Source organism: Erithacus rubecula (assembly GCF_903797595.1).
Source record: "Erithacus rubecula genome assembly, chromosome: 3".
Lineage (NCBI taxonomy): Eukaryota > Metazoa > Chordata > Aves > Passeriformes > Muscicapidae > Erithacus > Erithacus rubecula.
This window is the reverse complement of record NC_136689.1, coordinates 120,314,775-120,445,935: the sequence shown is the minus strand read 5'-3', so window position 1 is coordinate 120,445,935 and position 131,161 is coordinate 120,314,775. Positions and strand designations below refer to the sequence as shown.

Sequence of the window (131,161 nt, the reverse complement as noted above, 5' to 3'; positions counted from 1 at the left end):
GTGAAATATGAACTCATTCAGAGACTAAGCAACCATGACCACATCAGTATGGGGAGCACATGTCCTTTCAGTTAAACACATCTCTGTTTGTGCACCACTGCCCTCTTGGCAAAGCTGCATAAATCCAATGCTTTAAAGCATGTGTCATCTCCATTATAGTATGGTGGGAAATGTAAAGTGCTGGGTACACTATAGGTTGCATTCAGAACTGATTTAGATGACTGCTTGAATTCAATTGAGATTAATATCTGATCAGGCCAGGAACATCTCTCATGGATAACACTGAAGTCCAGATTTCCTTCTGGTATTTCAGAAATAACAACAGAAACTGAATCTTGAGGGATTTGCCTCAGTGATGCACGTGCAATTTTCATACTGCAGGAAGAAGAAAGTTGCAGCACTGACAGCCACACAGTGTAGTTAATTCATGATTAAGCTAATTCATTTGTTCCTCTATAAAGAACATTGGCAACAAAGGAAAAGAATGAGAATGCTATCACACTGCAAGGGGTTCTTGCTACTTATTCTTCACAGACACAGAGATAGTTTAAGGTAGGTGGAAAAATTACAGGAATTTTCATCAGATTTTGCCAACATCTGCCATGTTACTATACCCAGCCTGTGGATTTGACACCAAAAGCCTATCAAGAAGTAAGTGCTGTTGCATGTTTGCCTTTCCTCACCATACAGAAAAAATGTTCTCTTTTTCCTAGAAAGCTGCAAGTCCTTGGCTTGACTGGCTCTGAATCCATCAGTGGTCTTCACAGGGCCCAGAACTTCAAATGCTCTTCTTCCTTGTATGTAGGTTTTGGGGCCCCCTCACGGCTTTTCTCAGGGCTATTTAATTTACAAATTATACTCCCTGTTGGGGCAGAAATAAAAAACTTGCCATTAAGTTGCCTAATGCCCTAACTCATTTCTGTCTCTGATGAACAGATTCATACTTTCTGTTTATACAACATGCATCCACTTCCAGGAACAGCCACTAGTGAACAACTTCTATTCTTGCTCTTTTTACTGAGGTCATATTTGTTCTGCAAGGGATGTACCCCTCACTCCAGTGACCACAAAAGAAGGCATGTGTCCCTGAGATAATTTTGGACTAGCATGGGCATCCAGGAAGATTGCAAAGTGTTCTGCTCCTAACGGGAAGAAGGTGGGTACTGCAGGGTACAAGGAACTCTATTGTTTGTGCCTGATGGGGTGGAAGAGAAACAATGGGAGACAGAATGCAGTTGGGATATTTTCATTTCTAAGATTGAAAGCAGAATTTCAGTCTTGGGTTCTGGCAGATATGCAGGGCAGCAAGCACCCTCCATACAGATTTCTGAGAGTTCCGGGAGGCTTTAAGTTCAAAACAGTGACTTCAGCATTCAATAGCCCTGGCAAGCCTTGAGAGGAATATTTTGGCATGTATTAAGGATCTCAAAGAGAGGGGGAGGGAGACTGCTGCCAAAAGGTCTCCATTTTGAACTTAGTTTTTTCTCAGAAACCCAGTTTCTATCGCTGTTCATTAAAGCTGCAATTTCTATACCTGAGGAAAAAAAAGAGGCAAAGGATAGGGAGAGGAAGAGGCTTTTAATTTTGAACAACTGTTCACTTCTTGCATTCCCACCCTTAGGTTTTTGACGGTACATTCTTAATTGAAATAATTATTGAGTATGCTTCTCAACTTGAGTTTGGTTTAGGCAGTAACAAAGGCATTTTTGGCAATTAGGCTTAATCTAGAAACTGAAAACAAAGCTCAGTGTTTCTTAAAAACAAACAATGTTTTTACTGTTTGTTAAGGGAGGTTGTTTTTTTTTCCTCTGGTGCTATTTTGAGTTCTAGCATGTCTATTGTACACAGGCTGGAGCGTTCACTCTAGTTGTTTACAACAATTTCCCTTGTGTTGCCAGGCTTTTTTCTATGAAGCATAAATTTGTAGGCAATGTACAAAACAAGCTGCAGTGTAAATAAATTGAATATGTGTGAAAAGTGTTGGCTCAACATCCCTCAAATTTGTCTCTAGCCCTAAAACTGTCATGAGAGCATTAAACACTCATAACAAGTCAAAAGCACAGTAGGTACCTCCTGGGATTAAATTTTAAAGGATTGCTTCATTTGTGCAAATTTGGAACTGAAAATATTTCTCTAATTTCTTTGTCTTTAGGGTAGGCTTTGGTGGCTGCCCAGATTTCATTTTGGGTCTGCTGAGCTCACTTGCAGTCACAGCTGTTGTGGCTACCAACATGCCTGACACCACTGATTCTAACACTGGAAAGAGACTTTCATGGTGCAGTAGCTGGAAACTCTTTTTCTGAGACAACCATGTGTGGCTGGCCACATCTGGGAGCTAACAGGGGGGAGAAGCACTTTGTACCATTACATTTTCATGTTCTCCACAAAAGGTTTATCTCCTGAACTTGATGTACACCTGGGAGAGCCACATGGTCATAGGACAAAACCAATGGTTTTTTGACTCTTATTAAACTTTTGTGGGAATGGGTGAAGCAATACACAGCAATACTTACTGTGATGCTGCTACTGTGAAGAAAGAAGCAAAAAGTGAAGCAATGGGGAGTCCTCTTATTGTCAGTACCCTCATCCTCAAAGATGGCTTCGTACGTGGCTCCAGCACAGTGTCCCCCCAGCCATGTAATCCACACACACATCAGATAATTTGGTATGTTCATGCAAGTTTATATGCATAACACAAGGGAGACTCAAGAGAAAAACTTTGCACAAAATGATATTAAAAAAAAAAAAACAAACTTAAAGCCCTGAATCATAGTTATATTGCAAATTCTCCCTACTAGCTCCATGATCAAAATCAGAGGCCAATAGGCAAGAGCTTGTGTCATCCTGTGCTGTGCCCCTTTTCACAGCTGTCAGATGCTCATTCCTGCAACCTGGGGACAGCCACTAAAATCCTCTCTGACAGCTGTTGCACAGATGCATTTTCACTTCTTGTCATAATCAGACTGGTGTAAAAGTTAGCCAAGAAACACAGCTCCTGTGAATGGGTGTCTCCTCCTCCACATGCTAACAAACACCTTCCCAGAATCAGTGAAAAATCAAATGCGCCACCACAAGTGGACAAGAACTCTGTCACATATTTAAGATCTAGGAAATTAGTTACAAATCATTATTACAACATAAAGAAAAAAGAGGGTATTAATAAGGCTTATAAATTTCTTACTAGTATGGATGCCACTGATAAAGGACTGCCCCAACCAGAGCAGAGACTCAGACTTCTCTGTGGGCAGTTTCTGAATGCCCAAAAGTAGTCATTGCTGGAATTACCTTCCTCTGGATCTAAAACAAGTAGACTAGCCCCCAACAGGGTACAGTAACCAGAAATTGTGTTTTGTTAGACTGTATCTAAGCCATCACAGAATGTAAGATCCATTTCTATTTATCAGTGGCTTAAGAGATGGTTAATAAAACTATCCAGTTTTCTGATGAGCTGCTGAAAACTGTGTTCAGGACCTCTGAAAAGTGGAAGTTTTAGAGCATCTTAGAGTGCCCTAAGAAAGAGGTCAGCTGCACTGTGACACCTAACATGAGAAAGATCAGGGCTGCTGCCTGTGGGATTTTGGAAACAGAACATGTACCTATGCTACATGGAACACAAGCAAGATACACCCAAAACTTTATGGATAACTCAAATTTTCTGAAAGGCTGCAACAGATCCTGTGGTTCCTAGAGGTGTCAGAGACATTGTGTATGCTGCATGGCTGATCTACCCACGTGCTAGATATAGATGAGTTTGACCAAAGAAGAGTTGTTTTGTTTAGCTCAAATTGACACGGACTTTTTGGTGCATGTTTTCTCCTGCTAGTCCAGTTCCCTAATCAGAATTCTACTCATCTCCCTAAATGAATGCTGTTATTTACTTTCCATACACATTTTTTCTCATCTATGGAAAGCTAAGAGAGATGCTTTGCTTCTGGAGAGGAGGAAGCTTTCCATGAAGGAATTGCAGTGAATTGCTTGAGGAAGCCAGTGGCCTGCCAAACTGGGGATTCAAAAGTGAAAGAGAAATTAATTCCTGCTCCTTCTCCTCCTCCTTTTCCTTACTACTAAGTCTAAAAAACAAAGTTCAAACCATAGCGAGACATATTTTAAGTCTATCACTGAATCATGCTATTCTTTTTCTAATATTATTTTTTTGTAAGAGCTATTCAATTAGCAGTGACCTGGTAGAACAACTTTATGTGTCTAGGTACCACTTGGTGTGGTTAAGGAATACAGTAAAACTGAGACTAATTTGCTGTGAATGCTAGTGCACTAGACCATGAGGCTCCATGTCAGTAGAAAGCTGCATGTGACATGCAGATTACAGACTATTTTTTATTGTCAAATTCAATCCTTCATTCAAAGAAATACATTGTCAGAACCCTAATTATTTCTGTTAGAAGCACTGCAGCTTGTTATAAAGGGGCATAAAGTCCTTCTCTGCAAATTCTTGATCATCGCATTGTAATTCCAAACCATTTGTGAAATACACCATTTAATTTACAGCCTGTTTCTCTCTATGTGGGCTCTGATTACAGAATCATCAATCATTATAGAGTATTAGCCCTATGATGAGCCATGCACTGGTTGTTTTTTTTTCCACTGTGGTCTGAAATTAATGCCATTAGTTTTTTCCTCATTATCTCCTGTTCCTCATAATTGCTAACAGGTAAACTGGAAAATCTTGCCTTTCATTCAGCTTTTCAGCAGTGGGGATTTTGGGCAGACACAGAAACTATCTTTCTAGCTTGATCTAGTACTAAAAGTTTAATGGACAGGTTTTAAAATTCTTCATTATCAAGCAATTGCTCTGTGCATGCATTGGAAGCTGCTTCCCTGACTGTAACTGTGAATAGAATTCAAGTTTGATCAATGGAAAAATTTCTAAAGGCCTAGTACCTGTTGGTACATGCCTGTGTGCAAAACTTAGGCCTTATAATTATGTTTTGAGGGAAGAAACACAGCAAAACAGTAATATCTCTTGCCATTGCTGGCATCTTCAGGTCAGGTCAGAACACTGGAATCAAAGTGGCAGGAACATGATTAGAACTCAAGGAATAGAGGTCTGTGGTTTTTTACCCAGAATAGAAATGCTGACAGCTGGAAGATGTTTTAACTAAATCTGTAAAGGGGATGGGATCCCTATGGAGCACAGCTGAAAACATGTATGTGGAAACCTAGGTCTGGTAAGAAGAGCTGGAGATGGCTACCTGAGAAGAAAAGACCTGGGTCACACTACAGCAAAATGTCTGAGTACAAAAACAAGAGCCAGTTTTTCAATGCTTTATAATGATACAAACCCCACCAAGCAAGATCTACTACATCTCTGAGCAAGTGATGCAGGGTGACCTCACATTGCTGGGTGGCAGACACCACCTTTAGTGAAACATTGCCCCAGATTTAATAGCCCAAGGCCAGGTATCTTTCCTGACCAACATCATCAACAGCAGGTGGAAGTGATCCATGGCTCACAGCTCAGGCTGATCTGGCACCTGGAGCAAGAGAAGTGACAGCAATTCTTTCAGGAAGGCTGCTCCCCCTAAACACAGTCTTTGTGGCTTATTGCTGTGAGTGTAGCACAGCACTGACACAGCTTTCTTGAAAGGTTTTTATGCCACACACTTTGGTTTTGTGCTGCTGATGTCAGAGTGTGTTATGTACAGAAGCAAAGGCCCTGGCTGATCCCCTGGATTCATCAGTGTGAATTTTTACTTCAGAGGACAGTACAAGCCTTTGGAATGCAGGAAGATATGAGTAGGACAAATCTTCAAAGATTAACATAGAAAAAGTTTCTGAAATAGTATGAATGAATTATGTCCTCTGGTGTGCATAGATTGGGATTATAACAGCCAAATCCTGAACTAGGAGCAACTTTATTGTACAAAAACTACCACCAAGATCTATGTGGGGTTTTTTCAGACTTTCTTAATACTTACCTATTTTATGTCTGTGTTGGTTGATCTGAATTTTCTGTAAACTGAGCTCTGAACACTTTTGCTTAAACTCTTTTAAGGAAGTTTGCTTAGTAAATTTCTTTAGTTTAATAAGGAATTCACTGTGCTCATCCATTTTCTGAAACCATACCCAGCTTTGGAGATTAATTGCTGTTTTCCTGGAACAACTAGAAGAGAAGTCTACTGCTTGATCTGGCAGCAACACAAGGCTTTTGGAATCTGTCCACTTCTGGAAAATTTAGCCCAGTGATTTTTAAGGGTCTATCACTTTCTGTCTTGTTTATCAAGATAAAGTAATATTCCTTGTCTTAAAAAAATTTCAGGAAAGAGAAAAATGCTGAAAGAGAAAAACATCTTGAAGAAAATTTTAAATTTGTTATTTCAGGATCCTGTTTATATAAGGTTTTGCCAATGCATTGACAAAAGCAGTATCATAAACATCAATATAAGACATTGTTTAGCCACAAAGTATTTCTTAGTAACATGAATGACAATAAACCCCAAACTGCAAATAAAAGCAAGGAGGTGAAGGAGAGTTGTATTCAAGGATTAAAACCACAAACAAATCTGTTTATCCATCTCAAAGCAACAACATATGAGTAAAGAGAAGTTTTCAATTTAAACCCTTTTGAATGAAATGGAGAATCTAATAGCAATGGGAAGCAGAACTACTAAGGTATTATCCATTCAAAGGCAAGAACATGCATGAAAACGACTACTAAATCCATTGTCACAAATGTCTTTGAGCTCAGTGAAGCGGAGATATTTAGTGACTTGGCATTGCTCAAAACCCACTAATCTCCATGAGCAGACTGAGATTCAAAGCAGACCAGAGAGCAACCCTTTGTTCATCATAATAAAGAATTTGCTGTATTCAAATGAAGTCACAGCAAAGTGGATGCGTGCCAGTGCAGCACCAGTGTTCCAAGAGAAAGGCAAGCTAGGAAATTATAGACCCTTCATCTCAATGTCTGCAATTTGCAAAATAAAGGATACAACTGAGGAGAACATTTGCACAAAGCATGTGCAAAGGAGTATCATTCTCTGTAATCTACTTGCAGGTAACCAGCAAGGTTAGGTGGTGTCAGTTAACTAATCTTTTTGAAAGAACTATGCTACACTTTAGTTATTAAAATTAAAACACTCAAAATAATAATTCAAGTAGCAGGCTCACCTAATGCACTGTGGCAAAAGAGGCTCATTCTCTCTAAAATCATGTAATTATTCTATAAGAACTAAAGCAAAATGGTAATCTAGTCCCGAGTCTCCTAAATTTGGGATTTGCAGACAGCTGAACCAAGCAGCACAAAGAGCAATGTGACCACGAAAGACACAAAATGATCCAAACTTTTAACAACTGCATCAGGTATCCTCAGTACACTTACCTGGGACATGTAATTACCCCAAGCCTCTTTTACAAGGGTGTCTAGTCCTCTTCTCCTCTGTCCCAGTAAGCTTCCATGAAGAAGAGCTGTGTTCAAGGAAAAATTGTGAAGAAATAAGTATTAGAAACAAAATTTTTAGCTTCATACACATCTCTGCTATTATTCACTGTCTTGGGGCTAGCCTCCCATTCCTACTACTTGATCTGTCTGCCCTTCCACTCTTCTTCTGCTGTCTTTTCTCTATGACTAGAACCATCCTATACCATTGCTGTTCCTTTTTTTTCTTGGTTGTGCTTCCCTGAGCTGTTTCACTTTGCCTTCATTTTCCACTTTTGTGTTTATCCAAGTAACATGTTCCAAAATACTAATTCAGACAAGGCAGTAGATGCTTCATGAGCTCTAGCTCAAGTGAAACTCTTTATCTTGCCAACTACACCAAACTTGTGCATTGTGTGAGCATCTTTTGGCGAAATATCTTCAATACCAAAAGGACAAAAAGCCTCCAGGAAGACTCGTGCTGGTTTTCCCCTCTGCTCTGCTGCTTCCTGCTGCTCCATTCCTCCCACAATAAAGCCTGACTTGTTCATTCAAATGAAAAAAAAATTACACACAAAGAAGTTTGTTCTATAAACACCTGAACCATTTGTATTTAGTAACATGTTAGTACCCGCAAGGTATTCTTTTTGCTTACATAAATCATAGATTAAAATACAACACACTTCTACCAAAGGAAGCCAGCAGAATAGATGAGCTGAAGTGTTTCTTAACAAAGCCAAACCATTCACAGACCAAAAAATTAATTTAAAAGACTTAGAAATTCAAATGAAAACATTACAGCTGGAAAGATAGTCACAAAAATGCTTTAAACACCATCACTTTAAAACTCAGTTTTTGTTTTACAACATCTTCCCTCTGAACACAAAACTAAAGCCCTGATCTCCTGAGTGAGATGTAGTACATGGAATTTAAGATATTTTCCTGATTCCCAGGGGGGTTCCTGCAGCTGTGTTGAACTGGCCCCAGCCATCAGCTGCGACCTTGGCTGCATTTCACGTTATGTGTATTGTAAATCCCACTGTACACTTGTACGGTGCCCGTAAAGCAGGAACTGCTCCAGTACAAGTTGTCCCAGCCGCTTTCACGTCGGAGGGTCCCGCTTTTCAATTTTAGCTCAACAATCATGAGGTGTAACAGACCCAAGCTTGGGTCACTTAACACATTTGCCGATTTCTGAGCTCTTGTAGGAAAGTTTCTAAACTTTTTTTTTTTTTCCCCTCACAGAGGCAGATCACAATGGCTTTATTTGGGTGGTTTTTTTTAAGGAAGCCGAAAGTCTTACACAACCCTCCGACGCGTAATCAGCGGGGGTTTTACGGTGTTTATTTATAACCCGCTGTGGCACCGATCACCGCAGAGCCCGAACCGCACGGGGCCACGGAGAGGGGCAGCGCGGAGGCGGCTGCAGGCGGGGCTGCTCGGAGCGGGGAGCAGCGCCCGCCTCCGCCGCCGCGTAGGAAACACGCAGGACCCGCCGGGCTGGGACACGGCCCCTTCCCTCGGGGCGGGACACGGCCCCTTCCCTCGGGGCCCGGCCCTCGGGCCGCCCCTTCCGCGGGCCAGGCCGGGGCCGGGGCTGTGGCCGCGCTGCCCGCGCCCCTCCCGCGCAGCGCCGGCGGCCCCGCGGCCCCGCCGCGCGTGTTTACGCCGCGCTCCGCCGGCAGCGGCGGCGGGAGTCCGAGGCAAAAGCCGAACAGGATCGCGGGCGGGAGCATGGAGCGGGGCGCGCCGCCGCTCGGCCGGCCCTCAGCGCCCGGGGGCGGCGCCGTGACGGCGAGGGGCTCGGAGATGGCGGGGACAGCTCGCTTCCGTGCCGGCCCGCCTCAGTGGTGCCTGCGCGGATCCGAGCCCGCGCGGCTTGTTTGTTTACTCGGGATTTTGCTTCATGGAGGAGAGCGGGGTGGGAGAGGCAGGAAGAGAACAGCCGGGTTTGCGCATGGGGAGCGGGACAGCTTGATCCCGAAGGAGGGCGGACGAGTAAAGCGGAATAAACAGCCTGGTGTGGTCTCGTTCAGCCTTTTAGCGAAAAACGAGCCATCCAAACTGTCCATTTTCCTCGACACTGCCAAGAAGTTGACTGGAAAGAGAACCTTCAGAGTAACTTCATTACTTTCAGGGAGCTTCCCTGAAAAAAAAACTAAAACAATCAAACCCAACCAAACCAAAAGCTTTACCAGCACCAAAAATCAGCTTTTATGAACCACTGCACTCACTAGGGAACAGAAATATGTACAACACAGAAAATGGGTCCTGTAATATTTGTTTTTCTGAGTGCCTGATCTGATTTGTTCATTTTGAAAGGAAAAGCTAGTTGTTTTCTTTGTAATTGCTACCTCTGCAACTTCAACTTTGACTTTCAGAATCAATCTGAGTTCTTTGACCCTTCACTGAGAAAGAAGAAGTTGTCATGCCAATCTTGCAGTTTTCATAGTATACATTTAATCTAATTTGCAGGGGAAGTTGCACCTGAAGTAAGACAATTAATGAATTCACTTGCTTAAAATAGCATTTCATTTACCATCTTTCATTTCCTATATCCTTCCTTTAATTCTGGTGTCATTTCAGGGATTGTTACACACATTGGTGTTATCCCACATGAATGAGCACAAACAACATAGAAATTCCCTCAAATAGCTCTGCGTATGTGTATGTGTGTAAGAAAACCTCAACTATGTATATATGGTTATTTCTATTCTGTGCTTGAACATTTGCATTTCAGAGGCCTGTGTGTCCTGTGTGTCTGCCCTCAGTGTAAACTCTTTGGGGTTTTTTGTCCTGCACTGCTTTTGTTCAGAAAAAAAAATGTTTTCTTTCTCCTTTTTTTTTTTTTTTTTTTTTTTTTTTTTCATGTTCAGCCAGCTAATTAAGTAGAAAAATGTTAGTCTTACTTTTTTTTCAAGTTCGTCCCTTAGTTTTTCTCAGTCTAGCTAATTTGCAAAAAGAAGAACCATAGTCATTGTATTAGCATTAGCATGAAACTCCAATGAGCTGACCTCTTTTTTCAGGGAACAAAACCTTTTAAGAGACGTAAACATGTAAATCATGTTTAAGTACTAATGATAACAGGAAGTCCTCTAGGGAGGGGTTTTTGAAAAGCTGTGCAGGTCCGGTTGGTGTTTATCCTCTCACAGTCCAAGGATGGACTGTCTGGAATTCTTTTCGTTTCTGTACTGTAAAGTTATTCAGACCGAGTCAGTATTTCAGAGTGGTAACCGAAAAGTGATGTGTAATGTCTGGTGAATTTTTCCACTTCATTCCAACGCGTGGCTGGCAGTAGGACCTCCCTTCGGGCAGAAGGCAGAGCCTTGTCTGCAGGGTGGCATTTTACTGCACAACAGCAAGACGCTGGAGTGGCCCTGAGCTCCCCTCTCGGCTGACAAGCGGGGCAGAGGCGTGTCACGAAGCGATGATTTCGCGTACTGAGAAGGGGGTCGGAAGGTCGCCACCTCTCCTTTTGAGCAGCATCTGGTAGACAATTTTCTGCCTAATATTGTCAATCATTCCCTTGTTCTTGAAGGTGCCTGGCTGTCCTCCCAGCTGGAGTGAGAACTTCAATGATCACTAGAAAGCAAAACAAATGCAAAGTTTACAAAGGGAGTGTGGAGAAGGCAGGTCCCCGAATAAAGAAGTTGGCAGGGGCTCAAATGCCTGGGATTATGAGGAAAGTGGAACACACACACAGTTAATGCACACGCTGGTTTGAATACCAAAGCTGCAACAAATACATTTGTTGCACACTAAAAGTGAAAAGTGAATGACTAGTTGATTTAGGTTATATTTGAAAAAGTGTTATTAAATGTGCAGTAAAATTAGGGTTTATTTGTTTTGTATTGCTGCTAGATATTTTAAAGGCAAGAACTGAAGCATAGCATCAGTCTGGGAGGAGGCAGGAGCAGGGCAATCTTGCCTCTAGTGATAAAAAGCTGGCATTCATGGACAAGGGGAAAAAATATTCCAATATTAAAGAAAATAATTTTTTTTTTTCTTTCCTTGAAGGCATATAAACAAAGAAGAAAGGAAGAAAGAAAAAAACCTAGCTGAGGCAGGATTTGGGGTGGTCCAATAAAATGCCTCCTGTTGATGTAGCCACCATCTCCTATGAGGCAAACTAAAGCACACTAGTACCTAGTGCTAGTTAGCTGTGGCTAGTGCTCATCCCTGCTGGAAGCTGCATTGCTGAGTGATGGTCTCTGGTGGAAGCAGTTCTGGGACCAGTGAGCATGGAGGTTACAGAGTAATGTCTCCTTCAGCATTACAGAAAAATCTCTGCTTTTTGAAGTAAAAGGAACTTGGTCCCTTGCTGTGATGTCAGGCAAGCTTTGCCCACAGTCTTGATCACAGCTGATGAATAGAACAGAATGTCAAACAGATCAGCAAAATTTGATGAATACTTAATGATGGACGAAATGAAATGTTTGGGAAAAATATGTATCATAAGACAACACCTGATGTTAATTAGCACAGAGTAGTTAAGGCAGTGCTAGGGAAAGCCAGATTTTTTTTCTGTGGCTACTGCACAGGGCTACCCAGAAGTTAGACAATAATTATACAGGATAAACTGAAAAGCTGTCAGTATAGTTCACCTCCACAGATTACTCTAGAAGACCTTCTAGAGGGAGATATATATGTTATTATACACTTATCATTTGAATTGTCTCATATGTCTTTAGAGAGAGAGAGAAATTTTGTTTTTGGAAGTATGAACTGATTGTTAAGGTTAGAGGCAAGGATGCATCTGAAACATTTCTGCTGTGCTGGAGAGCTGTGTACAAAAAGGGAGTGTGGATGTGCACATTAACTTTAAATAAGCTTGGAAATCATTGACATGTAAACAGCTCCTATTCCAGCCAGAGCCTGTACTTATGTTAGAGGCATATTATGCTGTGGTACAATCATGAGATATCTCTGTTGAGCTAAGTGATACCATATTACCCCATATATCACAAGAATTTACTTGATGTCAGGCCATGGCTATGGGCCAGAATTGTTCAGCAAATCACTCTAAGAGTGCTAAGACTGAGTCTCAGGCAAAAAACGTTGATGTGTGATAGTGGGTTATGACCTGTGTTTGACTTTTAACTGTTTGTGAATGTAAAGATACAGAAGAAGACTGTATCTAAGACTCCCTGACTTCCTCCACAATGTAGCTGCCCTGGGAAGCACTGGAAGGACAGCAGGGGTTCAGCTTCAGCTCCACTCATACTGCAAGTCAGACAGTCTGGAAGAAATGGAGCAAACAGTCATTTCTATCTTTTGTTTGTATCAAATATTGTGAGAGAAGTTATTCCTACCACAGCTCCAATCTGGCTCGCCTGAGAAGTGCTAGAAATCTTTAACCAATCTGTTGTAGAGTTGTCAACACTGGCTTCTCATTGCATTTGATAGCCCAACAGGAGTAAAAAACATTAGCAGCTCAGATTACTAATGAAAAGTCAGTCTTCTCTAAACCCCTTCCTGGGACTGCCCTGGCCATCAGCCTAGTGACCTCTGGATTGTCATTCCCTCTGGACCCCAAAACTATTTTGGCACTTCTCCCTTCACCAGAATTTGATTATGCTTTACCTCTGTCACCCTGACCAGTTCTTGTAGGGCTCACATGCTGTCCTGCTCTGCTTTGAGATCTGATGGGCCATGGTCTGGTGGAGTCCTGTGGAGAAGAGGAAGCATTTTTGAGGGATGGAGCATCCTCCTGCAGGCAGGCAGGCAGGTCTGGGATGTTTTGTGTGTTCCTGAGAACCTGCCTGAGCCTCTCTGCCACCATGCTCCCAAAACAGAGAACCCAGCTAAGGAATTCTTCAAACAATTATTGAACTGACAACTAAAAGCCCGATAATTGGTTAACAATCTCTGCTTTTATGTTCACCCACCAAACCTCGAGGCAAGAGGTGTCAAATTAGCTGTACCTTACAGCAGGTCCCAGAACAAATCTGGCAAAAAGTATGAATAGGGAGTTCAAAGAGAGGCTGAAGTGTGAGCTGTTGTGGGAGTTAACAGATGTGCCTGTACAAGCCCAGATATCCTTTATCACCACTGTTTTCTGAGAGATCCTTTGGTTTCCATTCTGTTTCCATTATTTGTGGTGTTCATGCTAGCACATAAAATCTAATTCAGTGATAACACACTTGCTGTATGTAGTTTCTAAATTTGTTTCTTGTTTTGCTGCTATTAAAACATACAGGACTTTGAAAAAGTTAAGGAAATCTCTCAGTATATATCCCAGTATGTGGCAGATAAGGATGGGACCCTTAGTAACACAATTGTAATTCAGATAACTGTGAAGATTCACTAGAGAAGATTCAGGTAGTATTCAAATGATATAAAACATTTCAAATAATTGGAATTACTCTATTTACATGCTTTTAAGGTATAAGGAACTATGACTATCATTGAAATTAATGCTGAAATTAATGTTTTAGGTAAAACCTAGCCATAACTTAATTACGTCAAATATAAACTCTAAATCTCAACATTCAGCATAAGAATAAAACAAAGAAAGCATTTATCTTTTTTTCTTTTTCTCTTCCACAGATCTTTCCTTTATGCAACATCAGCTTCAAAAAGCTATGACTGATGCACTCAGCCAGGTGTCAAGAAGCTAAGTACATGTAGTGGCAGGAAAAATGAAAGAGCATCTAGTGGCAGCATGTAGCAGGAGTTTTGGCTGCTGTGCTGCTGAGATGAGCTGAGCCGACATTGCAGTGCAGCTGGTCAAAGCACAGGGAAAAACATCTGGAAATGACACTTTTGGAGGGGTGAGGAAATACTGCTGGAAGCCCTGATATGCCAGAATTTGCCAGCAAATTTTTTGCAGAGCTTGACCCAGATCTCTGGGAAACTTGAAATAATGAATGCAAACAACTGGTTTGTGGGTTGGGTTGACAGAATTCAACATCTTACATAGTTTGACATGAAAAGTAACTTCAGTATTTCTTTAAGAATGGGTACTGTATTATGTATAATTTCTTGCCTAAAAGATGCTGTATGCTGTATTCCAGAATAAAAAATAGCGCTACTTTTGGAAAGGGATGAATTAACCCAGGGTGATGCTTGGCCCCATGCTGACAATATGTGTACATTTGGCCTGTTGGCAGGTCTCTAGAACAGAATGTGCAGGGAGAAAAGTACTGAACACTGAGAAGAGAATGACTGTAATTCACTTGTAGATGGAAAAAATACACATAGGGCTCAAATATAACATGTAAATGCACACCTAAGACTTACAGAGGAAGAGTTTAGGAAAAGCATGTGACAACTTTAAGTATAATTCAGTCTCAGGAGGCGTTAATGAATGGCATAGAAGCCTGTAGCAAATTTAAGTGCTGGCCACAGTAACTTCAAACTTTTTGGAAACTATTTTATTTTTTAAAAAAAAAATCTTTACGGAAAGGCATTTTAAAGCTTAAAGTATGGAATTTAAACCAGAAGTTATTTTCCTTACTGTTCCAGATAATTTTCTTCTCAACAGGATATACATACCACTGCTTCAATTATTGTTCTTGAAGAAAACCAAAATAAATTTCTTTATTTCGGTGTCCCCCCCACCCCACAAAGTTCAAATTTTTCCCCATTTATCTCTTTTTAGGAGGGAGAAGTAAAATAATACTATTTTACTGAGGCCCAAGAAATCTGGCAACCTATCCTGCAGGCGGAGGTTGTCACAGGAACACAGTTTCGAATTAGGTTGGAAAAGACCTCTGAGATCATCGAATCCAACCTGTTACTGAACTGTTACGTGTCAACTAAGTTACAGTACCAAGTGTCACCTCCAGTCCTTCCTTAAGCACCTCCAGGGACTACAGCTGCATCCACCACCTCCATTGGGCAGCTCAGTCCCATGTCCAAACGCCCTTTCTATGAAGAGATTTCTCCTGATGTCCAACCTAAACCTCCCCTGGCGTAGCTTAAGACTTTATCCTCTCGTCCTGTCACCGCTTATCTGAGAGAAAAAGCCGCTCTCTGCCTGGCTCCAAACTCCTTTCAGGGACTTGTAGAGAACACCAAGGCCCCCCTGAGCCTCCTTTTCTCCAGGCTCCCTCAGGCACTGCTCACAGGATTTGTGCTGCAGACCCTTCCCCAGCTCCGCTGCCCTTCTCTGGACACGCTGCACACCGCAACGTCCCGTCGGGCACCCCGGCCCTGCCGCCGTGTGAGCACAGCCAGGCGGGGAGGCACAGCCAGGCGGGCAGGCCCGGCCCGGCCCGGCGCGCCGCTCGCCGGCAGGGCGCTCTCGGGCGAGGCGGTGGGCGGCGGGCCGGCAGCGAGAGCCGCCCGCGCCTCCGGGCCAAGGCAGCGCGGCCCCGGCGCCCCGCGCCTGGCGGAGCCGCGGCCGGCGGGAATCCAGTCCGGGTTTTGGCGCCGGGGACCGGCGGCGGCGAGGAAGGGCGAGCGGGAGGGGAGCGCGCGCTGCGCCCGACAGCCGGGCCGGGCCGGGCCGGGCGGGCAGCCGGCGGAGTAGGAGGGCGCCGGGAGCAGGTGGGCGAGCGGCGGGGCGGCCGCGCCGGCTCCGGGCCCGCCTGGCCGCGGTCGCGGGCCCCCATGGCCGCGGCGCGCCCGCCGCACACACCCACCGCCGGCCCCCGGTGAGCGCCGCCGCCGCCGCCGCCCCTTGGGCACCTCGGCGGGGCCGCTGCCCGCGGCCGGGCTGAGCGCGGCGAGAGGCGGCCGGGCCGGGCCGGCCGGGCGGAGGCACCATGCAGGCGCGGCGCTTGGCTAAGCGCTCCAGCATGGGCAGCCGGCGGCTGAGCGCGGCGCCGCCGCAGGTGGACGCGGTCCGGCCCCCCAAGCCCGAGAGCGCCTGGAGGCCGCCCCGGCGGGAGGGCTCCGCTGCGGCGCTGGAGGAAGAGGACGAAGACGAGGACGTGGTGGTTGAGGTGGAGGAGGAAGAAGAGGAGGAGGAGGGCGGCCTGGGGAGCGCCCCCCCGGCGCTGGCCGGCCACGGCAAGGGCCCCCTCCGGGGGAGCCTTAAGGTGCGTGCCGGGAGGGCGCGGCTGCGGGGCCCGGGCGGGGAGCGGGCCGGTGAGGCGGGCCGGGCCGGCCGGGGTCCCGGGCCGCGCCGGCGAGCGCCGGGGGCGGCCTGGGGCTGGGACGGGGCTGGGAGCGGGCTGGCGCCGGCAGGCTGCGGCGGACTTCGACGGCGGGCGGGCCGGCCGGCCCTCGGCGAGTCCCAGGCGAAGCGGGCGGCGGGGGCCACTGGCTGAAAGCGGACGGGGGGCGTGGGGAGCCGCCGGGGTCTGGAGGAGTTTGAGCACTGGCAGTGGAGACTTGGCCGGGTGAAGCTCGCGGCTGGCGGGCTCGGAGGCATGTGCAGCCCGGCCGTGTGCGCAGAGGTGTTCGGAGAGCTGAGCCTGCGGGCTGCCGGGGCCGGCCCGGCTCCTGCCAGCGCGGGTGGCCGCGGCCAGGAGCCCTGGGTGGGCGAGCTGTGCAAAGTTTAGCAATGCAGCTCTTCTGTGCAGAGGCCCAATTCAAATCCCATCCAAGCGTGCGCCGGCAGTGCGCTGAAATCGGTGCGGTTTGGAACAACCTGATGAACACACCCACTGGCTGAGAGCCCGCAGATTTAGACTTAATGATTTTATTATGAAGCGTTTTCTGCAATTATTTTTCTCTTGGGATAACCAGGCTAGTAGGATTTAGTCTATGTGTAGTACTATAGAGGATTCATGTGAGAGATGTCCACTGGTTATGGAAAATAACTGTATGAAAATTTAAAGGCACCCATTTTAATTGATTTTTTTTTTTTTTTTGTCCAATCTAGGTAATAATTCGTACTTAATAGAAGTTCAGGGTTGGATAATTAGGAGTTCTGTATTACCATTGAGGTCTTTCCTGTATCCACAGATGGGGGAAAAAGAAGGAAACAAATCCAAAATAAACAGCACACAAAGGAAAATAGCAGCAGAAATGCAAGTTATCCCCGTATTACTTCAGAGCAGTTTTGTTACAGCACCGAGAGAATCAGTCTGACACAGCTGGGTGATCAGACTGTAGCTCTTCACTGAGTTTGTCAAATGCCATGAGTTGTGGTTACGGTGTCTGGGTCACACCATCCATGGTACTGAGGCCTGACAGGCTGGAACAACTTTGTTGCTGCTGAACCAAGGCTTGACACTCGAGTGGTAGCCTTAGGATGAAGAGCACCATAATGGGCTTCTGCTTCCATCGTTTTCCCCTTAGTAATGAAAGTCTTAAGTAGTAGAGGAGGCTTAGAGGGAGTTCTTGTGTGTATCTAATAGGAAAAAAGAGTGAAATTCTCAAGTAGAGCACAATAAACTGAAATATAACTGGATTACATAGGTATAATCTGCATATAATGTGGGAGTGTACTGTCCTCTTTGTCAACTCTCTTTCAACATGCTTTCAGGTAGTAGGACTCTTAGAGGTCGCTGGTGTTTGTCCTTACACTTAGGAGTATCTGTACATACAGAAATATTGTGCTTGCATGTCTTTACTTCCTTGAATAGTAAACCTACCTAATAGGTGAGATGAGTGTAATAATTCCTATTAATCTACTTTTAGTGTACGTAATAAACTGTCAAGTCACTGTTGATAACCAGGTGCACATATTTACCCTCTCTGGAGGAATGTTTGTAACTGTCATTCCCTGCTCAGTTTCTGCTTTGTTTATACTTTTGAGTATTACAAACTAGGAGAGCTTAAAATTTAACATTGTAAATAAATTATCTTTGGTTTCTGTGTATTTATTTAGATTGTTAGTGTGGGAGTTCTCAAAGCTTAATAGGAGGGCTCTTCCAAGTAATTTTAAAACAACTGATTAAACTTCCCTGCCTTTGGCATTGTGTTTCTGAGTGGTTTTGAGCCTGAAGCAACTGAACTGCAAAAGTGCTTCCCAAAAGTGGCTCTTGGCTATGTGGCCCTGAGTATGTTGGAAGGTGGGTTTTCCAAGTGAGTTGTGTTTCTGTTAATGAAAGAAGCTCCATGGAATGAGTACTGAGGTCCAACTGCAAAGCACTGGGAAGGTAATAAGACTGGCAAGATCTGGTTGTGGTTTGTCAGCTGGAATTTCTTCCAAATGGAGAGAAGTGGCATGGAGTCAGCAGCATTTGACTCCCAGACATGGGTTTCTGAATTGGGTACTGGGATCAAAGTATTTTGAAGGGGTGTCCCCTCCTGAGAGATGGTATAATTATTGCATTGATCAATATTCTTCATAGTAAGAGAAATCATAAAGAGCTTCAAAATTTATTTGGACATGAAAGCAAAGTGATCTGGGTTTTTGCAGTGTATGCTATCTGGATAATGCAATTAAGAAGCATCACACAGCGTTCTGGTGTGTATTCACATGCACATTTGATGTCCTTGAGTGGAGTGGCATTTTAAAGCTAGAGGTTTCAGGGGCTTGTGACAAAGTCACTTATATGGACTGCCTATAAGTGACACTGTCACTTACATGGACTGTGATAGGTGGATAAAGACATCATAGGGTCAGCAGTGGAATTAATATTGTTAAAAGGTGCCTGAGAATTTGGTCCACTAGTCAAAATTAGCAAAGTACTTGCACTATTAGGTCTTACAGCTGTGTTCTTTGCTCCAGAAAGAAGTCTACTGGGACCTTTGACCTTCACTCTTAAGCATGGGGATAGAAAGGAAGAAGCACTTTATAAAGATTAGTATTTCTCCAGTTTCTGAAGTCGTGGAAAGAGAGAACACATATTAAAAAAAAAGAGAGACTGGTGGTCATAGGGAAGATACAAAAATTGTGTCTTTATGTTGCTGTAGCTGTCTAGCTGTCCAAGAGGAGAGCACAGGAGAATATTTTTGTTGCTCTTTATTCCCTGCTATGCTACCATGCTAGAAGAGGCATGGGTGTGCTGTGTGTGGCTGATGGGTAATGGCAGAATAGCCAGAGTATCAGAGAGCCTGTGAAGCCTTGATGAGAAGTGCTGTGTTTTTTTACTTTGTCAGAGCTAGTTCATTAATCTCTGTATGGAAATTAATTACACCAAGGTGCTGATTATGCAGAGTCATTTTGCATGTGAAACTATTTTTGTGCAGCCTGTATTTGCTTTGGCTGCATTTGGATTTTCAGCCATTTGAAATGAGATGAAAAAGTATAAATAGTGCAATTGCTAGTACTTTGTCTTGAAGCGTGGGTTTATTTGCAGTCCTGTTTAATTCATCTTTTGTACACAGCCTACTAGCTCAGATATCACAGTCACATTAGTGCCATGCTGGGGTTAATGCAGTCTGAGTGTCATGACAGGGAAAGGAGTTTTGAAGTAGAGTCCATCAGCAGTCTCCAGTGCTGACTTTATCAGATACTTAGAAGAAAACCCCACTGCAAGTAGCAGAGTTGTGCTAATTTTTCTGTGAACCGTGTTCAGAGTGCTGTGATTGAGACTGTGGACTAGTGGTGAACATGGGCTTGTGATAACATGCCAGCATGTTGTAATGCTTTCTCTACTGTTATGAATAGTAAAGGGGTTAGTGCTTTCTTCTCTTCAGCCCAGTTGAGTTTCCAGATTATCTCCAGCCCAATTTCTTTCCCCAGGCTAAGAGTATGAACACAGGACAATCCTAATCCAGTTGACTATGGGTGCTGCACCTGTTCCTCAGCCATGAAGCATGCTGCCTTGTTTGTGAGCATCTCTTTATAGTTCAAAAGGATGAATTTCCCACAAGTGGATTTGATCCTGCAAATACACAGCTCCCAAAATGCTGGAAAATTATCAGATGAAGAGTCTGAAAACTAAAGGCCCAGAGAGCTGTGCGGTGATGGTAGAGGAATACAAAAGCCCAAGCAGTGTAAGCAGGACTTTAACTTCATGCTTGCACTTTAACACTGGCCTCAGTTTCACCCACCTTATGAAGTGAAATTTATGACAGGTGCAAAGTAAGCAGCATGTACAAGTCTGTTCCAGAGTTTCAGAGTGGAGATGACAGACATTGCTAGGAGTTCCTGAAAAATTGTGCTTTTGGACAATTTTTGTGGCTTGTTATGTTTTGGGTTGATTTTTCTTCTCTTTTTTTTTTTTTTAAAGATAAAGACATCTGTGTGATATATGGGGTGCAGAAGAATCTTCAAAGCTTGGGTGGAAGAAATCAGTTGCCTTGTAGTTACGTGTTGTTCAGATGCATTGAATTCACTCTCTTCTCTTTTGCTCCTTCTTTCTAAAGCCAAGTGTGAATTCATTGCTGTCCTTTAAATCAGACTTTTGGCTTTGCTGTTTGAATGGACTGTATACTCATATTGTGGACAAAAAAGTGGGTTTTCCTGCTTGATTAGCAAAGTGTTATTTAATTTAGCTTTCATGTGTGTGTGTGCAAATGTATTTTCAGAGGCAATTTGCAAAATACAAGCTTCAAATACCAGATTTACTTAGTGAAGGAGAGACCTTGCATGGCACATTAGGAACTTAGGAGGAAAATTAAATGTTCTCTGGACTAATAATGATAATGTTATTTTTTATAAATACTGCTGGTTATTAGAACACCAGAACTCATGTCCTGTACTAGGAGTCTGTTAGGCTAGGCTTTGTACAAACTCAGAGCAAGCATGATCCTGGTCTGCCCACTTCTGCAAAAAGTAACATGAGATATGAATGGACACTGATGAACTGTTAGGAACAGCTAAAGAGTGAGATGAGAGAGGCAGGTAAACACCAGCAGCTTAGCCATATTTTTGTAAGTAGATAAAGTTAATTAATTTTTAAATTTCAAACTTCATTCAGTTTCTTGTTCTTGAGTGAAAACCTGTCTAGTGATGTTGGTGTGAAAAATTCATGGGTAGACTTGGTATTTTCTTCTTTTCTTCCTTTAGAAAAAAATTTATAAATTTATACATAATACAGATTACTGGAGGCAGAGCTGGAGGTGGTGAGAAAGTAAGATAGTGACTTTTCTCCACTCTCCCCTAATAAAGAATAAATGCGCCTAATTTGCTTATGATTTTTTCTTGTAATTTTGTTGTTGTTGTCATTGTTTGGACACAGGCCAAATGAAACCACTTCGCCTCTGAAAGGAATTGTGTTAGGAAACTGTAACTATGTAAAAGTAAAGCCACGAGCAGTTCTGATCTTGCTATATTCTTTTTGGTCAAGAATGAGATTAGTTAAGAGTGATTGGTTGACAGCCTCCAGGTATTCAGTACATACCAGTGGATAGAGATGTGCTGCTCAATCTGCCACAGAATGTTTGAGTTGGGAAAAGATCCTGGGAGATCTGGTCCAACCCCCCTGGCTCCAGTAGGGTCATGTAGAGCTGATTGCCCTCATTGTCCAAGTGGGTTTTGAGTATCTTCAAGGAGGGAGACTCTACAGCCTGTTTGGTCACCCTCACAATGAAGAAGTGTTTCCTGATGTTCAGAGGTAACCTCCCGTATTTCAGTGTGTGACCATCACCTCTGGTCCTGGCACTGGGCACCACTGAGAAGAGCCTGGCTCTGTGTTCCCTCCATTCAGGTGTTTCTAGATGTTTTTAAGATTCCCCTAAACCCTCTCTTCTGCTGGCAGAACAGTCCCAGCTCTCCTCATAGGAGATATAATCCAGTCTCTTAATCACAAAATCATTGAACAGTTTGAAATGGAAAGCACCTTAAAGATCATTTAGTTCCAAGCCTATTGCCATGGGCAGGGATGTCACTTGCTAACCAGACCAGGTTGCTCAGAGCTCCATCTGACCTGGCCTTGAAGGCTTTAGGGCTGGAGCATCCACCACTTCCCTGGGTACCTGTTCCAGTGCTTCACCACCCTCTGAGTAAAGAATTTCTTCCTAATAGCTACTCTTAACATGCCCTCTTTTCATTTTAAAACTGTCACTCAGTCCTGTCACTATCGGCCCATATAAAAAGTCCCTCTCCCTCCTTTGTACCTTTGAGGTACTGGAGGGTTGTAAATGAGGTCTCTCCAAAGCCTCCATGTCAAAATCACTCCTGGTGACCTTTTGCGGCACTTTCTCTGGTATGTTTGTGTCTTTCCTGTATTTGGGATCCCAGAACTGAACTTATCATTCCAGGTGTGGCCTCTCCAGTGCCTTAGTAGAGGGGGCAGGATCACCTCCCTTCATCTGCTCTCCATACTTTGTCTAATGCAGCCCAGAACATGGTTCAGCTTTGTGCCACAAGTGCCACTGCTGGCTCACGTTCAACTTGGTGTCCACTGGGAACCCAGGGCTTTTTCTACAAAGCTGTTTTCCAATTGGATGGTCTCCAGCAAAAACTAGTGCCTGGGATTGTCTCTCGCCAGGTCCAGGACTACACATTTCCCCTGCTTGGGTTTCTTGAGGTTCCTGTTGGCCCATTTCTCCAACCTGTAAAGGTTTCTCTGGGTGGCAGCATGACTGTTGGGTGCATCACTCATTCCTCCCTGTCTTGTGACCCCTTCCCAAGGATCAAGGTGAGGCTGACTAGCCAACCTGTAGTTCCCTGGGTTTTTCTTTGGAGATAGAAATGGCTTTTTTTTTTTTCCATCTGAAAACTGAGTATTGAGAAAGTGCTTTTCATGGCCTGGTAATTAACATTTGTAATGTGTCCTGTGACAAGTGCAGATGCACAGACCATCTGTGCCTTTGTTGATCCTGTAGCCTTCCAAGCTTTCTTCAGACCCAAGGTTACAGAGAAGTCTAAGAATCCTGTAAATCAGCTTTGAACCCTCAAGTCCTATTCTGTTTTTCCAGCTGCTAGATTAGAAACTCTAGTGTTACAAGAGCACCAGAGAGCTCTTACTAGACTGTGAGATAGATTGGTACCTCAAAGAGAGAGCTAGGCTGCTTGGCCAGCCAGGAGCATGCTGGTCCCTTGCTGGTGTCTGCTCTGTAAATACTGCTGTGGATTGAGCAATGATACTTTTCTCTTTTTTTTATTCCCTCAAAATGAGTCCCCATTGGCTTTATAATACTTTCAAGTGATTTATTGAATTGCTTATTTCTAAAAATAGTGAGCAGCTTGACTAATACTGCAGCTTAAGGCCAGCCTAAAGACTACAGAAGGACAATAGGTTAAAAGAGAAACTCTCACGTGGTTTTTTTATTTACAAGAATTCAAGAGAAAATATAAGGTGAATGAAAAGAACGTTCATTATCTGCTCTGGGAATCAGCTTTAATTTCACGAGCTTGTGTTCATGTTTTTCACTGTAGCATGTTGCCGAGCAGAGCACATAGGAATTTAATGTTACCACTGCTGCTGCCAAACAATCTGTGATGGGATCACTTTCGCTACTCTGGCACCTTGCCAAACTTTCCAATCTCAAATTATTATTGCAGTGACATTTGTCTTATTGTATTAAAAAGTAAATGTGTGGGTGGTATTTGTTGTTTGACAACAAAACTAATGAAGACAGGAAACTGAACAACTTCTGTTGCTTGAACTTTGAATAAAAATACAGATCTTTGGATTTGTGTTTTTGCAAAACATACAGAGTCTAATTTCCATAAAATCCTGACCCAGCGGAAGTTGATGGAAAAATCCTGCTAGTTTAAGCAGATTTAGGATTTCAGCCCAATTTATTGAACAGAAGTATGAATCTACTAGTAGCCTAAAACCTTTTCATAGTAGTCCTAATAATTGTAAAAGACTGTTATGATTGCTAAACAGAGTCAGAGGGAAGGTAAAATGCCTCAATGATCAGATACCAATGTGTGAAATTACACAGCTCAGTGTTTTACCATCTTTAATGTATTTTTTTACGTGGTGGATAAAAGATTATTTGAACTTTAGATGGGCAGTGCTGTTAAAACAAGCAGTCAAGATTGGATAGTTACTTAAATTTCATTTTCTGCTTCAGCAGATAAGGTGGCTGATACTGGCATCATACTGACAAAGACAGCAAATTGTACAATCACCTTCTATAAACCAGACTTTGTAAAGCTGGCAAGATAACATTTGAGCCTGATCTTTTATGTATGTGTGCATATCTCTTTTAAAATGTGTAAAAAAACAGTCACTGCATCCAAAATGCTTTTTGCGTCATATTTCTCAACAGTTTTCTTTCTATAACAAGTGATGAGAAATGTGAGTACTTCCACAGGAAAAAAAAATCTTATTTTTCTACTTTAAAATACTTTAAAGGGAACACTGTGATGCAGTCCTTGCTGCCTTTAGGTCTAGGTCAGTGGTGATCCATAAGGCCATGGAAAGCCATTCACATCTGGTTTACAGAGCTATAGCAGTGAAATGAATAAGGGTGAATTGGTGGTTGCAAAGGATTTACAGTGATATTTTGCTTCAGCATGTGTGACCAACACTATTTCAGACATTTGTCCCTGGTTTCTCAGAGAAGGAGAGAGGTGGCTGGTCTTGCAGATGTTTCTTTTTCCATGCTGGTAGGTCCATCTGCTGGAGCAGCAGCATGGTTAGCATAGAGTGCTTTGTGCCTGGGCACTGGATGGAACAGAGTTTGTGGAGTTGGTTTCATCAGTTCCACATCAGTTCATCGGTTATCCTTTAGGCGACAGAAGCCATGTGGCAGTTGGACTGTGCTTAACTTTGGGCCTGGTGGTCCTTCAGGTTCTTTGTGAAGGCTTTTCTCCCATGAGAGATTATTGCATCCTTGTAGTAGTTTGATAGAGGGATGTTTCCTGGAGCAGCTGGAGAAGGTCGAGTTTTGCCTCTGCATGTTTGTACTGATGTTATTCTGTTGCTTCCGGGGGTAATGAGTTGTAACTCTGTGTTACTGTTTATTGTATAGTCAGACACAAAAATAAACCAACCATTTTTTTGGGCACCTCTCCTAAACTGAACAGAAAAACTGCTACATGTTTCTGTCTCAAGCTGAACCCTGACTTGGGAGAATCTTCTACTGGAGGCAGTGCTTCTTGCTTGTTCTGAGGGATTGCTGAGGAATCGTGCTTTGTACTTCCAGGCTCAAGATCTGTTAGAGGAGATAAGGACTTCTGCTTAATTTTTGTCTTGTAATATCTTCTCCAGGCTTTCAGCATCAGGGATTAGCATTGGCCCTGTCATTTTACAGCACCTGTTTAATTCAGAAGTTGAAACAGTTGCATACATCTGTGAACTACCTTGGTTTAATTTCACTGAAATGCCATAATTTAAACAAACAAATAGAAAAGAGCAAAGTCCCAGGATGTAAAGGGAAATGGATTGCATTTCAGTACCCTTTTAAGTGATCTAAAATCTGCAGTATCTTGTCTCAGCTGGCTACTTTCAGTCTGACAATAAATTTTAACCTCAGAAATCTCACACCTCTGTATCTTATTTTTGAGAGGTCTTGAAAATAAGGCCAACGTGGTTTTATTTTCACTAAAAATATCCTGCTATATATCTATCCAGTCAAGAGGAGAACAGCATTCAAATGCAGATGAACCAACCAAGGTTTTTTTTACTGAGAAGCAGTGAGGCAGCATTCCCAAAACCTGCTAAGTGTAGGGAGTTCCCCACTGCCTCTATAGTCTGATTTTTGTGAGCTCCTACTTGCTTGATCCTGAATGAGATTGTAGAAGTGGTAGTACTTTGAGCTGCTGCCATCCTTACTGGTCCCAGGCCACCAGCAGATAAAGAGAGAGAAACAAGTGGAGTGTCTTGTACATCTTCAGCAATGGTCTTGAAATAAGTAAAAAATACTTTATTTGCACATGAAATTCAGCTAGTAAAGGCCATATTGATCAGTAAGACAGTCCATACACAAGGCTGTATTGAGCTACATAAGCTGTTGTGTACAACTTTTTAATCTAGACAGAATCAAAATAAGAAGCAGCAAAGACAGCAGGTACTTTACCACTGGGTTCTGGGACCCTTTTTGCATGTCTTAAAAGTAAAATCACCATTTCATAGAAAACAGATGTTCATAGGCATACCATAAAAATACCCTGACATGAGGTTTCAGAACTTCAGTCAGTGCAGGGAACACCTGGTTTGATGTTGCTCACTACTTGCAGCTTGTAAGTGCATCTAGTAATACAACAGAAATAAGAACAAAAAGGGTTTATTTAAACTTCCCTGCTACCCCACATTAGATTGATTGGTTTTGTCTCCAATTCCAGGGTTTTGTAGGCTTCCTTAGAGGTGACCAGCAAGACCTAAGTGTATCCTCCTCTTTTCTCCTTCTGTTCTCCTTGGCCAGCCCAGGGCACACATTTTCAGGCCGTCGTGTTCTCTGAGGTTCCACAGGTTGCTCTGATGGCACTGGGCATTGCTTACACTGCTTTCACCACAGGAGAGGTGGGGGAAACCTGCTGCCTGGCAGAAACCTTTCCTTCCCACTTGCAGGGCCAGGCACGTAGGTCCATGTGAGAAAAAATGTGTGATAATTGGTTTAGTTAATTTTAAATTCACTTTTTGTGCAACCAGTAATTAGGAAGGCAATTATGACTGCCCATTTCTGGCCTGCAAATCCTACTAAAAGTGTGTTGAAGTACCAAGCATTAAGTGGTGAGCATGCCTGGCAAAGATTGAAGCAACAGAATCCCTAAATAAAAAATGAACCTGTTTTTTGCAACTAGGATCCTCCACTTTCTTCCTGTTTAAGGCTTTCCAAGGTAGCATCTATATTTTTAGATATTTAGAGGCAGTGTGTATCTCAGACACTTGTTTTATTTAAGAAAAGGAAAAGAGGGCTGGAATATTTCTGCTGAGATCCTGCCAGCAATGCCTATCCAGTTGGAACCCAGCTAGCCAGCCAGGTTTGCAGGGTGGTGACACCCCTGTGTGCATAGCATGGCCAGGACACAGAGCACAGTTGTTTCTTTGAGACTTAAACATTGCAAGCAAATTTTGAAGATGCACACTTTCAGTAATCTGTATTAAAATTTGGTAACTTTTACTGTATTGGTGTCTGATAATGTTAGAAGTTATGCCATGTACTTTTCTGTGAGGAACTTTCTATGCCTGCATATGGGATGGGAAAGAAAGCTACCATACTTCCATATCTTCATTCATTTGTTGATGTGGTGGAGAGACAAAGGCACAAATATCTCTGAGTAATTTTTGTTCAGACCCGAAAGTGGTGGATGAGAAGGGCCATGAATTCCCAGAGTTCCTTGCTGTCTCCCCTTGTAATCTTAGTAAGACCTTTCTGTCCAGTTTTAGTAACATTTATGCTTCCTGTGCCAATTAGTGCAGTATTTCAGATATTAGAAGCAGGTGGTGGTTCTATTTGGGGTACAACGGGTGCCTGGCTGGATACTGATTTCAAATGTGGGAGTGAAAGTTTCTGTCATTCATCTGAGTAGATTCTCTGTAACTCAGAAACACCTTAAACTGATGCTGGGATACATGGGTTTTGTACATGAGTTGGGTTTTGCCAGGTAAGTGCTAACATACACGTGAGGATAGAAGCTTCTTGCTGACTCCAGTTCTTGCTGCATAACACAGTATTGTGAGTCTAGGCAACTTAAAATGCTTAGAATGTGTTTTAATACCTAGAAAATATATTCTATGGATGATTTTCTGTATTCAGTTATATGAAGATAGGGACTTTGTCCTAGCCTGGTTGAAGATGAATAGTACATTACTGTACATTAATGTGTACTATATATTGTAAAGAACACTTAGAGTGATCTTAAAATGCATTATTTTCCATATTGTTAGAGACCAACAATTTATAAATGCTTAGAGTGATTAGATTAATGTGACTTATGTGTAATGAACAACTGCTGGTGAAGCGAGTAATTAAATGCAAAGTATACTTGAAAATGTAATAATACATTGAAATTCAGGGCAGATTATTTCCAAGCATCATTATGAGAATCTGTCTTATCTCTTTGTGTTCCAGTATGAATAGAGATTTCTGGCAAAATGGAAATGTGATGCATTCTTTCCTTCCAGTGAGAACACTCTTGTAGAATGTCAAAAATTGCAGTCTTTTGACGTAAAAAGCCCCTTCTGTTGCAGGAACCTGAACTGGAAATACTGTATGATCAATATGAGTGAACCAAAATCTTTGTAGTTCCAGGCATTTAATTTAAATATTTTTTACTTGCATTTAATTTTGGTAGCGAATTTGGTGTTTCTCATTTTTTCTTGTGTTTTGTTGTGAACTTTATTCCTGATTTCTTTCTTGTTGAGAAAAGTGGCTTATCCCTGTCCCTAGAGCATTGTCTGGCTGTTCAGGCTGGCCTGAAAAGGGCCTTGCAGTTATTGAGCTCTTGTTTTGGCTGAACATTTTAAATGTATGTCATGTTACATATACACATTTCATTCTTGTTTCCCATTAACATGCTAGGCTGAAATATATTGATTCCTTCTTTCACTTCCCCGTTGAGCTGCCTACTTGTTCTATAATGGATCAAAGATGTTGCTAAAGCCTTGTTTAATTAAAAAAAAAATCCTGGGACTTTTGTTTTTGCACCAATTGGGAGTTTTATTGGCAGTCCCAAACACTTAGGATGATTATATCTATTTCAGAAAATGGAAAGAAGTGGTCACAAAGCCAGAATCAAAAAACTGTTTACAAGAAGCAGCAGAGTTATACAGCAGGCTGGCTGGTGCTAAACCATCTCGTAGCTAATCTGTCTAATCTGGTGTTTTTTTAATTGGTGTTTAATCTAAAGAGTTTTTTGATGGAATTAGATCAACTGATTACATAGTCAATCCGATGGAAATCAAAAATCCGCATCCAAAACTGTGTCTTCTTTATCAGCTGTGTAGTGTTAATATTGTGCCTAGGCCTAGGACTCACTGTTAACTTAAAAATATTTATCTATTGACAATGCAAATATCCAGAATTGGAGCAGTGAGTTGGGTTTTTTGATATGTGTTTTTTAATTAACATGTCTACCCCCACACACATACTACCACCCCCCAACTCTGCCTCCCCCACTCTGGAAAACGGCCTAGTGTGGCTTGTGAGGGATCTTGTTGTTTTTGGAATGAAGTGACACTGGAGTTGAGTCCAGTTATAGTGGTCTGCAAGTGAAGTAAAGGAAATACAGCTTTATGGGTTGAGAGAGAAAAAGAAGTTTGTACAAAAATGGAAACATGACATGGCTTCAGGATTATTAAAATGAAGTGGGATTACTCTAAGCTAGTTTCCCAAAATGTATTTCCCCTATTGTGTTTGTTTATTGGGAACTCTGGATGCAGTCAGCTTCTCTACCAATACTTTCCTCAGTCTTGTAAAATTGTTTTATTGCTTTTTAGAGGTACTTCATTTCTTCTGTTGTAAAATTAGCTTTGTTATCTGTATGAACAAAACATAATGGTACAAAATAGGCCACAGTTGGAAGATTATTTACTTTACACAGTCCTCTAGGATTCAAAGTGTGCACGGAAGGGACACACTTAACATTCTCGTATGTCTTCCTCCTCCAGATCCCAGCAGACATTTTGAGGAGAAGCAGAAGTTAGCCAGTGTCCCCCCAGAAGGTTAAAGGGCCTGCTGGGCTCTCACTGCTGTGCTGCCTGACAGTGAGCTGCAATCCTCTCTCTGCTGAGGTTGTGATTGCAGGTCAGTTTCTGGCAGGCAGATGCAGTCACACTTGTGGTAAGATCTTCTTCATCTGGTGTAAATCGGTGTAGCTTCATGGAAGGTGCTGCATCGAGGCACAGGGGGTGGGAGGCAGTGTCTGTTGTGCTGGGCACCTGCCATGTGGAAATCAGCCCTTGAGCTGTTTGTAAAACTGTCAGCTAAGTAGCCATGGTATGTGATGTGGCAATCCTTTCAGTAGTTTGTTGCATTTTCATCTATCTGTGTAGTCTCTTACAAAGCCTGGTAAAAATTACATTTCTATTCCTGCTGTGTTCACCTGAACCCACAGATTCTGCACCAAAAAATAGGAAATTTGAAAGAACATGGGTTGAAGTAGGTTTTCACATTTGAAGATATATTTCCATACAGTTGGATCACATAGAGGCAGATAAGGCCTTTTAAATGTTAGTGAGCTATTTGAAAATAAATAACTCCAGTTTTTATGCAGCAGTGTACCATAAGCAAGGGAAGATGATAAAGTCCAGTCAGGTTTTACTCGAGGGGTGACATAAAATCTGTCAAATCTGAGTCTCTGTGTTTCCATATAAATGTGATAGGTCTAGTTATTCTAGTGCTCACTGATCCTTTGAATAGGCAATTCAATGTCTGAGTTGTCTTTTTGATCAATATTTTTTTTGCTGTTCAGGGTAAAATGCAGGATGAAATTTAACTGAAATTGGAGAAGACTGAGGTTTGACTGCAATGTCAGCGTCTTACCAGGATGTGCTCTTGGGTAGGGCAAAAATTGGCTGCACATAAGTTAAGGCCTAAACTACTGGAAAATTGCAACCTGCAAATCACTTGTAAGGAACAGCAAATAACTTCTTTAAATTCCTCAGTTTGTGTCAGTGTCAAGCAAGCTCATTTTGGACAGGACTTACATTGCAACACGTGGTCTTGATGTGGAGTTCAGAATCAGCAATTTGGTTACGACAAAATACCACTATATAAAAGTTTCTATAGGCAGGTTAAGATTGGTTTTGCAGTGAAAAGTTATTAATATACTGCTGAATATAGTAACAGTGCTAATAATTTAGCTGTCACATGGATTATTAAACTTCGTCATTTAATAATAACGAATCAAGTTTTAAAGTAAAACCCTTAACTTAAAAGTAAAACCCACAATCTAAATATATACTGTTATCTTGACAACTTCAAAATAGAAATTGAAAGGCTTTCTTAATAAAGTTTTTGCTTAGAAACCAAAGCAAGAAATGGTTTTCAGTTTTTGCAGGATGATTAGTAAAGGAGTAATGCCATGACAGACCTCATGCCATGTCCTACCTGCCCCATGCTTGAGCTCCAGTGGGGAAGGCTTGGGTAATATGGATGTTTCCAAGGAGCAGAGTATCAAAAGTTTCCCTTCCCCAATAGTGATGGGGAGATATTGACAAAGGCAGATGGAGGTAACTGCAGAGAGAAGCAAAGCTTGTTTTTTTAATTTACAGGTGGTTTATGACTCCTGTTTCTGTGACTGAACTTCCAAGTGATGTTAGTTGCCTGAGGCTAGGTTGTAAAGGACTCTGAAAGTAAGCTGAAGGTTGCTAATGGCTTAAGGGTGAAAATACACAGTGAATTGCATAGAAAACCAGCCTATTATCAAGTGGCTTGTATGAGAGATAATTCATCAAGTGCTTGAAGAACACAGAAGTTTTACCAGCAGTTAATACTGGAGGCAATAAGATGGCAGATTTGGAGGTATGATGACAAGAAAAGCTGAACATCAGGGAATAATGTAAGCATGGAATTTGAGAACAGCAAAGGATGGAGAAATATGAAGTATTAGAAGTAAGCTGAAGTAAAATGATGTTGAAGTCTTACCTTCTGTCTGTTTGTGAGACAGGCCTAGACAGGTGGGACTAAATCTTCCACAGAATTTTTGCTGAAACATTCTGGCCTTGAAGGACTACCACAAGACTCAGGTGGATAAAATAATATGAAGAACTTATGAAAAAAAATAAAGCTACTGGTAAAATATGACAAAACAACTGTCTGGAAAGGCATATTGGAAATTGTCTGTGTTGTCTCTGAACTATGAGTGCTGGTGAAGCAGAGCCTGAAAGCAAAGGCATTCTGGTCATTAATCAATGTGTTTGCCAGGAAGTGAAGAACCTGATCATTCAAATGACTGTGGCCCTCAGCACTCCTCACATCAATGGCTGCTTGTGTAGGTGGTTGGATTTCCAGCAAAAGACACCATACACTTCCAGACAGGTCAGGTGTCTCAAGTGGAAATGGCTTCCATAGACATGGATGAATTAAAATAGAAAATCTGTATGTGGAGTAGGAGAAAGCTACTGGAGAAAGCCCACCGAGGAAAACTCTTGGCTTTCTCTCATGATCACCTGCTTCTAAAGCAGAAAAGATACTTTATATGCAGTCACTCTCAAGGGAAATTTTAGAAAGAAGTTACTATTTCCAAGCATCTGTTGAAAATGGAAGGAGAGGAAGAGAATTAATCTAAGCATTGGATTTGGTCTTCTGCTTTTCCTGGCCATTGGCTGAAGAACCTGAGCATTTGCTCTGTGATTTTTGTCTTTCCTCATTTCCATGTGCATGCATGAGGCTATTAATTGTGGCATATTAACATATGAAATGTGTTTGAACTGGATGTGGATAAATTTGATTTATAAGAATAGACTGTCTGGTATCACAGCACAAATATTCTGCTATTTGTGGTTTTGGCTTTATTTTGCAGCTGTAGTCCGAGCCTGCAGCCTTCTGTTGTCACTACTTAGGTCTGTAAAAAAAACTCAGCAATGTATGGCACAATATATTTGCTGAAACTGAGTAAAATCCTGCAGTCTTGTAAACAAGACAAAAATACCTTTTTTTCTTTGGTACAGTCCTGCACTTAGTCCATTAAAAGAATAATTACTCCTGTGCTCTCGTTGCTTTCTACACAAAGGGTTGTAGAAGGTAAGGAGGCAGCTGCTGGTGCTGGCTGGTACTTGTGCACATCAGCACCCCTGCCATGCCGTGGGTGCAGCTGCTCCTGGCCAGCACAGAACCCTCCTCCACACCGGATGAGGTGGAAATCCTGGGCAGGGAGGAAGGGAGGTGTGGTCAGGCAAGGGAGGACCATGCAGCAGTGGAGGGGATGGAATTCAGGTCTTACATAAACCCTTGTTTGGCATTACATAATTTCTAGGAGCTGGATATTGAAACTTCGGTATTTTCAGGGTTTTTTTGTAACTACAGTGCTTTACTTATAAGTCAGTTTTAATGAAAGTTGAAGGCAAGTCAGCATTTCATTTTCTCAGATTCTCAGACACTCAAAAAAAAGGCTTATTGTAAATCTAAGAAGTTTTTTGAAAAAAATCATTAAACCAGAATTCAAATTGTGTTGTTTATATGTCTTCTCCTAATTCTGTGTGATCACATGCTGACTGTTTTGTCTTCCAGGCAGATTTTCTTGGTAATGTGTCATCTGTTTGTGTGTGAAGAAGTGTAAAATGTCTAAGTCTTTCTACTGTTTACATTCATAGAGTAATAATTCTTGTTTTGTTCTTGAAGCAATTGCTAAAAGCTCCTCAGTGGAAGCACTAGAAACAATTAAATCATCAGTCCTAAATAGTTATGCATTAATGATGTGATACACTTTACAGAATACAGCAAAATTACTTTGGCAAGTATGTCTTTCCTGTGAACTTAAAATTGCTTGTACTATTTTTATAACTGGCAAGGTTTGAAATCTACAGAGATCTGTGAAGAGAGGAATGTATTTTAATGCATAAATATATGCACAGATGCATTGATGATTTTTTTTTTTTTTTTGACAATGAAAAGGAGGAAGTCGGAAGAATTGACATAGGAATTTCAGTTTATTGGCAGTTATTATTTGAGGACAATACAGTTTGGATATGCCCATTGTAAAGATCAGCAATAACTTACAAACATTTTAAAACCCAGTTTTCCAGCTCTAGAAGGCACTTGGATTTCTCCAAGCAAGTGCATGTGGTGTGGAAGTACCTCTGCTCAAGGCAGGAGAAGCTCCCACTTTGTTGGATTGTATTTTGCTTGGCTGTTTGGGTTGGTTGGAGGGATCTTCTCACAGATAGGTCTGCCTTTGTGAAGCTGGGGAAGCACATCTGGCCAAGGAATGGATTTCACAGGAAACTCTAGGTCCTGTGCTTTGTTTTGCTTGCTGGGAAGATGGATGAAAACTCTGATGAGTTTAATCATCTTTCCTGCAATAGTTTGCTTTCTAAACACCAGCACATTGTATTCCAGAGTGGTAGTGTATTTGTTAAGACACCTGTTTGCTTGGGAAGGCTTTTGCTTATGAGAAGCAGCAGACCTGAAGATCTGGGAAGTGCTGGCAGGCAAAGAGACAACCTGACATTACCCCTAGGTGTGTGTCCCTGCTCACTGTTGCTGGATGGGCTCCTCATGGAGATCCTGCTGCCATCACTTGCTCCCCTTTGCTTTCTGGCAGATGAGTTGGATCATAGCAAATTATTTTCTCCTCCTGGAAAAACCCACATTTACAGATAGAGCTTTTAAAGATTCCAGTATGTGTCTGTAGGAAGTGCTTTAATATTTTGGTTATGTTTAATCTGGAAAAATTCTTACTTTTTTTCTGGAATTTTAGGAGGAAGGCAGGGTGTGCAGCACAGGTGTGTGTGCATTAAAAATACATTGTTTATAATCTGGTTACTGACATTCTAACTCAAATACCTCTTTGGTTCAACATAATAAGAAGGTTGATAGCTTTATCAAATGGACAAAAATTGCTTATATTCCTAGATAAGTCTTCAATATTTTTGAGAAATTAGTGGCAGTTCAGAATTTATGAAGGACTAAGAAATGGTATTCACTAATTCAAATAATTAATTAGAAGTAAATGCCTGTGGATAGTGGGTTGTTTCCCATTTTAGGAGAAATAGGAAAATTTAATAATTGCTTTCAATTTTTCAGGCAGCCAACATCAAGCGTGAAATGACCTTCCATACATTTCAACAGGAGGATATAAAAAGTGACATCAGTCGAAAACTGCCAGACCAACAGTTTCTCCTGTTCACCACAAAGGAGGAAGATTTAAAAACAGCAGAGACCAAAAAACTAAACAGAGCTCATGAGTATGAAAAGGAAAACACTCGTTCTGTTTGTCTTCTGGAACAGAAGCGCAAGGTTGTTTCTTCAAATATTGATGTGCCTCCAGCAAGGTAAGGAGAGCTGGATTTTTTTTTGTTCTGTTTTAAGTTTTATTCTTTTTTTCTTCCCTGCCATTTTTTTAATGGGCTATTAGATACAAGTTTGGTAAACAGCACTGTGAACTGCTAAGACTAGTGTTTGTGCCCAGGCAGTGCAAAGTCAGTCACAGTCTTTCTCTTTGAGAGATCTGCTGGGAAATTAAAAACACCAATAGCAGAAAATGAGAGCATCTGCAGAGTAGGACTGTGTATTGCTTTTGCATTGTTTGTGCTTTTGGAAGGTGCTGCAGCTGAGGTACCTGGAGAAGAGGACGTGTCTTAAGAGGAAGAGATTGTTGACTCAGCTTCACCCTGAGAAATAATCTTCTAAATTAGACACTGAATCATTTTACCTTCTAGCAATTTATTTTTCAAATTTGTTTGCTGTCATTTTACTTGCAGACACTTTTTACTCTTTGGGTATTCTGTGTTGCAAGATGACAAATGCATTTTATTTTTCTTGTTCGTGTTAGCATCAGTCTGTCTGTAAAGATTTCTGCTTAATCTGCCTGGTAAATTTACTTGCACATAATTTAGTAAAAGGCCTTTCAAGTTTATGATGCCACTTAAAAAATTTGTAGTCAAAACAGATGTTTAGTTTTCAGTTTGTTGGCTTTCTAAAAACCAACATAACCAGCAGGTTCTACCACATGATCCAGAACAGGATGACCTGATGTTTTTCTCTGGCTGTGGTAGATGTCACTTGCACTGAGTCCATGAGCATTTTTATAGGATTTCAACCTCATATATATGTAGTAAAAAGCTATATATTAAAGCCTTGAAAATGTTAGAATACTTATTTGAGATTCTCACTAGTAATCAACCTTGTAATGTCTGAATGCCCTTCTCATTCATCCTGTGTGTCTCAAAGCAAATGGGATCATAAGAAAATGTAGGTCAGGAGGGACCTCAGGAAGTCACCTAGGCTAACCTTCTGCTCAAACCATATGTTAGCTTTTCCATTTAACAGCTCAGGCTGAGGCTGCTAAGGTACAGGGTTTAAGTGCATTTTTGTGTGACTTCATGCAGATAATCCACTAGAAGTAGTAGTCAGGCTCCCATTTTCTATAGCTACAAGATCATCCTTCCTGGGAGGAATGGATATTTTTTCCTCAATGAACTGGAAAAGAGGATAAATAAACATCTTTGATGCCTTCTTAAGGCTAATTGTGACACCAGTTGTGAGCACAGGATAGTTAAGATGATAGGAAATAAGTTCACTTACAGAGGTGTCTTCTAAAGTTGTACTTTCCCTCTGCATGTATTTTGTTGGTAGCATTAAAATTGCTGTTATGTTCTTGTATTCAGGCATGCAGGTTGAGCTCCTGCATTAGCAGAATTAATGAAGTAGGAAAGAAACTTGGAGTTTATGTTCAATGACATAGTAAATGTTTTGGTCATTCTTGCTATATATTTTCAGTCAAACTCAAGTTTTGCTTTGAAGCTGATGTGAATTAATGAGTCGTTTGTCCACAGCTGATGGGAAGAACACTGAAACTTTTGCTTGGAGATCTTCCTAAATATTTGCTGTTGAAATGGAGAGGAGCACCCAGTCTCTCTTCCTTGGCAGCACAGTTTGATCTCTAAATCATGTTCTTCATGAAGACTCCATGCATTTAAACTTTCTTGCCTTTTTCTAGACCCCTTCCAGTCTTCTGTCTAGGACTGTGCTGAGGAGTTACATGTTCCTCAGAGGTGAATTCCTCATTCCTTTGCCTCCTGTCAGGACTCTGGGTCAACTGTCCTGTCCTCTGATGAGAAAATCCAGCCCCCTTCATGGATTTGTTATACCCAGTTGTGGAAGGTTATCTTGAATTAATCAGATAATGTTTACAATTATGTGGGACAAATAAGGGGTTTAATATGGTCTTAATTTCTTATTGCTACATTCAGCCTCTTTACAAAAGAAAACTAAAATTTTTTATTTTGTAAAGAAGGTCTATGAAATAATAAGTGAAAGTGAAGCTTGCTATATATTTAGTTTTAAAATCTTAGTGGAACTGAGTGGAACCCATTTCACCTCAGATGATGAAGTGAAAGATAACGTTAAATTTTGCAGTATCCAACTAAACCCATGATAATATTTAAGTGATTTTGAGGCAGAAGTTTATCATAGCTTCAGATTCATTATTAGCAGGGGCATATGAGTATATCCAAAGGAGCTCTGAAAAAGTGTTTGCAAAAGAGCTGTTGAGAGATGGATTAATATACTTCACTTTGACCCCAAAATGAAACAAAAGCCATCCCTTCTTAGCTGTTTTTAAGGATTTCAGTGAATAAGATTGGAAATCTTTGTATCTAAAATAACTAACAGTTCAGCAAAACACCAGCATAATGTTTCTTGGAGGCATTCAGCTTCAGGGCTTTCATTATTGCTAAAATAATCTGAAATTTTAGAAATGCAAAAATATCTTAACTCCTAGTCCTAGTGAGTCCTAGTGTTCTGTGTGATTGGTAGTCAGGTGCATGGAAATGATAGTAAAATAAATATTTTATTTGATGCAGAATTTTTAAGTTCATTGTTTACATTTTTATTTCATCTTGTGAGAATACTACAGATGTTTCTCTCTATGTTATGTTCTGTACTGGAAATGTATTTTGGATTAAGATAGGAGGAGATCATGACTTTTTCATAATGATTTTTATTTTTGGAGTGCAAGAAATGAAATTACAGTTAACAGCATTAATTCTTTCCCTTTTTCAGATTTCTTCATTTGGTCATTTTGAACAAAATTTATCTGAGCTAAATCATGTTCCTTCTTCTGAATACAGATAAGCGTAAAGGAAACTGTTCAGCTTGAGAAATTAATTGTTTGATATAATGAGTAAATTTGAATTCTTTATTTTTCCTTTAAATACTGAATTTATTGTCAGTTTTGATGCATAAAGGGCTGCAGTCTTGGAAAAATGGGTCTGGCTTTGAACTGCAGTTACCTCTGAAAATTGAGATGTTATCTGTAGAAGAGAGAAAAATAGACTTTCGGTTGTTCAAACAGCAGCAATCAAACACAACCAGATGCATGGATCTGAGTAGTGAAAGACCATTTTGTAAAAAGAGAGTGGTATCACTGTGGGAGTAATCACCTTGTCTGGTGGGCAGAAGCAAGCCCACCAGCCAGGTCTGCCAGTATTTCAGAGAGCTACATCTGTAGAGGTCAAATGTAATCAGAGATTATGTCCCCAGTTGGCAGAGGTGTGGAAGTTAACAGAACCTTCTTGCTCATTTGTATTTTCTTCAGTTACTTACCATCATGGACACACAGTTCCAAAGCATGTCAGTAAGACATGAAAGAGTCTGGACTGCTGATACAGTGGGTGTGAGGATGTGAGAAGGGACCCAGTGCAGGCCAGGTACACAGGGAATGGCTTCTACCTCTTGGAAGAATGAGGATAGAAGGGTGGGTGGTGGAGAGTAGGGGTTGAAGTTTCCTTTTTTTGAATAAAATGTGAGAGTAAATGTCTGAAAAGGATGGTGGTGTTAAAGGCCTATTAAGACTGAAGTGTTCTGACCAATGATAGCTGGAAACCCTTCAGAACTTAAATGCATTAGTGTCAGAGGAGGTCCTTTCAGGTGTTCCAGAAGGCCCTAGGCAGGCATCATTTCTACCCCTCTGACAGGTGATGGTGTGGTTTGAATAAATAAAAATATTTTCTTTCGTTAGTATTCTAGATGACCTCAAAATATCATGAAATTTGTATTATCCTCTTGATACCTCATCCTTCTTCCACCCAGCTCTCCTGTTCTCTGTCGTCTATGAAGTAAAGAACAAAAGATACATTTTCTAATTGCCTTTTTCTACATAGTTTATGCTGCTGAAGGACAAGCCACAGCTAAACATCAGCTGCTTAAACACTTTCTTACAGTGTTAAAATAGTTATTGTGCAATAAACCCTAGCTGCTGTGTTCTGTTTCTCTGCTGTTGAGCAGTCACATTTGCCAAGACAATAATATTCTGGATTTTGCTATCTTTTGATGCTTTTATATTAAAAAAGCTGTTCTATTACTGTGAAATTAATTTTTATTCCTATACCTCTATTTTATCTACTAATTAGTTTATAATTTAATGGAAAAATATATGAAATAATTGAAATAAAGTAAATGAAATGTCTCTAGGAATTCTCTCTAGGATTGTCTCTTTTGGTCTTTGTAGAATAACTACAGAAGGCTGGGGCAAAATGAATTTCAGCCATGTTTCCTGACCATCATTATAAAGAAATAGTACAGATGGTGATGTATTTTCATCTCTAAATGATTTTCTTGCCTATTCTCTCCAGGAACATAGCTCTGGGCAGCCTTCTGATTAGAGTGTGTTGTTGATCTGCAGGGCCTGCTGGGCATGATTGATTATGCACCATGCATTCCAATGGAAACATTTGCATATTTTCATAGCCAAAACTCTCCAGGAGCCTGACTCCAAGATCAAAAGCAGTATCTGCTTAACTATGATAACCTCACTGGAAGGACTTCCCAATCTGCTTGTAGAGGGAAGAACATGACAATCAAGTTTTGCTTTTCTGTTTATTCAGAGGTGGTGTTTATATTCAGAGACTGTCTTCTATTAATTTTCTCCATCTGTTTTAGACTTGTCCTCAGTTTTCTTGGGGGAGCTTCTTTCCTGTATCTCTCACAATTTTTACTGAGGGGATTGATGGGGCAACTTCAGAGGGCATCAACTATTTATTGGCTGCTGAGGATTTTCAGCCTAATTGGATGAAAACAAAAGGCCAGGAAACCAGAGTGTTACTGACTGTAGCTCTTTGGGCTTCTGAGCCCTCTTAAGTTTCTGCTAAAAAAATCTTTTTATGGAGGTGTGATATGTTCTCCCATTTTTTCATAATCCTGTAGGTTGTGTGCTCCTGTTTTAAAGTTTCATTTTTTGTACATTCATGCTACTTAGAAACTTGGATAACAGTTGTTTTTATATAACAAAAATTACTCCCAGAGTCATTCCCATGTTTTAGAGCTTCTGTAAAAAATCTGGTAGTTGGCAATACCATGCATTTAACAGCAGCTTCTCCAAATAAATGCACCAGGGATTTATTGAAGTAGTAAGTTGTTGCTTTGTTTGCTACACTTGTTTAGTTAACTATGTGTGCAGCTTGATTGAATTTTACCCAATCAGTCAGTAGAGCTTGATTTTATTTAATATTGATGGTAGTAAACTGCTTGTCATGGTCTGCTACAAAATGGCATAGTGCCTTCTAGGATCAAACTGTTAATGGCAAAAAAAGTCTTATCCAAAGAGCAATCAGAGAATGAGTCTGTTAGCATATTTTGAAGTAAAAACCTATATATTTCTTGGTGCTCTTAGTGCTACATTTCCTTTGCATTCTAGAGGGACTGTAGATAGCCTGTGAGCTCTAGATGCCTTTAATCTGAATGCAGTATGCAAAATCAGTGTAGCAGAAATTTACTTGAAAAGGATAGATTAAATAGCTAATAAAAACTGTGCAGGTGGTGACCACAGAGCCAAACCACAGCTCCCAAAGTCACCTTGCTCACCTGGAAGGCCATCTTCAGGTTAGTTGCCTGGCTGTGCATCGTGTTTGTTGCTGTGATAGCTGAACCAGCTTCTAATGATGTTGAGACAGGTGACAGCATTCCTGACAGCTTGCAAACTGCTGGAAACTCACCTCTCAAGTGGGGAGATGCATCAAGTCTCAAAAATGCTGGGGAGCAGAGTAGGCCTGTCCCATAAGTGTGGCTGACCACCAGGATGGTTAAGGTTGCTGTAGATAAGCTTGTATTTTCTAGCTGGTGGTGTGGACTCCTGCATTACTGTCCTGAGGTCCCCACTGCCAGAGAGCCCCAGCAATATGCTGGATAGGATCGTTTATTGAAAGAGGTGTGGCATTCCCAGCTGTAGAAAAATTTGCTCTTAATCTGTACATAATGTATTTTTTATTTTTCAGTGGACCTTTGTCAGTTCCCCCATTCCTCTCCTTTGTGCTGAGCTGCGTGCAGTTTTGACATTTACAAGATATTTCATACTTGACTGTGTTATTGACATCCCCAGGACCATCATGTTCAATCAGTTGCAGCTGCTAGAGGAATCAGTTATCTAACCAGTACAATTTATTTTCATCACTTGTCTTGGGTATGCTGGATGGCCTATCCAGCAGCATTTTGCCAATGGAATCTTTTTGTTAAAGCACACATTTTAGATTAGTTAACATTTCTCTTGAGGTATTTTTTTCCCAGTAGTGTTTAAAGCAGAAAGAATATTAATCTCCTGAATAAAGAAGCATGCTCTTGCTGTTCTTTAGTTGTAATGTTTCATATTTGATAGTGATTCTTGCTCAATGGGGCGTAGTGGCAACTATGTGTGATACTGGGCTTTGAGCCTGATTTACCATAATTGAATCTGTGAGAGCAGGATGTGATTTAACAGTGATAGACCTAACAAGGATACATGAAAAAGTGACTCTCTGGTGGGACCTGTTGTAGAACTGGTCAACACTTCTAAGTTCATTGTTCCCAGATTTCCATATTATCCATGTTACAAGAGGGAACTTTAACGCCAGCTGGTGATTTTGGCCATCTGGATTTTTGGTCAGTGTTAGTTTCCATTTTTTTAACTTTGGACTTGCTACAGTGAAAAACAAAATGTGTGAAAATTTGATGGTACAGTTAAGTGTGGTAAAGCTAAGTGGTTCTACTGCCTGACATTGGAGTCTATTATTTTAGGTAATTATTATTTTCACATGGAGGCTTTGCTTGTACATGTGTATATATATATATGTATGAATAAGTTTCCCATTTCTCTCGAAAATCCTGTATTCAAAGCACTGCTTTGAAGATCTGTTTTCATCTGTCAAAGTATACCTACTTCTGTTAAAAACTGTTAGCCAGTACAAAAGGCTTGCATCATTTTGTGTGTGATGAAAGTTGCAGACAGTGATTTCATTACGAAGCAAATATCAATGAATTCCTCAAAAGTGGCACGGAGGGAAAATGTGTCCCTAATCTGCAGCGACCATGAGGGGCTGGTTCGTGAAGAGCTGCATTCAGTCAGCACTGCTGCTCTCTGTGTTAGCCAGTGATGTGAATGCATGGCTTGTTCTCAGCTCTTCAGCTCCCTTAAAAAATGGAGTGTAATTTCAAAACACTCTTCAACAGCAGGCAATATTCAATAAGAGCAATTTCTTTGTGGTTTGTGTTAGCTGTGGCACAAAAAAATTCCACTTGAAATGCCATCTGTGCTGAGAAAAAGAAAAAAGTCAATGGGTACATGGTTTGTAACTTGTGTATCTGAAAAACGTGAAAGAATGGGCTACTGTATATATGGTTACACAGATTAAACACATCATAGCTATGTTAAATTTTATTTAAATGCTGTAAAATTAAATATTCTAGTTTCTTCAGTGAAATTTGATGTTATGTCACTGAGGTCATCAAAGACATAAAGCCTCCCTTTCTGAGAAAAGTTGTATCACTGACAGTTATTTGCAAAATATTTTTAGAGGTTTTTGTCTTTAACTCGTTCAGCATCATATACATGAAAACGTTCATTGGACACATTTTGAAAAGAGGAGATAGAAAGTGTTGCTTTTCTCCATTTATATTCAAGGTATGCATTCTCCATTTTAATGCAAGGTAGTATGCTTGCATTGTGTGTATGGGGAGTTATAAGTATTTTGTTTGTCTCCATAAGACAACTACACTACAGTGAAACTCCTATGATTCTTATTTGTGTGGCATGTAAACCATATGAGTAGTTTGTATAAAAGAAAAGCTATTTTAAGATGTCTTTTTTTAATAACTATAAGAAATATTTACATGATTAAATGCATCAGATCCTTGTTTTGCCTATTACTGCTTCAGGTTTTGTGACAATAAGAGTGTTGTCAAAGAAGGGAGCATTTAATCACTTTAAGATGTCAGCATCTAGATTAGGAGATGTGTGTAAATTAGGGTTTTCTAAAGGGCTGCTTTTATTTGAAGCAGAACCCTATCTTTTTGTGGTTTTACTAATCTGCATAGTTATATAGTCTATAACTCTTTCCTCTCAAATCCCTGATCATTTTGAGAACATGGTGGAACAGAAGTGATGCTAGATACACAAGGACTGCCTGAAGCCTCTACAGGTTTTGATCAGCTTTAGTCTTTCCAAAAGATTCCATCTGATCTTGTTACTGAAGCAGGACTTGGTAACATGGTATTGCACCACACCTGTACTACATGTGAAAAGCCTAACTGCTTACCTGGATAAACAGCTGCTCTTTGGAAGCTTGTAAAAGTTTAAACTGAACAGAGTTTTCTTGAGCCTACAATAAAAAATAATTTTTGTTCTTCAAGTGTGGTAGTCAAGCTTTGCCATTTTGCATGGGTCTCTATTTTAAATTCTGCCATAAGAATTCCTCTAGGTGGTCTGATCCTGTGACCTCGATCCATCTGTGCTTGGTACCCAGTGACCAGAACAGAGGTAGTAGCATCTTCAGAGGACTGGGAGAAACAAACTGTGCTTTGTTGTGCTAGTTGTCCCAGCAGAGAAGGTTCATCCCAAAGTACTTTGCTACTTTGCTCTTCCATCAAAAAGAGTAAAATGAAACTAGATGAGGAATTTTGCAAAAAATATTTAACATTCCCAAGCAAATGTATATTTACACTCTGCATAACAGCAATGTTTAGAAATATTTGTTTGTTCTCATTTTGGGATAAAACATTCTCTCTTAGTGGCTGTGTATGTGATAGCCTCCTTGGGGAACTGAGGGAGAAGTAGAGAATAAAATTGCCAAAATACAGTAGCTGAGTGTTTCCTTAATTATACATTACACTAAATTCTAGATATCTGAGTGTTGTCCTTCTTTCTCTCCAGGGGCCTAACAGAACCCCACAGATGGCTGGACAACTGAGTTGTGTTACCCTATGGTAATAGTTGTCCTCTGCAGCATCAACACCAGCATGCTGCACTGAGGCTGCTGCTGTTGACACATGTATTTTTGTAATGGCAATATTCCAGATGGTAAATGGAGTCAACAGCCAATTGATGCTTTTAGTAAATTATTCTTATATTGTAAGTTGTTGTAATTGTTGCTCCTAATTTGATTTGGTTTGTTACCCAAAACTTAATGTCATGGCTGTTTGTTTGAGGAAGAGCAGAGTGTGATATTGCCACAAGTAGCAGATGTACTGTCATTATCATCAGCTATATAATGCATTGTAGAGCATGTATTTAGGTAATACCTTCCCCAAGAAAACCTCTGTTAAGTACTTCGTAGTCTTAATTTTGTATGTGAAGGACATTCTTCATCCCATCCTGTGTTCCCAAGCTTATGCTCCCTGCTGTGTATGTTAATTTGGATCATGTCTTTTGTTTTCACTGTGGATATCCAATTGGTTCCTCCCTTGAAGGCAGGCAGTGACATAAGGTATTAAAAAAGGTACTTAGTACTTTCCTGTGCCACATACTGCACTGTCACCTGATGGCTTGGTGTGAGGAGATTCCTCACTTGTCTGGGTGAGGAGGAAGAAAATGATGAAGAGAGTGTGCTGAGCCTATTTTGATATTTCTTTCTAATGAAAAGTATATTAAAAAAAGGTTTGATGTCACCCCCTTATAAGCCTGTGCTGGTGCTTTAGAAAGAATATTTTGGCTGCTCTTTCCTAGCATAACTCCTCACAACTGCATGCTGAAGTAATGGACTGTTGTCAGTGCCCTCTTGGACTAAATGATTTGTTCTTTTGTCTCTAATAAAAGGGCTGTTAGTATGGGGAATGTTTATGTTATCTCTCGCTTCTCAGTGTTGCTTAATTTATTTTAGATAATGGTGGTTTCTTTTGTGGGGTTCACTGGGCCCTTAGCTCCAAGATTACAGATGAATAGTTCTCACAGTAAATGCAGAGTAGCTATTAAATAATATGTTTATGGATATGTATACACACACACACATATATATATATTTAAAATTGGGGTAAGCATTTGTTTGGTGACATACTTGTGTGCTCATCTCTAGTATCTAGAAAAATGTCTTCTTCATATTTAATCTTCCTAAATTAATGTTTCTATTTTAAGTACCTATCTAGAATACTTTTAGATCACAGGAATAATAACAGCAGTAGTAAAGATCTAATCAATGTTGAAAGCCCTTTAAAATATGTCACATAAAAAGGCTTGTGGTTGTACTTATTCTATTTTGTGGTATATATTTTATGATGATGTTGACAGAAATGCAGGGTATTACAAAGGAAGATACATTACGGTCTTGCTCATCTCTGAAGAAATTATTTGCAAGGAATGCACAATTTTGTAATTTTATTATGTTCTGATCTCAGTAAGAAGCTGGAAGAGAAAATCTGTGTTGAATGTGTAATGTGGGTCTTACCAAACTAGATATATATTGCATGTATAATAAATCATTAACGTTAAAGCAGTTCAAAACCAAGCTTTCACATCTTGATTTAAGACATAATAAACATATATTGGTTTTATAGATAGAAGCGTTGAATTACATTATACAACAAATGTTCTTAGTTATCTTTGGGGGGTTTTTTGGCAACCTGTTGTGCAGACATCCAAACCACTCAGTGTTAGTTGAGTTTGCCTGTCATTGTTATGGCAGAGGAATATGAGAGACAGCATTTCTGCAGTGAGGAGTTGAATTTGAGAGCAAAGGAAAAATACAGTTGCTATGAAAGAAAACATGAGGACTCAGTAGATGTTCCACCTACCAGTGCTACTCATCTGTTTGTGGCTTCTTTCTATGGGACAAACACTGAGGTCTCAGCAGCTGCTGGCTCTCAGTCATGGTTGCAGCTAAGCCTCCAGAGCAGCTGGAGATGTTGGCCTCATTTTACCAGTGAAAACTTCACCCCAGGATGGAGGGGCTGCCTGGGTACTGCTGAGGAGACTCTGATTCCTGAGTGGTTTTTTGTGTATATGCCTGGTAAAATACAAACCTTATAACAGGGCTGCAATTCATCACAGTGCTTCAGTGTCATTAGTACCTTTTGAAGTACTATTGACTGTTTACTTGCCTCTCAGTGGTCTTAGAAGGATGGCTTACTTGATACGTGTGTGTCAGAAACAGGAAATACGGAAGATAAATTCTTCAGTTGGACTTCAAAACTGAAAACAAGCTGTCCTTATGTTCATTGCTATATTGAGGGCAAACAGCCATGGGGGCTGTGTTCATTCCTATATGGGGAGCATGTTCATGTTCATTCCTATGAACATACTGGGGGCAAATACATGCCTTTCTTACCTACTTTTTAAAATTAAACTTTGTCTGAACTAAATGTATTGATATCATGGGAATTTAGAAAGCATCTGGTCTAGAGTACCCTCCTGCTTTGTAAGACCTGGCTCACTGTGCTCTGCAGCCTGCCACCTTTCACTGTGTATTCTCCTCCTTCCCTTTGTTCTGCCCAGGCTCCTTCTGTGGATATGCCTCTTCTCTAGCAAACCATAAGACCACCAGTGAGTCCAAACCTCACCTTCTTTGAAATACTTGACATTTTTCACTATCACTCTTCTAATGCATTCCCTTTAGTTGGTGAGGAAAAAATTTTTCTTCCACTGCACCTCAAATCATCTTATGCTGCTGTAGTGTGTTCTGTAAACCGTGTATGGAATACATTATATTATGCTTAATTAAGAAATTACATAGTTGCCATATTATGCACTAAGTGTATTTGTGTGCCTGGAAAATATCCAAGCAACTTTTCCCTGCTCCATTGCATTGTGAAGGAAGGCTTCTGAGAGCTGTGCAAACTCATGGAGAAAAGGAATTAGCTGGGAAAAAGTAAATCTGGCTAACTACATACATGAACCCAGTTTTAATTTTTTTTTGCTATTATTTTCATGAAATGATCAACATTTGGTATATGATTATACTAATTTTTTATTTGGAAGAGAACAGTGAACAACAGACAAAAGTTCAAAATCTGTTTTGGTTGGTGGGAAGTATCTTCATTTGTGTGAGCAAGCCAAAACTAACAGATTTTAATAAGCAAGGGCAGATGTGTATACATGCTAGGATATGTTTTTACACAACATTAAATCACCAACAGGATAATTAAAATTGCTGAGTAACGCCTGTGGTGAGGCCACAAACAACACACACATTATTTTCTTTATGTAAGCAGTGAGGGACAAATTGTTTCCCATTTCTGTAAACAGTACAACCTAAAGAAAGCGCTAGACTTTGAAGAAGCTTATCTTTCTAACTACAAACAAACAGAACAAACTAAAAAAAAACAAACTAAAAAAATGCCAAACATAAAATCCCTAACCAAGCCCCACAAGCCAAGTGAAGAATAGACAGCCAAAAGCTTGTAGAACAACCATTATGAACACATGGCTAATTTCCTCTGTTCCTAAACCAGTTTTGTCAGTGTATGTTGCTAAGTCTAATGAATTGGGTTTGTTCACTCTATACTTGAGACAAAACACACACAGTTATCTCTTGACAATGACAGGAGTCTGCCAGTTCTGCACAAACATGAGTGGGTATCTGTTATGGAGATAACGTTTTATGGGCTTGAGGGTACCTTGCTTGCTCCTAGCACACAAAACTAAGCCTGTTTTAGGCTGTTGGGAAGTGCTGTTTATTGTAACTCAGTAGTGCAGAGAGAAGACAGGGAAGTCTGTCTTCTCCCTGTGGAGGACAGGGAGTGGAGATGGGAGTGAACAGTGTCCTGGTGTACATGCAGCGGGCTGTTCATGCTTTGCTGAAGCATGGGGACTCTGCTGCTGTGCAGCCTCCCTAATCGATTTCAGTGAAAGCAAGGTGTGACCATCATCTGCAGTACCCAACTTGCAGAGAAAGGTTATGGAATTAATAAAGACTTCACAGAAATTTAGGAGGTAGTTGATAAAGATTTTCCTTGGAACGTATCTGTGTATATGTACATAGAGTAAACCCTTTATGTTAGAGTTTATCTTGATGACAAAATAGATATGCTGTCATTACTGCATAGCCTTGCCTTGTTGATAGAATTGATGTTATTTTAATGGAAAATATTTGAACGTATTTTAACAGCCTTAAACTTGTACCATGTTCTGTTTAAAAAATATGCCCAAACTCTATCACTTAGGATATGCATGACTGCATATTTTAGTTCTGGTGTATTGCCATATTTCCTGTATCATCATCTGTGCCAAATAATTGCTCACTTACTACACTGGTAGCTTAATACTGTTGCCTCAAAGATGTGCTTAGAAGATATGATGGATACTGGCATAATATGATTTATAGCATTGGAATAGAATAACTATAGATTAAAAATCCTCCATGGGGCATGAAGATCAGGCAAGATAAGTAGTATTTACCCCTTTTGGTAACTGTTTGTCTAATCTGTTCTTCAAAGTCTGTACCTGGTGACAAGTCATCATTTAGAAGGGCAGTCAGTTCCAGGATTTAAAATTTTTTCTGCTATAGTTTTTTTCCAATCTCAGCTAAAACCTTTATTGTTTTTGCATGCATTGCCTCTTCCCCATACCCCAGTGGGCATGGACAACAATATAACCCCTTCTTTATATTTATTTACTTATTTTCTCTGCCATTGTTTTACATAGTGGAAGGAACACCTTATATGCAATTGCTATTTAATATAGGTTGCAGGAATAAAGTTGAAAATGAGCATCCTATGGGCAATCATCCCATTTCATTGTGTCAGTTCAGGCTCTGGCCTTCTGCCAAGGGCAAGGGATTGAAGCACCCTCTGAAAAGCTGGGGATCAGGTTTGGGATGGGTTGGGATGGGGATGGTGCTGACACCAGTCAGCAGGGACACACAGTGGCAGAAATCCTTGAGCACATCACAAGCAGGAACCAAAGATGCTTGTGGTTTCTGTGTTGCTCATGAAGAATTTTCTTGGTCATGCCTTTTAAGCTTCTGTATTTTCTGTGGGTTTATTATTATTTTCCCCCTCTGCCTCATTTCTACATGTTTTTCTGTTTTGATACAGAAGGTAAAATAATGGTGGAGAGGATTAGAGGGGCCCCACAGTTGGTTCAGTACCTGCATGAGGTTAGGGAGTAGAATGACCAGGTGAGATTGATGGCATTTTAGTTTGCTGTGTTCTGAAAACTGAATCCAGCCCTTGTTTTTCCACATTGATGCATTGTGTGGGCAGAGCTTGGACCTGACCCAGTCTGTAGTTCATGTATGGTTGGAAGTCAAGAGAAGCACTTTTATCTGCCAAAGAATGGCACAAAAGCTAGTTCAGAGAAGGTGTATTTGTTGTTTGCTTGCAAAGCAGTAGTCACTACTGCTAGATCTACAACTTAAACTGAGCAGTGTTTTTTTAATAATGCTGAATATGCTTCAGCTGCACTTCCTGCCCCCACCTCCTTGCTTCTGTGTTCCCCAAAATGTATGTAGAATCCCAACAGCAGAGTGCTGCTGGATGAGGGAGGTTTGCTTTGAGGATTCAATGCTTTTAAAACATCTTATTTACAGCAGGTATAAAGTAGAAGCATTGTTTTACACTTTGCAGGAACAGGGAAGTTGGCAACCATCCATCTGTGCAGCTTTGAAACTTGATTACTATTTGTTTGAATAGTGATGCAGTAGATAGGTTTTGACAAACTCCAGATTGCAAAACAGTGTTGATGAAGGATATGTTTATGTAAGCATGTATATGTGTGTATAGATAACTATATATGCATATCTGTAAAGCCTTGTAAACATGAATTCTAAAAGACTCTGGTTTAGATGAGCCTCAAAGGTCACTTCTATTTTCCCCTCCTCCCATCCTAAAAATACTTTAACTATCTTCTGTGGAAATTGGGTTGAAGTTAGACCTGGGAATGGTTGAAGAGATGACCCTCTATTAAAAGCAAAGGACCATTACCCAGGTATTTTCAAGTGCATCATGCAGTTGAAATTCACATCCTCCAGGAATTAATCACTCTGAGAATTGCTGCTTTGCTAACTACATTTGCTGTGAATTGTTTCCCGTTTATTTTCCCTTGTCAGTGTCTGCACACAGTTTTGTACTGCAGCACAGCTAATGAATGTGCTGTGTAATTTTGGAGAGATAGTTTTTTGCTTTTTAACTGAACTTCAGACATGCACAGAGAGATGACTTTTGGGGAAAAAGGTCTGCTTCAGTGTGCATAGGATAGCAACTGTGCTAACAGTAAAAATAACAGCTCTTTGTACAGCATTTTTATGATTCAGTGCTGTACAGACACTAACATGCTCTAAACTGTGAACACTAAGCAAAACCACTTTAAAGATGTTCAAGAAGCAATACAGCAGGAGGAAGTGGCTGCCCAGCAAGGCAGAGGCTATACTAGGATTAGAAGTGGAGACTTCCTGATGGCCAGCCCTGCTCTCCTCCTTCTTTTAATTCCCAACAGACAGCTTCTCTTTCTGCCTTTTATGCCCCATTTGCACTTCCATCTAAAGTTCATTGTTCAAAATTCTACCTCGAAGTTGACTCAAAAAATAGGGAAAAACCTCACATCCAAACACAAAGCAAAATACCTTCTACTCCATATGAGGTCTTACAGTCTTATTTAAAAAATCTGTGTCATTCTTGTCTGCATGCCAAATGACCTTGGAAAAGTTCTTGGTTTCTCTTAGATATTAAGTTACTTTCTATTTTCTCATATTTGGATTTAAATGATGGTGCAAAGCATATATTCTGAAAGTGTAATTTATTTATTTAAGACCTTTTATCTTTGGGTGATCAACAGAAATTATGTAAAGTGTGGTTTTAAAGCAGATGAGCATCTAGACTTGCAGTTGTCCCACACATTTTGTGGTGAGACTTGTATATGAATTTATCAAACTGTATCATCCACTTTCTGAAAATGATGGGCTAAGTGGATTGTCTGGGTTGACACAAGGGAGTTGCTAGCATTGGCAGTACATTCTGACTCTCTGTCCTGCTGCACCATAGCAGTTTTAGGTCATTGCCAGTCTCTCAGATTAGTTTAGAGAAGGTGTTAAATAGCAAATTTTAACAGTGGCAGTGAAGAACTGAGATTTTTATGTTTTTATCTAGTTTAAAGCCCATTTTGCAGTCATATTGGTCTTCAAACAGAAGAGTGTGATTCATAGCAGTTGAGATTTAAAAGAAGAATAAAAGTATCTTTCTTTGTAGCTTATTTTGTGAAGAGCTTAGCATCTGTGATACCAACCCCTGCACCTCACCCAAATGTAAAAGTAGATAGCAGAGTGTACATTTTTGGGGAAGAAGATACATGCTCATACATTTGATATTCTCCACGGCTCAAGCCACAGGAATGAGCTGGATGATTCCTCTGCCACTATGAGATAGAGGGGTTCAAAGCATATGTACTGTTCTCAGCAGTTACACACTTATCAACCTAAGCTACATGAAGAATTACTAGAAGTGGGGAAGTTAAATTGGGGTGTAGAACATGTGTGCATATTTTATAAGTATATATAAATATATAGTTTCTGTATAAATAAACAGTAGTACAGATGAATACAAGTCAGTCACAGTCACAGTGGTGGAAGTGGCTCTGTTACAGCATCAGTGCTTCCTACACCATATGTTGCTGGTCTCTTGCAGTGCTTTGCTTTTGTTCAGCAAGACTCTCCAAACTAAGCATCCCATCATAAGGATCGACTAGCATGAAAATGCTTAAAAGACTAATCTCATCAGACAAACTCATTATTTTTAGTCCACATAATGGAAGCTTCTGAGCCAAAGAAAACAAAATTGTGTTTGAAATATGACTGTCTGCTGTTAGACAAAAGAAACAGGGATAAATCAGCTGAAGAAAACGTTATGGTAAATGTCTGATGTGGTGGTCTGAAGTAGTGTATTAATGTCCTGCAGTTGTTTATCTAGCAGCAGATATTATATTAAGTTAGGAGTAATGGTGATCCCCCAAATAGAGTATTGCCTTATCTTATTGAAACTGGAAAATCTGCATTTAACCAATATGAACCAGCAGATGTTTGGGACATGCAGAGCTTAGAAGAGCAGAGAAAGCTTTCTCCTGATTATGCTGGTGCTATTTAACTGGAGAGTAAGCATATTTAGAACCAACAGTAACTTGATTGTGTTTTACATTGAGTAGAGCTGTGCTTTGGTGAACTGATGATTTTCCCTGTTTAACTAGGCCAGCACAAGAACTGAGCTGATTTTCTCTTTGCTCTTTTATTAGTAATATTTCATAGTGTTTCACTAGCTCATCAAAGAGAAACTGTAAAGGTAGAAAAATGAAATGTCTGGTGAGAAGGTGCAATTTTATCTTTTCTGATGGTTTCTGAAATCCTGCACTTGCCAGAGAGCACTTCTGCTCTGCCCATTGGCATTTCAGCATCTCTGCTGGAGCCTCCCTGTCTCTTAGAGCTTTGTCCTGCAGATTGTATGTTTTGTTTCCTGAGGATCTGTTCCCTCCTATTTTCACATCTGGATGTATTTCCTAGTCCACTGGGACCTACACTGAGGTGAAAATTCTGTTTTCAGACATGATTTTATTTCCACCTGGCATGTAGCCCTTGAAGTCTTTCTGCTTATTTCATGCAAAAGTCCTTTTCTTGCATATTCTGTATATATTTCCCTTGTACCCAGCTGTGTGTTTTCCATGGCTTGCACAACCAGATCTTTCCAGAGATCTTTAGATATTCCTTAAAGTGCCACTTCTGTCTGATGTTACACCACGGTTTTCCCTCTTCTGTTTTTGGGCATGCCTCTTTCTGCAGCTGGTGTTGGTGCACGTTCCCATCTTGCATCTTATGGATTAGATCCCTGCCTGCAAGAAACAGGCAGCAGTCCTTGGTTCTGAGCTTGTGTTATGCAGATCAAAGAAATATAAATTAACACATCCCAATATTTTAAAAGCCACATAAGCAAGTTTTCCATGCAATTATGGTGCTTCAGGAAGTTGTTTTTTTAAACCATCCTTTTAATCTTTCTGAGTTGCATTTGCCTGTACACAGTCCCCAGAAAAGATGTTTTATATTCCATAGGTTTTCAGAATAACCTTTACAGAATTAGATTATTTTAGAAAGATTAACAGCAAGTAATGAGAGTGCACCTATCATTTTGCTGCTAACATGGGAGATTTCCTATTTTTCATAATACAGAGTCTATTTACAAGATTCAAAATCTTCATTTGGATCAGAAGGGATGTTTTAGCTTTTTTTCCTCTGCTGAAATCTTATTTTCTGAAATCTTGAGCATATCAGTGTGCAGCTGTTTACATGGGAAGGTTCAGCAGGATTCCTTGGAATAAAAGATTGAGGGAAGAGCCTAAGCATTTTTACAGACTGTTTTGTGGCATCCTGTGTTTGTACATGTCCCAAAGTCTGTAGCTAAAGTATGGGTTTGTTAGTGCATTTATTATTTTCTGGGTATATGTATTTTAGGCTTCTTAATCTCGTACCTGAAAATGTAATTGGAACTTGTATTAGTTTTTAATAACAAGATGTCCTCTTCAGTTTTGTTTTTCTGTTGGTATCTGAAAAAGGTCCTACTCCAGAATGGCATCACTGTATTTGGCACTAAAAATGCTGTGTAAAGTTGTAGTACTAGAGCTCTCTGAGCTAAAGGAGTCCTTAGAGTTGGACCTTTTTCCTCTACTTTCACACCAGGCAGGTTGTGTCAGGCTGTAATGGTCCTTTGCCCCTCTGCAGCTCCTCTCGGTGTGACCTCTAACCAATTCCTTCTGTTTTTTTAAGTGCTTCTCAAGCATTTCTGTCACTTTGAAAATACCCCAGTTGTGCTCCCCAGGGAGCAGCCATGATTCCTGCATGGCTGGGAGACCTCCTGTGTTGTGGCTCATCTTCTGTCTTGTCTTAGGCAATATGGTAATGACTTCTGGGTACATCCTGCTGCCCTGCATCCTTCAGCACTGTCAAGTGTGCTGCTTCTGCAGCTTGTCTGTGTTTGATTTCTTCTCAATTTCTATTTTTCCTGTGCATTTAAGAAGCTATACTCTTTTACTTCAGAGACCTGTTCCAATTCTCCTCTGTATTGCTGTCTGCAAAGCTCTTCAGACATCACTGAGAATCACTGTGTTCCTGGTTTCTTTCTCCAAACTATGAACATTTGAGAGCATAGTTCAACAGGCAGCATGAAGCACAGAAAATCCAGGAGTTTGGAAATAAAACTAGCAAACCTGTAAACCTCCTGCAGCCACATTCTGTCATTCCCACAGGAAGCAGAAACTTGGTTTTGATCTGGACTAAAAGATGATACTGTATGTTGAAACTACATTAGATAGCTTTGGATATGTTGACTTTTTTGTTTTTTGTCATAAAGACTTTTATAAAGGAGAAAAAAAGTAAGATTTCAAAATTACAGAAAGTACACTTTTTATGTGTTTTCTGAGGAACACATGATTATGGGGTTTAAAAATTTCCCTAGATTTTATTTCTACCCCATTATATTCTCATATGGGAGTTTATATAGTATGTCCTTACTCAGTGAGAGGAAAGAAACCTGATCTTTGCGTGGGCTGTTTACCAGACCAGTGGATGCTATGAGACTGAGAGGTGTTTCCAATTTAGTTTCATTGAGTGGTATGCTGGCTGCACTAGACATCTGAGCTTTCTACTGCAATCTGTAATTTTATAAACTTCTCCAGTAAATAATAACTTTAATTATTGAAGAGTATGAAATAGACCTAAATGAGCTTGTTAATATTAATGCCTACTGTACTTTCTGAAGTTACTATGCTTGTTATGGACCTTGGCTAACATATTCATAAAAGTAAACAAATGCAGCTATCCCTTCTGGTCATGGAAAAATTGGAAAACACCGTGGATTTCTGCAGGTTTGTATCACAATTGTTCCTGGAGCATTTCTTCCCCATGTATTATTTCTGTGGACTTTTTATTAACTGTTTAGTTTATCTGTTACCCGTTATTAATAGGTTCTGATTATTCATTTTGCATCTATGCCTTAAGTGTCTGATGACTAATTGAAACAGGGTTAGAGAAATGAGAGGTTCTAATAGAATGGCTGCATGAGCATTTTCTTTCACAAATATATCTCTTTGAGACCTGTTTTTGTGATCCAAAGGTCATCTAATTGTATGCTCTGTGAGAAAGCAAGAAGTGATACTTTCTAAAGTACTTGTAGATCTTATTCAAAGGCATGTCTCTAATGTTTTAAAATGTTTTTTCAGCTGGACTGATAACTACACAGTTTCATTCTTAATAGAAAGATATATTTTCTTGTCTGTGCTGGACCTGTGACACATATAAGAGGACAAACCCCATGATTTTAATGCATGTCCTCCAGCTTTTGTTCCTTCTATCTACATACATCACTATAAAGATGTTTTTTGGGGAAAAAAGCTGTGTGAAAAAGTAGGAGAAATCCTGTGTGGGGAAGAGGAGACAGGGAGCAGTGTGAGTGCACCCGTGGTTTGCAAGCATGATGTCATTGTAATTTGCACTGCGAGGGGATGAGCTCATCGGGGAGGGGCCTTGCAGATTTACAGCTGTGCCAATTCATCTCTGCTTTGATTAACATTCTCCAGGCTCCCTCCTTGAACTGAACAACAGGCACTGCGTTATGAATTATTTAAAGACCTATGAGAGCTTCTACTAAATAAAAACAAGCATCAGTGCAAAACAAAAGAGTGAACACTCTATCTTGCTTCCACAATGTTGTTAGAGAATGGCATGTCTGCCATTCCCAAAAGGGTAAGCAGGTATTTTTTTCTCCCCCCATTCCTGATCCATAACATTTTTGTACTGCTAGTTTTCAGCGGCAATCTGAGTTGCCTTTTTATGGAAGGTGGATATGTAAACCTAATGTGTGTATGTATATGTATGTTTCTTGTTTCAATGCAGTGCAGCTCTGGCAAAACTGTATTATTTCCCTCAATAACTGGGTTTTAATTTCTAATAGGAGTTTAAATCTAAAACTTGGGCCATTAGAAAAAAACAAGCATGTTCTATTTCTAGAGTCCATGTTGAGACTAATTATTTATTTAGCTTTTTTTTTTTTTTTTTTTAAATAACCCACAGGAAAGTACCTGAGAACTAATTAGATTTGCCTTTCATTATTTTAAGGAATTAGGTGGTGTTTAGTATAAAATAGGTAAGCTTTTCTGTAGACAATTTTTTTAAAAAAAATAAGAATTCTCCTTCCATTGTGAAGAAAGTTGGCTTCCTAAAATACCTTGTGATCCAGTCTGAGTGCTCATCAGAAACCATGCTATTTTGCAAATGGGTCAGAGCAGCTTTTTGAAAATCAGTAAAAGTACCTGGGAACTGCATCAGCTGTCCTCTGTCTCCTGCCTGGCTGCAGGCTAGAGGTGTTACTGCATCTGTATACTTAGAGTCAGTGACATTCTCCTCAGAAAGTGTTTTAACAGATATTTCTAAGGATTAAGATGCTAGGTTTAGATGACTAGTTCAAAGGATGAATTGTGCTTAGCATCTGGAAATACTTCAGGACCCCTCCAAGAAGCAAGATAAATCTTCAGCATTCCTTTGGTTTCTTCTAGGTACCTTGTACCTTCTCCCTTAGTGCAACACCTGCCCTCTGATGTGAGGATGGGGTGAACTGCTGTACTTATAAACTCTGATTATTGCTTCTGTCTGCAACAGCTTCCTAGTATTATTCATTCCTGATGCAATGTGCTTTAGCCACTTCTTGTAGATGCATCTGTCTTGGTAGCTGTAGGACAGTAAGCAATACAAATACAGGGAAATCTGAAATGAAATAGAGGCTGGGTTTGAGTTTGAGTAAGCAGTGGATTTGCTCTAAAAGCACTGTGTCCCCCTTTCAGATTTGCTTTCGAGTTCTGGGGACAGTCTGAATATCCTGGAAGTGAAGAAAAGATGAATGATTTGCTGAGCAGTAATACTCAAAAAGCTTGTTGGTTGGAGAAATAACTCAGTTCAAAGGCCAAGCTGGTTTGTCAGTAAGTTCACCAAAAAGTGACCCAGTAAGAAAACCACTATTTTCTAATAATTACTGCAGCCTGTTAGAGCATGGCAATTCTGCACTAGCTATCCTCTTCTCTAAAGGGAAAAGAATATTTTTATATACAGTACTACAGGTAGATTTTTAACAAACTTATGCTGCTGAAGATGTGGAAGGGCTTGGTATAACTTGGACAGATGAAGATGCAGGATATATTTCAACTTCTTGAAAATATTCTAGAAGCACTGACAGCAGGTAACAGCTCTTCACCACCTATAAAATGTTTCAGCTGGGAGCTTCCTGTCCTTCTCTCACTCTAGGAGTATTAGGAAAGTCTGAAGAAAAGCAAATAGACTTGCAGTTAAGTGCTTGCTTCCTTATAGTCAGCTTTATCTGCCGCAGACAAATTGTGTATTATGGCAGCTTGTATATTTTCGAAATAGTAATCTTTTAATTTCACACCCTGAATGGGAGCAGTGCCAAAATACACTTATTCAGAGGCAAACTCAAAATGACTTTAGCTTTAACAGCCCAGCATGTTCCTCTGTATAAAAACCATAATCTTCAATAAACACTTTTTAGTTTCCAGTATTTTACAGCATGTTTTGTACAGTTGTGCTCAAGGATGAACTTAATCTTTGCATTCAAAGACAAAAGCAAAAACAAGCCTGCTACCCAGATTTAGAAGTTTTGACAGAAGCCCATGATTTGATTTTGTGGAAGTAAAGTTGAATTAACTGTTTTGTAAATTTTTTGCTATGAAATGCTGTTGGGGATGCTGTTGGTTTCATGAATAACGAAGGAGGGATATTTGCTCTGGATGTCACTACTGAATGGGTAGCACCAACTGATTGTGATGCTGAGCAAACTCCTTTGCTCTTTTGCCTTTCCATAAGTAAAGTTGGGACTACTTTGCTACACTTAAAAATCTAATTAGGAATGTAGTCTTCCTTTCAGAGGATTGAATATAAGTCTTGTGTAAGCTGTGGTGGTCAGGATATCTCATCAATATAGAGACCAGTTGACTTTGAGTTCCATTCATCTTACCCTGTAGGAAACAAGAAGTGGGAGATGGAGTTGGCCAGATGCAAACATCCAGTGCCATGTTAGGTGCCATCAGGTATTTGAGATGCCTGTGTGGAGCTCTGTATGTGATTCATGCAGCAGCTAGTGACTGTGGGGGACAGGGGAGAATATGCTAGAGCATCTCAAAGATGCTGGATACCTAAATTTAGTCAAGCCCAAGCTTAATCTTGCTCGTAGTGTCTAGTGTTGTGTTTTGGTAATTATTGTGACCAACTGTCTGTTGACAGTAGTAGGATTGCAGGCATATAGAACCTGAATCCATCCTGTGTCAGACAGCTTTGCATGTATTTCTAACCCATCCTTTAAGTGAAGCTCAGTGTCTTGTATCCCATGTATTTTGGTTTTAAAAATCCTCAAAAGGAGTGTTTAAAAACACACTTATTGCTTATGACAGTAGATTCTAAAACATACTGATGCATTGATGACATTTTGTTTCTAAATGTGAAAAGGTTTGTGGGAGAGAGGAATTTCTTGGGAGAAACCAAGACTTCAAGTACAGATCCTATAGCTGGAGCAGCCTTGGGTGCTACACCAACAAGCACACAGTTCTAGGCACTGAGAATAAAATGTGGAGCTTTCAGCAGGGGGGTACAGAGGGAGAGGTAGTGCTGCTTTCCTGCTAGCCTTGATGAAAGATACAAATTAGTGTCAGAACTGTGACTGAAAAGCATCCTTCAATTATAGTAGTTAAGCATATGGAAACGACAAATCAAGTGTGATTGCATGTGGTTTGCGGGAGAGTGAGAATAATCAGTGCTCTCAACTATACCCTTTTTGTAGCCAGGAAGCAAAATAATCGAGCTGGAGGCAATATTTTACTACATTTAAAAGCTTAAACACAGGCATGGATGTCCTAGATTTGTTACCAAAGCCATCTGAATATTTTTTCTGGGTTTTGCTGTATTTTTTAAGATACTGCTGCCTATAGGTGTAATAGGAGAAGGAGGGAAACTACCACTTGGTTTCAACTATTAATAAACTCAGCAGGGTGCAGTTTTTAAATTTGGGACTGTGTTTGATTTCCTGAGATGCATCTGAGATTTCCAGATTCCTGCAGTTCCAAGAGCTTTGTCTGGAAGATCAGGGGTACACGTTTGAACTTTTATCTGCTGGCATCATGCCCAGTGATCCCTTGCCTGGGCCTAATCCTGAGCTGTCATGTTAATGGAAAGCAATAATATTGTTGTGCTGCCTTCTCCCCAGCACCAAACATCTTACCTGGGGGGACCTCAGCTTGCTAATTTGGAGCTGACTTCCGTGTCTGTGTGTGTATAAATAAATAAATAAATGTTGTTGAACATGTGTATTTTAATTTGTGCTCCTGTTTAGTGATTCTTTCAGGAGCTCACATATTGAAAATGACTGTTTTAGAGTGACCTGATGTGCACATTTGCATATGGCCATTTCTAGTACCCAGTTTGCAGAATGGTGGTTTAAATTAATGGGAGCATTTTCTCCTGGTTTCGAAATGCATGGCAATTTATCCATTCAGCTGTTGCTTAATTCCACATTTAATTTACCTAAATAGATAAATAAATAAATAAATTTGAAGTAATTAATCAAACTCCCTTTTATAAAGCTTAAGTCATAATACCAATACATTTTAATCCTATAATAAATGCCAAACAGGCATTTTCTGGGCTGATGGAGGTTCTGTTTTAGAGGGGAAAAAAGAAGATTAATTTTGGTAGAATTCCTGGTGTAAACTAAATTTTACAGGATTAGATCCTTGATAGTTATGACAACTTGAAGAAAATATATAGTTTTCATTAGCTGACCATTTGATTTTTTTTTTTTTTTTAATTTGGGAACTTCTTGAAGCATTTCATGCAGTGTGCTGCTGGTACCCTGTGTTTTGGTTGTTTACATGAGGCTTGGAATAGCCAGTCGTGCAGAAACACTGATTTTAGTACATTTAGCTTAAAAACAGCACAGGAAAAATAATTGCTTGGGTAAAGATGCCAAATATTTGGAGAAACTTGTTGTTGAATCTTTTGTGTTCCCTGCTGTGAGTTTCTCCAGTGGAAAATGAATGGAAATTAAATCAAGTAGCAGGTTACCAGGGGTGTCAGCTGATTTCTGAGTGGAGCAGGTATTTATTTGCACTTTCCACCAATAAGTATATTCTTGTTTCTGCTATAAATGAGTTCTAAAAGCATTGTGCAGTCAATTACCATTCCATATTAACAAGCTTGTTCAACTTCTCCTGTCAAATTATATCCTAACTAAGAGAAGAAAAAAGCAACTTAATAAAATATTTCTTGAGTGCAAAGAACATCATGTCTATTTTATCTTTCATATGGAGGATTGTGGGCTACTAAAACAAAATTTCAACTACTGATTTCTCCCAGCAGTCTAATGTGAAGAATGCAATCAGTAAATGGGCTGCAATCCTCTGGACTGTACATGTGGCTATGTGGTGTCATCTTCTAAAATGCATGATTTTCATCTGACAAAAACTTCCATGGAGAAAAAAAAAGTTGGGCAAATGGATACTCCAGAGTTGGATTTTAAAGTGCAGTTAAAATTTTGGCTGGAAAAAAGCTTCTCTAAATGTTTGTTTTTTACAGATTTCTGTTCATACAAGTTGAAGCTGAAGTGAGGCTCTAGTTAACAAAAATAAATACTGACCCCACAGATTTTGTCTCTGTGATTTAGCTTTGGGAACAGACGTTATGCAGATCCTTGCCAGAAATCATTAGATAAAATCTCTCTCTTTAATAGCAGTTTCTCTTCTACCAGTTTTTGAAGCAAATGCTGTTTTTTCTTGACTGATATTTTAATAACCCCCAACCCACACATAACAACTCAGAAACACTGGATATTACTTTTGCAAACATTTTGCAGTGTTATAGAACGTATTGCAGACATTAAAGAAGTATGGTTTAGTGAGAACACAACCTATACTTGCTGTATTTTACTCTAAACTTAAGTTACTTCTGAAAGTTTATGTGAAGTCAACTTCTGAAGTTCATATTCTCTGATTCTAGTGAATCTTCTTTGATTCTTTCAATAATGGTATTTTTTAAAAAAAAATCAACGGAGGAAGAAATTGCTTATTCTTGAGGAATAAAAAATTAGGAGATTAGTCAAAAAAAATGAAGGCTGTGATTGCTTTTTTGATTACTGCATTCAATTGATTTGAAATCTTGGCTGTTCACCATGACAATAATGGCACAGCAGAATTGTGCAAGACATTTGGGCTTCCCTGAATAACTCAGATTCAGCCCTCTAGGCTGAAATGTGAAGCCAGCTTTACTTGTACCTTCTGTGATTTAAGAGTGATGGATGAAGCTGTATTGATCCCATTGTCTGATTGCAACAACTGATTGCAATGACATTTTGGTTTTGTTTTTTTTTTTAACTTTTTTTGGAAAAGTTTTCACCTTAAGACTTTTCTGAGAAACTGGTCCTTATGATGTTGTGCTGGGTTGTGTGTCCCAGATTGCTGGTTAATCTAGAAAAAGCATGAGTGTGGACACACATGCAACAATACATTCTATTTTGCTTTAGATTTTCATTAAGTATTTTGAAAAGATAATATTTTTGATAGAACATCCACCATCAAGTGATTAAGCTGGTTCAGACATGGTCCTTTTGAATCTGGATACCAAAATAACATCTGTCTGCTGAAGTTGACAGGACATTAATATGTTTAAACAGCCCAACACGTGTTTATGGTACAGTTGTCTCTTCTCAAATAGGTAGGTACTTAAATTTGTCTCAGGTATGTTACTTGGGAATGAGGTCTGCCAAAGCAAGGTGTGAATTATGGAAGTTTGCCAAAGCTTTTTTTTTTTTTTTTTTTTTTTGCTGTGTGTTTGCACCCAGCACTATCCAGTTGAAAATCTTTGATTTTAATTATTTACCTTAGGCTAAAGTGTAGGTGTTACTTAGGAGTGTGTTTATCTAAACACCACTAAATTGGGGATAAATCTTTGCAGTTACCAGCAGTTCCATTATCTGGGCAGAAATACAGAAACCAGACCAGTTCAAGCCAGTGGGAGTCTTACACATTCCCATGCTGGCATGCTTAGGCCACGGGCAGAGCAGTGGGAGCAGGAGGGAGCAGCTTTCTCTTTCTGCTCCTGGGCTGGGTCTGTGCTCAGCCAGAAACACGCTTGATCTTCAGATGTGGGCCTGGATGAAGAGTCAGGTAAAATAAAATGCACAGGAATGAAATGGTTGCATCTTCACCTCCTGTTCTGTTGAGTGCTGGGGATTTCTTGCTGGGTTTCTGCTTTGGAAAGGATTTTCCCAGTTCCCAGTACTGCAGTCCCAGGGGCAGTTCAATTGGTGTTGTAGTGCCAGGACTCCATGCGCTGCTCTCCATGAGCCAGGTATGGCAGCGAGGAGTCACACAAACGTCATCCCTGGAGTTATTTAAAGAACAAGGAGAGTCTTCACAAAGCAAGGCTGCTGACACTCTTGGCTTTCCTGAGGCGAGCAGTCAATGCCAGCAGAGGAACCACAGATGGACACGTTGCATAACAGCCTTGCTGGTCGGCTGGTTGATGTATCCCTTGTGACAGAGCATCCCTTCAGCGCAGCAGTGAGCAGGGAGGGCAGGCAGGAGAGCAGGCGTACAGAAACCCTCACAAGCTGGATCTGCCCTTGAGTTTATCTTCACATCTTCAAAACAAGTCCCTGGTTGCGAGCTGAGACCAAGAAAAATCAGTCTGAAAGCATGTGTTATTGTTTTAATAATACTTTTGCTTGTGAAATGTTCTTTGGAGGCTGTGTTATTTCAGATGCTTGCTTCAAAGTGATTTATCATGCTTTGCATATTGCTGTTTATAGCCGAATATCTTTTGTTAGGAAATCCATTTCTGGATCATGTACAGACACAAACACGTGACTATGGGGTTTTTTTTCCGGCTTTATAAGTTAGTGCTTTTCTTTTTAAGATTTTCCTTTAAAGTGAAGGGCAAATATACATCAAGTGTATGATTCTTTCTCTTATTTTATATGTAATCAGTGAATGAAAAAATTCAAATATAAGGTCTTACACAGGAGGATGGAATATGAAATGTAGACCAACAACAAAAAAAATTAGTCATAACATTGTACCCTTTTTAGTTTTTTGTGCTCTTGTGCACATGAGCTCTTTTTTTGGTTCCCATTTTGCCCCTCTTTGATCATGTACATTATCATAACATGAGTAAAAATGTCCAGCAATTGTAGTCGATGGCTCTGCTGTGATTTCTTCATGGTTAGCAGTCATCTCTGAAGCACAGAAATGCCAATTTTTATATTTTTTTGCCAAAATGCCACAAATGTGGTTTTAATCTGTTTTAATTGGCCAAGTTTGCGAGACCCATGGTTCTCAAAGTTCCAAGTTAAGCAATTTTAATTGTTTTGTCACTATGGAGTAGTGCCTGAAGCATACAGATATTTTAGGAAAGGATCTATGTGTGCTGTCTATGATCAATATCTTTGTTACAATGTAGTGACAATGCAGACCAAGGGGTGAGTTGAACCTTGTACTGAAGCTGCAGCTGCAATGATCAGGGCTGTAGGAGTGTCATCATCTTTAAAAAAAGGAAACATCCTACTAAGATACACTTGGTATCGCTTGGGCTTCCTTGCTCCCAGCATGCTCTAAAGAGAGATGCTGGCCTGAATTTCCTCACTGCTTAGATCTGCAGTGCAAACAGCAAAATCCTGTCACATAAAGGATAGAGAACAATTTCTACTGCCCAGGGGAGGAGCTCTTTGCTGGGCAAGATGTGAGTCATTTCTCCATAGTGACTTGAGTTGGATAGATCACACTGAGTATCCAGGAGTGCTTTCCTACCTACATCTTTTCCTTAATGGCAAGTTATGTGAAGACTTTGTGCAGGAGATAAGGCAAAAATTACCTTAAGGCAGTCAGACAAATTAGCGATCTGCCAAGTTGTGCTTGGTGGAGGAACAGTCAAGGTTGTGTGTGTGTAAGAAAAGATTGTTGAAGGGAAGTAAGAGAGAAATAATAGGATTTATCTATTTTTAAAAGCCGAAGGGTGATGGTAGAGATGGGACTGCTGTCAGCTCTACTGGAGAGTTGCAGCTGCATTGCAGTTTTTACATCTTTATTGAGATATGCAATGAAGGAAGCATAAATTTATTTCTGTGGGGAAAAACAATCAGAAGTGATGGATGTTCTCAAGATAGCTTATTCTTTAAGTAGAACTGGTAAATTTTCAAAATGCGGTAATGTTCTGCAAAGATAGTGTGTAGCTACAGTGCTCCAGCTTGCTCAAAATACAATGTATCTGCAGAATAGTAATGTTGTCCTCCTGTGGAAGTGCTCATGTTTGTATTGTATTAAAACCTGCTGTCTGGTGAATGCTGCTTTCAGTGACTCGTGAAGAAGTAACTCATTCTCAATGAAGGTGTGTCTCTTTTGTCCAAAGTAGCTAAGGCACTAACTGGGGGCTTTCCAGAGAGAGCAAGGAGGAGGCTGTGGTTTTCCAGGACTGCGGAGAAAGCAGATGTTAAGCAGGCACCAAAACCTGACTACCAGCTGCACACAGGCTAAAGCTTCTCATTTTCATCTGTTTTATGAAAAGATCTTTTTATTTGTTAATGTCTTTATTTGCCTTAACCATAGAATTTTTATTAAATCATGAGGTTTTTTTCTCCCTGAAATTCTTCAATGGTTGTTGGAAAAGACAGGCATACTAGGGGAAGTCTGGTGTCAGGAAGAAAATGGAGTGTAGAAAGACTTGAGCAGAGCATCACAGAGGGACTGATATGAGGGTTGAGGATGTTTGAATTTGTGATAACTGTGGACAGTCTCCCTGACATGTGCAGAGTAGGACGTGGCTGCATTTGCTGTTCTCTCAGCTTTCCAAGCCTGCAGTTTTAGCAGATATAATTTTAAGAGTAAACTAATAAGAGGCTTCTCTGAGACTCTATTCTGAAGAAAGAGGTGCTGTTGTTGTGTACAGAGAGAATTCCTTAAATAATTTTAGCTAAAAGCTTAAATGTCAATGCCTCTTTGACTATAAATACTCTAATTCATTAGTGTGGAACATTCCACATGCTTAGCCACTTCTATATTTGTGATCTGAAGAAAAAGAAACCAGACCATTAGGCCAGTTGCAAATTGTATAAAAATATGGAAAAACTATAAAAAATATTGCACTTTGTTGACTAATAGTGGAAAAGTATCTACTTCTTGTTCTGAGAGGAAGAAGAGAATTGAATTCTGTAATGGAAAACTACGGCTTCTTGTCAATAAAGTCTGTTTTGTATTTGATAGATGGAAACAGAAATAAGATTTGTAGCATCAACTGTAACAAGGACATTTCAGTAAGACTTCAGTATATTTTTAAAACATGCATCTGTAGTTTAATAGGGAATACTGCTTGCATACAGTATGGAAAGTGGCAAAGATGTTAATGAAGATAATTTTTTGTGTGATTTGTTTGGTGACTGTTATGATTGTTGTAGTTCTCTCAGCAGCCAGAGTAACTTTATGGAAGTCTGAGAATGAATGACATGAGCATAATACCAGACCCACAATAAGTGGCTGTTTTGTGTCATGGTAATTATTGCTTGTAATATTGTGAGAGCAGTGTTTTCCTAGACAAAAATAATACTCAAAAAAGCAGTGGTGAGCAGGTTTTGCTACCTGATTTGAAAACTACAAGAACATATTCAGCAACTGAGTCTACAGCATTGTTTTATTGTGACTTTATAAACAGCTTATAACACAAGTGCATATATTACCAAGGAAGTGTTTCTATCTAGCAGAACAAACTGGGAAACAAGCTGGACCTAGTGCAAACCAGAGGCTGGGTGGTATATTCTCAATTTCCCTTTGATATCTGCAGGCCACAGTTTTGGTAGTTTCTTGTAATGAAAAAAAGGTTGAATTCAGAACAAGAACACTAAAGATGACAGCAGAGTTAAGCAAGATGCATTCTTCAGATACCACATATTATGTTAGTGGTTTCATTTTTTTCAATATAAAGCATTCAAGTAATTAACAAGCAAACAAAAACACAAACAAAAAGCCCTGGAGTCATAAAGCAAACCTATTTTATAGCACAATGAATGTTTAATGTTAAAAGCGTCTTGGAAAAACATTTAGATCAGGAGTACTTACAAATATTCCTGATACTTCCCTTCAATTTTATTCCATCTAAATTGACCATCTTGTACACTTACAATGCTGTATCAAAAAAAAATGTTTCATAGGACTTCTTAATCCATATTTATTTTTTCATCTCCAGATTGTTTATGAAGCTCTGCCTTCATTTCACTCTAAATGCAAATATGTATTTTGGTTATTTCCTATAATGGTATTACAGATCATAGGTAAATTTCTTGGAAAGAAATGAAAGGGAAAGCAATAATTTGCAGACTAGTTTTGCCCAAATCTCCTACTATCCCAGTAGAACCATATGTGGTAATTACTGTCTCCATCTTTTTCTGCATCCTTTACCACTTGGGAAGGTGTGTATTGTGTACTTTGTGTATTGCAGGTTATTGAATATCAGCTTTCCTCTGCTCTCAAATTGTGTGTTTTCCACCTTCTGCTTGACTATGCAACTTTTATTTTTTGATGATTTGGTATTGTTACAGGGTCTCAGTTACAGGGTCAGATTCTAACTTCAGGTCCATTTTGTTCCACCAGGATTGTTGCATGTGTTTTAAAAACATGACCTACGTAGGTCTGAGTAGCCTGGTCTAGTGAAAGATGTCCCTGCCTATGGCAAAGGCACTGGAACTAGATGATCTTTAGGGTCCCTTCCTAGGCCATTCTATGATAAACTTTTATTTGTTTGTTTGGTTTTTTGTTTTGGTTTTGTTTTTTTTTTTTCATTGATATCTCTCTCTAAAAGGGCAGTGCTTTCACTTCCCTCAAAGAAGGGAATCAGAGATGAGAAACCAGAGATTAGAAATTTGATGAGGGACTAAGTGACTTCTCAGTATACTTCTGTGTATCCATAATTGTCATGAATCATCACTCATACTACTGTTTTTTGGGTGCTAGAACTGTTTATAAGTGAATAAATCTGCTTTAAATGGTGGTGGTGGAATAAAAGGTGAAATGCTTATTTGAGGTAGATCTGAAGGTCTGTTATAAATAGTATAATGTCATGTAGTTTAAGTGAACTGTGGCATCTTGCTTGATGTCCTTAGTAGTGGTGTGTGGTAGTGTTTTTCCTGCCATGACAAACATTTTCAGTTCATGCTATTGCAGCAAGAATGTTCATTCCCAGCTGCACTGTCACCAGATCTATGTATGAAACATCTCTTTTCACAGTGGGACTCGTACCCATGGTGTAGTTTAAAAGCAAAGCTCTAGGTCTAGTGTTGGGGTTTTTAATTCTCATTATTTGGGATGCTGGACATCTAACAATCCTACATGAATGGAAAATGGTGACTAGTCTGCCAACATGGCTTCTTGGAAACATCTATCAGTTAGAAAATTGTATCCTAGAGCATCCAGAGCTGGAAAATACAGAAACAATTTTAATTGTTTACAGTTTAAGGAGGGGCCTTCTACATGAGATTATTTTAAACTCATCTTTAGTGGGGTTGTTTAGGAGGAGCATCTTCAGTACAGTACTTAGTGTTGAATTGTGAAGAAATATATGTAAGGTCATGGAGTCTAATACCTGCTATCAGTGAACACTGGCTGCAGTCTAAATAGATGGTCCATGCTTTAACATGGATGTGCAGTGTCAGGCACCTTTGGCTCATGCCTGATAGTTCTTATTCTGCCCAGAAGCTTCAGTGGCATTTCCTTACTGTCCATTCATGTATCAAATCTTGTTGTTTTGTAATGTCTGTTTTCATATCCATCATTTTAACATATCTTTAGTTCTAAATCTGTTTAGCAAAAGTTTAACTCATGGGATGAGGACATGGGTATTTTTGAGGTTGTATTTGGCTCCTTTGGAAGAAATTGTTTTGGGCCTTTGAAAGATTTGAAGAGGTCTTCAAAAAGCGAGAAGAAAGATGAATGTTTGATTTAATGTATTTCTTCTTCATAAGAGATGGTTCAGTGAAGAGGTGGTACCCTAATGGTTTCAAAGTCAGATCCCCTTGTTAAAAACACTTGGTTAGGCCTGAAGATTATCTGGTGGCAATACTTCACAGTTCAAAATATCCAGTTGAAATTTCAGGTGCTAAGGAAAAAACAGAAACCTCCCATCTGTAATTGTGAGATTTAAAAAAAAAAAATAAGGCAACCTATCTGAAAAATCTGAAAGACCTAGTGATAAACTGTGTCACCCAAAACAAGTTTATGTGGTATACAGTGTGTACAAGATGGTGATGCTTACCACACAATGGATTTTTAATGTGTTGCTATCTATTTCAGTCTGTAATCTAACACTCTCTTTCCTAAAACAGGAGGACTCAGGCCTTCTTTAGCTCTTCAACACATTGCCAGTGTGTTGTCAGAACATCAGCTTGTCTCTTGAGTCATCATGGCATAAAATTGGCAAAGTCAGTTTCTTGACACTGGAATAGCCTGGGGGCTTCACTTGGTATCTCTCGTGTGTAATTCGGAGGAGCTGTGGGTTGCTGTAAAGTACATCAGTCAGATCTCTGGCTGACTGAGACGTTAACTCTGAAACTCCTTCACATCTCAGCATCAGGGTATATCCTGAGCTGTGGCTTGATAAACATGGAAGGAGCTTGATGTAAAGAAATGCTGAAGTTCCTGGATATGCTCACGCCAGAAAGGAAATTGATAGGAGGTGATGTTATAGCAAATAAAGTAATAACTAAATCACACCTGCTACAAAGTATTACCTGTCTCCTGAATAATGTAACTCCCTGAGCTGGAGTGTGACTAAATCCCAGACAGGACAATGTACCTAGGAGGGAGAAAATGAGGAAAAGAAGAATATAGCTGATAAAAGAAGAGCCATAACTGATAGAAGATGTATTTAAATATCTAGAATGTTCTTTTTGTGCTTTTTTAATCTGGTCACAGAGTGTAAGGAAATTTGTAGGTCATGGGGATAGGATGATACCTCAGTTGTGGGAATGTCCCTACTGCATCTTCCTTTGACACAGTCCATGCTGGCTGCAGAGTACTGGACCAAGTGGTCTGCAGAGTCCTACATATAAAGTATGAGAGTTTATGTGTTATTGGTATTTGTACCATACACCCTACTGCTCTACCTAAAAAGTATCTGGAAGTGCTGCTTTCTCAATAATGATCTTTCCTGGGAAAATGAAAACCAAGAAAGGAAAAGCATTAAAATCTGGCCTGTAATTACTCTGGATGTAGAGATAAATGTAAGTTGCATATGTTACATTTTTGTCATGTGTTTTAAAAAAAGTTCATTAGCACCAAGTAATTCTAACTTCATTAGTTGTAAGCAAGCAGTGAAGAAAACAGCAGTGGACTTCTACTGTTCCTTACTCTGCTGTCCTTGTGAGTCAAATCATAGATTTCAACAGGAACAGGGAAATAAATAACTGTGTTCTTGTAGAAGATGTTGGCACGATCATGTTAACAACATTTGGAGCAGCTTTGCTCTTGATGGATGTACCCTTATTAACAAGAGATGAACACAGACTTGTAGGATGATCAGGGAAATGGAAAGATAATCCATCTGAGAGGTTCTCTGGGAGGTACCTGGATGCTCTCTGTGAATGTGTGCTTGGACAAAATAGTTTGGAATTAGCTATCACAGATACTGCAGTCTGTGTAGCTCTGCAGAACTGATCCAAGGACAGGAGATGAAGGGAAGTTGGGGCTGGAGAGGGCAGGATGAGCTAACTCTCTGTCTTCCCTGTTCTGAAGCAGTTTCCAATGGAGGGAGAAGGACAGAAATCCAGTCAGTTCTGAGGTGGACTGTAGCACGTGTCTCCTGAAAGGCTGACTAGCAAAGAAACCCCTGGAAGACAGCTTACAGCGCCATGACCTTTTGGCTTGTGCATGCCATAGAAACAGTGCTTAATGGTTCCACTCTTTGGGACATATAATCTCACTCTGGCAGGAAGCAGAGCATCCTCTCAGAGGTGTTTCTTGCCTGGAGTCTCCAGATCTCATTCAGCAGTGCTGGCAGCTCTGCCCAGCATCAGTGCCAGATGACTCTGCCCAGAGTCAGTGGCTTTTTATTTACAATCCTCTTTGCTTCTTGCTTGAAAAAAAATATTATTTCCAAATAATTGGAAAGCGCAGAAAGAATTATATTTAACTATTAACAATAAAGAGAAACTGACCCTTGGGTCATATTTGAGACTGCCTTGATTTCAGCAAAGTGCTTGCCATCTTGTTCACTAGTAGATACATGTAGCAACAGAACAAATGCCTGTGGTGCTTTGATTTAGTGAAATGAGGACTTGCAGGTTTTTTCAGGTGTTTCATCAATGTATATTTTAATAGAAAAAAATTATACTTAAATGTGTGGCAGAAAAAACATTAAATATTATTTTAAGCTTGATTTGCAGCAGCTTCTTAAGGACAAATTATGCTAAACAAATTACCATGTATGTGCATTAGGACTGTATATATGCAGTAGTATTATAAAATATATTTTGGGAATATTGGACATTCATACAGTGTGGGAATCACGCTGCTTGCAGTGGGTAAGGGGGAAAGAAGGAAAAGCAAGACATTTTTGACCTTGCATTTTCTCTTACTTTGGTAGAGACAAAGCTCCTCTAGCATCTGCTCTAAGGATATCTTCAGCTAATTATTCTTCTTGAAAATTAAGAAAGATTTATGGGCTTCTTGTTTTGTTACTTTTCCATCTTTTTTCATGTTCAGCGTGGTAATTTGTGTTGCACTGAGCAAGTGGTCCAGCCCCTTTCCCTGAGGAAAGCATCAGAAGTGTGAAGTTTTCTTTCTGTAAACACTACCCTGTCAGAGTGATCTCATTTGTGAGTGGGGATGTACCTGTGAACAAGCTAGAGCAGTAGCATAAGGCACAGGCAGGAAAGGGATGGAACATGAACATTTTGGATAAAATTTGGAATAACTGGTCTATTGCTTCAGGGCACTATTGAGACTTGGTTTACAGACAGTTATTTGTTGCATCAGCAAGTGGCCTTTAAAGTAGAAAAAATGGAACAGAAAATCTTCCCCAAAATCCTCAAGATTTGTGGATGACTATAAGGGATAACTGTTCTCTGCAGAGTTTTGTTATTCCTGTCTTAATTTAATTTTTGCTTTGCACTCATAATCTACCAAGAGATTACCCTTTATTTGATTGCTCTGTTTTGAAGCAGACAATTTCTGTGTCATATTCCTACTTCAGCTTTAGTCATTGCCCCAAGGGCTCTTCACCAGATAAGTCTTCCTGATAGGTTGCAGCTGTTCTGAAAAGTAAAAATTATTCATTGGATCGATTTTTTTCAATATATAGAATAAATTGTTCTTGTAAACTGCAGCTTATCTCCCAGTGTGGAATTTGGCTTGCCTCACTGTTCCCATTTATGCAGAGCATTTAAAACTGGAGATCTTATCACCAGCCAATAATGAGAGCAGTGTTTCACTACCCATCCTCTCCCTCCCTACTCCCAGCACTGAGTATCCCATACTTTGTAAATCAGATAGCAAGATCTAGAGTTCAGTCCTAGGATCAATGGATATGTTTGAAATTTTAGTTATCTTTAAGGAAGTCAGACAAGTTGCTCAAAAAGCAGTAATAAAAAGGTTTCTATGAAAAAGGCATTTTCCATCTGTTCTGCAAAACTTAGGTGAACTTTTCTGGGCAGCCTTAGGGGGCAAAGCAGCTATTCCTGCCACTGGACTGCAGAGAGGGCAGCAGGAGCAGAGCATGTCCATGGGATGTGTTTACATCAGACAACAGAAATCACAGTACATTTGACATCCTTGTTATTGCTGGTGCAGCTCTGCCTCTCTCTGCTGGAGAGGCCTGGTGTGGTGGTAACCTCCATGGCCCCAGGGTATCATCACTGGGTTGTACCTCTGGGAGGAGGAGAGGGCACTGGGAAAGGATGCTCCAGGTGCTCCTGGGGACACACCTGGCTTGGGAAGCCATCTAGCTTGAGGAGGTGGCTGGAGCAGCAGAGGGAGAGCCCTGTGTGTGGGAGGGTACATCAGCCAACCTCTGGAACCAAATACTGCAGTTTCTTGGAGATCTACATATACAGAGTGGTTGTAAAAATTAATGGATTCCCTTCTCTCCAGTTTTAGTGGTTTTAGTGAAAATGGAGACAATAGAGAAATATGTGTTTGTAAAAACAGGCCCATTTTTTGTGGAACATGCAAGATACAAGTTGAAATAAAAGACTTTTGGAAACCTGCCTGTGTTGCTCTCCACTTTCTCTTCAGTTCTGTTGAACTGTATTTCCTCCAGGATGCTGAGAACCACTCTGTGAATGTCTTCCATCTCTTAGGACCAATGTGCACAGACTTTTTACTGTCTTTAAGCCATTACAGTCCAAATAGAAAGTCAGTGTCTCAGTTACTGAGGACTCTGTCAAGTGCTCTCAGGCTCCAACCCACCAGCCAGACTTCTAAAGACCCTTTGAATAACTCAATCACAAAATCCATTAGCTTGACCAGGAGGAACTGGAGAATTTTGAGGTGGTCTTTGGTGCATTTTTCTTTTTTCCCTTGAGAAGTTCAGTTATATATGTTTTTTTAGAAGAAAAGTTCCTACATTTGTATTTTTATCTTAATTAACTTCAGTCACTTTCAGTATTAAAAAAAAATTGCTTGTGTATAATAAGGACAGCAAAAACAAAGGCCCTCATTCTGCCTATGAATTAATCTGCAAATATAAAGTTAGTGTGGAAAATATTAATTTTTTTGTTTGACCACAATGAGAAAAGGCAGAAATCCCTAACTTCTAATTAGAGCATTATTATATCTCTTTTTAATATCAAACACCAGTTCTCTTTTTAAACATGTAATTGGTAACACTCTCAATGTTCTGATATATATCATTCTAGTAGTATGCTGATTTAATATTTGGAACTATTTCTCTTTGCTTTTTGCTTTACTGTGAAAGTTATGGCTTTTACTAAAGAATGCTGAAGACCTTGGACTATTTGTATGGGTCATTCTCTCTGTAATTTTTGGGTTTCTGTTTGGCAAGTTATTTTTAATCTCCATAATTAGCAACCAAACACAAGAACAAGACAGAAGATAATTTATCTGTACTGTTAGTATTTTGAGTTGTAGATGGTAACCAAGTGTTATGGTAAATGCAAAGTATTGTATGGACTAAGAATATTTTGTAGCATGATGTACATCTTTACTCATTTTAGTGGAGTGGTTGTATTACTTCAGAGTACTTGAGCATTTAGCACATGTAAGTATGGGAGGGAGAGAGCAATTTAAGTATAGTGTTATTTTGTCCCAGTTACAGCTTATTAATGTACACATATTTATATGATACTCCTTACAAAAGGTCCAGGTGTTTTGGGAGCCACTGTCATAAGCTGAATTTTGGGTGGAGTACAATAGACAGTTAACATGGAATGATAGCATTTTTGTGCTTGACTGCTTCTCTTCTTATCAATCCTAGTTAATTCTTTTTTTTTTTTCTATTGTGTCTCTCTGGTGAGGTTGGCAGTAAGAAACTGATAAGCACATGACTCTGCTAAAACAAAGGAAAATGTAAGCCTTTTAGTAAATCTGAGTGTTTTAGGGCTTATAGGCTTCAGGTGGTTGTTGTTTATGAAGTAGGATTAGGAAAGGCAGACTCAACAATGCTGGAAAGCAGGGATATGTGATTCTGGAGAAGAAGGTTGGTTCTGTGACCATCAACTTTTGTAGCCAACATCCACTTGAAGTAATTGCACATACCATTCCCATTCCCCTCCCCAGGGCTCTTCTCTGGTGCAGTTTCTGTCCCCTGGTCCTGCAGCTGCAGGGTGCTGCTGTCCCTCCCCATGTTTGATGGGAGTGGAGCCCTGGTGAGGAAACACAGCCTGGCCCACGCTCTGGAGTGGGGGAGAGCCTTGTAGCACAGTGAACCAGCCTCAGGGCTTTCAGCATTCCTGCCCTGGGTCAGAGGTTTCTGGTCAGGGAACTTCAATAAGGTCAATTTTATCAAAAACACCTGCTACCACTGCCATTCTCTCTGCTCTAAGAATATTCTCCACTACTCTTAAAATATGCTTGAGTAAAGTACTGACTTAAAATGCAGTCTTTCCAAGCCATTCAAGTAATAAGGAGTAGTCTAAAGACTTAAAAACTGGAATAAAGTTCTATTTCTAAAGATTTGAGAGCAAGTCCAAAGAAATAGAATAAAAATAGAACTGTCGTATAGGTGTGTCCAGATGGGAATAATACTTGGCAGAGAGTTTAAAGGTAACAGTGGCCAGGAGCTGGCAGAAGAAATGGGACAGTAGGAGATTCATTGTTGCATTGATTTGAAACACTTGTATAGCCTTGGACTTGTCTTGGACCCTCTTTTTCTCTTTTTTTTTTTTTTTTTTTTTTTTTTGAGTTTAATCCCTGCCTTTCCTTCTAGAGAGCTGACTGGGGAAACTGTGATGGTTGGTTAACATTGATAAATTATTATCAAAAAGCAATAAGTTCATCATCAAAATCAAGAAAATGATTGATCAGAAGTAAGTGTAGTAACCAAGTCTGATTGGCCTTGACTGTTAAAGAAAAGGACACTTTTAATTGCCAGGCTGGCTGGCTAGTTCATGTCTTTGGATTTACAAATACTTGGGAACAAAGGATCCAAAACTGCTTGGTTCTCATATGCAGACTGGGCTGACACAAATACATCCATCCACAAGTTGGGAGATAGCATTTGGAGACTGGAGATTGGGATATGAGGTTAGAGTAAAGAAGAAATCTTCATAGTTGATGCAGTAGATAATCTTGATTTAAATTTCATTACACCTAATAACAGTAACATCAGGGCTTATGATTTCAGTCCACAGAAAATTGCCTTAGCAATGGTAGGATAAATTCTTTGGGAACAATTGATGTGTAACAAACAAGTTATTCTCCCCTCTGAGTCCAAATAGTGTTGAACAGCTGTGTGCAGGTTCAGCTTTCCAGCAGAGAAAGCTGGAAAGTACCAGGGCAGTCAGTCTTAAGGCATCAACTCACATGTGATGCTGACTAAATGCAGATGGCTTAAGTGGTTGCTGTCTTCAGTTTTATGCCTGGCCTGTATCTCAAAGGCTGCTGCTGCTGCTGCAGTACTGGCTGAGTGATATATGAAATATGTGTGTTTACATTTATGAGCCAAACTGTAAAAATGGAACAGAGTCATGTAAGCCAGGACTTGTAGCTGGTAAAATTCTTGTGTCTGGGAAGTTTGAGCAGAGTGTTCTTGTTTGCTAGATGCAATTGAGGAGCAGTAAATAGTAAAAATGACTGTCATTCAAAATGGGCAGAGAGAAAGTCCAAAGTTTGTTTTATTTGGACTGTTAGCCTGTTAAATTTGATCAGGAATTAAAAAAGGATTCCAGTAATTGCAAGAGTGTGGTTTAATATGGCTAGAAATGGCCAGGATTCTCATGACTATTGCTGTTCTTTGCCTGCTTTTGAAAACTTTGACCTTAGGCACAACTGACAATTTTGGGACATTGTAAAATTATTTGGAGGAAGGATTAGATTTTCAGAACAGAAGTGCTTATCATTGTAGAGGGGAGAAAAAAAATCAGAACTAGAAGAAACTTCTTGGGGAAAATTTGGGATTAGTTCTAGGTCTGTATTCTGACATCTTGACACCAAATTGGCAAACACTTGCAAAAACTTCTGTAGTGTGATTTTGTAATGCTGCAGAGGCCTGGATGGGAACATGTTAATTGTGTTGCCACACACACACAGAAGAAGGCTGTTTTTTGGAAGGTTGTTTGCAAACACTAGTGATCAGCTTCTCCATCTTATCAGGACCTTTTGCTCATTTTGTCCTCATGTGTTGCAGAAATGCTGATAGTAATGGTTTATTCACAACTGGATAGTCACAAGGACAGTTGGTGTAGTCTGGCAGGAGTGGGCTACAGAGCAGGTGAAACCTTCTCAGAAACTAGATTTTCATACTGGGATATTAGGTAATTGGAAAATCATCTGGCAGTGTTTATCTTGAGAAAGTCTAGCATCTCCATGTCAGCCCTGAGGAAGGGTCTCTGAGCCCAGAGGAATCTGGCATTCTGTGTGACACACTCCTCTGCAGGCACAAGGAGCTAATGGGTGACAGATTCAGGATTCAGCTGATTATAGCAGATATCCAAGACCTTTCCAGTACTTGATGATGACCATATGGCTGCTGTGCTCTTTGCAGAAACCTTGGCTGGAGGAAAGAAGGGTTTCAGATATAATCAGAATGCAGCAGGAACCATCATCAGTGTTTCAGTTCCAGGCACTGATGTGTTGCAAGAGACAGTTGTGAGAGTTAAGCTGTTGTGTGGCGTGGGAAAGTGTTCATCAGCATCTGTGTGGGTCCTTGCATCAGCCAGAAAGCAGCTGTGAACCATTTCATGGGCAAGTTCAGGGTTTGCTCACTAAAATACCAAGAGCCTTTGACCGTAGTATAGTTTCCAGTTAATGAACTCACCTGATGAGTGAGATAGGATTCCAGAAAAGGGAGTGCACCCAGCACATCCTGTTCCTCTTGGTGACTTTCTGACCCAACAGTTGATGAGAAACAGCAGGTAGCTGACCACTTCTTATCTTGGGCTTTAAATTAGACTGAACCTGGTCTGTTCAGTAGAGCTCCTGGCAAGGCACAGAGATATATCCAAAGACCAGAAAGCAGAATACAAGAAGTGGGGGAGAATGTCCTTATATAAGAATGAAATTAACCTGATCTCTATGAATTGAGATGATTTTGGATGATCAGTCATATATTTGAAAGCATACATTTTCAAAAAATTGTCTGCTTTCATTCCACCCACAAGGTGGAAATCCCTCAAGGATTTCCAACTCACAGAATGGAATGCAAAAGTCTGCTAAATGTAGTGGGTTTGGTGGTTTTATTTTGGTGCATTGACTTATCAGAAATTTTACATTGTGAGAGAGTTACTCTTGGGTTAAAATAACAATATAATTTTTAAAGACAAAAAAAAGAAAATTCTTCATGACCTAAAAAAACCCCCATGACTCCTTGAGTAATGGATCACTGAATCCTGATTCCTGGTGGCATTTGCCATTGTCCAAATCTTCTCTTCCTTTCCCTGGAAAGGTGGCTGCTCTCCTTTCCTGTATTCCCCTTTCTCCATGTCCTCCCCTCTGAATTACACAGGTTCTCAGCAGGACCAGGCTGAGGCAGCAATAGGCCCCTGTGCCATCATGCTGGTTCAGGCACCCATCACACCTGCAAAACAACCTCCCTCTCCTTCTCTCCCTTTCTCTCCTCCACCCTCCTACCACTGCTGCACTGTTTCTATTCCAGTTTCCTGATTACTTCAAATATTTGGTTTTTTATCAGACCAGGAAAAATTTAGGATCAGTCTTTTGGAGAGCTTATAGGATTGTTAATAGTAGAAGCAGAAGCAGCAAACTCACATTCCTTAGTTCCAGTTCATGGTTTTTCTTTACCCAACTAATGTATGTTGTTATTGTTGTTAGTAATCTCACCCAGTTTTCCATTTCCATGTGTTCATCCAAGAAAACCACCTTAAGAACACAATTTGCTTTAAGAATATGAATAGCTGAAATTCTGAAAAATTAAAAAGGAACAAAGTCAAATTTATAGAGAGTCACAGTAATCCTGAAAATTTTATACAAAGATGTATTCTCTTTTCCCCTTCTTTTCCTATTTACACTGAGTTAGTTTGCTTATAGAAGCCTCTTGATATGCTCAGGTTGCCAGAAGACCAGTGCTTGGAGAACTCTGTGCAGCAGCTTGCTTTTGTTCCTGTGCTGTGCTGGCTTAGGATTTGGGCTGGTATTAAAAAATAAATAACTAAAAACCACACTAAAAAAAGTTAAATTTTTGTTGATATGTTTCCTGCCTCCCACTCACTGTGTTTCAGGAAATCTTCAGAAGAACTGGACATGGATAAAGTAACAGCAGCCATGGTACTCACCAGTTTATCCACCAGCCCTTTGGTCCGCAGCCCTCCTGTCCGACCCAATGGTAAGCCTTGGGAGCCAGGGGCTGTGGGAAGGGGTGCCAGGGCCCTTTGCTGGGGTGCTTGTTTCCAGGAGTGTGGCTGTGGTGGAGAACAAATGGGGAGTGGCTGACTTCTGGTATGTTGGGGATCATACTGAGCTTTGCTCCAGCTTAGTCAAAGGCTGTGGTGCAGCACTGGCAGAAATGAAACGTTTTCTTTAACTGTAGAGCAGCTCTAGTTTATGAAATGGGAGATGCCTATTCCATAAATGGGATATGAGCACTTCAAAAGTCTCTTGACCTCACTGGAGCACTTAATTTTTCAAAGAGCTTGTTTGCATTTGCAAAGCCCTAGAATTGTAGAATGGTTAGAATTGGGAAAGACCTCTAAGATCACCAAATCCATCAACCTGGCACCACTACCATGTTCACCTCTAAGCCATGTCCTGAGTGCCACATCCAGGAAACATGATAGCCGTTTTTCTTGTCATCCACTCCCTGGAAATGAGATCAGATTTTACCTGAAGTCACAATAAGGCAAAGCACTTCCAGATCACAGCCTTTTGCTGAGAGGCCGTGGAGTAGCAATCTGCACAGCAAGAGGTCTGCACCTCTTCCTGTGCTGTGTGTAGCTCTCTGATGATTTTCCATCAAATCCATAATCTGTTTAAAGACTACTTCATTCATGGTATAGCAGAAGACACACAAATAAATATGAAAGTTTCAGGTAGTGAAGAGATTGGTAATGAAATATAATTGATCTATGCAAGATTGACTGGAGTTATAATAAATTTTTAGGAGTATTTTATTTTAAGGAATAATTTAAATTCGGACACCCTTGTTAAGATACCTCAGCATTGTTTGTATGACTGACTATTCTCACTCACTTGGAACTGCTAAAAAATCCGCTAGATGTTCTCTTACTGTCAATAATTGGAAGATTGAGGAATACTTGCTTTTCTTCAAGGGAACAAGCATGATCCACTGAATGGTGTTCTTAAAGGAATTCATAGAAAATGTCAGTGCTGAGTTTTCTCCATTTATTTTCAGAAAATATAAGTTTTATACATTCAGTTGGAATTCTGGTCATGAACACCGATGGCCTTTGTTCATGTGCTCTCCAGTGCTGAAAGCCAGAAGTGTTCATTGGAGTGCCACTGCTCTGAGGAGCCCTGGGAATCCTCAGGCAGTGACATCCCTGGTGACTGTCACGCCTCAGGACAGGATGCTGCCAGCCCCTGGGAAAGGCCAGCAGAAGGGTAAAAGCACATCTGCTCTCCAGCTGCTCAGCTCACAGACAGCTGAAGATGAAGCTGTGCTTGATGTGGCAGGCAGGGATTTGGTGTGGCCAAGGCACACACATGTCCCCTGCTGCATCCTGTCCTGGGGAGCTGCTCTGCAGTGGGTGAAACAGTTTCTGCCACCTTAGACAGTCTGAGCAGGTGACACTTGTCAGGAGCAGCAGTGCACGTTAGCTGCAGCTGTTTGGAAAGATCTTCCAAACAAGCCCTTTTGAATTGCTAATAGGCAAATGGTGGCTTTTAACTGCCTTTGATATTTCTTAGCATAGTCTGAGTGCTCTTTGATATTTCTTCATATAGCTTGTCTGTTTGTTTCCCAAAATCTGGGAAGACTAGCCTGAAAAAGTAATTCACATGTTTTCAGTAGTCACAGACAAGATTTTGAAGCTGGTTTTGGGCACCTCTCTGAATATCTTAGTTTTGCCTTAGTCAAGGCTTACTAAAGACTTAAATGAAAGTGTAAAGACTTGATAATTTAAAGCTTATTTAGTGTTGCAAGGCTAGGCTCTGATCCTAGTAATACAAGCAACAAATGTATTAGTGATTAGTTTTTTCTACATGCTTTTCCTAAAAAGGGAAGTAAATAGCAATATAATTAAAGGACCATTTGTTAAAACAAATGGTATTTTGCCTAGAAGTTAAAAAAAATAACATTAGCATTAATATTAAAGTCAGATCTGTGCTGGAATTCCTGGGAATGATCACCCATGTAAACTGGATCAGAGTTTGGCCCTTGTTTCTCTGCAGCTGAATAATATTTGGTCTGGTTGTCTTTCACACAACTCCAGCAATGTGAAAAGAGTAAGTTGCATTTATTTATATATTAAACTTCTTTACATTGATGGATTTGTTAGTATGAATGAGAACCAGTGTTTGGCTTTTTCCTGTTGTCAGCCTCATTCAGTCTTTTCCATGCTAGTTTAAAAATGTTCTAGATTTGAATCTTTTTTTCAGTAGGCTGAGAAGAAGCTGTAAACACTGAGAATACAAAGTCCCACCATAACTGTGGTAAAAAGTAGTAGTTGAAAAAGTGTTTATTTGTTTTTCTGGAGGCATGAAAATTTTAAGCTATGCTAAGGTCACAAGTTGATACCAGATATACTTTTTGGCTGTGGCACAAGACTGAAATAGCAAATATTTAAAAGAAACAAAACCTATCTTCATTACAGTCATGTGAAGGTTGTAATAATGAGAGAAAACATGAGATTTTCGTATGTTAACTTAGGACCTAACAGAAATATGTATGTATGTTTTTTCCAAAGAGGAACTGGGTGGGGTGGAGGGGGAGGATCAATTCTATTTATGCTGTGTGGTCCTGATCAGTAAATCAGTACTGCTGCCTACTCAAGGGGGCACTGCTTTCTGGTTTTTTGAGCAGCTGATATTAGTCATTAAGGATTTTCTGCAAAACCAACTGAATTAGGAGAAAAAAAAACCAAAAATTCATTGCTTTGGGAGTAAGCTTTTGATAGCTGACTTTCTCCCCAATATTATTAGTTAAGTTTATCTGTAAGAAATTGGGAAGGAATGAAGGAGTGACTTCTGCAGATCCTTTAAAGACAGGCTCTGGCTTGAAAGGACTTGTTTCACGCTCAAATATTGTTTCATGAACAGATAAGATGTTTGCTTGCCAGCTCCAAAGTCAGGTATTGCGCAAGACTCAGGCACCTCCAGTGTCATTGGGAAAAGCTTCCAATGCCTGAGCTAGGGAGAAGCCACACCTAAACCATCCCTGCACATTTGCCCAAGCCCTGTGAGAACTTGAGGTTCTGGCAGAGCCGCCTGTGGCTGTGCACAGAGCACAGTGCACAGAACAGCCTGGATGTGCTCAGGCCATGCCTTGGCTGAGCTGGTGACCTGCATACTGCTCTGCTGCCAGGAGCCCTTCAGGGACTGGTGAGAGTGACATGCTGGATCTAATGCCTGAGGACCTCTGCATGTGAAGCATGGCTCCAGCTGTGCCTCAGGCTGCACAGGCAGTGCTGTTACTCCCACCCATGGTGCTGCAGAGTGCCAGCTGTTAGTTCAAGTTCTTCTTACCATGTAATGTCAGGGTACTGCAGCACTGAGGAGGCAGTTCCTCCAGTGAGTAGGTGTGAAGGTGATCCAGTGCTTATGTGTTCCACTTCTGAAACCAAATGCCTGTACACCTGTACATCCCAAGGGATACATACCACCTCATGTAGAGATTCAGATTAGGCAGAGGTGTGTGTATTGAGAGATTATGAGAGCACAGAATGTAACTATGGTTTTCTTTGATGTTTTAGTACTGGGAAGATTGTCGTGTTTTTGTGGATATGCTTAGTGTTCTGGAGCTCAAAGTGTATGTCCCCTTCCCAGGGGATCTCATGTTAGCCATATGGTGGCTTGGAGCTTGCTTTGGTGCTGCACCAGTCGTGTGTTCCTGTTGAAGGATGAGGATGCATTTAGAACCATAAACTTGGGTTTGCAGGGACTTTTAAAGGTCAATTTAAATGTTTTCCATAAATCATACATGCAATATATGATGGTTTATTGCTGTTTATGCTTCAGAACAAGTTATCTTTTCAAATGCAACATTTCCTTTTATAAAAATACTTGGCTGCTTTTGTTTGTTTGTTTTAAATAAAATAAAAATCAAGAGTGGAATATGTGATTTGTGTGCAGTGAGTTAGATATGGTTGTCCTCTCTATGTCCAATGCTTTTATTTTCCTTTATTGAATGTGCAGTTAATTACCAACATGGCATCTAAACCTTAGAAAAAAGAGCTCCTTAGCCCTATCACGATGACACTGTTGTAATAATAGCTTTTGTTGTTCTTGACAGAATCCCTGAATGGATCTTGGAAAGAAGGAGGATTTGTGCCTTCTAGTACCAGCAGCAGTGGATACTGGAGCTGGAATGCTCCCAGTGACCAGTCCAACCCATCCACCCCATCTCCACCTCTGTCAGCTGATAGCTTCAAAGCTTTCCGGACACCTTCCCAGCCAGATGATGGTATTGATGAAGGTGAAACAAGCAACCTTCTCTTCGATGAACCCATTCCTAGGAAGAGAAAGGTTAGCCTCATGTTAAATTCCATATCCATGGATATGATAGGATGTCTGTAGGCTTAATTTGTTGTGAGGAAGGAACAGGTCACCCAAATACCACTGCTTGTGTATCCTTCCTTGGCATTCATTTAACATAGGAACTTCTAGTCACTGTGTCTCATTCTGCATGGTCACCTCCTGCACACACATGCTGCCATCAGCACCACATATTTCCTGCCAGATGGTGAGGTGCTACAGAGCCTCCTGCTCAGAAAACACTAGAGTGATTTCCAGAAGGTGTTGCCTCTGGCCATTCAAGGGATTTCTGTCCTACTTTGACAAATTCTCTGTGTGCAGGATGCAACAGGCAGCCTTTACATGTCATCACAAAAACTGACTATGACCTTAATACTCCTTGTTCCCTGAAAGTGCTATTTGTCTGACAGCATGTCAGATACCTTAATACTGTGGAGGTTTCTCTGCACAAACATATGGAGTGAAAAAAGGAGAGAGAGCGCTCAAACCCAGTGGCTTTTGATATAGTATTAGCATTAGCCAAATTTATCCTTGGTTGGAGTCTAAAAGCAGACTAAAAAAAAACATGACATTGTAAAAAAGGTCCAAAACTAACCCCAAAAAAGCACCGTTGCTAGCCAGCAAGCTTCTCTGGAAGAAAAAGAAAACAAAGACATGGCACTAGTCCAAATTTCTTTCCCTCCCAGCACAACAGGACAGATTTTACATAGCAAGATGTAAAAGGGCTTTTTGTAAGGAGAAAAAACAGAGATTTTATTCCCTTAGTGAATTTGTTTCTGGCTCAGTCTGCGACAGTTAATTGCTTCATCACCAGCAGGAAGAAGTTTTAATGATTGTTTAAACCTGTTCAGATTTATCCTCTTGCTCCAGAAGCTGCTTATTTGCTGACCCATGCAGTTCTTCCCTTGTTCATGGGAAAGGGTGAAAATGTTTGTGCATCTTGCTAACAAGGAAAAAAGTATTTTGGAGGACACCTTTGTTATAATAAATTAGAAGCTGGAGCTGAGCATTGCACTAAACAGAGAGACCATTTGGAGTGTGTGGGACAGGAGGAGTAGGAGTGCAGAAGTGTCCTGGTTTGCTTTTTACTTCTCAGTTAACCTTCATCTTACTAGCACCACTTACTGCTCAGCTGTGATGAGACAGATGGTTTGCAGCTGCCATCTTTATTGTTTTCTAAGTTGCTTTCAAACATTTCTATTTATGTAACCACCACAGGTCTATTGCATTATCTGTTTTAGTTCACAGGGATTTTGCTTTGTATGGCGTTTTATTTAAATAAATAGTAACAAGACATGTTAGACTGCAGAGAGGTATGACAGCATGCTACTATACAATCAATTTGTACTTTAAAAAGCCCATTTTTGAAAAGCTGAGATTTTTTTTCAAGTTATATTCTAATCATATGTTTTTAGCAAATGCTGAAACCATCTACTGGCATGCAGCTCCAAAGGGTCTCCAAATTGAAGAAAGCAGGAAGTCAGCTTTTGTTCAAGGCACAGTGAAATGTACCTAACCCTAAGGATGTGCTTGCTTTTCCCCCTTTTTTTTTTAATTGAGTTTTATATTAATATATTAATTTAATCTCATATGTAACTAAAATTATATAATAATAATATAATGTTAATAATGTGCTCTGTGGTAATAGAGAAAATTATTTTTGCGAATTACAAGCTATTTAGAGTTCTTTTTGTATTTAAACTGTACAAAATCAGTTTCATTTTGGGATAAAATTAGCTTTTAAATATCTCTGGAGTTTGTAACATCTGTGTTGTTTTAAGACTATTTTTCTCCAGGGTTTTCAAAATGTTGAAGATTGGCCTAGTGATAGCCTTTTTGGCTGTGCTCTAAATCAATGATAACTCAGTGGGGATCAATGAAGTTATATTAAAGAATATAAAAAGAATATTTGAATGAGATTATACATGGATTTTTTAAAATATTGAACACAGACTGATAACTTCTCATTCTCTTGTCTGAATAAGGTCACAGCAGCTTCTGGGTGAGAAAAAAGCAGATTGTGCCAGCTCATGACAAGTGTTGACATAACAGAAGCTGTGTTTTTCTGGCACAATTTTTTTTTTTTTGGTGCTGCAGATATCATGAGCAGAAACATTCATAGGAGCTTGCTTTGGAAAGACCTTAATGTAAGAAGGTAGCTTGGATGAAGTGGGAAGGCCTCATCAAGGCTTTTTTGAAAGAAGTGTCAAAAGTTTTTATATCATCTACCTCCCTTAGTGGAGGAGCTGAAACTTAAAAATGGAAAAGTGTTTCCAGTGAACAGAGAGAGGTAAAGTTTTGTCATAAGCTGCTCCTGCAGCTTTTCACTGGATTCTCTTGAATTCAGCAGGGTGACACACGTGACAAGAGACTATTAGATCATTACGAATTTGGAGTCAAAGGTTCTGAACCTTCACAGTGTCTTCTAACTGTTTATCTGGTTTGGGTAGTTTGGGTTTTTTTCTACCTTTATAGAATTACAGAGTCACAGAAATTTTTAGCCCTTAACTTAACACTGCCAAGCCCAGCACTAAACTGTGTCCCCAGGCAGCACATCTACAAGTCTTGTAAATACCTCCAGGGTTGTCAACTCAGCCATTTCCCTGGGCAGCCTGTTCCAATGCTTGACAGCCCTTTCAGGGAAGAAATTTTTCCTAGTATCTCTACAACTTCCATACAACTAATGTTTACTTTATTCATAATTTTCAGAACTCCATGAAGGTGATGTTCAAATGTCTGTGGAAGAACTGTGGGAAGGTACTGAGCACAGCTGCAGGGATTCAGAAACACATACGGACCATTCACCTTGGGTAAGAGAGCAATCCTTTTGGGAGTCTAAAGGATTTGGTATAGAAGAGGAGCAATTGCCCTTGGCTGGAGACATGAACTGGATTGTCCTTGGCTCCTCTGTCTCATATCCCTGTGTTTCTGAGGAAATTGTGGAATAGTGCATCAAGGTGAATGAGCACTTATTCCAGCAGCGAGGCACTTTTTTCCTGAAATTCTGTCAGCTTTGCTAGATGGTCAGATAGAGCTCGAGGTCACACTGCACTTCCCTGTCAGCTGCACAGCTCAGTGCCATTACATCATATGTGCTGTCTGCACATCACATCCAGGATGACACTGTGGGTGGACAGGTTCAGGGTCTTGCATGAATACTTTTCAGCTTTGTTTCACATCAGGTCAGGTGCTTGTGCCAGTTCTGAGTTAATTAATGCCAAAAAAAAAAAAAAAAAGCCCAAAAACCCACCAAAACCACAAACCACATAAGAAACCTAAAAATAAAAGGAAACTGACCATGTTGTCATGGTTTAACCCAGTCAGTCAGCAGCTAAGTACTGCAGAGCTGTTCACTCACTATCTCCTTCCTACCCTGGAAGAATCAAAGGAATAAAGAATAAATGTTTTAGATTGAGACAAGAGCAGTTTAATGGCTTAAACAAAATAAAACACTGATGATAATAATAACAGTAATACTAATGACTCTAATACTTGTAAGGAAAGGGGAGAGAGAAAGAAACAAAATTAAAGACAGACAAGTAATGCACATTACAGTTTCTCACTACCTGCTGACCAATGCCCAGCCTATCTCCAAGTAGAGATCAGCACTTCCCAGCTAACTCCCTCCAATATATTTACTGAACATGACATCCTATGGAATGTTCTGGCCATGCTTCCTTCCAGCTTCTGGTACCCCTGCTCACTGGGGCAGAAGCTGAGAAGTTCTTGATTTAGAGGAAGCAGTGCTCAGCATCAACTAAAACATCAGTGTATTATCAATGCTCTTCTCATCCTAAATCCAAAAGACATCTCTGTGCCAGCTACTTGGAAGAAAATTAACTCCAGCCCAGGCAAAACCAGGACAAACATGTATGTTACTTGGACTAGAAGCAAAAGCAAATTAGTCTTTTAGGAGACAAATTTGTTTCAGAGCTTTAGTTTGCAACTGATATCTCCTGTACAATTCACTGAGTGATGTACCTGTCTCATTTATAATTACAGTGGGGACTCATGGTCTTCAGCTGTTAGGTGAAAATACATCTCTGTTCTGTAGGTCTGTTATCCACAGCTTAAAAATTAAGGCCACCACAAGAAAGATCTTGAGCTCATGATGGTCTTGAAGAGGTCAGCAATTACCATTAAGAGTAATTAAGCTTAAGAGTAATGCTATGGGAAACAGAGAAAATATCTCTCAAAATGCAGTTAGAAATGTTGATTTGTGCTCTATATTATGGGGACATTCTCTTTGTGGTGTGGAAGAGGGAGAAGTAAATAGCAAAACCTTTCTGTAATTTGCTGGAGTTAAAAACTTTGTATCCTGATGGATGGTACTTCTGGTAGAGCCTTTCAAACTGGCTGGACCTCTGTTCTCTCAACAAGTTCTGGTTTGAACTTCAAGGTAACATGTAGTGTGCTGGAGCTACTGCTTTGACTGCTAGCTTCAGTGCTTCACTGCTAGCACTTGTGCTCAAATGCACATCAGATGAAACTTTAAGGCAATTAAACCTCCTACATGCCCTCCCCTAATAAATCTGCTTCTGGAGAGCAGGACCAGAAAGTCCTGGCCACAGCAGGCCAGCCTCTATGAGTGCTTTCTCTGTGACTGAGTGAGTTGCATGGTGAGACTGCTCTCTAGCAAATTCTTCTGTTATGTCACAGAAAGTTACAGTGAATGGCAGCCATAAGTATATTTGTATAATTAAGTAACTTCTGATAATATTGCATATTGTTTGCTGTAAGGAGTGAAGTATATCTTGCCTATTATCTTTGCTGTGACTTTCAAAGACAGAGTGCGTTGAGATTCTTGTTAACTTTACAATATAGTTACAAATATAGTTACAAATGAGAAGCTGAAACTTGATCTTGAAGGAGTCAAACAGCTACTCCAAAGTGAAAGAATTTGTCAAGAATAACAGAGAGGGGGAAAAAAGGAATTTGTACTTCTTTTCCCTTCAGATTTGATAATTTTCCTCTTTCCATTACCTGCAGTCAGAATGCAGATAAAGTAGGAGAGGGTGAAACTGCAAATACTAATTTATTGACAATATAAATGTATTTGCTCATGCATCTAGGACTTAAAATTCACCTCAGGATTCTTGCTTTCAATCAATTCCTACTTCTTTTTCTTAATACAGGCGTGTAGGAGAGTCTGACTACAGTGATGGAGAGGAGGATTTTTACTATACAGAAATCAGGCTCAACACGGACTCAGTAGCTGATGGCTTAAGCAGTCTTTCCCCAGTCTCTCCATCTTTAGCATCTCCTCCTTCCTTTCCCACCCAAGACACAATCCGTCCTGAAACTTCCTGTGCCAAAACTGAGACTAAAGTGATGACACCTCTGAGCCGCTCAGCTCCTACCAACCTCTACCTCGTACACACGGACCATGCTTACCAGGTAACACCAGTGGTGTGAGCTCCAGTGATTCACTCATGTCACTAATGTGTGGAGAAATGTCACATCACAATGTTTGGGGTTTAGTAGGCTGAAAGGTTTTCAAAGCAGTCAAAGCATTTTTCTTATTTAAGCTGAGATGTTTATTTCTGAACTCACTGTTGGTTGTTTGTTCATGTGCCTGCCACAGCTGTTTGATTTTTGGGGTGCTGTTTATCCAACCACACATAGGTGCATACTACAGGTTGAGAAGAGTTGATCTGTGTATCCCACATCTTGCACACACTGCAAGGTGACATGGTCAGATGGGGTTTTCTGCATTGTAAAAATTCCCATCCAGTCAGCCGAGTGAATCTCTCCCAGAGTCTTCATTTCAGCTCTGTTTTTATTGAACAAGTACAAGCTCTGCTTGAAGTGTCAACAAGTACCCAAAGGATGCCAGGAACAATTAATCTCCTCTTTTTGTACAGTGTGAAATGTCAGTTTGCAGTTCTGAAAGAATGAAAAAGCAAATAATGGTATCTTCCTATTTTCAAAGGTGATGCTTTTCAAATGGCAAAAACTGCTGTCCTAAAATATTCCAGCTGTGTTTCAACAGAAATCATTAATTATAAAACTGCACTAAAACTTGACATGTTTTGGTCTGGATACTGTAAGATAAAAGAGGAATAGAGACTTTGAAGTAGTGTGGTCTGTGACCTGTGTATGCACTGGAGCTCTGTTAAATTTATCAGATGCAATAACTATCATATATAGCATTGTGCAGATAAAACTTTTGTAGTGTGTTTGAAGCACACCTACTAAAAGGTCAGAGGGAGCTATAGAAAATCCACAGACTTATTTTAGACTTCTGTGCATGTTGAGAAGTTGAGAAGCATGGGTGGAAACTTGGTAACACAGGTGGAAGCTGCATTAGGTAGCATGCCAACTTGGGGGCTGATGAAACCAGCTAGGAGAAAGATTGTCTTCTCAGTGTAGCTTAAGCCCTGCCTCAGAGAGTGAGGCAACAAGTCGAGGCTGATGACAAGTTTTGGTTTATTTGGGATTTGCAGTCATGACAGTCTGCCCTGCTGTTTGGAGACCCACTCAACCCTTTCTTTATAAGCAGCCTCTGAGCAAAAGCACTTGCCTTATTCAAGTGTTTAAAGTCTTTGAGTTGGATTTGAAGTATTCCATGACACAAGACTGCAAGTGCCTGAGCCCCATGGGCTTTTCAGGTTGCTCTGGTTTCAGTGCTTAATTTCACAGCTTGCTGGCTGGAAGCAGGAAGCAGGGTCCCTGCTCAGGCATTCAGGCTGTCCTGGCAAAGGAAGCAGCTTCTGTAGAGAAGGTCAGTGGCATCCTCTGCCAAGATCCCTTCAGCCCTGAAATAAAGGCCAGGAGGCAGCATGGAGCCAGATCTCACCAAGCAGAGGAGAGAGGGGAGATTACTTCATTGGGAACAGCTCAAGGAACTTGGGTGAGGGAGGCTGAATATTGTTCATCACAGGATTCCTGTTAAAAACGGGGGAAAAGTACAGAACCCAAAGCTCAGTTGCAAGAATCCTAAAGAGATCTGTTAGTTGTCATTTCCTTTATGACTGGAAAACATCAAATAGACTACTTGTAGTGAAAAAGATAGGAGAAAAGTCTTGATGCTCTTCCCTGACTCAGTCCTATCGGCGGGGAATGTTTTAGAAGAATAATTGAAGAAATTCATGGAAGTATACCAGGCAGACTGTATTGGGGGATAATGCTAGAACAATAGAGGAAGCAAAAGAACAAATCCCTCTGGATTCAAGGAGAGTATTTGATCTTCAAACATACAGGCAGTATTTGTTAAGCAAGACATTAAATTTAGTGTAGGGGAAGGAGATGGAAAGTCACAGAGAACAGCAGAGAGTTATTTTGAAAGGACCTTTGAATGTCATTAGTGGAGTTAAATGAAAAGCTGTTCTTGGCCCTGATCTCACTTTCATTAAATCATCTTGGTAATACACAAATCCTATAATAAACTTCACTGATAACAAACTTGGGAGACATCAGCAGTAAGAGAGTTATAGATCTGGCTTACATGACTGGGTGATCTTAAGAATAATAGGTTTGGGATGCAATTTATTGTCAGAACATGCAAAGTCCTGCATCTAAGGAACTAATGAGATTTTCCTGCTATAAACTAGGATAGTTAGAAAATTATGTAAGAAGGAAACCTATGTTCATTAATCAAGCACAGTATGACTGTGAACTAACAACAACAGAGCTGTGAAGGGGAAAAAAACAGTTGTCAGCTCTCTTGGATAAGAAATATCTAGGAGAGAGAGGGGTTTTTAATGTCATTATACCCCATATAACTTCAGCTGAAATCCTTAGTTAGAGTTCTGGTCATCACAGTTCTGTGATGGGTGGGTTCCAAGCAAAAGAAGTAGAAAGAGGGCAGAGAGGACATGGGTGGCCTCTCCAGCCCTGGGACTGATACCTCAGGCAAAGCAAGGGACAAGAAGAAGATGGAATTACTGCCTGGGAAGAAAGTGAAAGGACAAGCATGAGAGGGGAAGAGGATGAACACACAGGCTGTTTTAGATATCAGGGTAAATAAATACAGATTATTTATTAATATATTTTGACTGGCAATTAGATGAAAGTCTCTAAGCAAATTGAGATTGGGGTATAGAAATTCTTCAGTCGGTTGTAATGTTATAGTTCTTACCTTATGGAAGAGATTGGCTAAAATGTTAGCCTGACAAAGCTGACTCTGCTTGTTGAGCAAAGATGCACATCTGGGAAACAAGTGAACAACATAATTGACTATCTAAGTCTGATCATGTCTAAGGTAGATATTTAGGCAGTGAGCAAAAGGAATTGAGCACTGGTTTTTTAAGCAACTGCAAATGGCATAGTTTTAAACTTCATGTTTCTTTACAAAACTATTGCCTGTACCTGTTAAATTTAACTACAGAGGAACTACAGGCAGCTGTTTCAGCTGTACTGTTTCAGCACCTGGAATTTCCCTTCCAGGTCTTATTCAAATACCTGAGGAAGTTGCTGTGCTGACCCTGGGTTTGAGCTGCCATCCTTGTGGGATGCTGAGCAGAGGCAGTGCTGCCTCACTGCTCATCCACCTCTCTCCAGTTCTTTCTGTCTGGAGCTCTGTGGTCATCCACTCCTTCCCGTTTGAACATTTCATCTTGTGATGAAGAACTACTGGTACCATCTGAAGTTGCCAAATTGTTCTTGATGCCTTTCAGAGAGGTTTTTATATTTTCTGGAGCTCAGTGGATGTTTGTTCTATATGTCTGTGTGGATTCTCTTGGAGCTGTCAGCAGCTTGGCAACTTACAGAGCATTGCTGCCATACACAGAGGCATCTGGTGGTCTCACCTTCCTATTCCTGGAAAGGCTCTAGGGGATTGCTTCAGCCCTTGTTTACTTAAAAGATTTATCTTTAATTTCATCAGGCTGAAGTTTGTCATCATCAGTCCTCTCTGCCTGGTGGCTCAAGGAAGCAAGCACTCTCTTCCTGAAGCAGTGCCACAATTTCAGCAGCCCCAAACACAAACAATGCTTAAATGAGTGTATTGTGTTATTGTCATAGGCAGAAGTGAAAACTCATTTTAGCAAATTCTTTGTAAGTTTAACCCAAGGAGGGGTTTGTGTTTTGTTGTTTTTTTTTTTTTTTTGTGGTAACAACTTGAAATTCAAGGATCAAAGTGAGCCTTGTTCATGCTGGCTGCTCATGCTCCTGCTAGGCAGGGTAGATACAGAACTGTGAATTTCATTATTCTAAAAATTAAATGGGATTAAAAAAGAGGCAGGGAAGAATACATGGCAACTCATAACCCAGTGAGGAAACCAAAGGAAAGGCACAAGGAGAAAAATGCCCAGCCGTCTATGCTCAGGTTATTGCACTTGCATGCCAGGGCAGCACTGGGTATTACAGCCTGGGTCGGAAGAACATAGGAGTTCAAGGACCCCAGGAGTCCTTCAAATACTTGATTTAGTTTATTTCAAGAGCTGTTTTTTGAATCCAAAGGATGATTTACAGCTCCTTGCTCCTTGTTTTTAATAGAAAAAAATGTTTTAATTGGGACGACTCTTAACATTTGTCTGATAAATGAGAAATGGGCAACACTTACTGTTAATCACTGCCATCCAAGAAGCCTTGCTGTCCACACTAAAGTTGTGCAAATAACTGCCATGAGTTTAAGTATGGCCTTGTTTATCATTGTGGAACAGGTGATCATTTGTGAAGCAGTTTGTGCTTCTTGCTGGCATTATTTGAAAAGTTACTTGTATGAGACATTTGATTTTGTCTGTTTTTTTTAACAGATCTAGCTCTTAAAGGTTTTTTATGGATTCTTCTGAGAGCAGTCATCTTTCTCTAAACAAGGTCTAGGAACAGTGGTATATATATAACTCTTTCCCTTCCTTACTAGCTTATCCATGATTATCCCTGTCACAAGGGTAAAATGCTTGTCACCATGGAGTTTTTTTATACCTTGGAAAATCTCTCACAGATTTACCAGTTCAAGGAATGAAAGATCCTTTGAAATGCTTCGGAAGAGGAATGGTTCTTCTTGCTGGAATAACACTTTCTTTTCACACAGGCCACTCCTCCGGTGAACATTCCAGGGTCAGCAAAATTCACTCCCAATGGCAGTAGCTTTAGCATCTCTTGGCAGTCACCTCCTGTTACCTTCACCGGCATTCCAGTAAGTGTACATCAAAAAAGGAAAGAAGGGAAGAAAAAAAGGAAAAAAAAGGGGTTTTAGATCTTTTTGCTTCCTTTTCAGTGTGTAATTATGGAAGTAAATATAAAGTAAATGTAAACAACATAACAGATACCAAAAAGAAACAAACGTGCCTGTGTTTGCCAGCATGAATGTTTTTAACACCTTTGTAACTCTCTTTATTAGTGCAGTTAGGTTATTTTTGCATCAGTGTCTACAAACAGACAATTGAATCTATAGTATCTATAGAATATATATTTTTAAACTATATACTTATGAAAGAACATTCTGGTTGTTGCAGAGCCTGGCACTATGTGCTTCTTTTTTGTGCCACTAAGAGATTTCTTTAAAAACTAGATGGAAAATGAAGCAGGTGATAGGCTAACAGGCTATTTGGATTCAGGCAGCGGGGCTGTTAGCAAATATACTCTGAAGATAAAGCATTTTTGAAAGGCAACTGAAAGAAACAGCAAAATTAAATGCAAAGTCTCATTTTAGGAGACTACAAGTATGTAGTCCCCACTGATAGCAGGAAAATGTTGTTTTATACTGGAAATATGTTCAGTATCTATTTCATTTTTTTATTAATACATATTGCAGTTTGACAGCTTTTTAATGAGGATGTGTTCGATGAAAATTCAACACTGACCCTTTCCTCAAAAAAGCTGGTGCACAAGGCCTAATTCTAAGAACAGTGATGCTAAAATCCTAAGGCATCAACAGGACTGCAGAAATGTGATATTTGCTTCAACACAGAATTGCAGTGATTCTCAACGTACCACGGTGTAGGTGTGGTACTGTGGGGGGAGTGAAAAATCTTTATGGAGAAGTTGCAAGGGATTCAGCTTGTAGTGTCTGGTGTGGGGACTGCTGAAAGTAAATGCAAATCACTGTTTATGAGTAATGGGAAATTTTCTCTATGATGAATATAAATAAATATTAATGTAAAGTATCCTCATTTTATTGGAAAGCACTGTTTTCACGATAAATTGATATTCTCTAATCATAAACCTTTTTTATATCATACCATCTCATTTTATATTACACTTTATGAATTTATGAATTTTTGAAGTGTGTTATATAAGGCACATTGCTCATCCAAAGAACCATATAGCTTTTTTTCTCCTGACAGTGAATATTAGACAAGGTGATAAGAAATACTATTTCCCTCCCTTCTCCAAGTGAACCTCGAAAGCTTCTTACTGTCAACCTTTAGCAAATCTTGGAGATTTTCTGCAGAGGCTGTGGCATCCTGCAGAGCTGATAAAAATGAAAGTGACTGAATCAATTACACTGCACTCTGCCAATGAATATTTATTAAATTCCATCAAGGAACAACTAACAGTGAAAGACATCATGCTGGCAGCAATTTCAACAAGAGTGTCTTGACAGAGTGTGCTATCCGAAGAGTTCCCTGAGAATTTGATTTCCCAACAATGGGGTTGATACAGAGTAATTATGAAACTGGGTCCTTTTGTGGAGTAGCAGAAACTGGTGCCAGGAGTGTTGGGAATCTAAAAATGCAATTAGTCACATTGTAAATCAGACACTTAAGAGGACAGGATTAGACACGTATGTGTCGAGTTTGCTTGTTCAGGCAACAACGCTGTTCTGTGGCTGTAGAGTGGAGAGTTCTCAATAGAATTTAAGAAATGCTAAATCACTTTCTGAGAATTCAATGGAGATGGAAATGATTTAAGTACTATTTGAAAGTAATCCCAATACAAAACCTGGGGAAGCAGTGATGCAGAATTATAAACTGCTCAGGGAACTGTGTGAACTGCCATTATAGTTCTAACAGCATTTATAAGGCTGTTTAACAAAGCAAAAAATAGTAATAAGAAAAAAAATCTTCCAAGTTTGCACACATTTGACTATTTTGTCATTAGTGTGATCATTTATGATTTACAAAAGCTCACCTGCAGTGAAAAATTATGTGCAGTAAGTGAGGGTGCAAATACAAATTCATGTTAAATATCTTTATATTAAATTAAAGTTATTTCTGTTTCAAAGTAAATTAGATATTGCTTTACAAAATCAGGGGTCTGGCAATTCCCACCCTTACACTGAGTGTAGGTACTTCTCCTACATTTTAGACTTTTTCCTTCTCTGGTTGGGTTTATTTAAGGCCAAACTATGTGACACAGCCAGCATAACAAACTCCCACAATTGTGACATATGTGGTCCCTGAGATGAGACACAAATCTGTAGCACCCAAGGGAACTCAGAGAATAAGTCCACACCATTACTTTTTGCTTCACCCTTAATATTTAGGCAAGCAGTTTTGTAAAATGGCTTTGGAATACTTTTCTGGCCTGGGCAAACCACTGAGCAGGAAAAGATTAGGTACAGATTTTAAAAAGTGCATAGGTCTACACATATTTTATATAGTCTCCTTTCACACTTATTTTTTGACACATATTGTAGTGTTTCCCCCCTTTATTCCTGTGGACACTGAATTTCAATTACATTGAACACTTCTTGCTTTCTGTCCTGAGTACTGGGATCTTCAGTTGCTTTAAGTCCTTGTTTTCAGAAAGTCTTTAGCAGAGCAGCACTGAATGGCCTTTGTGAATATGGATGTTGTTATCAGCAAGTAGCTGAGCACCTCAAAACAACCCATATGTGCTGCTGAGTCAGTTGGGCTCAGTATGTGGCTGCTCCAGGCTCAAGAGTAGTCTCAACATCTGAACACAGGTATTTATTTAGACTTCTTGTAGCCATAAGGGAGGAGAAGTGGCCACAGTCACTTGGTCTGTTCATCCTGGAGGAGACTGAGGGGAGACCTCGTTGCAATCTGCAGCTTTCTCCTGAGGGGAAGTGAAGGGGCAGGTACTGATCTATGCTCTGTGGTGACCAGAGACAGGACCCAAGGGAGTAGCCTGAAGCTGTGTCAGAGGAGGATCAATACAGATATTAGAAAAAGGTTCTTCCCTCAGATTGTGTTTGGGCACTGGAACAGGCTCCCCAGGGAAGTGGTCCCAGCACCAGCCTGGCAGAGTTCAAGAAGTGTTTGGACAATGCTGTCAGGCACATGGTGTGACTCTTGGGGATGTTCTGTGCAGGGCTGAGAGTTGGACTCAATGATCCTTATGCGTCCCTTCCAACTCAGTTATTCTGGAATTAGGGGAGCCTCCAAACCCCTTAGTGCTCTGAATCATGCATAGGTTTGATTCCAAGGCAGATGGGGAATAGATTTATTGATACCATTTTTCTAAGGTAACTTTGCAGATGAAAGGTTGAACGTTGGAACAGTTTAAGCCATTGCAAGGTGGTGTTCTCTACATGAAGCAGAAAGGACAGACTGATTGTTCTACCAGTTGAGGCTGAATTAGGAGAATAAATCAGCCACACCCTAGGGATGCATGAGGAGAGTGAATTTAATGATGCAAATGGGATGAGCCATAGTGAAGTCCATATGTCTTGCTACTGGAGGACTTAAGATGTACTTCCACTTTTATGTAATGTAGGGTAAAAGTCTTCCTGAATGTCAGTATGGTCTCTGCCATCTCATATCTGCTTGCTCATAAGACCCAAAAAGGTTGAACAGGCAAAGATCTTTGATAATCTGATATTCACAGATCACAAATCTTCTCCGTAACCACAGTTTCCCACCCAGGAGTTGTAACTGGAAACTCCAGGTCCTTGCTTCAAACAAACAGTGTTATTTTATTCTGTGTCAGACAGAGCTTCAGACATGAAAAGCCTCCAAGGGCAGGGATTGCCTTCTCAGGGCTTGCTCTCAATCTGCTCTTAGTGTTCCCTACAGAGAGCAGCTGACTGGTGTTGTTTAGACCTGCTGCAAAGCCTGTCAAAATACACTAAAGCTCAGCTTCAGTGCTGTGTAGCTGCCTTGGTGTGCCAGTCTGTGAGACCCTCTCAGGAGAATGTGAGGGAGGAGTCCACATGCTGCAATTACTGCTCCAGCCTGATCTCTCTTTTGAAGTAAGCAAGATAATTGCTTATATAGGAGGCCATCCAAGTACTCTTCTGTTCAATGACAAGCAGCTAATACATTGAGTGTCAGTCACTAGTGATAGACATAGTAACTTCTGTTCTTCAAAATTTTTCTGAACCCTAGCACAATGACTGGAGATCTTAGGTAATGACTGGAAAACAGTATAGTGTCTGGTGAACGCCAAATACTACAGAAGTGCTATTGCTTTGCATTTTATCTTCAGTGTTTCAGTCATTCTTAGGTAAAACAAGGAAAGTAGTTGATAAAAATTTAGAAAAAAGTAGCAGAGAACAAGCTGCCCTCAGTATTCTGGAGGGATAGAACAACAGCAGCTAGCATGGTCTTTGGATGTCCAAAACATAAGCTGGCAGAGACAGAAGAAATTTCTTCCAGGTTTTGCAGATATATTTTGTATATCAGTAATGGTCTAGGTTTGTTCACATTGTGAGCCACATGCACAGTTAAATCAAAAATTTCTCTTGCTACTAGCCAGGAGTAAAAGTTGAAAGTCTTTGCACTCAATTGTAAGCATTAGTTTTTTGCTACTGTGGAGTACCTTTAAAATAGACTTTATCAAAAATCAAAACACATACAGTAATTCTCTTCAAGTGAGGTCAGTCAGTTCCCTCTCTTCCAGATATTGTAAAACTTCAAAAGGGCAGGAGGGAAAAGTCAGAGCAGTGCAGAGAGCTTTAACCATGTCTGCAGTTCCTGGCAGCAGGAGCCTGACTGTGCACTACATGCCCAAGTGAAGCTTGCTACACTCAGTATACAACAAGAAAATTAATGTTCAGAATTTTTTCTGGTATTTCAGATGTAAAGTGGTTGTGGCCTTCACACAGGGGCAAAATAAAGCCATAGTAAAATGGTTTAGGTATTATTTAAGGCCAAACTTTATGCCGTGTGATTGCTTGCATGATGTTGCCCCAGTCCCACGCTCATGTTGGAGACTTGTTTGAAAGTCTCAGAAGACCAAACTACACCCTTCCCTTGGAAACATTCACAAAGAGGTCACTTGCTGAGAGGGTTTACTCTGCAGAGTAAGGAGATACATCTTGTTAGTAGCTTTGATCAGAAGGGCTGCACTGCGCTCCGTGCCTGTTACACCTTGAGGGGCCCCACTGTAACTGCTCTTCAACAATCCTTCTCCAAGGGTGTCTCTCCACAGAGTGCCAAATGACAGACAGGAGCAGCAGGTGAAATCCCTTAATTTCCTAGGAGATTACTGCTGTCATCTAAGCACAGGACAGGGTTTATTTTTCCAGTTACATTCTTTGCTTAAATTGGAGAAGGTTTTCCTAAGAGATATTCAGAGTTTTTCAATAAGAATGAGTGTGTTTCTTGTCTTTTTCATAATGTGCAGTGATGCTGTTCTGTCTTTTGGATTGTTCTAGGAGAAGTCTGGAAATACAGGGAGACAAAGAGGAGCTAATGCTAAATAAACTTATAGCTTAATTACGTTTGTATGTTATATAGTCATCTTTCCTGGGTATCCTTGCCACCACGCAGCATAATTCGTGTTTTCTGGGAAAAAGTATTTATACTGTATTCATATGTGTATGTTCTTTGTAAGCAGCTTTTTTGTCTGTATTGACAGGTCTCACCAACCCATAATCGTCCTGCAGGGAGTGGAGAGCAGAAACAGTCCCACACAGTTCTTTCATCACCGCCTAGAGTAGCATTTGGCTTGAGGTATGGGACCACTAGCTCCTGCTGACACTACAGCTCACAACCTGAAGGGCATTCAGTAAAAAAGTTGAAGTGGCCAGAGAAACAAAAAAGCCCACTGCCAACCCTGATTGCACTTGTCAGGCAGGTTCTTGCTAGAGCTCTTCAAAGTAAGCATTCAGAACCTGTTTTTTCTTTTCACTAAAATCAAAGGTAAAGTTCAGCTGTAGTGTCTGACTTTGCACTTTTCCCTGAAAGGCTGGACTGTCCTTAGGTATTTATCTCCATTCAGTCAGAACAGTATTTGGCTTCGACTGAACTATAAGAATCCATGTCTTACAGTAAATTAGATCAAGGCAAAGCTCTTTATGTCTTGTCTTCCTAGACATAAGCTGCATTCATTGCCCTTAAATCTAACTGATATTTGACCAGAATCTACTTTTAAACTGTTCGAAAAGGTAAAAATATTGACTGTAATACTAAATTTCTTCCAGTAAAGGAACTCCTTATTTCTTATAGTCCTAAGGTGACTGTACCCTAAAATAAGACAAAAAGAAGATTTCATGCCTTCAATTTTCTTCATTGACTTGACTCTCAGATTAATGCATGTACTGCAAGCCAAACTTGGGTTCTTCCAAATTCATGGATTGTGCCCATTAATTAATGTTCATTTATCAGAAAATGTGTAGGTATGCAAGAGAGAAATCCCATGTGTGCCATGCAACATGTAAAACAGGTATTAAACAGTTCCATTGCTACAGTTACTTTATTTGAAGATGCCAGGACAGATGGCACTGCAGTAGTGAATGCTGGACTGCTTGGTGAAACATTGCTCCTCAGGTTTGCTGTCTTGCTGTGTATTGAATTTTTTTAAAAAATAATTTTAACAGTTACTTGGATCATTTTATTAACTTGTAATCTTTTGAGTGTGGTTGTAAGATGGAAAACAGGACAAGCTTTAAAAGCAGGTGCTGCCCACCTTGCTGGCTTTGGGGACCACAGAGAAGGTACATACAACAATGTGCTGCAAGTGAGAGCAAGGGTTAAAACTTCCCACTCACTTTGTTGTTTTCAGTCAATGAGCTCAGAGCAAACTACAGGAAGGACCAGCAAGGTTAGGACCTGGTAGCTTTTCTCTGCTTTGGCATAGGTGATGCCTGCTGGTGGTCAAGGTCTGCTGCTCTCAGCTGTTCCAAATATTTTTACCACAGCTCTGCAGCACTTTAGCCTGACATGCCTAACCTTTATTGTGGAACAGCTATGACTGCCCATTACAGCTTGGCACTTCATGTGGCTCAAGTATAATTTACTAAGTCCAGGTTTAGTTGCTGGCTAAAATCAGGGCTGTATGTTCCTGGGATCCTGGGAGCAGAGGAGCAGGCTCAGCAGCTGCTGCAGAAGCTGCAGAAGCCAGGAGAGTAGAAGGCCCGGTCCTTAGTGATGGACTCATGGCCATACTTGTGTCTGTCGCTCCATCAGCTCCCAGCTGGAATGGAAACAGCCCAAACCCATGAAAGGCCATGGGTTCTCTGTCTCCTGCACTCCATTGAGTTTGTTGTCTTGGATTAGGGTGAAAAGCAAAACTACTAAAGCACCTCGTTAACAAGCTTCCCTTTCTCTCTGACAGGAAGCCTAGAGGGGAGGGGAAAAAGTGTCGGAAGGTCTATGGGATGGAGAACAGAGATATGTGGTGCACTGCCTGCCGGTGGAAGAAGGCCTGCCAAAGGTTCATCGACTAACAATTGAAATTATGCAGAGGATTTGGGGAGGGGGAGGACAACAGCAGAAGCAGATTGCTGCAGCACTGTATCTCTTCCCATTTTCCTCTCCAGTGATGTGGTGTTGGGGGTTTTGGTTTTTTGGGGTGGTTTTTTTTTGTTTGTTTGTTTTTTTGTTTTTTAAGAGCTTTGTATTTCAAAATGAAGCACTTGTAGCCAAGGAGAAGCACTAATTAAAACCTGTGTGGAGCAATAGAGCAAAAAAAAAGCAAGCAAAACCAAGACCACACAACAAAATCTGTCTCAGTAAGTGTGGAAACCAGAGCAGCTATTAGTGTTCTTCTGTAAAAGAAAGGAAAAAGTTCATTATTTTGCTAACTCTGTGAGCTGCTTGCTCCCTAGGATCATTTTTAACCATTTCAGTCTTTCTGCTGTGAACATCTGTATTTGCTAAACTGAACAATTTTTCTTTTCCTGAAATGAAGATCTCTTTTTGAAAGCTTTCTAATAAACACTTCAGAGTCATATAAGCTACAGTTTTCTCTACAAAAGCTGTACTAAGACTGGAGACTTCTAAATAATTCTCCTGATACAAATGATCATGATTATATTTTTGAAAAGGGCATGTGGGGAAGAGTTGGGATTTTCATTTGTTTGTTTATAGGAGAAAAGTAAAGCTGATTTTGCAAGAAGGACAAGCAGCACTCCTGGAAGATTTTTAAAAGAGGCACAGATCAGTGGAGTGGAACAAAGTAATTTAAGTACCAAATTGGATTTTGATCCTCTAGAGGAAGAAAAGCAGCAATGGCAAGTCACCAGCAGATACTGTCATGAGAAGTCTGAGGAAAGAAATACAGTGATGCTTGGTTGAAACCCCCAGAATATAAGGGGACTCCAGTAGCTTTTCTTATTTCTCTCCCCTTTCTGAGGGGAGCTGGACTGGCACAGCTGTTGCTGCAGGAAGCCTGTGAAGAACTGGTTAATGCAGCCACTAGGATTATATGTAATACCTAATTCAGGGACACGATCCAGCCCAGCAGTTCTGCTTTTGCTTCCTTTTCTCTTATTTCAGAGATCATTGTTAAGATAATGGTTCTTTCAGCTTTTTCTTTTAAAGCTACTAAGATTTAGTTGATGCAAAAAATTGGTAGAGAAAATATCCTCTTTCCATAGCATCATCTCAGAAAAAGTACAACAGCCAAGGAGCAACATACTTGTAGTAAAAAGACCATTTCTTAACTCATTTTGATACATGAATTAACGAGTTTCTCTCTTTGCAGTACTTGGATTGATTTGGTTATTTCAGTTTCTCTGTTCATTAGGAAATATACACTGGAATGCAGCAACCTGTGTTCTGTGTCCACTTGTATCAAATTACTGTTAATTAATGATTATTTCAATGCAAAAATAAAGGAAGGATTTACTAGGAAGTGAATGTATATGGCGAAATAGTAATTGCCTGTTAAAAAAAACAAGACACCTTAAAAAAATCAAAGACACAGAAGCATAACTTTGCCTATTAATAGAGACATGAAGGGTCACAAATGCCTGGGTTCTTTTTTTTTTTTTTCATAACATTTGAACCAATTGAAATTAGACCAAATCTTTTTCTACTTTTTTTTTTTTTTTTTTTTTTTTTTTTTTTTTAATTGTCTAAGCTAGCTCATTCTCATAAGAGGACTTTTAAGTATCTAAACAAATTTCTGAAATCTGGTCCAAAGTTCACTTAATAGCTTTATTAAGTGTGCAGTGCTGCTTGTGTCTATGTAAAAGCACAAAATAACAATGCAGTTGTTTGGAATATACACTGTGGATTCCATAGGGTAGCAGTGAAAAGAAGAATCCATAATAGGAGCTACTGAAGGTTATTATCTGATTTTCTATGAACAAGTTAATTGGGCAATCAGGTGCCTAATTTGAGTGTGCTATTTCTGCAGTTATTTACAAATTGTGTAATTTACATGCACAAGTGGCAAGATTTGCTTGCATGCATGAAATTACTTGATTTTTTGCCCAGTTGTGTTCTTTATATTACAAAAAAAAGATAAACAGACTCTGAAATCCAGTAAGACCCTGAGATATATGCATGAGTGTATTTTTGTATATGTATGTATATCCATGTAAAACTATATATATTATATAGTTTTATATGTGTATATAAAATCTGAAATTAACAGGGAAGAGAAAGATTGTTTTCTTTACAAATAGAAAAAAAGAGACACTAAGGGTCAATGGATATACATAGAAACTGTATTATCTTCTTTCCTCTTAGTAAAACATGGATTTTCTTTACATGTTGTATGTTTTCAATTTCCTCAGTAAAATACCTCATAATAAGTCATAGACATTTCATCTTCAAACACTGGGCTTGCTGATGGTGTACTTACTTTGATAGAGCTTAAAAAATTTGGGACTTTCCCAGGATATTCCTGCCAGTTTGTTCCTCGCCTCCCATTTGAAAGGCACTCCAAGACTATAAAGCATTCCATAATTCAACTGTTGTTGGACTAACACTATTTGCTTATACATTTATTGTTCACCTCCTTTTTGCTTTGGAGGATTTTTTTGAAAATCATGTATCAGATTGTATATTGTTTCTATAATGTCATGGCATTGTGAGCACCTTCCTGAGGGCACTTTACGAATTATTGTAATAAGATTATTCTTTATAAATTTCTGCACAGAATAATGGTTTTGTTGCCAGACCAGATTGCCCTCTGGTACAAATTGAATATGGATTACATAAAGGACTAAAGCCACAAACCATCAAAACTGGAGAGAAAGTTGGTATTAATGAGGCAGAGAACAGAAGGTATTGATAAATCCTGCCAGGAGGAAGCTAAATTACCAGTATTTTACACACCCTTTTATCAGTGGTTTATATTAAATCAGTTTTGGATCTTATGGCTGTGGCATTTTGATTCATAAGTAGGCACTTGTCGAGGTACCTTGTCTGATCCAAGACCCTTTGGTGCAAAGTGTTCTGCCATCACTTTGTGTTTTGAACTCCAGTTAACTCACGTTGCACCAGCAGTTCAGCGCCTGCCGAGATCCCCTTCGTGATCCTCACACAGCCAGCAGGAGCAGAAACGTCAGCTCAGCCTTCCTTCTGCTGGCAGCACTGATCATAACTTGGAGTAATCGCTTCCATTTTTCAGTCTCTTGCTTCTCTGTTGCTTTGGGCTGCGTCGCTGTCCTCCTAACACCTGATTTATCTCACACTTCTGCACTGAGCAATCCAACACAGTCAGGTTCTTTGTTATCCTGAGAAGAGCTAGCCTGAGTGCTGTGGTCCTTCATTGTCATCACTATGTGCCAGTTCCAGTTTTCAAATTCTGTGGGAGGTAGGTCATTGTCTCAGACCCCAGAGAAGTCAGAGAAAATATTTTGAACACATCATGCAATGTATGTCTGTGTGCTGCACAGATTTGGACATGGATTCATCTATGTCAAGAGCCAGAATTTGATGTAAAAATGTAAGGATCTGTTTTATTGTTAATAGTATTGACGTTGGTAACAGAAATTGGCAGCATCAGTATCAGAGTGGAGATCAACCATACTGATCCCAAGTATTTTTCTTGAGGAGTTTCCTCATTAGAACAAAGCTATTTCACAATTCTCCATTCACCCCATCCCCCAAAAGATCTGGAAAATTAGATAATTTTAGAAGTGGGAATTTTTAATGGCAATTTTTAATATTGACTGTTCTCCAGCTGCTCCTGTGTGAAGCTAATGAACATTAAAACTCAGATCATCTTAGTCATAAAACGGTTTCCACACAAAACAATGTGCCTGATTCTCTAGTGCCTTGCACAAATGCAACAGGATATACAAGATGCAAAGTGAGTAAAACTTCTGTTCCAATTTGCAAGTTTACACTTTTAACCAATACCAGTCATCACCTAGCATGTACCTGTTGGCAGGTCAGCCCTGCTGGTGTGAATGAGCTGAGCAGAATGCCTGTCTATCGGAATACTTTTCCCAAATCCTTAGCCTGGTATGAACATCAGCTGTCTAACTGTCTGCAAGTTCCCTGCAGTCATTGGCTATTGCCAACATCACCATCTTTACTCCTTCTCCCTTTTTTTCACAATAATGACTAGATAGGCAGCACAATAGGAGGTAAAGCTTTAGCCAAAAGTTCTTGTAGAACCTGCACAATAGTTTCCAGCACCATGTGATGTCCCAGATGTTCTTGGCACTAATTTCCTTTTGTCATTCATTCTGATCCAGTACATTGGGATGGTTTCCTATTGCTTGCTGTGGCCTGGGATCAGCTAAAATGTCCCTGTTGAGAATCCAGGACAATTGTTGTGTCAGACTACAAAGTGATTTCTTTCTTCTGCTGCCTGTAAATGTGTTGGAACATGATCTGGGAAGCAGAACATGGAATTAGAAGCTTGCTAGCCATTTGCAGAGATGTTGGAGTTGCCAGTGAGGTTTCCTTCTATTGGTTCAAAGTTAGAGGCATCTGCTGGTGAAAGTTGCGCTGCACCTTTTCTTAGAAATACTTTGATATGGAAACATTAGTAAAGCCTCATCTTGATCTTATATTCTATTCAATCTTCCTGTGAGGTGGTAGTGCTGGGAACTGAGAGCAGTATGAAGTTTGGGCTTTCATCTGCATTTGTCAGGTTTTTCTAGTAGATATAACCAGGCAGGTTGGAGGTATCATAGTGTAGATTTTATTCTAATATAAGTTCAGCAGAGTTTTATGGCATCTTAGGAGAATACCTAGAAGGAAGTTACGGGCAGAATTTAAGCTGAGCATTTAAATAGACTCTCTGTCTGCTAGATAGGAGCAGCCTTTCTTTACATCCATATGGAGCTGGAAAATCTTCAAGATTACAAAACAGCAATGTACACCTACACTTGAGAGTGCCCACTTGAACTGCTCTTTCCATCTTGGACTACAGTGCTTCCACACTGCCCATGCTCTCAGTTCTGTCCAAATAGGGGATTTAAGGAGGTGTGTGTCTCCACTTGCAACTGTTAGAATTATTCCTCAATACAGACAGCACTCATTGTGTTCTCTGTGCTTCACACCATTCAGATCATCTGTAACAGCACTGCAGAAAGACCCTGGGAACAGAAATCAGGCACCAGCCAGAAGAAAGTACAGGTTGCTCTGGTGTTTGCTCACACTCACAGCAAGAATTTGCTCAGCTGGTGAAATAGAAGAGAATAGATAAATTTAGTAACAAGCTGGTGTTCTGCTGGGTTTTGATGCATCTTAACACCTAGAATGTTTCTTCTTCTGTATTTGAATCTGAATGTGAGATCTCTCATATACCCTTGAGGGAAATAAATTTAGCAATATAAATGCTCTTTCAGAATTAAATCTGAATTCTTTATGTAATTAAAATCTAAAGATGGGCTTGGATATTCTAAAATGTTTGAGTGTTAGTATTTGCTGTTTGCCAATCCTCTTAAAGATTCAGGTTTGATTCTGGAATCCTTAACATAGTATGTGATACCCAGCATAAAGTAATATATGATGTGTAATGGCAATGGCCAGATAAACAAAAGTTACTAAAATGTTTGTAAAAAGCTGCCTCTGGAAAACAGGAAAAAAGAAAATAGTTGAAACAGATTTCCTCAGGGAACATGAGAGGGCTGTAAAGGCAGGATGTGAATTTGTTTGAATGGAAGATGTCTAAGAATTTTTTTTTTTTTTTATTTTAGGCAAAGTGAAAAGAGCAATATGTCACTACTTGAATTATTAAAATTAGAATGAAGCACTGATTGGTGGACATGATCTTACTTAATGCTGTAGCTTAGGAAGTTCCAAATAGAAAAAAAATGTTGTATAAAATTACAGAAAATTAGCTTAAATCATAATCTAATTATAATGTAAATCTATACATTTGTGTAAATCTTTTCAGGATCTAGTGTAAATATAAGGGCTTCTTGTCTACAAAGTTGCTTGGTCAAAACATGCTTAGTCTGTAGTTGAATTATTTCTTACCAAATTACTTCAGCAAGCAAAAAAGCAGTATGTCAGCATGACATCCTGGAGAGTTGTACTGCACTTTGCAAAGGGCTAGTTCTACCTGAAATTAAAAGAAAACATGTCACCAAATATTTTTTGTCATATCTGCAAAGGTATCAGCTTCAATAAACCCAAGGTTTTGAATTGAGCTGTCTAGGATTTTGAAATTCCACATGTTTTGCAAATTCTCAATTTTGCTTTATTTTTACACCAAAAAAATCCTATTTGATCCATAATAATCTTTTCCTATCAATTATTTTTCTGGTGTCCTGGCACTCTGTTTTGCAACTTCCCAAATGTGTATACTGAAGAGAATAAAAATCAGCATCTTCAGTATTAGGAACTACAAATGTAAATAGTATTTGCATGGTATCAGAATTTTTAGTGTCAGTGTTTAACTGTAGTAATTAATTCCTAGAGTAATGCCAGCAAATCTTTCAGGGAATGGGAGCACATAGTCTGTAAATAATGAAGTACAACTGCACAGACATAAAACTGCTGGTATTACAATAATGAAATGCAGGCTTAGGTTCATCAGAGCACTTGAGTATGTTTTTACCTCCACTCATGGAGTTTGTTGATGAGAATCCTTGTGCTCCTAAAGTTTGGCACACATTTTTGAACTCCTTTGAAATCGGGCCTTGGCAAGAGCAGATACTCCTGTAGCTTTGTCTGAAATATGCGCTTTGTGGGACAATCTACCTTTTCCTGGATTTATGCAATTTATCTTGTGTTTAGAGGACCAGATTTACAGAATTCTTTTTTATTATGATTTTTTGCGTTGCAGAAGGGAAGGTGAGAAAGAGACAATTTCAGCTGTACATTTCAGCAGGTGAAAGCATTGTTAAGTTTGTAAAAGGTGTGTATTTGACACGAAGCTCAAAGAAACTTATTTGAGCACACTGAAAAAATACATGATAAGCAGGTTACATTAAATAAATTTCTCTTGTTCCATCTGTACTCCTTATACACTCAGCACTCCTCCAAGTTAACTGGAGGCATAGGAGCTCTGAGTATGCAAAGAAATAAATGAGCTTACCTAGTAAAAACTTTAGGAATATTACGTTTTTAAGCCACAAATAATGTTACCTATGTGTAATTTTTAGTGTTAGATAAAATAGACAGTAGCCTTATTAATCAGGTGCAATATTTACAAAGGGCTAAATTAGGGAAACAAGTGATGTGTGTTTGTACATCTCTGCAAACATGCATTCTCTGAAAACTGACTTTTATAGCACTGGGATCTTAATACCTCTCTGAAATTATAATGTTGGTATTTTTATAACTGTTCATTATACATTATGAAACAGGATTTGGGAATTCCTAAAAGGAGGAGGGGGAAATTGTAAATCACAGAATAGTGGTATGTTATTTTACATGACAAAAGTAAACTAAAACACCTTTACAAAGCCATATAAATTCTGTATTGTTGAAAGAAAAAAATCTACTTCCCTTGGTACAGAGATAGTTTAGTCTGAAATTTCCCTTGATTCGTCTCTTTCATTTTCTCAAAGTTTTTGGGGATTTTTGTATTCTGATGGTGAATACATTCCTAAATTACCAGTATTTGGCTTGAATGATATTATTTTGAAAAAAAAAAAAGTTTAAAATTGAGTTTTTCTTGATAATGTACAGTCTGAATGAGATTGTGCAACATGATCTGCTCCAGTTTAAGTAGAGAGTTCATATAAGCAGAAGATTACAGGAAAAGATTGCTTTGAGGATTCATTGTTCAGTCATGAAAAAGATCTGAACAATCAAACTAAAAGCTCCACTCATATATTTCTTCTCTCCATCTGCACTGCAGGGTTGATGGAATACAGGCTGCCAAGTATGGTGTATCTGGCTGTCTCACTACTGTTTGAGATTTCTTTTTTTTTTTTTTTTCTGATAAATAATGAAATACAGGTCATCTTCCCATCTCACTGTTTTTGTCTTGTGCTCCAAGTCCAGAATTAACTGCAAAACAGAAATAATCAGGTCTGTTGAACAGAGACTGTTTGGTTCTTTCCCAGTTTCTAACAAAGGGCAAAAGTACAAATGCAGGGGCATTAGTCAAAGGGGCTTGAGCCAGGCAGACAGGACCTGAAAAAAATTCCTCAGAACTGGATCCCAGCAGGAGGACACTAGTCTGAAGCAGTCAATTACAGAAGTTGTGTGTTTGATTTTTGGTGTTTTGGTTTGAGGTTTGAGCAGTAGAGGTTTCTCAGGAGAGCTCAGTTATTCCCATTAACACCTTAATTGACAAGGGCTGCTCACACAGGTAATGGTTGTAGAACAAAGGCACATGGGTTTTCCTGTGTACTTTCCACTGTAATTGAGAGTGTGAAATTGTGACTCTCCCTTTCTGAGGGCTTGAGAATTGTGCATTGAGCTTTGTGAGAGGGATGGATACAGTGAATACCTCTGCACATGTGCAGGGCTCTTGGAAGAGTTCCTAGTGATACCAAAGTGGCAGTACTGTGGATGTGTTACCTAGTGACAGATTTAAGAGCTGTTAGGCTGGTGGTATTCAGGCTGTAATCTATCCTGCTGATACCAGCCCCAGGGAGAAGGGAATTTCTCAGTTTGGGATCCAGGAGAGCCAGCCTGTTGGGAAAGGAGGCACCACCACAGTCCGTGTGCTGTTGGCTCAAGTGCTGCCTTTGCTGTATCCAGCTTGAGGGAGGTTGGTTGTCCACATGCATTCATAACATGTTCATAGTACAGAACACTCTTTTGAAGAGAAATAATCTCTTTTTCAGCAGTCAAAATGAAGCTGTGGGATAGCTTTTATGTTACAGAAAGTCACTGAATGGGTCACAGCATTGTCAGACTTTGAATCAGGCATGGTTGTTTCCCTCCTTCCAGAGCCATGCTGGGGGCTCTCCCAGAGCCCTGGAACCTTAACCAAGTTTTTCCCAAAGATTTGCTGGAGCCCAGCACTGAGCCCTAAACCGAGTTGGACCCCCAGGTAAAGGAGGCTCTTTCCAACTCTTCCCCAACTCTTAGACTTCCTAACTTAGTGTTTTGTTAATAGACTTTTATAGAGGGAATACTGCCCCATCACTTACCTCTGGCTTTCTAACACAGCACCATCCACTGCTGTGTCTGCAAGGAGCCAGACATTATCTTGGTCAGCCATGGAGTTTGGGAATATTATTTTACATTTAGGCTTCTGCATCCTGTGTCAGACTGCAGTTCCACAGCAGGTTAAGGTGACATAAGCTTGTGTTGATGTTGAAAAAGCTCTGCCTACCCTCAGCAGAGACATTTCTAGAGAGAAGTTTCCTGAGTTACACTGGCTTGAGCCAGTCCTGTAAGTGTGGGTCTGTGTAAAATGCTAGATGGCTTATGGCCTGCTGGGTCTGTGGCCCTGCTCTTTCATGGAACAGGCATGGTAATACAGCCTTTATCCCACTCTGTCTTGTTTGGAGTCTCATTAAACTCAGGAGAACTCCACCTGTGGCTGGTGGCATTGATTTCGATATGAAATTAAATATGTAGGGGAAAAGAGAGGAATTGGATCAATCATTCTATGTGCAGTGAGTCTTAAGACTGCATCTTAACTGTGCCATGATTGCTAACAGATATTGGAGGATAAGTGATGTGTTCCTCCCTGGAACCAGTCTGGAATTAGTAATGGTAATCTCAGGCCCTGCAAGGTTCATAAAGGGCTGGGAATTCATGACCTGGGTAGATCACTGGGCTACAGAGAACCAGGCTGGCTATGCTTCTTACCCAGACATGGTAAGAACTAGGAAAGATCCTCAGCTTCTTTGCTAGTGCAGTTTTTCAGCCTCTTTTTATTACAGCTTCCATTTAATAGTGATGGGAATGCTGGGCAAGAGGTAAATGGTCATCAGGTAACTGAGGAAAGAGAACCATCAGCATCAATTGCACTGTGGGTAAATGCAGTAAGTTCAAGTTCTTCATTAAAAACATTATTTTCTGAATTATTTTTAGAACCAGAGCATTTCCTCTTTCACTTCAGTGTAAAATTACTGGGCTTTAATTTGCTCTGCATTGCACTTTATATATTTTTTTCACTTTTTGGGCCATATATTTTTGATACACAAAACAGTAAAGATTTTATTAATCTACTTTTAACTTGAAATTAACCACAAAACTAAGACATTTTTATAAAAATGCAAGTTCCATAAAATACAGTAAATAATCTGTTTGGGTCAGAGACTTTTTTAATGTTACATTGAGAAATATTATAGCTTCTGAAATTATTTATCATTTAGTAAATTCAATACATTAATGGATATAATGGTTTAAAGTGGAATGTGAATGAGGAGGAGACAAAGTTCTAGACAGTAGATTTCCTTATATGCAAAACCTACATTAGTTTAATTAATTAGGGCTTAAAAAATAGTCAAATCTATTTTAAAGAAGTGTGAAACTGTTTAGTAGGCTAGTTTAAAATAGCAAGAGCTCATAGTAATTTGGCAATGAGTTTAACTGAAGCCCCAGGAGCTGTTTCTCCCCATGCTGACACAGTGCTGTGCAGTGTGAAGCCCCTGGGCTCTGCAGGGGATGGATTCATGCCTGTAAAGGTACCAGCAGAAGTCATAGAAGAGTAGGGATTTTCCTGCTTTAAACAGCAGCTCTCCCAGCCTGCAGGCCCACTGCCAGGTTGGCAATAGTATTTCCATTTGGCTTCTCCTGACTTCATCCCCACTAGTTTTGGGAACTAGTGTCCTAGGGACAATCCTTTTGTTCTTAAGTGAATTAATGAACTCATCTTCCCTCTGGTTTTGGTGTTAAACTTACAGCACTCACAATTGCAGGTAGTTTATCTTAATTTGTAGATGCCAGTTAAACAAAGAGCAGCTACTCTGCCCCAGCACAGAATCCTTTTAAATCTTATGGAGCATGCTGAAAAATAAAGACATTTTTTAATTTTTACTTTGTCCAAACTCTTTATTCTAAATCGCACATAGAAAAGTGGGGAAAACAAGGCACATGGCAGTGCAGAGGGGAGAGAGAGACAGTGATGTTCATTTCCTTCCCAGGGTGAATCATTCCTGGATTCCCTTCTGGGCTGAGTGTGTGAGTGCATGGCCCATGCACAGCTCGGAAGTCATGTAAAATCCATCCTTGCAAAAGCTCTTTGTTGGCAACCTCCCAGAGACCCCAGTTCCTTTCCAGAGACTTCCAGACATTCTGCTCATTTCTACATCCATAGGTAAAAGCTACCTAATGCTCCAATAGCCTGGGGATAGTTTCACCTTGGACTGCAAATGTATCACTTTGCCATTTTTAATCAAGCTGCAGTTCTTCCTGCAAAAGATGGGTGTGATCCAGGTATTTGTGGAGTGAGGCAAGCACGCTGCCAGTGGTGTGCACTGGTGTGCTGATCATCAGTGGTACCTGTGCTGAAGAGAAGCATGGGCTGATGTCACCTGTCCATCCCACCACAGAGATGAGGGCTGCACAGCATGACTCAGCTCTTGGAATTTGGGGTAAATTAAGATTAAAACCTTTATAATAAGCACAGGGTGTTTGAAAACTCGATCATAGTTCGGCTGAGGAGCAAGAGCAGTGACAGGCCCTGTCCAAGGTCATGTTCTGTCAGTCAGCACAAATAACAGCTCTGTGGTTGCTGTATTCCCATGTATGAAGGAAGGCTTAGAAGAGAAGACCTGCAGATGCTTTTCCGTCACAGTCTGGTTTGATTCTGCCCTCTGGGGGCAGCCCATGGCTGGCACAGCACATTGAGATAAGGGTCTTCCACTGACAGTGACTTAGACGTAGCAAAAAACTGTTTCTCATAAGAAGCAGGTGCTTTTCTCATTCTTAAAACATTAAAAACACACAACAAAGTGCCACCATACAGATCTCTGTCAAATTCTCACAGTCCCCTGTAGTACCAGCAGCTGGGGAGAACTCAAGAGTTCAGAGGACTTTGGCCATAACTCATCAAAAAGCCTCTGCAGTCCATTGCCACTGAAAATGATTTAGTGCTGGATCAAAGCCACCCAGACTTCCAAAATTCCTCTGAGAATTTTGCTGTTATTTAATATGAAAAGAAGTATTAAAGTCTTTGTGTCAGCATAGGAGTTAATTTCTTCCTGCTGAACCAAGAGTACTTCCAATGGACTTCAGGTATCTCGGGAATCATTCTCAGTACAAGTCAGGACACTCCAAACATTTCAGTTGCTTTTCTTTAGCAAAATCAGCAATATGCATATTAATGCCTAAAAGTTGATGAAAATAATTAAGGTACTGGGAAGTATCTGCTTGCACCTGAAACTTTAAAGAATGACTACTGAATTCATGCTTTTCTAAGCACGAGCTCCTGAGTTTTACCAATGCACTAAACCAGCTTTGTACATAGTAATTTTATAAAAATTTGAGGTTTGTTTTTTTCTCAAGTTACTCTAGTAGTGCAGGTAATGAATAATTTGTTTCTGGTCAATGCATTTTAGAATGAGCAAATATCATCCTCTTGCACTTCTAATATTCATTGTTTGTATGGAAAAAATATCTTTACTACCTTTCCATTTTCAAGGGAATGATCAGTTCACTAAGCAACAGTCAATGTTTCTTGACTTTAGATTGCAAAATATGCTTAGATAATTTTATTGTTCTCCATGTGAATCTGGTTATCTGATTCTTAATTTTTCCTAGCTTCAAAAATGCTTTTGTGCAATTTCCATAGATACAGTTGAATAAAAATTACAAGGAAGAATGTAAGTCAAATGCTAAGCAGAAATCAAGTACATGAAACAAACATGAAGATAAAGAAAGTAGCATGAGAAAAGTCAATCCCTTGCTGAATTAAGTATTTATAGAATACATTGATTAGCAGAGAGTACTGATCTTTGCTACATTTAGAAGCAGATTTAGTGTCACAAGTGACAAAGCAATTTTTTTTCAGAAAAACTGCAAATAGAAAAAAACATTAAAGTAGATAATTTAGACCAAGATTTCCTCAATTTAAACCCATTCTGCCTGTTACATTACTGTTGTGTGTTCAGGAATGCTCAGGACAACAGACATTCCTCATGGGAAGCTGCTAGGTTCCAAAGTGTCAACTAAGTAAAAGGCAAGTGAAAAAACTCATAGGATTTTCTCAGTACTAGCTCAGCTATTGCAAAAAAACAGACCAAAAAAACCAAAAAAAACCAAAACAGCAAAAAAAAAAAAAAAAAGCACTACTCACTCCTGAACTAGAATTTCAACAGTTTTAAAGAACCATGTTTTGATCTAGTTCACACACCATAGCTAAGCCCAGGTTCCTACTGGTTTGCTTGTTTGTCTTATGGGGCTTTTACTTCTTAACCCTCAAAGCAGGGTCTGTCATTACCGAGATGACCAGGGTAGAATAGGAATCTCTTGAAATCCTAAAATGCATGATTAGAGAAACAACAGACTTCAAATGAAAAACTACTTAACATTATCTCCAGAAAGCAAAAAGAGAAGTTAATTCTTTATTTGGGAAATGCCATTCAGCTACTGTTAACTCCCGAGTTGTGTGTTTAACTGACATCCTGTAGCCTTGTCAGCTCACATTTTTGTTGAAAGCAGATGGTGATTAAACTACATAGCAAAGGACCTTCCTTTGCTCTTTGTAAATGAATGTATACATACAAACTATGCATTTTCACACAGCTGCATACTGTATCTTGAATCACTTCAACCCTTCCTCTAGCTTAGAAACCCCCAGACTTCTGGAGCTGAAGGTGCTCCCATGTCCTTTGTCAGATATTTGTCTCCTGTCTTGTTTCTGCTCTCCAAAAACCTTAGATGCAGGGTGGAGGAATGCTGAGCTGCACAGCCCGAGGAGCAGAGTGCCATGGCCCACTCAAGGACCTGGCATGCTCTGGGGGACCAATTTGGGCTGCCAGGCCCAGCGTGGCCAAACACAGAGGTGTGTATCTGTGCTCCCTCTGCCAGAGCTGCTCCAGCCCCAGCACCTCTTGCACTCTGGTTCAGCATCCTGGACCCCGGAGTCATCCTGGAGCAGCTGCTCCCACCCGGGCTCAGGAGGAGTTTGCAGCCACACTCAGCTCAGCTGTGCCAAAGAGAGGCCACTGCCCCTGGGATGCAGACACCATCCTCCCCTCCCAGCCTTTGCAGCCATCCCAGCAGCCCAGCTCCTCCTGACCAGCCCTTTCCCGCAGCACATGGGAGACAGGGATGCTCCTCGGGGACAGGTCTCACTGCTGAGACCTGCTGCCCCAGGGAATGCAGCACTCCGGGTGCTCAGCCCTTCATCCCAATCCCTGAGGGACTGCAGGGCTGGGATGTGCAAGGGACAGAGGATTAGGTTTAGTGTACCTTCTGTTGGAAGGGAGCTGGAAAGATGGAGAATGGATGTCCTGTTCTTGTAGCCGGTGTAATTAAACAAAGGAAAAAGATACTGCATGCAACATTTCATACTTAAATTTTGGGTTGTCTCTGTAATATACATCAGCCCAGTCTATTTAATGAATGAAGTGTGTTTCTTAGGCTTTATCCTACAGGAAGAAAGACCAAAAAAGTAGAAGTAATAAGAGTATCCTTGCTTTAGACTAAAGCAAGCATGGACTCACCAACAAAGATAGATTTTGTTTATATGCAGACTGTTGAAATATTTGATACCAGTATGAAGGCAGTCATATTCTTATGTATCCAGAGATTTGCACTCATCTAGGTTATGTTAATTAAAAAATATTTTTGTGGTATGTATTTGTGTCTGAGGGGCCAAGTGTTTAATTTTATATTCTTTACAAGAATTAGTGTGGCAATTACATTTTTCCATTTACTGAGCTACCTGCCCATGCTAGTTGTTCATTTGCAAAAAGAATATTTCCACTATTTCAGAGGTTTTTGGGTGGTTGTTTTCAAAGGGAACCTACCCCAGAGAGTTCCACAGGATTGTCCAGTATGAGTGGGAGGCTCTCTGGAGCAGCAGGTCACCCTTACCAGTCACTGCAACAGACACACATGGATTCATTTCCCTGCAACTGCCCGGTGGGCCTGGGGTAGCTCCAGCTGCAGTCCCTCAAATCAAAGCTCTGACTGACTCTGTCAGTCCTTTGCTGTCACTTACTATCACAAAGTTAACTTTTTACAACGAGGAAGAGCTTCCAACTCTGGCACTGATGGAAATACTGAATACTTTTAATATATATATATATATATTTGGAAAGTATTTGAACAGTGTTTTGTCTTTTTTTATACAACTTTTAGCCAAATAGAAAAAATCTGATTATTACTTCTGTGGATACCTGTCCACCTGTAAATAAACTTATATATTCAGGTGCCTGAACCTGAAGAAAAAAATAATAAGGACTGTTCAGGGGCTATGCGCTTTGCTAGCTCCTGGTTCCTTTGTACATAAGAGGTAACTGTTTAAATGTTGGGTGGGGTTTTTTAATTTACTTGTTGTTCCTCTAAAGAAAGAAGAAGAAAAAAAAACTTTTGACTTTTCTGAGTTAATACAAAGATTTTCTAACTTTTTACTGCAGAAATGGATAAATACCTGGTGCTAAGTGAATGTGAGTCAAACTGGCCATAGCAGACACACCAGTTAGAATGCACTTTTCCTGTGGCACACAATGTATTTTCTCAGAAGGGACCTTCAAAGGACTGTCAGATGTTTACATTTCTTCTTGTTGCCCCAAATAGTTTTGAATATTCAAATAACTTCCAAAAATAAAGTCATGGTCCATTACTGATGTGACGAATCCTTACATTTAAGTATCTACAACAGCTTTGTACAAATACAATTTTAGAGATAGTTGAAATATTGGGCTTTCATACTTTGTAATGCTTTGATGTGACAATAAATATGCTGTTGCTATCTAGTCTAACCTCATTGTAGACCTGTAACTCCCTGTTTCTGGTTATGTCATGAATTGCACTGGCTTGAATTCAGCCAAATACTGACTGTTCAGCTGAAATACTCCGACTGTTATGATGTCCACAAAACATTAATTAAATGCACTTGTATCTGACTACCATGGAGTATGTCAAATTATTCATGTAATAAATGCCTTGTGTATAACTTCTGTTAGTTGTTTATGTGAACTTCAGCTCTTCCACAGTTGCTGCCTGTGCATCAACCAAGGACCAGCTGGAATCAGTGGGTGATAACCTTTGCATCGACTTTGCTACCAACAGGGCTGATTTCCTTCCCTTTCATCAGAGGGCTGGTGCTTGCACAGTGTGAGCTAAGACACACAGGATGAGGATTCTAAGTTTTGCCCCTGTGAATTTGAAGTTCAGCCATTAGCTGGTGACTCTGGTTTCCCACTTCCAGCTCAGACTGCTCCTCCTGATGCGTTCTGCAAGCAGCACTTCCCCTGCCAGCCGGGGAGCAGCCTCCCTAGGACAGCAAGGAGCAATCCTGATAGCAAAGGATCGTCTGGCCACGACATGTCTTTGCCACAGTAAAGCTGATGAAACTACTGCTTGAAACGTGCAAGCTGGAGAGGCATCCCTGAAAAAAGGAGTAGTTTCTTGGGAGGAAAAAAAAGTATAAACTAATACCATTTCTGTCCAAATTCTTGACAACCCTTCCAGTTTTGTTAGGTCATATTTAGATTTTCCTTTGGCTAATGCTTTCCAACCTACTGCTGCAGTGCCAAGTCCAATATAAATAGCAAGGCTATTAAACTTAATGAGTGGTTTAATCACTCTTCTTGTGCTGGCATTTTCCTCCCTTCAAGCACCACACACGCATGCCCTCGATCACCTCTCCAAAGGAAATACATGCACGAACCTGCTGGAGCCGGAGGCTCCGCCCTGGTGCCCAAACAGAGGTCCCGGAGCCGCCCCTTCAGAGCCCTGTGCTGCCAGCAGGTACTCGGAGCTCCCTGGCTTGCATCAACTGAGCAGGGAATCCTATGGCTGATTCCTGCAGATAGAAAAAGGAAAGGATTTCAAGTCATATAATTACCAAGGAAGTATTTCAGTGATATTTCAGACTTAATTCCACTAATTAAATGCCACTTTAAGAGATAATAATCTCTCTGCTGTAATTGATGTTTCTGAAGACAGATGGGCTGTCTTCAGAATTACAGTTCTCATCATGTTTTCTACATTAAAGAGATTCCATTTTAGACCAAAATTTAATACCTCTGCTTCCCTCCCTCCACCCCTCCACAGGATTTGTCTCTTTTTGATCCAGTTCTGTACATAACTAGCTTAGGTGCATTTGGTTCAAAAATACTTCCCAACCTCATGTACTTCCCAGAGAAAATTTTGAGACAGAATGATTCCATCTCTACCTGCATCAGTAACTTCTTCTAACCTCATTCCTTGTAGTAAAATAATTCACTAGATCCAAATTTAGACTTCAGAGAATCTTAGCTGCAAGAAAACAATTTCTGCTTAAATGATCTGAGCATTTTGTACTTTGCATGCTGCCATCATCTTGCTTTATGCTACTACATTTGAGACCTTTTCTCTAAATGTGGCCTTACAGAATCACTATGTTATAATATTGCTTCTGATCTTAAGTCCTAATGGAAATCTGCTGCACCAGAAGAAACTTTTTAGCAATGCAAATGTAGCTTAGAGAACAATAATATTATTTTGGTGCCCTTAACTGAACATATTATTTTCTAGTTTATTTGCTTAAACTGCCAACTTTTTTTTCCCTCTCCCACACACTTATTTCTATGAAGCCAAGGAAAATATTTATGTTTTAAGAAATTTGCAAAGACTAAGCTGCACTTCTCTTTTTGGCTTACAAAATAAAAAGCAAACATTATGCTAAGATTTATGTTCTAAATTTAACTTTGGAGAGGAAAAAGAATTTGCACCTTCCTGAATTATATTTATGCTTAGAAGATACCACTATGAACAGACACAGCTCTTCTTTTTTTTTTTTCTTTTACAATTTCTGGGGAAGGAGAAGAGTTTTCAAACATATTTATTTCAATGCAGGGCAAATGACAAGCAAATTTCTCATTATCCTGTCTCAGCTTTGCCTTGTGATCCCTATTGTAAAGTCTGCTCTGAGACAAGACTTCATTGATTTTTTATCCCAGGTTGTAAAAAGCCAAAAGTTATGGGTGGTGAGAAAAGGAGGAACCACTACCAAGGACTGGATTAAACCACCAAGGTTGTTTTTAACCGAGCAAAGACCATAGCTCCAAGTATCTTGGCTGACTCTGACAATCACTAATCTGCCAAACATTATTTTCAGTATTTTTCAGTAATATGTGAACATTCCCCTTTGGCTATTGGCTAAAAGCAAACATAACCATCCTTCCCAGGCTTTTAAACTGTTAGCTTTGCAGGCTTTTAAGCTTTCCTTCTAAATACTATAAGCAGTGTGTGTATATATATATACATACACACATATATATATGATACATGTGATAATATCTGTGTGTATATACATAGTGTATGTGTATATATATTTCAGAGATGATTTTCACAAAGTTAGCTTTCATAGTGACAATATTCAGACAAAGGGGAGGAAATTGTGAACTAGCCCTTCTTAGGAAAGATGAGAATAAAAATATGCACAGGCTAAAACTGAATTACATACAACTGATACCTAAAGCAAAGCAGTGCTCACCACGTTTATTGAAGCAGGCGGGAACTGCACAGTCTCGAAATTGAGAGACGTTTTTTCCACGCATTCAGTGGAAGTGAAAACTTATCCCGTGCTGACCTCCTGTGGTACGTAGGGAATCTGCAGTCGCCAGAAATAGCCGGAAGTCAACAGCCGGGCAAGGTGGGAGGAATAGCAATAGGCTGGTCCCAGGAGGGAACGCAGGATGAGCACATGCCAGAGGACACATCCCACACCCCTTTAACTTCGGTGTTTAACTCTGAAGCTCACAAAATCCTACATCCTCCCCAGTACTTAAACATGGTGAATGAATCGGGTAAAACCAGTTCCTAGATCTGAGAAGGATTCATCTAAATTCCTTGCAAAGAAATAGGAGCAGCTTTAGTTTGGAATCTTGTCCTTTATCCTTGCAGGCCAGAGCTGTTTGTGTCATCACCAACACAGAGTTATCCCACCATGTACAAGGCACGAAGCATCCTTCTCTCACTACTTGTGGTTGAGAGCATTTTGCTAGTTAACCTGTGGAAGGCCAAGCCTTCTGTTTCACTTCTGACACCTTTGCAGTTGTTCCATTCCCCAGCAGCACGGTGCACACCACAGCTGCCACTGGGAGGTGATGCACATGCTTTACATCTCAGATCTCACTCCTCTAAGTGCTTGCTCACATCATTCAAATCACTCATTCCATTTAGGCTCCAGAGGATCAGAAAAGGAGTCAGTAAGTGGGAACCCAAATATGTTTAACACCATCCCTCAGTGGTGAGTCCATTGAAGGTCACAGGATGCAGACACTACCAGCTCTACCAGGGCTGGGACAAGAACAGGATTATCGTATTCTTACCCCACTCTGAATTCCAATTGCACCAGGTACCCTTTCATTTTGGTGCACCTATACCTGTCTCACTAGGCCCGCTTCCCTGTCCATGGATACACCTCACTTACTCCCCAGATGATGCAGGCCATTCCCTGCCCTCACAGACACAAGACTCTCACTAACACTGCCCATACAGGTGTTCAGCATAAAAGGGGCTCTGAGTCCTACCTCAGAAGAGGGAACAAATTGATTCCTGCAGCCTTGCTCTTTTGTCACTTGCAGAAGCACTATGTAAAAAGGAGGGCCTTCCCAGTACATCCTCTGAAACTGGAGCACACCCAAAATGCCTTCATCTTCCCACACAGCTGGAACTGCTACTCAAACACAAACACAAAATCCTTCTAGCTGCAGATCCTGTGCTTTAAAGTCCAACCCCCCACAGTGAGCAACCCACCCCCAGAAATCACTGCCAGATATGCTTTTAAGTTTTTTTCAGGCCATCAACACACCTTCTAGCCATCATAGAGGAGAAACTGGTGCTTTATTTTTGCTTCTTATTATTTCTCCCCTTTTATGCTCTGGTGTCTATCAGCATCACTGCTGTTACTTCCCGTCGTGCCTGTGGTATGAAGTCACTGAAGTGGTGACTCAAGTAACCAAGTTTAGCCTGAGTTTTTAGCCAGGGCTGACCAGGCTTTCTACAGTGCTGTAGTGCAGAGATTTCTGTTTGGAGACTCAAATGACATCCTCTTTAGAATAGGGCTGGTTCCTTCCTTCTGGTCACAGACCTCTTGACCCATGAAACCAAACAGGATATGGAAAAAGGGAAGGAAGGAGGAAGGAAAATGTTTTTTACTTCCGCAGCTTTGGTAAAAAACAGAAATTTTCAAAAATATTTGCAAAATCCTACTCCCAGGCTGCTTCTTTCTTGGGCTCTCTTTTCTTTAAATATTTGTGTTTGCCCCCAGAATGGTGGTGAGAGGTTTTGGCATTTCAGGCTGAACTTAGACCATTTGGCTCACTACAAGTGCTGCTTTTCTGCGTTCCTCCCCCTGCCAGCTCTGTTTCTTCCCAAAGTCAGCAGCAAAATGAGAAGTACAGTCCCTCACTGAAGATGTTTCATATTTAGAAGCAGCACTTGATAAAGACATATCCTGCACTGCACTGCTGCCAGCCGTGGAGAGAGGCAGAGTGAGTATGGTGTCAGGGCAGGGGAACTAGAAAGATATCAGAGGAAAGCAAGATGAAAGTGGAAGGGAAATAAAGTAAGTGGGTGATAAAATAATTCTGTTATACAGGAGCAGGCCAGAGGGATCAAAGGATCTCTTATATATGCATTTTATCCTCATTTCTGTTCCTTGCCATTTCCTTCCTCTGCTGTATATTATTATCACCTCTATTATAAAACTTTCTGGTTGCTTGCAATTATCCCCCCTTTAATCTCATGGTAGGGTCTTCCTCTTTGATCCATGCCTTCTTGCCATATGACTGATTGTGTGACTGCTGCATATACATGTAAAAACATATATTTATTTCAACTTTATTTCCCCATTGTGGCTCCAGTTAAGTTGTGTGTCCTTCCACAATCCTATCTCCTTACTTCAGTTAGGCTTGATTCAGCTCCCAGTAAAAATGTTGCAAATGGAAAGCTCCTTCTAATATCTTCATTTAATTTCTGCACAAGTTAGAGTTAGAAGAGAAACACCTAAGGGTGCTCTTCATGGCAAGGCTAAGTAGAGTTCAATAAAGAGACAAACCTGTGGCTGGCAGACCCTTGATTCTTTTTTTTTTTAACTTCTGGGGAAAAAACCTTTTTTTTTTCTGTTCATCCCCTTGCCTCCCTCCTACCAGCATCTCCTGGGACCCCTGCTTCCCCTGTCCCTGAACGTCGGCTTGGTGACAGGGCTGAAGCATTCCCTGAGATGACAGGGAGTTGAGCAGAATAGTCAGAAATGCCAGAACAGAGCAGAGTCAGCTGGAAAGTCAACAGGGAAGATGCTCCTTCTCCCAAGGACAAGCCAGGGCTGCCTCCTCTGGGGGAAGCAGGAGGTAAAGCAGAGCTGCCCAGCCCAGCCTGGCCCCATCCCTCTGCAGAGGGAGGGCAGCTCCCACCACCACAGCAGCCTCTCTCACAGGGCTGGCACCAGGCAAGAACACCTGAAGCCATGGGCACCTTTTCTCTCCTTCTTACTGGTTTTAAGTAATACTGTTTTAACTGTAGTAAATCCTTTGGAGTGTATGAAACACACTGGCCCTGGATGGCAAGAAAATCTTATCTTCATTATTCTTCTCTAAAGGAAACTCTAAAGGAATGGCCTGGATAGTCTGAAGTAGTTAACTGCATGTATGTATTCTGTGGTAATGAATGTGATAAGGAATGTCAAAAAATTACCAAACTCCTCAAAATATTTAAGAAGCTTGTAGCATGAATATTGTTAATTAAGCCTCTTGATTTTTTTAAAGAAACATAGAATATAATGGAAAAAAATTCTTCTTTCCCTTGTTCACTGAATTCCTGGCAAGCACCTACAAATAAGCACCCCAAGAACTCAGGGAAGAAATGAGTCATTGAAAGGAGCCAGAGAATGAAACTAGGAAAGCACCTATACTGTAATTTTCATCCTACCCTATACAAGCCTTCTGTGAAGCAACAACTCTTCCAGAAAAATCAAGCTTGTATTCTCCATGGCTAAAAAGAGCATCTGTTCTTCATATCCTCCAGAGTACCAGCCCCAGTGCTCTCCTCACTATTCCTTCCCTGTGAAGAGGAGAGCTATTTGAGATTCTAAAAGAGCAACAAGTGATTTCATTTTGTTTTCCTTCATGTGAGTTTTGTGCTAATAAGCACTGAACAAAGCATCTGCAGAGATGGGAGTGACAAAATATATTTAAGTTTTTTAGCTTTAAGCTCTTGCACATGTAGCAGTGTCTCTCTCTGGAATTAAATGGGAATGAGGTTGTTTCTTATACTGCTCTGTATTCAAATAAATCCATTAGGAGTAGCACAAGATGCAGCACCTCATTGTTTTGTATTCTTAGATCACAACATGACCTTGAACATCTTTTTTCACAGGCTTCACTGCAGACACACAAATGATTTGCATTCTTTTGCATTAGAAAGGAGACCTCAGGATGTTGCTACCTCACATCCTTCACCTGCACTACTCTCCTCAACACACCATTACATCTCATGGGATGCATGCAGCTCAGCCTTTTCTCTCTCCTTTAAAATCTTATGAGTTAATTTATGCCACATGCTCCCTGCTGATCAATTACAATTAATCACAAAAGCCCCACCTTCCAGCCCCACTGGTTAATTCTATTTCCCTCTCAGGAATACACCTCACTTCATATATTGTTGAAGATTCTAACACAGAGTGAGAAACTGGATCTTGCTCAGCAGAACTGAAAAGCCCTGCATTAAAACACCTTTTGCAGCTGTGAGTATCAACACCCACTCACCACGTGGCATTTTCAGCCTTCTCTTTAGTAAGGTGCATTAGTCAGACTCCCAATATAAGTGCCTTCAGGGCTCATTTTCTGTTCTTGTGGTTCTCCTTTGAACTCAAGCCAGCCTGTGCCTTCCCAAAACATTAACAACTGTGGGAATAAATACATCTGATAAGAATTCACAGAGCATTAGCATCAGCAAGCCAACAAATGGCTACCAAGTGTTGGAGAGTGTTATGTGCTGGGGATATATCACAGACAGGGGAGGCTCTTTAAGACCTGCAAAGGGCAGCTGCCCTCCTGGGGAGTGTGGATGGGCACAGCTGACAAGAATTGACTCACAGTCAATTGGGCTGCAAGTCCCAGCCTCAAGGACTTCAAAAGCTGCTAGTTTGGGAGAGGAATATATTGTTTGTCTTGATTCAAGTTCCTTATGATTGAGATTTGGTTGGTTTATTTTTGCTGGGTAGTGGTGTTCTGATTTCCTAGGCTTTAAGAGAGAAATGGTGTTTTATGTGTATGGCTACTGAAATAACAGTGGTAACAGTTACCTCAGCAGGCTGGTGAGAGACATGATGAGTGGTCAGCCTGCTAGTTCACAGCATGAACAAGAAAATGTGGACAGATGGTGGGGCTGGAGCCAAAATTTGCAGAGCACTGACAAAATGTGTGCATAAAGGTATTCTTTGTGGTGATGTGTTTGACACTCACAGAGGAGAGGCAGATAGGTGAGGGGTACTTTCTGCTGTTGCTCCCATGAGATTTGGGCTCTGGGGGTCTCTGCTCAGCCTGCATCATGTTGGCAGCACAAAGCAGAAGGGCTCTCTCAGGCCATTCTGGCAGCTTGGCTTTCCTGGGCTATCAGAACTTCCTGGGCAGCCTTCTGCCACCAGGAGCCCCAAGTTGTGAACCATTAGCTGCTGATGTCTGACTTGGGTTTTGATGTTTTTCTCTTCTGATCTTAAGGTGTGATCCAGAGTGAGTGGTGCAAATTTCATCAGGAATCAAGTTTCAGATGTAAGGGCTTTTCTTTTTTCATAGACTAAAGACTCAAAGCTGTGCTCAGTCTGGTCAGATGCTGTTTATGTTTCATCAGATACACAAAGGCTATCAGCTATCTTCTTGCTGAACTGTATCTTAATCACCCAACAAACTACATGGCAAGCTCTAGTGGGAAGTGAATTGTGCACTCTGTCTAGTTAAATGTGGGATACAGACAAATCTAGTGTAATTATCCAAAGTGAAAGCTGAGAGCTCCATGACTCCTCCTTGTTACTCCAGGTTTCATCAGGAGGAAGGGGAGAGTGTGCAGACAACAGCAATCCCTCACTCCAGAAAGGAGGCTCTGCAGTGTGTACTGTTCACTTGCTGACTTCAAACACTGTGTCAGAGCACAGGTACAAAGGCTGTGGGGGAGAAGGATGCACATGGAGTTCAGAGGAAACACTTGGCTACCACAGCTTTTCAGACAGACAGATGGCAAGAATTATTAAATTGTCATTGCAGAGATCTTAAGTGCAGGTGTAACTGGGAAATTCAGTGCAGCTGTCTTAAGGCACAGATGAAGACAAACTAGAAAACTGATACCTCCAATTGAGGTACAGTCAGCAGTACCCTGAACAGGAACTGACATTTCTAACTTATGACTGAAAATGAAAATGCAGGTTTCATATAGTGAAAGCCGCAGTGTCGAGGACTTCTGCTTTGATTTCACCCAACATTTCCCTGCCATTTGGTCCATTTTTGACTAATTTGGCTTCTTTCAACTTCTGAATGGTGTCTTTCAACCTCAGCCCTTCTTCTGAGACTTTATGTTTATTCTGACAATTTGTGGCTGAGGTGATTTTATTCTTTCACAACAGAGCTCTTTTGCTTGTACTGCAGACAGTACTCTGACTGGAGGGGATTATCAATACTGGGGAGAATCAAGTTGGAAGTGACATTTCTGTCTAGGAAAACTATGGTAGAGATTAAGTCAAATTTTAGTAATACTGTTCAGTAAATATTTGAATACATTCTTTCCTAACCAAAACTTTAAAAAGTTGAATCTGGGTGTCTTTAGTCTACATTAAGGTCCATAAATAAGAGGATAATTGCCAAACATATCATATTATACAGCTGCTTTAAAACTTGCACCAAAACAAATTTTTATAGGAAAATCCAAATGTGAAGTTGTTTTTTTTTTTTTTTTTCCCTTGAAGAATGAATTATTTGATCAATGACTATATCATCTTAATTCAAACATGTCTTGTTGGAGCACACAAGAAACAAGTTTGGGATGGTGGTTCTTATCAAGGTGGGTTTTTTTCCCCCTCATTATATTCTATTCTCTGGCTGGAATGGAGCATGAGGAGAGCTGTGACAATGTTGAGTGGATATAGATCCCAAGGACTGAAAAGCAGTAAAACCACTTGTGAGTATACATCTCCATGTGAAACAAAGCCAAAATGAATTAGTTTGAATTGGAAGATTTCAAAATAAAACTTTCCACATGAGAACATTTCTGTGTATTTCACTGGGGGGTAGAGGTCATTTTTTTGAGTTTTCATCCTGAACATGAGACAAAAACATTGTGTTGAAATGCTAGACCTGAAAGTGTTCCAGTTACTCGATCAGCACAGTGAAGGCCAGCATGCATGTAAACCATTTCTGAGGATACCAGAATCCTGGCCCAGCAAGTTACAGCAAGTAGAGAATTTTATGTTTTAAACTGAGCAAGCATGACTATCTCTGAGGACAGGCCACCAGACAAGTTTCTGGTTTTAGATCAAAAATCAGGTCTTTTTAAAATCTGTCAAAGATGTCTGGTTGCAACTTCTTTGATCTGTCCCTGATCAAACACAATTCAAAGTGTTGAATTAAGTCTAGATGGGAGAGGATGTATGATGTTAGGGAAAAAGTGATGGTGCAGATAAAGAGGACTAGGGTTAGATGTCCAAGGTGCCTATCTTGTTTGTTCAGGTAATCACAATTATTACTCTGAGAATACTTCTCTTCATTACTTATGCCATTCATATGAATGTAATTCACATCTAAGTACAATTTACAATTCTCTGTTTGCTTAGGAGGAGAAGGAGGCACCCTTTTGCTGGCCCTGCTTTTTAAAAGGCTGGTGCTTGTTGGCCTGCTGTAAAGTTTAACTTCTGAATCCTTCATTTATACCTTAATACCTATCATTATAACTTAATAGCTGGATCCTGCTTTTGGCACAAGATGAGGTAGAAAATTGAAAAATGGGCTTGTAGTGACAGCAGCCACAGGGAAGGAACAGACAGATGATAGGACAGTCTGTGCTCATCAAGAATTGTGCTTAGATGCAGTAGAGATGTTTTAAGCTGACAACAATTTCTGCTTCTTTGATCTTCCAATGTACAATTGAGGAAAATGTAAGAAGTTAGGCATCAAACTCAAGGCATTCTAAAGTAGTAATTTCTAAAATATCTTTAAATTATCTGAGAGATATGATCAGACCTAGAAGGGTAAAGGGCTAGAAGGTAGTGGATAGTTAACAAGAACATTGTGTGGAGTAAAGGAGAGAGAGAGGAGGAATTTTCCAAGGGGGTGCAGGCAAAGGAGGGAAAGACAGTGAAATCTTTGTCTTAAAGGGCAATGTCAGTGAGTAAGGTGGAAGCAAAGATTTTTTTAAGGGTCTGGCTGACAAACTCTGTAAAGCACTGCCCCAAAAGCCAGCACTGTAAAATAGGCACATGAGTGCTTTGCTGAAAAGGTCTTAAAATAGCTTTCTGTTGGTTTGGTTTTTTTCTTTCTTCAGTCATTCTGTACTACCCTTAGCCATCTTCTATATATGTTGGCTACACTGCTGTGCACTGTAGTTTATCCCTTTACCATGTTCAGTCCTTCTGTCCTTGCCACTCCCTTTCACATATCATGAGACTCCACAGGAAGAGTTCAACAAGTTCAGTCCAAGGTCTTTTAAAAGAGGAATGGGAGATGCTGCCATTTACTGTCTAAAATGTGGGCTGTTCCAAGGGGCTGGTGGCTCAGCTCCACAATGTAAAGGAGTGTTATTTCTGTAAAGAACAGAAGGAATTGGCTCAGGTCTGAAAGACAAGAAGTCAGCAAATAAACAAGATAAACAAAGCACAAGTATTATTTAGTTTCTTTCAATCCAGCGCCTAATATGCTAATTTCACCACACAAAATATAAGCTGTTGCAAGTTCCCCAGGAATTAAGAACAAGGAGACACAGGGGTGTTTTCTTTTAGAAGTGGTTTTCATGTGAAGTTACAAAGATGAAGTGCATTTCTAGCTACTGATTAGCTTTAAAGCTATGCTATTCAAAAATCCACTCAAATTTTCTGTAAGATACTCTTTAACTTCATAGACAGATTTTTCTATTGTTTTCATATTTGATTACTAGAATTACTTGGGGAAATTTAACCATATTTCTGTACTCTGAGGTTCTGAGAAAAGACTGAAATAAAAAGGGGAACAGAGAGTTATGTGGCTGTAGGCTTTAGGCTGGAGGCTTTTGAGACTTACAAGGCCAGGCACAGAAAACATTTCACTTAAGAGCAACTCAAAAGCAGTGACAACTCATTTCTGCAGCACTGAAAGTTTCTTTGGGTGAAGCCCAGGATGGCCCTCCTTGTAAGATAAACAGTAGTATCAATAAATACTTCAGGGTGCTTTTACTCCTCCACATTGACAGGGAAAGCCTTATCAAAAGCACTGTGGTTGGAGTTCTCAAGAATCATAGAATGGTTTGAGTTGGAAGGGACTTAAAAGACTATTTAATCCCAACCCCACTGCTGTGTAGGGACACTTTCCACTAAATCAGGTTGCTCAACACCCCATCCAAACTGGCCTTGAATACTCTCAGGGATGTGGCATTAGACCATTCTTGCTGAAATGATGCACAGCTATGGGAGCTGGGACCACACACTGGCATTGCTTTGAGTCATAGAATTATTACTCAGAGTTTCTTAGCTCTTCTCTTTGTTCCTTAACAGTAAATCTGTATTTTAATTACCACTTTTAAGCACCCTGGTACCAATGCGAATTGAAAACCTTTGGCCATTTGAAACTCCCAAGAAAAAATTGTATGTGGATTCAGCATGTTATCTGTGTAGATCTGGACTACTACATCCTGATTCCACACATCCAACTTTGTGCTGGAAACAGCTCTCCTTCACTATTATATGCATAGAGTCATAGAGTATCCTGAGCTGGAAGGGATCACAGGGATCAAGTCCAACTCCTGGCCCTGCACAGAACATCCCCAAGAGTCACACCATGTGTCTGACAGCATTGTCCAAACACTTCTTGATCTCTGTCTGTCAAGCTTGGTGCTGTGACCACTTCCCTGGGGAGCCTGTTCTAGTGCCCATTCTCTGGGTGAAGAATCTTTTCCTAATATCCAACCTAAACATCCCCTGACACAGTGAGAGCTTGAATTTAGTGTCTTGTTTTTAAGGCAGGCAGTTTTAAGGTGCACATGGGTTTTCATGTTCTGTTTCCCAATTCAACTGAACTTTACTGTTGTTTATCCATGAATCAGACTAGCTAAATGTTTTGAAGTTGACTGCAGACTTCTTGCCTGAACAAACATACTCAACTCTTAATGTGGTCTTAGCCCTACAAAAATGTCAGTACTTGCTTTCAGTCTTAAGTGATGTGATAGCACAGGATGAGGCACTGCCTGGCATTTCCCTGACACTCTGCTCAGACTACTCAGTAAAAGGGCAATTCTAGCTGAGGCCTCTACTCTCTTCTGGTCTTTTTTTCCATTCCCTATTTCTGCTCTTATTATCACAAAGCACTGAAGGAACACAGTCATTCCTACGAAATTACTGTGGTAAGTGGAAACTTAGCAAATAACCTAAATGGGTGACCACAGACATTATTTAGGGAGAACCCAAGGGGCTTGGGAAGGGAGAGAAAGGGAAGCTGGAATTTATTTTGTTGTTTTACAGCTAAATCGCTAAGTTTAGTGGCTGTATAGCTGAAATGACATTCTGAAGGAGACAGGTTCCTGACATCTCCTGTCTCCTTCCAATTGGTCTCTCACAGAGAAATGCTGGAAGGCATGGCAGTAACGTCTGAGGCATGAAAGTGCCCAGCTGACATGACACTCACTGCCAGAGGTTACAGACCTGTAAGAAGAAAACACAAATTATATCCATCTTCTTTCTCCCTTTACCTTGTAGTTTATATTTCACACCCTAGAAGAAACACTTTTTTTTTTTCATAAAAAGAGGAGTACTCATATATCTAGTGCTGCTGAAATCTGCCTTTTCTAACTTAAATCACTATATACTCTATAAAGAATCCAAGCAAGCAGCTCCATGCACCCTACATGTTCCACCAGTTTGAGACCCTCCTAGCAGATTCTGCAAAGGACCAGGATCATTACACAGGGCAGCTAAGAACTTAATGAAGCTGAAATATGTGGTAGCTTTTCCTACCAGTTAACTGACCACAGTTATTAGACTGAACAGGTTTAGTGCCTGTCCCCTGACTCTAAAGGCCAGTAGCACTGCCCAGCTTGTGTCCATGTGGAAGCATTTTCCTTGTCTCCTAAAACAAGTCTCCATGATGTGTCCCAGGAACAGTTACTGGCTTGTGTCTGGGCTCTGACTGAGAAGTATGGGCTGCATGGACCAAAGCCATCCCAAGCAGCACACTGTCTGCATGAGCTCATCACTCACCACTTCTGCCCTGTTTAGCTCATTATTTTTGTATTGTAGTTATTAAAATAAAAAATGGGAAGCACTCTTCAGAAGAGAACAAAGTAGTTATGAAAACAGTTCATTTGAATGCAGACTTACAGGCAACTGTGCAACAAAGAAGTATGAAGTGCACAATAACCCAGTCCTTCCAAAACCATGCAGCAGTTCAATCTGCATTTTAGGAGTTTTTAGACCATGTTTTTAGGAGCAACTGAAAAAACAAAAAACAACAACAACAACAACAAAAATAAAATAAAATAAAGCCCAAAACAAAACAACCACGCCTGGCAGCCTAACTCTTATTTACTGTGAACCGTAAAATAAACTCTGGAGGCAATGTTACGTACTTAAGGAGTCACTGTCAAATTAAAAACAATAGAAAACACACTTGCAAATCTATTTCTCTCCTGATATTACATGTCCCACAAACTTCAAAACAGATGCTATTAGTAGTATTTTATCCTTTTGCCTGGTGTGTTGGCAATCTTCAGAGCTATTTTGGTAGATTTTCCACACAGCAACAGGAATGAGAAAACATTTTTGAAAGTGTGATTGTAAAACCACAAAATACTGACTTGGGAACTTGGTCACTTGTCCCTGAAGCTGCCCTTATTTCAAACCAGAAGGAACCCAACAGACATGCACTAAACTGTCTAGATTCCCCACCCTCACTAGTCACCATTTCCTCAGCTACACACAAACTTAAACACTTAAAAACTTAAAACTGCTTTAAGACTGTCACTGCTGGATGGGTTGTGCTACTCTGTAAATAAAGAGGTTTTTCCTCTTCTCTATATCCAGAATCCTTAAGCCTATTTGCTTGTCTATTTTTTCCACAAGACAAACAGAACAAAGGAAACTTCTGGCTTTGCCAGCGCCTGCTCCCTGGTTTGCTGAAGGTTATTGATCTCTGGCTGGGCAAGCCACCCTCTCACAGGGCCCAGCTGCCCTGTTCTCTCACTGCCCTCCAGCAAGAGTCTCCCCAGCAAATCAATAACACATCCCAGAGCCTGCCTTTTCCTGGGGAATGCAGCCTGCCTCTCTCCACCCGTGCAGCTGGGGGAAGGAAATGAAGGCAGCAGATGGTCTGGCTGAAGCAATGGGCTGGGCTGGGTTGGGTTGCCTCAGCAATAGGTAGGACTTGGAATGCCAAATCAGCTCACTGTCACTGCTCAGGATCCAGGATGCTTCTCACAGCACCCTCCCAGTCTCCCTCCTGCCTCAGCCAGGCAGGTTGAAACAGAAAAACAGCCACCCTGCACCAGGTCTGAATGGGAAGAGAGGTATTTTTGGATAAACAGAATATCTCAAAGGATATGACTATTTTAGTCAAATGCTGGTTTAGAACTGTGCCTCTTGCATAACTGTGTGAGGATGCAGTCTCTAATTACATGTGATGTTCTAAGGTGTTTTTTTTCCTGTGGGATTCTAGCATCATTGGTGAGCAGAATAGACAGTGACCACTTGGTAAGTGCCTGCTCAGGAATTTGATTTCTCTTCTGTTCTGCCTGTGCTCATCCATCTTCATAAGCCAAATGTTGCCCCAACTGTGCTCTGCACAGAGGATTATTCATTGATGTTCCTCAGGGCCTCAGAGGGCACAGTCTCTCACCAACACTAATGTGTCAGACACCTTCAGGAGCAGAGGGGCAAGGTCTCACACCAGTGTTACTATTTGAGTGATGAAGGACTCACAATGTTGTTACAGAAAAACTTCCTCCCATGGCAAAAGCAGATTAAGACATTCCCTCTTTCTTGATTCCTGCTTCCAGCTTCCCACTCTGGTAGCACAGTTTGCTGCCTCCAGAGTAGCAGTGACACAACCATTTACAAGGCTGGCCTGTAAATCATCTGCACTGCAAGCCCACAGACAGTTTCACTAGTGCATTTGAGGAGCTGGTAGCTGCCACACAGAGCAGTGAACAGGGTAAGGGCAGATGTGGCATGAAGGAACTGAATCTAGCTTTGACAGAAAATCTTCATTTAGCTAAACCTTATGGGTGATAGAGAACATGAACAAGGGACATGGTACTTTGGATTCTCACTCTGAGACATCTCCAACTTTTTTTTTTTTTTTTTTG

General features: G+C 40.2%; 1 protein-coding gene and 1 long non-coding RNA gene across 3 annotated transcripts; one reads left to right on the top strand and one right to left on the bottom strand.

Annotated features, from left to right (window-relative positions):
• The first annotated feature begins 15,643 nt into the window (after positions 1–15,643).
• Positions 15,644–99,895, top strand: ZNF704 (zinc finger protein 704). Of its 2 annotated transcripts, XM_079300065.1 has the most exons (9): positions 15,649–16,362; positions 34,694–34,941; positions 77,756–77,859; positions 81,943–82,175; positions 84,894–84,994; positions 87,320–87,581; positions 92,161–92,265; positions 97,839–97,933; positions 99,537–99,895. In XM_079300065.1, the coding sequence occupies exons 1-9, from the start codon at positions 16,087–16,089 to the stop codon at positions 99,646–99,648; spliced, it is 1,536 nt and encodes a 511-aa protein (XP_079156191.1). In that variant the 5' UTR covers positions 15,649–16,086; the 3' UTR covers positions 99,649–99,895. The 2 variants fall into 2 exon arrangements, with proteins under 2 accessions (XP_079156192.1, XP_079156191.1); XM_079300066.1 differs by lacking the exon at positions 92,161–92,265 and having other exon boundaries at positions 15,644–16,362.
• Positions 99,896–109,743: 9,848 nt separating this feature from the next.
• LOC306799289 lies at positions 109,744–116,326 on the bottom strand. Its single transcript, XR_013773572.1, has 2 exons — positions 112,104–116,326; positions 109,744–112,060 (listed from the first exon to the last, which is right to left on the bottom strand). It is a non-coding gene; the product is annotated as an uncharacterized lncRNA (long non-coding RNA).
• Positions 116,327–131,161: the final 14,835 nt, after the last annotated feature.

Bases quoted from the DNA above. Each gene is read 5' to 3' on its own strand.
- ZNF704 (XM_079300065.1), top strand. From the start codon at position 16,087: ATGCAGGCGCGGCGCTTGGCTAAGCGCTCCAGCATGGGCAGCCGGCGG. The intron at 16,363-34,693 runs GTGCGTGCCGGG...TCAATTTTTCAG, and splicing joins CCCTCCGGGGGAGCCTTAAG to GCAGCCAACATCAAGCGTGA. The intron at 92,266-97,838 runs GTAAGTGTACAT...CTGTATTGACAG, and splicing joins TTACCTTCACCGGCATTCCA to GTCTCACCAACCCATAATCG.